Raw genomic sequence first — 144,179 nt, 5'->3', positions numbered from 1 at the left:
GATATCTTTGTTAAGGGAAGCCTATTGCCATGGGAGGTATTAAAATCAAAAGTGGGGTTTCGGCTCTCTAGGTTCAAATACCTTCAAATGCAAAGTTGGGCGCATGCATGGCCCTCTGTTAAAGGCAGATTTCAACTGGGAGGGGATAGCACACTGGTGTCTCTCCTAACAGATAGGCTCCCATTCAAGAAGGAAGTTTCATGCTGGTACAATCTTTAACTGGATGAAGTAGAGGGCGAGTTCCTATCACCAGAACAGCTGTGGTCTACACATATAACTGATATCAGCGTGGAGAATATGTGGTATGAATCTTTTAAAATCATGTGGAACATTGTAAAACCATCTTGGTTACGCCGAAACCACTTGTTTACATTACATAGGGCCTACTATTCACCTCAACGTTTATCAAAGTTTACGGATAATTCGCCGGTTTTATGCCCTAAATGTGGTTTGGCAGAGGCCTCGGATTTACATATTGTCTTAGATTGCCCACTTATAACATCATTTTGGGACTCTGTTTCTATTTCAATATCCAACTCTCTGGGATCCCAGCTAATCTTATGTCCTGCTCTTGTTATTTTTGGTATTTCTCCGGAGTTTCATGGCCCAGCAAAAAATTTACTTTTTTTTTGTATTCTGTTGGCAAGGAGGGAAATATGTAAGAAATGGAAAGACCCTTCACCTCCAACCTTGCTGGACTGGCGAATGTCAGTACTACAAACATCAAAGATGGACCTTTTAAGATCAGGAAACCAAAGCAAGAGAAACTTTTGGAGACTACTAAATTGGTAACTGGTTTTGCTTTGGTCTTGGGGTTTTTTTTTCCCCCAAGGTCCAATGATTACGCTGCTTGGCACCCTCTTTCCTTTTACTTGACTATACCCAATATATTGTAAGCAATGTACGATTGGGTATATGAACGCAGCATGTGTCCCAAATGGTTGCTCCAAAGTGGCTTAGCTGGATTATGATATTACTTGCTGTGGGGCAATTAGGGCGGCTTTTCTTGGAGCTCCTCCCAGTTTATCTGAGACAGTAAGCTCATTTCCACATGCTACTAGTTGATCACCAAGGGCGAAAAATGGGGACAAAAAAAAATAAAAAATAAAAAAATGATGGGCGGAATGCTAGACAATGTAAACATTCACCCTCAGTCACTATGTATGACATTATTCTACATGTTGTCCATCAATTGTTCTTTTTGCATTAAACAAGCATTGGCAATGCCAATACGTCTGGTTTTGAAAGGAATGTTGTATGGTAATGGGAAGCATCACAAATGGAGAACATGCGAATTGGTATGTGTAGGAAGTGGCCTTTTTGGCTAAAGTTCCCTAAACTTTTTGCCAATTTAGATGCTTTGGGTCCTTTGCCACTGCTGATCAGTGGCAAAGTACAAGTGTTCCCTGTGTAAAGTGTAATGGTAATTGGTTGTCAATGATTGGCATGTTTGCCTTACTAATAAAGTCCCTAGTGATGTGCACTGTGTGTGGCAGGGCTAGTAATGCAAAGGTTCGCTGGGATGGGAACTCAGTTCTGCAGGGTAGGGCCTGGGCACAGTTTGCTAAGTTAGCATGTTGTCCTGACAAGTGCAACCACTTGTCAGGCCTTACTTTTCCTTTTGCATACACCTTGAGCACCCCTCTGGTAGGTCCCTGGTAGCCCCTGGGCAGGGTGCAGTGTAAGTAAAGGGCAGGACATATACTGAGGTGTGTGCTATGTCCTGACAGTGAAAAACAATCCATTTCGTTTTCATTGGTATTGTGTTTTGGTAGCCTAGTTTCCTGTAGATTTATAATGGAGGTGAACTTTTAGTATGTATGAACTCACAGTGTGGTAACACATCTTTCTGTGATAGTGGTTTTGTCACTGTGTGTTCAGAAACCACTCTTTGAGAAAGTGGCTGAGTTTTGTGCTTTAAGCATTTCTGTGTGTCTCTGCTGAATGTGGGTTGACTGTCTGGATCTGAGAAGTGAGAGGAGCTGGGAGAGGTCTTGACCCAGGGAGGGGTTGAGATGGCACCAGGCTGCCGTGCATCTGGAGAGTAGGGGGAGGAGAAGCCCAGGAGGTGAAATGGCCTGGGCTGGTGCTATAAGCGAATTGACTCATCTCCTGGTGAGTGATTAATGATCCAGACCCCCAGTATCAAAGGGAGAAAAAAGGTGACACTGGGAGGGAGACACCCAGAACTGATTTAGGGAGGGTCAGGGACCCCTGAGCACAACAAACTTCAAAGACATTAAGGGGTATTCCCATGAGAGCTGAAATCCCAGAACGATGGAATGAAACAGAAATGGATTGAGACTGAAAAGGCTTGGACCAATTCTGTGGTCAAGAGGAACCTCGGCTAAGGAAGGAGCAACTGAAGAGACTGCTGGGGAAAGACCAATCCTTGCTTCGTGATCTGGGGCTAGTCTGCAGTTTGCTGTTCTAACCAAGAAAGAGCTGTAGGGACTGTGTTTGGAGGCACTGGTTCCCCCTGCTTGACAAAGACTGTGCTTTGTGCTTTGTCTTGTAACCCCAAGGGCCCGAGTTGAGCTGGCTCCCTGTTTGGAAACACAGGAACATAAAAGTTTCTGGAGTAGTTTCAAGCAAAGCGGTGGGCGCGTGTTGTGGCAGCTTGAGACCCTCGAAAGGTGTGCCCTGTGATCTTGGACACACGGAGGAGAAGTGAGGCTCAGACGTGCTTGGTGTGTGTCGTGTTGCACAGGAGGCGTTAGTGAAGAGCACCTGGTCAACCTGTGCACCAGAGCTGAAGTGAACCTCGGACGCGTATGTTGCGTGTCGTGATGCACCACAGGCGTTAGTGAAGAGTGCCTGGTCAGCGTGTGCACTGAAGCTGGAGTGAGACTCGGATGCGCAGGCTGCATGTCGTGATGCACCGAAGGCACTGGTGAGGAGCGTCTTGTCGGCTTGTGCATCAGAGGAGGAGTGAATTTCGGACATGCAGGGTGTGTGTCGTGGGGCACAGGAGGCATTGGTTAGGACCTGACCAACGTGTGCATCAGAAGTGGAGTGAGCCTCGGACGCGCAGGGTGTGTGTCGGCCTGCATCGAAGGTGTTGGTGAAGAGCGCCTGGTGATCGAGTGCACTAGAGGAGAAGTGAGGCTCGGACACGGTGAGCTTGTCGAGGTGCGGCCGAAGGCATTGGTGAAGAGCGCCTGGAAATCAGGGCACCGGAGTTGGAGTACGTCTCAGTGAAGCTGCGTGCAAACTGAGTTTGTGGAGGTGATTGGCTGATCATTCTGTGCACCCGAAGAAAGTGAGTCTCTGCAGCGCGGTGTTTGTGTCTTGGAGCCACCTGAGACCGTAAGGAGGAGTGCCTGGTGTGCGTGTACTCGGAGTCGAAGTGAAGTCCCATCAGGATTGTGTGTGTGGCTTTGTGCCAGAGGAGACCCGGAGGGTGCGGTGGTGAACAAGCACCCAGAGTAAAAGTAATCTTGGGGTCGTGGGGTCGCGGCCCGGACCGGCAGCCCCGGAACAGCTGAGCTGCCAGACTGAGCCACTGAGGCACGTTGAGCGAGTGCTGCACGGAAGGCCCAGTTCAAGGAAGGAGACGAGGAGTGTGGGTTTGCGCCCCCAGGTAACATGGATTTCTACCTGACCAGGGTGCGGACTCCGAGGGACACTCTCCCCACTCTCAGTCCTTCTGACGACGTGAGCCTTTGTTTTGGCTCAGAGAGCGGGACCTGTATTGACGAAAGGAGTGGCAGTACAGGGGCCAGAGTAACAAGCTGAACTCTGTGTCATCGTTGAACCGTGTGGGGGGCAACTGTTATCGAAGAGGCTGATTGTCACAAAAAACATTGCCCATATTGATGCTAACGAACTGCCGGACTGTCTTATGACGCCTGACATGATTATTGCATAACAAAGTACACGACTGTAGCGGTACGCATTGCATTATTTTTCCCTTGCCAAGTACATTATTGCAGCTGCCCACATTGCGTTATTTCTTCATTGCAAAGTACAAGATTGTCGTTATGCATTGCATTACTCCTTAATTGCAAAGTACATGGTTGTAGCGGCCTGCAAAGAACCCAATTGGGGTGTGACACATTGCATTATTCCTTCATTGCGCAGTTCATAAATGTAACGGTGCACATTGCATTATTTCTCCAAATGCAGGTACTGCGGTGTATCGTCACGCATTTTATTATATCCCCTTTGCCCAGCACAGGATTATATCGTTACGCAGTGCACTAGTGTTTGTCCATTGCAACTTGTGTGATTCTTGCGACTAGTATAGCATTTTGAAAGCGGTGGTTGGGATTTGAACCTACCAGCCAGCCGGAACGAATATTACCCTTTGTTCTATGTTGGTTTATGTATCGTGTTATCTGATTGTATATCTTTTTGTATAAAGTTTATACTTGGTTTTATCAAACCCGTGTGGAGTCCATTTGTGGTGTCACCAGGGGGTTGCTCTGGGCGTGGTTGCACATACTGAACACATGTGCCTTGGAGATAGGCCTGGCTCCTTGTGCCAAGCTACTAAGGGGGTGAGCAGGGCTATCTCAAACGGTGTCCTTACTTGGCCTAACGTTGAGTAGGGAGCCCCGGGTCTCGCACTTGGTGACAGTAGTGCGGGACTGGGACTCCGGCTTCCAACAGTATGCATTTGTGTGGAAGCAAAGAACGGTTAAATAAAACTGGTGTAGGCTAAATAGGGGGAATTGGCACTGACCAGCCAGACCTAAAAAGCCATGTAGGTTAATGAAGCCCCTCCTCCCATCTGTGCTGCTATCTGAGAACAACACTATACATTATCAGTTGTCCGAGACACTTTCTTCACTTTCAAATGGCATGTGTATACCCCTGAAAATTCAAGCTCAGGCAGATGAATAAATAAACAAAATGTCACAGCTGCGTGGTGGGCAGGCAATTTTGTGTGGGAGCACACAACATCTACTCAATCTAAACATGTACTCCTGGTTCCCAACATATAAGTAGAGCCGAAGCCTGTCTCCAGGGATGCTCATAGTATTGTCTGGCGCCAACTGCACTGTCAAGCCAGGCCATAAAAACACAGCCTGCCTTTATCCTTATATTTATCGCTATACTGCTACACTCCTTCGGTGACCTAATTTCAAGTCGATGAAGTCTAATTTTCAAATAGGTGGCAGATAAACAAAGTGTTTTATGGTCACAAACCCTGGGAACTCCTTAATAACTTTTTAATATTTTTAATACTAATCTGAATAGCAAAAATGGTTTTAAAAGTATAACCAATTTGCAATTTGGAAATTTGGAAGCAGGATTTTTTGTTGGGTTTTTTTTTTTACAGAGTTTTATATAGCGCAAACTTGACCAGAAGGTATCGGGTATCGGAGCGCCTTACACGAGCACCAGTTGTGTTACATAAGGACATGTTCATTTTTGTCAGGAACGGGGAGATTAAGGGGCAGATTTATGATGCCCTTGCGCCTCCTTGCGCCGCAATTGCGTCACTAAATGTGACGCAACGGCGGCGCAAACAATGCGCCCTATTTACAACGTGACGCATCTAAGGGATGCGTCACGTTGGAAAGCCCTGCGCCATAAGGAGGTGTTCCTGCGCAGGGGGGGGGCGTTCCTGCGCAGGAACGCCTCCTAAAAGTGGCTGAGTGATATCTATGAGATTTCACTCAGTCACTTTCTACGTCAATTCCTTACGCCTGCTTGAAGCAGGCGTAAGGGTGACGCAACATGCATTGAATAGGAGGCTCCCGTGCATTGCAGGAGTCATGTCGCACTTGCGACATGACTCCTGCAATGCGCCGCCCGTACGCCGAGAGATGCGTCACGCATCCTCACTGCCTTGCACCATGGTGCGCCGCATCATAAATGCGGCGCACCATGGGTGGAGGAGCAGTGTCCCACTGTGGCGCATGTTAACTGGCGCATCCCTGGGGATGCGCCAGTTAACATAAATCTGCCCCTAAGTGATTTGCCCAGAATAACGGGACGTTGCGCATCCTTGCCGAGACTCGGGCCGGTTTCCCAGATTTGAGGATGACTGCCCTTGCCGTTAGGCCAACTCTTCTCCCCAACTCCTCTCCCCATTTGCGCATTCCATCGAAACCCCGAATCGGTATCATACGTACCAATAGTAATTCTAATCACAAACCATTGATCAACTCCTGACTTCTAGTTTGTAGTGGTCACCGATTCACAAAGGAGAAGGAGTCTACGAAGGACACCTTCCTCCTTGGGAGTGAGATTTTCCTAAAAGAACTCATTTTTTAATATTTTTAATGCTTTACATTTTTCTTTAAGAAAATAGGACAAATTTAAAGTAAGTTTCCATTTTGAAATGCATCACATGAATAGTGGTCTGTTGTCCCCTGCAGGCCATGATCACGATCACTGCAGCCAATCACAAGGTGCCACAAAATCCAACCCGCCTAAGGAATATAAATCAGGCAGGTCGTTCTACGGGGCACAACGCATATTTACCTTATTAAACGATCTTTTGGTTCATAGGTTGGTCCACAAAATAAAATATGGTCTACAAAAAGTTGGTCCACAATCTATGACCACTTTTGTGAGCAGTTTGTAAGTACATCTGGCCCAAAGTATACAGTATAGCTGCACTTTTACCAGCAAGTGAAGTCGCTTACAAATACAATTTTGCCAGCGAAAAATAGTTTTCAAACCTTAAAAAGTGTCGTTGATCCTTGTCCTCGAAGTGCAACAGTGCCTCGATAACAGGACAAACCAACACGGAATAGCAATACCACTCTTATGCACCTGCAGCTTATGCATTTGTTTTCTGAGCATATATTAGAAGTTCAAGAAGTTAATAACAATGTTCCTGGCTTAATTGCGCTTCGGCTGTTGCCACTGCTGTGTCCGGCTTGGCACATGAGTGAAGGCAGTCGACCCGAGCGGATCTGTGAGCGGCAGGGCAGGCAGGATGGCTTTGGGGTACTCGGTTGTCATGGAGATGATTCCACACCTCATCAATCAATGCCACAAATAAGGAAACGTATCCCTGCGTAATTATGGTGCTGACAAATAGGAAAACGTGATGAAGTAAAGCGGTGCAGGTCAAAGAAAAGAGAGCATGTATCTATTGTCTGTTCTTGATATAACCATTAAACAAGCACTGGCAATGCCAATACGTCTGGTGTAAAGGAATGTTGTCTGGTAATGTGAAGCAATTTAAATAGAGAGCATGGATATGTATTTGTGTGGAAGCAGAGAACTGTAGAATAATGCTGGTGTAGGTTAAATGGCCAGGTGGCATTGCACTGAGCAGCAAGACCTAAAAATCCGTGTAGAGTGATGATTGCCTGCCTCCCATCTGTGCCGCTGCCAGAGAACAACACTATACATTATCTAATTATCTGAGGCTCTTTAATGCTCCTATGGAGGCTTTCCATTTTGAATATTTTTACAGGAATAGTGGTCTGGTTTGGGTTACTGCAGACAGTCACTTGGGGCAAGAAAATGCGACCTGCCAAATGAATATAAAATACGTTCTACGTCCCCCCCAAAAAACCTTACCTCATGTAACATTCTTTTGGTCCATAGGTTGGTTAGTAAATTAACATACTGGCCACAAAGTTGGTGAGCAATTTGTGACCACTTTCTTTTTGTGAGATTGTAAGTACCTCGAGCCCAAAATGTAGTACGTCTGCTAGTTGTTGGAGGGTTTAGGGGCAAGATGAGGACCAATAAACACATGGAGAAGGAGAGGTACTTATGACATCTGGGGGTTCCAAACAATGATAAATCAGGTTCTAATTCATTTATAATATCTAAAATATTTAAAGATACTGCAAGTTGGATGCAGTAGAAAATAATAATCCTACATATAAAATCCTCGCTCACAATTCATAATGTGCCGGGGGAACTAAAAGGGTGGGGTGGGGGCTTAGGTAGCATAAGTGCTACAGTCGAACTCTTAATTAATGAGGTTGATTCATGTGCAGAGGCAGACCCTCTATGTGGGAACTATTTTGGCGAAATCAATAAATCATTCACCTCGTCGCCATCTCGTTTTGTGTTAGCATGCATTTTAAAATCAATTTAGGACATAATTAGCAGGATAACTCCACCAAGCTATCTAAGGTTAGATACAGTGGGCAGACTTGCACCATTGAATATTTTAGCAACAAACAACAGAGTGATCAATGGAATACTTGAATTAATCTCAGCCGGTTGTGATCAATAAAGATACTTGTATAGTGCGCAGCTACCCCAAATGGGGTGTCCCGGCGCTAATGCGGATAACATTAGAGATAGTGGTCAATATACCTTAGTCATTACGACTAAAGAGCCAGGTTTTCAGGGCCTTTCTAAAATCTTGTTTGGACTGCAATGCGCGCAATTGAGGAGGAAGGTTATTCCAGCATTTAACGGTCCCCACCTAGAATGTCCCTCCCCCATTCTGACTTTCACGAATCAGGGGGTGGTAAGGTATCGTTTGTGATTAGACCTAAGAGATCTATTCTGCTGGTAGGGACGAAGTCTCTTCCTCAGGTAGTTAGGCCCCCTTCCTTCAAATGCCCGAAAAGCAAGCGTAATGGCTTTAAATTCGATGCGCTTGGCCACAATTAGCCAATGCAACTGTCTCAAGTAAGGGGCAATACGTTTGCGAAGAGGGGCCTTGCAGACCAGTCTAGCACTGAATTCTGCACTATCTGAAGCCTACGGATCAGTCCACCGGCAGACACATGTAGAGACCGTTAGCATAATCAAGATGGGACGTGATTAGGGCATGCACGACGGTTTTGCGTACGGACTCAGGCAAGAAATCAATGCATTTTCTAATGAGTTTTAGCTTGCAAAAGCAGGCCGCAGATACCTGTTGGACATGGGTGGCAAGGGATGGGTCTTTGTCCCACCTAACTCCGAGATTCTTAACTGAGTCCTTAGGTGTGGGGGGATCCTAAATCAGTTGGCCACTCTAATGCTGAGGATGGAGTTACAGCTTGATTAAAAAACAAAACCTCCGTCTTGTCAGCTTTAAGTTTAAGGAAATTAGTTCTCATCCTGGCAGAGATGTTTTTAGGCACAGTTTCAAAGAGTCAAAGGAAGATGCCGACACTCCACTGAACGGAAACATCAGTTGAGTGTCGTTGGCATAAGATGTCACCTTGATCCCAGTGTTGGGGATAATCTCCGTAAGTGGACTCAAATAGATGTTGAAAAGTAGTGGGCTCAAGGCCGATCCCTGTGGTACCCCCTCACTTTAATGGTTTTGCGGGAAGGTGTAAGGATGGGTCGAGACCTGTTGTTCTCGGCCACGTAGGAAAGACGCGATCCAGTCAAGCGCTGTTTCCAGGATGACAATTTGCTTAAGGCGATCCAGTAGGATGGAATGGGACTCTGTTGCAAGCGCTGCTGACAGATCGAGAAGTACCAACATGACCGCAGAGCCCCCATCCACCGTAGGCATCTGCCATCTCAATCAGAGCTGTTTCTGTACTGAAACCAGGGCAAAGGCCAGACTGGGAATCATGCAGTATGCCATTAGACTCATTGACAGGAGCCAGGTGCTGGTGAGCTAGCTTTTCAAGTATTTTAGCAGGGGCAAGCAACAGGGAAATGGGTCTATAATTGCTGGTGACTGCAGGGTCAGCATTGATTTACTTTAATATGGGAAGGAGAAACACATGCTTCCAGGCTGATGGAAAGACCCCCGTCCAAGCGAAGAATTCCAAATGGCATTAGGGAGGTGGGGGTGAGCAGCTCAACTAAGGCACGGTATTGTTTCGCAGGCCAAGGACCGTCAGGTGACCCAGATTTGCATTTATGGAGTTCCCCCAAAGAAGCTTCTAGCGAGATAGTTGCAAATTCCGAGAACACTGCCAGAGTATCGCAGGGGCTAGTAAAATTGCCCTCTCTAGAATGTGGATGTGCTGCTGGGAAAGTTGCATAGATCTGGGATATTTTCTAATCAAAGAAATCCGAGAGCTTATTACAAAACTCCTGTGAGGGGGTGATAGAGTGTGTGAGTGCTGTTGGGTTAGTGAAGGACTTCAGAAACTTAGAAACCTCTCTTCTTAGAACTGGCAATGCACTCTGTACACTTTAAGTTCTTTATGTTTTTTTAAATGTGTTGTTGTTTTGGCTAGATGTCCCACGAATACCATATTTATTCTCTCTGAGGAAGGCCCTATCTGAGGCAAGCAACAGCAGGTGAGAAAAGAATTACTCACATAGGCCAGTTCATGTTTGTCGGTCAGATTGTGTATTGTATAGGGGAGAGGGTGTGGTCCGTCGGCTAGACTGCCGACTTTGGTGTTGGAAACCAGGGTTCGAGCCTCGGGGTAGCGTCCACATCCTGTGATGCTGGGCAAATCACTTAATCTCCCCATGCCTGAATGTGTAATGTAAACACGGTGCTCATGTAAAGCACTCCAATACCTTCGGGTCGAGTTTGCGCTATATAAATATGCAAAAAAAAAAATTGTGGGAGCTCATCTACAGGTCACATCTTGGCTGTGGCCACTGTGATAGCCCTGGAAAAATAAAATATCACAGTCCTTCCTAAAGAAAGCTACTCTTTTGCAAGTCTGTAATGTTCACTGCTCTTAACCGTAATGTTTGGGACATTCATTAAAAATCAAGCAAAAGGGATGGTCATTGACCCGGTAACTAAAAAGAGAAGTGGTTGGGGCTCTTGAGGTTTAGTAGTGCATTTAATGAGTCTAGGGAAACAAGCCTGTCACCTGGATTCCAGGTGAATGAATCAATAAGTTTTTGCCTAAGAAGAACTGTGACAATCAGTTAGTGCTTCCATCCCCTGAATTTTATGCCTCCTTCTTCTGCCTTAATGTTTTAATGTTTTTTACAAGGGAATGTTTGGATCAGCTTCAGCTGGCTCTCCCCCTGCATAATAATTTCATGTGAGCATACCAGTCCTTCTTTTAGTACAACTGCAGTCCTTCGTCATCTGTAGGGACCCCTCTCAATAGTATAGCACAACTTCAGATTTCCCTCTCCATTGTATTCTTCTGTGAGGATATCTTTTGGCTATATAATGCAACTTCGCTTTCAATCGATTGTATTCCACAATGGACACCTCAACCATTTAGAAACATAGCCAACTTGTATCTAATCAGAACAAGACCACAACACAAATCCAACATTCACAAGCAAAGATATGAATTTCTTAAGAATAAAGCAAAAATACAGTTCCTTGAAGTCGATAGCGCCAACCAGGGCAATAGCAGCATTGTGACCAACAAATCACACAGTTCAGTCCAACCTCGAAGGAGTCGAGGGAACACTATGGTGTCAAGGAAGACCCACAAACTGTACCTGGGGGCTGAAGAGGCCTTGAGGACCTTGCGGTGAACTTTAGTGGTGAGCACTTGAAGTCACACGTGTTGCAGATCGAAGTCAGGAGCACTGATGTCAGCATTGTCGAGGCTGTGGTGTAGCCTCTGACGGTGCGTCATGTACTTCACGATGTGGTGTCCATAGCTTCAGTACAGACAGCGGCATGGCAGAGTGTTGGCATCGGAGCCAATGACACTGTAGTTAGGAGCCAGAGATTGCGATGTCATCGAGGGCGATGCGGCAAGGTGGTAACCAGGGCTGTGCGGCAAGGTGGTGAACACAGCGGCGGTGCAAGCAGTGGAGTCAGTGACGGCCCTTAGGTGGCGGCATTGGTGAGACCGACATTGTGGTGCTGTGGAAGTGACAAGGCAATGCCCTCAGCCAACGGTGTAGGCAGCAGTGTCAGTGAAAAGCATTGTTGTCAGTGAGACCAGGGCTCTGATGTCATTGAGGTCGGTACTGCATTCACCCAGCGAGCAGTGACCACAGCATTGGTGCAAGCAGTGGTGGTGATGGTTTCGGGACTCCTTTTCTTGAAGTTACAGCTCACCAAACACCTCCAATGGCCCAGAACTGGACTTTGGGAGTGCACCACTTGGCAGGTTCAGGACTCCCAGCCATGGAGTCGAGGTGCTGTAGGTGAAGTCTGATGACCCAGAGACTTCCTACAGGAGGCGAGCACACACAAGCCCTTGAAGAAACTTCTAAAGCAGGATTTCAGAAAGCCAAGAACAGTTCCTTTCATTGCTCACAGACAGAAGCAGGAACTGTAGGCCAACCCAACCAAGGAACACATAGCAAAGGGGCAGTACTCCTACTGAATGCTCTTCTTCTTGGCAGAGTTCTCAATCCAGAAGAGATGTAAAAGTCAGGTAATTTAAGTACAATACCCTTTTGGCCTTTCAAGTAGGCATTCCTCAAAGGATTGTCCTTGTAGTGCACAGGTCCTTGCCCTGCCTGGTCTTAGCTCCAGACACACTTCAGGGAGGTGAAGAAAGCATTGTGAGTGGCAAGGCACAGCCCTATTCCAGGGTAAGTGACAACTCCTACCACCACTCTAACTCAGGAAGGCCCATCAGCATGGTGATGGGCCATAAGGATATGCAGGGCACACCTCAACTCCCTTTGTGTGACTGTCTAGAGTAAAAGCACAAACAGGCCACTGCTGGTCTAAACCAGACGTTGATTCCACAGGCAGGCAGAGGCACATGATGGTTAAAAACAGAAATTACCACTTTCTAAAAGTGGCATTTTCAAACATACAATTTCAAAAACACCTTCACTAAATGGTGTGTTTGTAAATTCTGAAATCAGAGAGCCCAAACTCCAAATCTATAGCTGTTCCCAATTGAAAGTTACACTTGTAAAATGTCACAAGGCTGTTTCAAAGATAACCTATGCGAGACCCAGTAGTTACAATAGTGAAAATGACATTTTCAGTATTTCACTATCAAGACATGTGAAACACACCAGTGCATGGCCTACCTTTCACATACACTGCACCCTGCCCATGGGGGTACTTGGGCCTACCTTAAGGATGCCTTATGTGTAGTAAAAGGAAGGGTTTGGGCCTGGCGAGTGGGTTCACTTGCCAGGTCGACATGGCATTTTATATTTGCACTCACAGACACTGCAATGGCTACTCAAGTGGTTGGCACAACCAGTTTGATTTACAGGCCTTGGCACACCAAGTGCACTTTACAGTAACTCAAATATGCCAATCATGCAGAACCAATCAGAATCACAATTTACACAGGGAGTACTTGCACTTTAGCACTGATCAGCAGTGTTAGAGTGGCAGGAATACCTAAACCAGCAAATTCAAAATCCAGCATAACATCAAAAATACAGGGGGTAGGTAGACTAAGAAAAAAAAGACTGGGGAAACTAAACCAAGGATGTCAGTTCTAACAATTTTATTACATTTATAAGTAATGGGAGAGGTGTGGCGCCGCGGCCAGGGCGACTGACGCTGGAATCTGGGGATCACGGTTCGATCCCCGGCTCCGGCGGCAAATTAGCCCAGCACCATGTGACTCTGGGCAATAGCTCGCTTAATCTTCCCGACGGCCCCCAGCGCCTAGAGACCCTTACGGGTGATTGTGCGCTTTACAAATGTGGACTTTACTTTATAATGCATTCAATATTGCCATATAAAAGACAGTCAAGACTAGACCTATTGGCTTTGCCATTACTTATTCTGAAATGTTAGTTATGATAGACTACACCAGATTTAATTATGTGCCCAATTTCCAAGTCCCCACTCTTTCTTAGTCTTCAAGAATGTTCAGTACCTTATTTTCTGTTAATTACCTGGAAATCCACTCAAACATCCTGTGCAATCCCCCCCCACCCCCCTTCTCCACGTTCTTACCTTAATGACTGTTGGATAGTCATGTATTTCCTTTTGAAGAGGATGCATTCAAACTAGTGAACTGCATACTCCAATAATAATCTACCACCACCACTCTTTTCATTCTTTTTAATTAACAGAAGTCATCTCATATCCACCTGGCTGTTTTAAATAGACACCTCTGTGCCCCAAGTCTCCCAGGTTGGTTCACTGTCCATCTCAATGCATCTCTGGCCTGAACTGTTCCCCTTCCTTAACCTGCCTCAGGAAGTAGCCTTTATCCACCTCACCTTTCAATCATCTTTCCTCATTAATAGACCTGCTTCTAAAGAGCACTTTTGTATCCACCTCATCACCACCCTCATCCTCCCACCTGTCTTCTCCAGCAACATTATATTCTATTCCTTCGTCCTTTTAGGTCGAAGCCTACCTGACAGCACAGCTGTCTGGTTTACTAAAGACATCTTGGGACTTTCAGAAAGCTGACCTAGGAATGTATTCCTCCAGTTGCTTACCATTGGCTTTATGGATTGTAACTCACTTTTTCTGGCTTTCTATTTGCTGGCTTATTTGCTGTACGCTGTCCAGCTTGGGGTCAACCCTCCCGTTGCCCAAACCTTGTTTACTTTATTCTTCCACAAACTCACTTTCTGAAACAGGCCTTTAAATTGTGTTCTCATCTTGTCACATTTGCTGTGCAATTCAAAGACAGAGGTCAAATGTTAAGCCCTCTCTTCTGATGGAGCTTGGTGTTTATTTTTCTTACTCCCGACTTTAAAGTGAGAGAATGTATGTGACAATCCTACTGAGTATCCATGTGAAAGGAGGGGGCGCAAAATGTTTTTTTAGCACACAACAGAAAAAAATTAACTGTACTGATGTTTCGAAATATATAATAATTAGTACAAAAGAAGCACTTTTTTTTGTAATTCCGAAGTGTGGTGGAAACCAATATTTGAACACCATCAAAACATCAATACACTAGGTCATGACATTTGCACACATTGTTTGTGTGCAGTAAAACAGTTTTCGGTGCAAATGTAATGGTAATATACAATTAAAATGTGTTGTCTGTAATGGCAGAGCGCTACCGCACCATGCATACTCCACACCACTCTACTCTATGCCCTTCTACTTTATGCAACGTCACGCCAATCTACCACACTACACGCCACTCCAATCTACGCCATTCATTCCACAACACTCCACATCCCTCCACTCCGCTTACCCCTCTCCAATCTATCCCACTCCACTGTACCCCAATCTACCCCACCCTACCCTACTGCACTCCAATCCATTCCAATCTACTACACACTAATCTACTCCACTCTACCCCTCTCCACTCCAATTTACCCACCCCTCCTTCTACCATGCCCCACTCCAATCTACCCTACTCCATTGCAATCTACCTACTCCCATCTACCCCAATACAATACAATCTACCCCACTGCGCTACAGTCCATTCCACTCCACTGCAATCTACCCTAATCCACCACATACTAATACAATCAACCCGACCCCAATCTACCCACTCCACCACAATCTAATGCGCTCCACTCCAATCTATCCCAGTTTACCCTACTCCACTCCAATCTACCCAACTCCCATCGACCCCTATCCAACCCGCTCCAATCTACCTCACTTCACTGTACTCCTCTCCAATCCAATCTACCCCAGTCCAATTTACCCCACTCTATTACCCCACTCTATTCTAAACTCCATTGTAATCTATCCAACTACCCTACACTCAAATCTACCACAATCTACCCCACTCCACTCTTACCACATTCCAAACTACCCAGTCCACATGACTTCACTCCAATCTACTTCACTATACCACACTACACTCAAATCTACCCCAATCCACCTCACCCAATCTAGCACACTTCAATCTAACCCTCCCCAGTTTAACCCACTCCAATATACCCCACTTCAATCTACACCCTACTCCAATCTACCTACTGTAATCGACCTCACTCTATTCCACCCTAAACTAACCCACTCCACTCTACCCCTCGCCACTCTTTCCCATTCTATCTCACCCCACTTCAGTCTAACCAATTCCACTCTACCCCACTCCAATCTACCACGCTCTAATCTACCCAATCCACTCAATCTACCCCCTCCACTCTAGCACACTTCATTCCACTCTACCCCACTCTACCACATGCCACCCACATCTACTCCACTCCAATGTAACCCACTCCAATCTACCCTACCCCACTCCACCCCAAACTACCATACTCAAATCTACCCCATCCAATCCTACCCACTCCAATCTACCTCACCCTACCAAATATACCTCTCTCCAATCTACCCTACTCCATCCCAATGTACCATTCCATAATCCACTCAATCTATCACACTACAATTCACCCCGCCCTAATCTATCCCATTCTACCCCTCGCCTCTCCACTTTATCCCTCTCCACTCTACCACCATTCCAAAGCACAACACTCTTTCCCCCTCTATCCCACTCCACTCACATCTACTCCAATAAATCCCACTTCACTCTATACTGATCTACCCCACTATCCGTCAGTCTAAACAATTCACCCTAATCTTCTATGCTTCACCATAATCTGCCCCATTCAATTTACCACACTCCAATCTACCTCACTCCAAATTACCTCAATCTACTCCACTCTACCCCACACTAATCCAATCTAGCCCAGTCCAAACTATCCTGAACTACCTCACCCCATTACATTCTACCCAACTATAATCTACACAATCCACCCAACTATAATCCACCTCACTCCAATCTATCCCAATATATCCTTCTCCACTCTGCCCGATCTACCCTACTCCAATCTACCCCAGTCTAATTTACCCCAATCTACTCCACCACTATCTACCCCACTCCAATCTACCACAATAATCTACCCAACTCCTACACTCAAATCAACCCCACTCCATTTTACCGCCCTTCCCCCCACTCCACTCTTCTCTCTCCCAATCTATCCTACCCAACCACGCTTCACACCTTGCCACTAACTTTTAACCATGCTGAACAGCAGCCACACTGGTGTAAATAATGACTAAAACACATTGCCAAAGGCAATAGCTCTCATATAGGCGAGACCTGTGGCTTTGTCAATGCTGGTTTCATTTACCATCCTTGTTTGGAATCCCGTCCTCTTCCTCTGTAACCCTTTCCTGTGACTGTGTTTTGCAATGCTGCTCTATTATTAATCGTTGGGCGCTTTCAGGGCCCTGCTTCCACATTTGCAATGCAGGTGAAATCTGCTTCCAAAAGCTCAGCATTTCCTGTGGCTTGGACGTTTTCACTTAGCTGCGAGTGCTTTTTTTGTCTGGTCCGGCAGATGGCGTCAGCCGTTTCACTAGTCTCATATAACAAAAATATACAACTCAGTATTTGCAAACTTGCATTTTTTATTTCTTTTTTTTGCAGGATATACAATAAACATTAGAAGTGGAAAATTAAAAATGTCACAATCTGAAAGTGGCCTGCATAGTTTTGCAAACAAAGAAAATGAAAAATGAAAGCAGAGGCGGTCCTACTATCCGTGGCAGTGAAGTAGTCTTCTCAACTCATATTCAGATTTTGCTTCTGCATGCAACGGCATATAGCATGGGAAAATGGACAAGCCTACTTCAGCCACAGCCTCTTTTGCATGGTAACAGCACATTCAATGATCATATGTACAAATGTTACTGCCCTGTCCCCAGTTTTGTTTTTATACGTTTACCCCACTTTTTTGCTGCCTGCCACACTGAGTTGGTGGCCATCTGCAAATGGTATTCAAGCTAGCCACCATCATGCGCACAGGCATACAAAAAGCAGACACCTATGAATGGATTTGTTTTATTTTGTTTTAAAATGCCTTTCAAAGACGGCCAGTGCAAATGTGCTAACACATCCGTGGTGGCCATGTTTGAATAGCATTTGTTATAAATTTTCAAATGTATTTAAACATGGCCGCCGTGGATGTGCATGCATCCATAGCAGCCATCTTATAAAGCATTTAGTACATTTTAAAGCTTATTCTTAAATTACATTTGCGTTTGCTGCCACATACCAATAAATGTATTGCCAAAGCCAATAGGTTTTACTACTGAGGCCTACTGCCTTTTTCAATGTTTTATTTAAGTTTGTGGCATATGCTTCCAATACACAAAATGAAAACAATGTAACCATTGTACCAACTTGCGAAGGCATGACCTACTGACTTCCCTGATGCATGCCTTGTTGGTTTTTTCTGCATGTTCCACAGGTGGTTCACTGAGTGGCCCAACTCACTTCTACTGTGGACTCCAACTACGATACGTGTCATGAGGACGGCTGACACGCAGGCTCTGAGCAGCTTTTGTATAAGGCTGGGATTGTGTGTTGTTTAAGGTGTCACCCACCCTTTGAATTTAGGACTAAAAGCCATGGATAAACAAATAAATTGAAGACGATTTAATACATCTGCCCGCAATTAAAAGCCCATTGAAAATACATTCGAGGCCGCAAAATCGTAGGATTCCATCCTTTATAAGGAAGTGACTATCTACTTGTTCAAGCACTCGATAGCGTATATAGTGCGCTCTATGTGAACTGACTGTATCCTGTACCCATGCCCGCCCCACAGCAGTTCCAAAAGACAATAATCAATATAAAGCATATTCCTCTCCCTATAGCATGTCCCCTGGAAATAGAGAGGTTAAATCTGGAAAGGTCCTGAGGAAGGTGGCATTTTTCCACAGAAACGCGCGTCGACCTAGTGCGGAATCTCATGCCTGGCATTTGAGATTCATCCTTTGGCAGGGATTTCTTTATCATCAAAATCTCGTCCTTGTACAGATTTTTCTTGTTTGAGTGAATTCAGTGAGAGTGAGGTAGTGATAGTAGGTTTGTTGTGTGAGTGCACTGTATCCAGGGGGTCATACTCTTTATGATTTGTTAGTTTTTCTTTGAATTGTGTTTTTTATGTATAAATTGTACGGCGAATCATTCTTGATGTATCCACATGTGTAAACCATGAAATTATGCTAAAAAGTAATGAAAAGCATTATAAACTGTTTTTGATATATATACAATACTGAATGAACTGTTTTTTAAAAAAGGAAAACAATGATAAAAAAATTATAATAAAAAAGGAAATATTTTGTTGAAATAATAAAAAGTAAAATTAACTCTTTGTGGTTGTCACCAATGTACTTCTGCAATAGATCATAAAGTAATAGAAGTATATCAGTGTTGAATTACTTTGGTCAATGAGGGAAATCTTTCTGCTCTGTGTCCAACTCACTTAAAGCCCTGGGATTGGTCATTCACAGCATTCTAGATCGTGGACAGGCAGGTGTGGCATTGCTGAGTAATTATGCCTAGGGCCTCATTTACGGCATTTTGGTGTACGGCAGCAAAGCAAGACCCCCTGCTGGGCTACCATAAGTCAAATTGAAAAGGTAGAAATGCACCGTATTTAAGCAATATGGTGCACTTTGGCAGCCTAACACCAATTAAGGGACCCTTTTTGTGCAGGAAAGGGCAACCTTCCTGCACAAATACAACCCTACAAGGCGTTTTCCTCTTTTTATGTGTAGAGCACATAGAAAGAGGAAAACACAAGAAGTAGTAAACATGTTTCTCCACGTTGCGCGTCACTTTGGGAGGTGTACGGATTGGACGCTTTCCTAGATTTACATGAATTTGTAAATCTGAGGGAGTGTCAAATTCATGGGTGTTACATGGATAAACCCATCGCAATGCCGATGGAACACCTCCCAGGCGCAGAGTAAGGCGATGTAGCGATTTGAACTGTGCCGCATTACTCATAATTTATGAGGCCACTCAAAGTCACGCAGGGTGGCTTTGCGTGGCTTCTTAAATCTTTGAGAGCCCTGCATCACGCATGTACCACTTTACGTGGTGCAAGAATTACGCAGGGGTCTAATAAATTAGGCTTCCGGTGATTACTGCAGAAGTTTAAACTTTAATATGTGATTTTACTAAATTCCAATGAAGTGTGTCCGGTAAATGAAGTACTTCACCTATCAGATTAGAATCTGCTCTCGTTAGAGTGATTTCTCAGTGCATCAGAATGTCACTGGAGTCATGGCATGCTGACAGATGCTTTCTCCGATTGCCCTTCAGGTATCTTTCATCTCGATGAGCCTCCAACTAAACTAATAATTAGATGCTAGTAGAGTAAGGGCTCTCCAACTGCGACTCTGGGGGTCCATGACCTTTAAAGGAATATCACTAATGAGAAAGAGGTGTTTGCATGAGCATCATCCCACGCACTACAGCGTTTGCCTTTTTTCCAGGAAACAGACAATTGCAGAGAAACCTGCAGCTATTGTCAATCAGTATTTGTTTCTAGAAAATCAAGTACTGAGAAAACCAACAGGCCTATGTTTTAATGCACTTATGCATTCAGCGCAGGGATGTTGAAGGCAACACATGGGCACAGAGTATTACTCCCTTGTGCAAATCAATGACATAATTCGAGTGTAAGTAGAAGGATGCAGCATGCTCCACATCGAAGGCCAAAGACGTGTCCTGCAGTCTCAGGCCAATGGACAACAACCTTTAATCGAAAAAGCACCAGGGTCGAAAATGGCACACCCAAAGCTCTCTCTATGATGTATATAAGCATTAGGTCTGTTTGAAAGCAGCATTATCAAAACCCAGGCCTTTAAAGAAAAGCCTACAATTTCCTTCCCTTAGACAGTAAGTGGTCTCTCGAGGACCACACAAAGTTGTGTGGGCACCATTGTGAAAAGAACTCCTAGGCCCCTCTCCTTCTGAGCATAATGTCTATTGATAAGACTACCCACAACTGGGTCACAGATACTGTACATTTTCTCTTCCCTTATTCTAACCTTAAACTCTATGTTATCGTGTAATGTTTCCTCATTTGTTATCCATATCTTGGCAATGCCTTCCACCACTTCCCAAAACCTTTCTGTTTCCAAGTACAAATTCTTGTCTGAACAGTGCCTGGAGCTGAAATTTGGCACCCTCATTGTTCAGATTCTTGTTTCCTAAATTTATCGCTGCTGGATTCCTGACACCCCACAATGCTCTTTTTTGTAGCAAAAGCAGTGTTCACAAAATTGCTTGTGCTATGCCACCTGCCTTAAATGCTTATAGTTTTTTTCTTTAACAACTCAATCAGCTCTACACCTGTGATAGGTACTAGGTCAGTGTCACCCATGTGAATAATTCTGAAATATGGCCCAGATCTTTTCCCTCCTCAGCTTCATAAGAGATGGCAACAGTTAGGACCACTGCATGTCCCTGTGGCCCAACCACTGCACCACTACCTCCTAAAAATAAAAATTCCATTTTGTAACCATAGTTCTTTCCTATGATCACCTGTGCCCACTTGACAAAAAAAACAGAGCCACATATCATAGACACATTATCAAAGCCATTCCCTCTTTCCATTTCAGCTCCCTTCCATACGTTTATCTGTAGTAGTTCCTGCTCAAGAGTTGCCTTTCATTTTTGCCACTGGGCACTTGTTCCTAGTAATGATGTTGGAAATGGCTGTGCATCTTGTACCAAACCAGGGAATCTTGAGCAACTTCAACAAGACAGTGAATTAGCAAGGCAGTTTCAAGCTCCTGTGGGTGTATTACTTCAAACAATATGCTACAACTCAGTCCTGAAGGAACTAATACCACAAACGTCTTCACAGCCACAATCAAAAATCAACCAAAAAGCTACCCGAGATGATAAAACAAACCACTGTGCTAAGACATATATCCATCACTCAGCCAAAGATAAATGCAAGTTCTCCACTTTGCAAATAAGATTGGACTCCCAACTCGACTTTGTAACTTGTAAAATAGTAATAGTCTCAAATCCCTAGAGGAAAAGTCAAAGCTTACCTTGTCTTAAAGAAATTACTGAAAGCAACCTGGAGATGATCATCACCAAAACCAGACCCTCATCATTTTTTGAGCCCTTGCTATCGTTTCTGCTAACAAAATCAGTTAATCTATCATTTCTTCCTTGGTAAATGTCATCAACCTTCTTTATCCCAAGGCTCGGACCTTAACTGCCTAAAACAGGACTGGTCTCATTTCTAAAACAAGGGTCTGATCCTGAAGACCTGAACAACTCTTGCTCCGTGTTTAGCTTACTATACTTGGGCAAAATATTAATAAGCTGGATGGAACACCAACTTCAACTTTTGCTTGAGGAAAATGACTAATAAGATAAAATTCAGTCATGATTTAAGGCAAAGGGCAGCATGGAAACTTCAAATCTAAAAGTTGTTGAAGATGACCTTCACAGCCACATCTTCGACAACAGCGAATCATGCCTTTGTCTTAGACCGGTCAGTTGCTTTCGACATGGTAAATCACCATCCCTCAAGAAAAGAATGAGACTTAATAATAAAGTTCTCATATAGTTTTTTTCTTTCTTAGAAAGCGGGAGACATTGCATGAAAGTAGACATCTCAATATCCAGCACAGCAATGTTACACCAAGGTTTAATTCAATGTTCAATTTTTTCTCCCACGCTATTCAAAATTTACATGGAGCTACTTGCAGCCATGATACAGCAATATAACAATTACTGTTTCTATGGAGAGACAGCTTTGCCTGAAAATCGAGGTCTTGGAAAGTCTATTCAAGTTCTCAGCAAAATGCAATTTTGAATGTCATATCACCACATGTTGTCAACCCCACCAAAACAGAATTTCTGCTCATGGCACCTAACTGCAACATACCAATCCTAAACAGACTCCGGAAGAGGCCAGTTCTTGACACCAATCAAAACAATGTAGATTCCGTGAAATCCCTAGGCCTCATACTAGACAAGATCCTCGATCTAGATCACTGCATGAAAAATACATCAGTGGAGCAGAATTTCAGCTAATATTTGATTGCTATGAGGGATCAAACGTCTCCTTCCATCTCTTAACACCATACAAGTCATCAAGGTCCTTGTTCTTGCAAGATCAGATTTTGCAACACTCTCCAAGTAGGAATTCACAAAATACATTTGGCTTCCCTCAAAGTAGCGTGCATGCCAGCGCTAGACTGGTCATTGGATCCAGACATTGGAACCTATTTCAACCATTCTTGGGTGCCTGAATTGGTACCTTATAGAAAAAGGAAATACAATCATATTTGGTTGCATAACCCATATAGTGATACACAAGGGCTAGATATCGCATTCAGAAAAATCAGCTATCTGAGGGCCAAAACTACCAGAGGAGCTTGGACGCTGTCCTTGAAAGACCAGTCATGCAAAAATCGAAAACACTTAGACCTGCTCCAGAAGTGTGGCAAGAGTATGAATGCCATTTCCTGGACATCAGAACAATAACCTTCTATGCAACCTACAAAAGAGAACTGGAAATGTTAATTCTCGAGTGTCATGAACGTTACTAAGGCTTCCCATCATACACGTGCAAATGCCCCGTCATTGTATGGTGATCCCATCATTGCACAACTGACCTCTTTCCAGCAAAGTTATATGAAAAGATGACACACTGAACTTTGAAACTCTGTAAATAGTTAGTAACTGCTGGGGATTGTAGTAACCAAGCTCAACTAATATATTCACTATTTTATGTGGAGTGCTCGCTCACCGAAGGGCCTATTCTGCGCTATAGAAAATCAACCAAATAAGCTATATTTTGCGATCTGTCCGTTAATTACACGTAAAATTGCCTAATTGTTAGTAAAGAGTTTTATATTTCGGTTTGTCCCACAGTGACACTGCTGGTGCAACAGGGAATAAATCAAGTAAATCTATGCTGGTCACCACTTACCTCCTAAAAACAGCCCAAGCCCACCTGCCTCCACTTCTTTAGAGAAGATTTTCACTCCCATGTGAAGTGTTCCTAGATCATTCACAGGAGCACACCATTGTACACAACCACCAATGTAAGCCATGTGGTTGATCAGTATGGAGTATGGCCCTGTAAGCATACAGGAGAGGAGCTAACAAACTATAAGACATGGTTAGGTCATACTGGATCCTTGGTCACTCTTTTCCAGTGAAAGGCTTGAGCACACCTCAGATTTGCCATTGCCACATACCTGCAAAACACTTCGTATTGCCCTAAACTGCATGCAACGTTAAGATGTCATACCAATGTTTCGACTTTTCTCAAGCCTTATCTAACATGGTCTTTCACGTTAAGCACTAGTCTTCTCAGCACTTACTAGCAGTAGGGATTCCATTGCCACAGCATTTAATTTAAGACCTGGGAATGTCAGCATTGTTGTTGCTGGCTCTTCAGCCTTCACTTGTGCCAAAGGGCACCTCAATATCTCTCGCATCTTTTTCAAACCCCTTCAGACTCATATTCTCTCAAGCCCGTGTGGCACCAACCAGGGACAGGAAGACATCGGACCCTAACTTTCAGTTCACCAACCATTCCAGAAATGTGTTCAAGATTTCTAATGTGGTGGGTGTCAGTGGTTTCTCTGTGCCAAGAACAGTGCTGTTCCTGACCTGTATTCCTACCACTAATAGACTTCAGAATTTACTGGCAGCAATGTTGCCATTCTTGCCCCTGTTCCAATTCTTCGATCATCTCAAATGCCTTGCCCATATTAGAGTATGTCACTAAGCATTTGGTCTGCCGCATAAAGTTGATCAGAGATCATCTTTCTAGCGAGGAAAGGTGGTGAGACAACTCCAAATCGTTTGCCTTTCTCAGTGCTGTATCTGGCACCTCCACATTCAGATCTGCAACGTGCCACTCTTGTTTCTTTAAAGGTGCATGCCATTCTACCCTCGGGCTTTCTTTTCCGTAGCTAATATATATATTTTTTTCTTTCCCCTCTACAAATTTCAGCCTTTCTGCAGTTGTATATTATCTCCATTCACTTTAACCTATCTAAACATATGTTAAATCCTTCCTCAATCTTCCTTGTAACACTCCCCGTATGCTAGATTCTCCCACATTGCTTCTTACCTAATAAGTGTACGGCAATTTCTCTCCATCCCTCAGCACAATAGAATATGCCAGGGGGTGATTAACACAGTCCTTGGTGCTCCCCTCTTCCATCTTTACCTAGGCCAGGCAGTTAATTTTTCCTCAAATTTTCTCAGAGCACACATGAAAGCTTATATGCCCATTTAGTCATATGCATAAGGAAGTGATGATGTGAGGAACGGCTTGGAGCATGGCTCCCATCATAGCAGGATTTGGGGTTAACCACAATGAAAAATCATATCCAGTGAAAAGATAGTTTCCGCAAGAATTTTTCCCATATTCCTCTGAGCTCTGCACAGCCGAGATCCTTTCCCCTCTCCCATTTCTATGGCTTGACATCCCAAGTTCTTTAAGTGGGCTGAAATAGGCAAGGGACTTTAACGTGAACGTGGCTCACAAGGCATAAGTAGGAGCCATGTATGAGAGTTAAGTCTATAGGCAAGGACAGGATTTAAGCAGTGGCATAACGAAACCTGTGGAGCCCCCCGCTCCCCTGCAAAGTGCAGGGAGGCGGGCCCCCATGCTCCAGACCCAGTCAGAAGCTCTCAGGCCTGCCTGTGCACAGTGCCGCAATGCCCCCTCCGGAGCTCACCACCACACTGCGGGGGCTATTGTTACGCCACTGGATCTAAGAAAGTGGTCTACAATCACACTTGCTTCCTCCTAGTCATCATTCGCCTACTCCACATCTTTCTTTTGCTCCTCTTGTTCCTTCTCTCCCTCCTCCTGTTCATTCTCTTCCTGCTTCTCCTCATAATGTTGCTCCTCCTCAGCGTTCGTCCTGTTTTTGATCCTCTCCCTGTTTTTTTTTGTGTTCCTCTTCCTATTTTCTACTATTTGTGCCTGCAAGACAGCAGAGGATTTTGTTGCTCTGGGAAGGCTATTTTACTATTTAAACTCCAGCTCTAGCATAGCTATGAAGTGCAACTTTGTCCAAAATACTCCGGTCCTGGAATATTTTCGGTTAAGTTAAAAATCCCTCTAATATATATTTCTATTAAGTTTAAAAGTGCTACTATCAACTATCAAATATCAACTTTGCAAATATCTGCTAATGGGATATTACCAGGATAGCCGTGGTTGCTTCTTTCTTAGGTGTATATTTTGCTCGACGAGGTATGGGGAGTACAAGTGTAGCCTTTGCTTAGCACGTTTAGATGCATTTACCAATACAGCTATCATTATCTGCTTTAGAAATAGACTGAACATTTTAAGATTTGGCAAAGGCCAAATACGGTGGATTGGTCTTTCAAAAAGCTTTTTATTTAGTCCTATCAATATAATACATTGGAGCTAATTTTACATTTAAGGTGCGTAACATTCTTTCTGTAACTAATCAGGCTGTGGAAAGGACACAGACAGCTAAATTGCTTCTCGAGTGACATCAAACAGTGATACCATCCTAGGTAAGAACGTAGGGCTTGTTCGGAGGACCATTCTATCTACAGAAGTTAAGTGAAGTCCAGTAGATGTGAATGCCAGCCCTGCGCCTTGTGAAAATGAAGCCTGTATCAAATCCTGCCCGACATTAACAAGTAAAAATATACATTTACCATTTTAAATTTATGTACACAAAATACAACCAGAGAGCAAAAAACAGTTACCTCAGAAGTATGTGCTTGCTCATCTCCAAAATGTCACCAAATTGAACAAGACAGAATATATATGTGCAAATGCAACAAAAAAGTGCAGGATACACAAGAAAGCGCTATAAAAAGATTATAATTATTTTATTGAAGTTAGGCAGGTTTCATTAACTTGATTCAAGTGGAAGGTAGGTAAAATTGTCCCGTAGTGCATGGGTAAGCAGGCTGTAATGGCTGACCCGGCGATATTTCACATACCAGTAACAGATCAGTATAAAGTGAACATTGTATTTTCGGTTTAAGGGTTTGTATTTTATTCTTCTGCTGTGTCCTTTTTGCTAGTTTCCTGTCCCTCAAACACTGGATACTTTGTTTCCACATCTGCCCACGTAAGGCAACCATTTGCAAGATCCCGAATAATCACTGGAAGCTCAGAGATCTAAACAATAGAAGAGAAAATGTTTTATGTTAACAGACAACTAATGAGGAACTTCAATAGGACGAAAAACATTGGGTAGTCGGAAATATAAAACAATCTTTTCAGTGACAGTTTCACTTACACAAGTCTAGTGTTGCGTTATGCTTTTCTTATTAGGTCTGTGGGGCAAAGATGATGTGTTCAGTTCCTTGCATAGTTGGGCTGCTGTGCAATATTAAACTTCCATGATTACTAGTCCAAGGAACTAACATATCCACTGCTGGAAAATGGCTCGCATATACTTCCAACAACTAACGCTAAACCTAGATTCTCTAAGGCAGCACTGTAAAAAACCCAAATAACTTCCCTCGTGTGGATTAAATGTCTAGATCAATGGTTTTTCAACCTTTTAGCTTCTGTGAACCCCCACTTCATCACTACTGAAAGCCAGGGAGTCTGGCCTAATCAATTTCTAAGATTGGAACCTAAAGAAAATACGCCTCTACAGAAATGCACACATCATACAAATATGCATAATATTAAATATCTTATTGAATGCACAAAAGATGTACAAAGATCTAAATATTAATTTTAATGTGAAGGTTTGAGCTTTTCAAAATGGTCTTATTTCTAAAAGACAGGGTGATAAGGCCGCTAACATAGAAGTGTCGTTTTCGCTCCTAATGTATGGTCTCTTTGTCAGAGATTCAATTGAGACTATCAGTCATTCATACTGCTGTTTGCTGTACTCGTGCAGCTCCTATGAATCAAGCTAATCAAACCAATTTAATTTTTAGCCTTCAATGTCAAATTCCATGACATTTACGGAGTTATTTTTTTTTATTTTACATTTTGCTTTTGTATGTATATAGTTTATATAACTACTAATATTATTTAATTTTCTAAACACTAAACTGTCACTGAATGACTCCCTCAAAGTAGAAGCAGCACCCCTGCCTCTCAGGATCTGCAAACTACAAGCTTAGAACTGTGGGTCTAGTGCACTAATGCACTTCAAAAAGGTTTAATATTCTAACATACCTAAACATGAACTCGGTGTAGGTTATATGCTAAAATACAATGGTTAATGTATGCCCATAACCTGATAGTTCACACAGTTTTTAGTTCACAAGTGCTTAACGTGTTCCAACTTGGTGTTGGGTTAAAATGCAGCGCCACACATAAGCACCATCCCTGCATGTGGACTTCAGTTTCTTGCTTGACCTTTCCACAACACCCTCTGAAGCAGAGCACAAAGCATTTGTCAGTACCAGAGTACAAATATATAATTTGGGATGATATTAAATGGTAACAAGTGACCACTCCACAGAAATGGGAGTTCGGTGAGGAATCTGTGATTTGATACAATATCCAGCAGAAAGAACATTATAGAAGGTTAGCAACTTTCTCGTCTGATGTATGCTCCCACCCGCAGATTCCTCACCTTTAGAATAGATACCAAAGCACTAACACCCAATGGTGATGGGTATATGGGTTGGGCTCAGACCAAAACTACCTGTAGGACTAAATAGACAAAATACCCATACTTTCAGATCTGGATGTCAAGGCAATAGTGCTTTGTGAACATATGCACACATGCCCATGATCGAACCTTAGAGATGCCAAGGACAAGCACTTTGTATGCCAATTCAGTGGTGGCAGCCTTAACCCTGTTGGAATGGGCTCTCAGACCTTTCAGATGCTGCTTTCTGGCTACCTAGAAAGAGTCCTTTTCTGCACGGACTTTCTTTTGTTTGCCACAGGGAACCCCACATAAAGAGGATTCTGCACCCATTGTCCTTGGTACAATTAATGTAAGAACTTAAGTTCTTTTGCGGTCCAAATGATCGAGCCTCACACTCCTTTAAAGAGGAGAGGTGGGGCAAATAACACTGGGAGAGTGATCCATTCCTCAACATAGAGAGGGGTCACGACTTTCAGAAAGAAGGCCGCCAGAGTCGTCAGCAGCAGTCAAAGCATCAAGACTAAGTTGAGGTCCCACATTGGCATCACAAACGGTTTGGGAGGAAACAAATCTTTAACCCCTTCGACGCTGATGACGAGCTGGGCTCGTCATGAGGTAGCCTCCTCGCACGCTCATGACGAGCCCAGCTCGTCACGTAAAGTGCGCTTTTAAAAAAGTCAGCGTACGAGCGGAATTCCGCCCGCACGCATGCGGTTAATAAACTGCATTGCAACAGGTAATGTAAACTAGAACAGTTGAAACCCAAACACAAATGTCTGTAAGAGCTGAAAAATAACCTTTGTTAGTGCCTATTGCAAAACTTTGCTATCAAACAATAAAACATCCAACAGTTTGGCTTCTAAGGGGTCTGTATAGTGGACTCCCCAACAGGAATTACATTAGTCGAACACCCTGCATAGATGGACTTTGTAGATGGATGCCTGGCAGGAAGGATGACAACCACAACCTCAGGTGGTAGATCAAACACAGCCAACTGACACCACTCAATCTCCATGCATGCAGGTGTTGATTGTGCAGGTTTGTGTGCAGAACCGTGCCTTGCTGCTGTGACCCAAGATCCTCCTGAAGGGTAGTCTGATCAGGAAACAGCTGTTCATGAACTTACGTTCTGGGTGCACACTTTCTTGGCACAATCCAGAACCACTATGACTTGGGCCCGGTCATTCCTCACCTTTTTCAGAACTCCGGAGAGGCAGAAGCAGAAATGTGTACAAGAGTTCCGTTTCCCACTCTAGCCAGGACTAATCCCCTAGTGAGAGGCTTGGTGGGCACTCCAAAGTACAAAGTTTTGATACTGCATGTTTGACAGTAGTAAAAAGATCTAGCCACTGTTCCCTTCACTATTGGAATATGCCCCGTGCCACCTAGGGATACAGATGCCATTTGTTATCTGCCATGCGCTGCCGTAGAGCTTGTCTGCCCTGGTGGTGTTCAAAGATCATGCAAGGTAGTGGACGATCAGCAAGATGCAGTGACGCTCCAGCCAACAGCAGAGATGGATAGCCTATTGTCACAGGACCCAGTATCCCGCTCTGCCCTTCTTGCTGAAGTACCACATGACAGTGGTAGTGCCTGTGAGAACCTAAACTTACCTCACTTTGAGGGATGGTAGCAAGGGCTTCAGCATCACACAAATGGCCTGCACATCCCACAGACTGATCAAGAGCCAGGACTTTGCAAGAGACCAGGGTCCTCTGATTTCCTCCTCACCCAGAGGACCTCCCCAACCCACCAGTAACGCATCAATCACCACTGTCCGCTCTGGGTGGGGAAGGGAGAGAGCGCAGCCAGTGGCTGGTCCAAATGCAATTGAGCAGCCACTACAGATTTGTTAAGTCTTCTCTAAAACTTGGAGTGAGACAGGTTTCCATGGTGCTGAGCAATTCAGGTTTCCTTGGTGCTAGGCAATTGAGGCTTCAGATTCCACTGCAGAGGCAACATATATCACTTGGCGCGGTCAACAAGAAGGATGAAGGAGGCTAACAGGTCAATAAGCCCCAGAGCTGCTCTCACTGAAATCTAGGACGAAGGTTGAGACATCCACATCATGGTCAATGTCCTAGACTCACTGAGATGGAAAGAAGTCCCTCAACTGCTCAGTAATTAAGATGGTTTGATAAAAGATATCATCTGCAAAGGAGTCAACTGTGGCATTGGCTTGTTGAACAAGAACGCCAAGGATGTCCGGATTGCCGTAGCCTGCAGATGGGCCCTGGCTGGCTGTGTCAAGCCCAACTTCAACAGACAGCCATTAAAGTAGAGGAAAACACTTTTCAGGAACCTCTGAGGATGGAAGGCAACCACAAGGAGTACAAAAAGGAGCACAGTAAACTGAAAATGCTCTTGGTCACCTTAAACTGCAGGTAATGTCTGAGAGACTGCAGGACAGATTATAGATCCTGCAGGTCTCAGGCCCATCTAGTCACCGTGATCCAGGACAGACAGAACTTTGGAGCATTATGAATCTGTCTCTCTGCAGGAAGGCACTGATAGGGCAAAGGTCTAAGATGGGATGAAGGCCTCCATTCTTCATCAGCATATGGAAATAGCAAGAATAAAAGTCTGTTCCTAATTCAAAGTCTGGAACCCCCTCAATGGCAACTTCATCTATTAATGTTTTAAAGACTGGGCTGCTACAACCTGCTGTACCTACATTTGCCTGAGAATCTATGAATTGCCTGCAGCAAAGGTAAAATACAACAGCTAAGACAATATGTAAATTCAAACCAATGGTCCTTGCAGTACGGCTCTAAAACGTGATTTTCACATAGAATCAGTAAGGTAAACAACAAATAAGACCATGCAGGTTTCTGCTTTTCAAAGTTATTCTTTAAAAGTTCCTAATTTGTGCAATGCACAGAATTACACTGTTGAACTGTGGCAAACCATATTTATATGAAAAAGGTGTCAAAATACAACTTGTTCAGGAAAGGTGGCGACTTTCCTCCTATCTAATTAAATTATCGAATATGAGCCTAAAGTAGCCATATATGGTGGTACCAACCAGACTGCCCAATGTACAGAGAGAGATGGTTCCTTGCTATGTTTTTCATTTAACCAAATAATACATTTATATAAAATTAAACCAATGTAATTTAAGGCATCAAATCAGACAAGTAAACCAAAATACACAGCCGAAGATCTGTACAGGATTTAAAGAGCAAAGTCAAACAATACCTCAGCTCGGATTTGTCGCATCGAGTCACGGTCCCGCAGAGTAGCAGTGTGAGGTGTCTTGTTAACTGTGTCAAAGTCAATTGTGATTCCAAATGCAACGCCAATCTCATCAGTTCTAGCATAGCGTCTGCCAATGGACCCAGAGGAATCATCAACTTTGTGGGAGATTCCATGCTTGGTTAAAGCTTCAGCTGTCAAATCAAAAATACCAAAAATGAGCCTTAAGCAACAGAAGACTAGTCTAAAAGCAGAGTGATGGAACACTGCACATACACAGAAAAGGAAACGCTTGTTTAAGGAGCAATAGACACACACTAGCTAGAAGTCTCTACTCTGTACAGGTTGTGGGTAAGAGGTCTAGAAAACAACTATAATCAGGCTACATTATGTTAATGATCCCTATATAGTGCCAACACAATTACTAAACAGAATCTTCATGCAGTGGGCTAAAACATGGTGCTTACATTTGGTTCAATATGCTGATTTTTAGGAATCAAAAAAGATCTAAGACTAAATATTTCACCTTCCATTTGGTCCTGTGTAATATGAGCAATGGCAAGAGCATCAGAGCTTTGGCTAATGTCCTATGAACAAAACATATTTTTGCACTGGACTGCTCTGTCTACTTCCAGCCAGGGCAGCAGTGTTGTGTGATTTTTGCTGGTGGATTTTTATCTGGCAGCCACTAGTACAATTCTAGTTACCCCATTATCATACCTCTACATTTGTATCTTGGGAAACACTGGAAGAAGTAACTTAAATGTCTTGATAGGTAGGCATTGGGTTCCGTATGCTTTTGTGCACGGTATGGCCCATGATGTTTCCCATGATTCGAAGAGGCGGATTCTTTTAAAATTACATAAGAAAGGACTCGAACTTAAATAATTTTAGGAGTAGAGCGTTATCGATCGCCTTTCACAGCACCCAAAAAGAGATGCCTTTCAAAACACGGTTGACATTCACATGCCCTTTTCTTAGGATATGTCTTGCATCTATCAATATTCCCACAGAAAATATGCAGAAGCTATTCATAGGTTCAATACAGAGGGCACAGTTTATGAGAACAGAAGCCTCAAAAAAAGTGAGCCTGACCTGTAGTGCATCAGAACGTACCCATTAAGTTCTGTGGGGCCGAGCACTATGCGAGGTTAGCACTAACTGTTGGCTACATGCAAAGTAGATGTGTACAAAAAAGTTGTTCACATTTAAATACAAAAGAGCCTTCACTACTATAGCTACCCTACATTCACAGAGCATGCACAGACTAATGACTGATTCATGCTCATGTAAAGACATATCAGATATTTCAGGACTCACCACAAAAAAAATATAAATATATATATATATATATATATATATATATATATATATATATATATATATATATATATATATATATATATATATATATATATATATATATATTTTTTTATAAATAAAAAGAAAGCTATGAAAATCGGAATATCATAGCAAGATGCATTTATTACTTTTTCTTCCAAAGTAAGCCTGCAAGTATCCCCAACAGGCTTCAAAAAGTGTTGCTTTTACCAGTTCTTTTGGGTAAATGAAAATACTTTTTTTAACCAGTAGTTTCAAACCCAAAAGCGGGTGCTGCTGTGTGATTTCTGGAAAAGGAGAAGGAAAGTGCATGCTAAGATAGAACAGATCAAAACAATGTATTTTTAAAGAAAAACTGGAGAGAAGAGTAATCACAGTCAACAGAAAATTGCACACATAAAGCATAAAGGAGACAGTGGCAGTGTCCCTGACCCGCTTTGCGACCTGACCTGAGTGTAAGCCATCGCGCTGATGTAAAAAAACGTTTTCTTTTTAAATTGTTCTGAATTTAAATTGTTCTGAATTGTATTGTACTCTTGGACTAGTGCTTTTTTAAAATTCACTTACCCCTGCACCACACGCCACTCTACTGATTGTAGGATCCCTGCATCGGTTCGTTGGGACACTTCCGGTCGGACAGCAGGCAGAGCGGTTAGCGCTCTAGTGTACAACTTCCTGTGGCTATTTAGCCCTCACAACATCTTGAGCGCGCAGCGGTCGCGCGCAGCCCCGCCGAAGACCCGCCAAAGAGCTGCCCGTCTGCGCTCGTCCGCGCTACGGTAGCGCCAGGTGCCAGGCACTCTGCTCCTCACCCTGGCATTAAGGCGGTAAGATGTGTTACTCCAAATCCGAGCTGCTGAGTTTTCAGCATTCCTCCTGCTCCTGCGTCAGACGCAACCCTGCTCATATACGCCATCCTCTTGTTACTCCCTCCCAATTGTGCTCTACTTCCAAATGTAAATCTAAAACCCTCCCTGCCCATACCTTCAGGCTAGGACACCTTAACGTAAGATCCATGTCTAAACATCATTCAGAAATTCATGATCTTCTAATTGACCATTCTCTAGATGCCCTGTTCATGACTGAGACATGGCTCCTTGACGAGATGGACTCGGTCTGCAACCTGGCAACACCTACAGGCTATTCTATCTATACTGTGAACAGGGGCACGAGAGGGGGCGGGCTAGCGCTCATAATCAAATCCCACTTTAAGTGCCAACTTGACAAAGCAGACATCAGAGGTAGCGAAAGCGCTCGCTTCTCGATTAAAGTTAACCCCCAGTTCTGTGTTACAGGCCTTCTGGTCTACAGACCTCCTGGTGCTGACGTTCCCTTCACTAACTCCCTTCTACAATACCTGAACACCAATGTTGTTAACTCTGCCAACTTCACGGTTATTGGCGACCTTAATTTGCATCTTGACAAGAATACCGAGTCTAAAGCGGCAACTTTTTTAGCGGATCTTGCAGCCTTTGAACTCAATCAACTTGTCTGTGGCCCTACCCATAGAGCAGGACACCTCCTTGACCCCATTTTTTCCAACATCATCGGCGGGTCCTCTGGCACACCTATTCCCATGACCTGGACTGACCACTACTTAGTGTTGTTAACCATCCCCTGCAACTCAAGTCCTGTAGTAGCATCCACTCCCTCAGTTCAGAAACGGCCATGGAGAAAACTCCGCCTTGAAGACCTACATGAGATCCTGGCATTAAATCCCCCTCTTCCGAGTAAAGACCTGGATGCAGAATACGATCAGTTCTGCCTCTGGATTACCCAGGCTCTCGACACTCTTATCCCTGCCAGATGGACCAAGGCTCGCATCCATACGGCGAGTCCATGGTACAACTTAGAACTTGCTACCTTGAAAAAGGAATGTAAGAAGGCAGAGAGACGCTGGAGAAAAACTTATGAGGCCAGCCTTAAACAAGAGTATGTCCTGCTCCAAAAAACTTACCACCGTAAGGTCTGCAGAATAAGAGCGGCTCATTATGCCAGTGAAATCAACAGCAGCTCTAACACCTCAAAATCGGTTTTTAAAATTCTGAAAGACCTCACGGCAAAAAAATCTGTCAACGCCATCATTACCTCGCCCGACCTCTGCAATAACATGGCTAATTTTTTCACAGAGAAAATCAAGAAGATATACGACACCTTCCCCAAAGGCCCACAGTCACCGGTCACCTTTGATCCTACCAGGCCTTCCCTCACTTCCCTTCCTACACTTGACCGTGAGACTTTCTCTAAAATCTGTAGAAAGATTAAATCCGGATCTCCGGCAGATCCCTTAAAGCCTGACCTTTTCTGTGACGCTCATGTACTCATCACAGATCACGTCCGTGACATCATCAATCGGTCACTCTCCACCGCCAGTGTTCCTACTAAATGGAAGCAGGCATGGGTGTCCCCTATTTTAAAAAAACCCACTTTGGATCCCTCACTTCCGGAGAACTTTAGGCCGATCTCCCTGCTCCCTTGGCCCGCTAAAGTGGCCGAGGCACACGTCAATAACATCTTGTCCAACTTCCTCCTCACCAATAACATCCTGGATGACTCCCAACACGGGTTTAGAGCTGGTCACAGCACCGAGACAGCCTTGCTCAGTGTTTCCGAAGACCTCCGTTCCATTCTTGACGCCGGCGGTACTGCAGCACTGGTCCTATTGGACCTCAGTGCTGCCTTTGATACGGTGTCACATGAGGTCCTCCTGATGAGATTGGAGGAAATTGGAGTCACAGGGGCAGCCTTGGGGTGGTTCAGAGACTTCCTGTCTAACAGGTCTTTCAAAGTCTCCACCCCCCCTTACATCTCGAATGAGCATAGCATTGGACAGGGAGTGCCGCAGGGCTCATCCCTTAGCCCTACCCTGTTCAATGTCTATGTCCGTCCGTTAGCGGAGGTGGCCAGAAGGAATGGAATGGCTCTGGTATCATATGCAGATGATACCCAGTTGGTGGTGGCTTTGAATAACAACAGTGGTCTGGAAGCCCATCACTTCAAACAGACACTCATTGACATCACCAACTGGATGACGGCGAATTTTCTCCAATTAAACGCCGGTAAAACCGAGATTCTCCTCTTGGGAAAAAACACCGCATCCTGGGGAGATAATTGGTGGCCTGACATTCTGGGCCCACCCCCCAAGCCAAAAGACTGTGTTAAAAATCTAGGTGTCTGGGTCGACTCGGCTCTAAAATATACCATCCACACCAAGAAAGTGGCTGCCACGTGCTTCGGCATTTTACGCAACATCAGGCCTATCCTGAAGTTCTTCGACTGCCGCACCCGCCAGCTCATCGTCCAGGCGACGATCCTTTCTAGACTGGACTATGCCAGTTCTCTCCTTTTGGGAGCGAACGTGGCCGAAACCACCAGACTGCAGAGAGTCCAGAATCCTGCGGCTGCCAGGGCTTTGGTCGGCCTCCCTCGCCATTCTTCAGTCTCAGGAACCTTGAGAAAACTGCATTGGCTCCCGGTGGGAAAAAGGATCCAATTCAAGGCTTTATGTTTAGCCTTCAAGATCCTCAAAACCGCCTCTCCCCCACTGCTGAGTCCCCTCTTGTCTGAGTACACACCTAGCAGATCTCTCCGCTCAGAGGGACAACATCTAGTGATCATTCCCCGCACTAGACTTGCCAGAGTTGGTGGCCGATCTTTCAGCCTCCTTGCTGCCAAGCTATGGAACAGCTTGCCTGTAACCATACGGGGGATGTATGATCTTTTAGCCTTTAGAAAGGCCATCAAAACCCATCTTTTCCAATAATCTGTTTTCTTTGTGCACCTTCATTCTGCATTCTGGTCAGTTCGTAGCGCCGGGACGCCCCTTGGCTGGGGCAGCCGTGCGCTATACAAATTCAAAAAAAAAAAAAAAAAAAAAACGAAATATTCAGCTTTGCATATATGTACTAAAAAAACTTAGGGGTTAAGGAGAACCACAACATCTCTGAAAATATTTCCTTTTTTAAAACAAATTTTTACATGTCGCTAAGCTTCTCTATTTCACTTTATAATGATCCAAATTGTGCTTAGGAGAGGGAAAATAGCTGGGCTCCCAAAGCACCACCAGGTCCACTTCCAAGGGTCCAGGACTTTGGTGGCACCACTTGGGGGACAAGAATCACAGCAGAATGAGTCCAAGTGCTGGGTTCAAGATGGTTGGAGCCTGTACTGTCCCAGAGGCTTCTGATCAGGAGGCCACCGACTGGCAATTGGAGTCACTCTTGTGGTCTTGGATTCAAGATGCAGGTCCAGTCGTTCTCACTTAAGCAGCAGGGCAACAGGATAGCAAAGTCACAGTCGTCCTTTCAAAGCAGCAAGCAGTCCTATGGAGGCTCAGATGTGCACGGAAGAATCGGGTTGGAGGGTCCAATATTTATACCTGGAGCCCACTTTGAAGTAGGAGAAGTTTCTAGAGAATTCCCTTTTAAGTTTCCTGCCTTCCCTGCACTGGTTACAAACAAAACAATGCAGTGTGAAATGTCCTTTGTGTGAAGGCAGGGCCTAGTCTATTCAGTTGCATGTGGGGCTGTGTCCAGCTCCGGCCCCCTATCCTGCCAGTTGATGGCCCATCCAGGAACACCTAAACCCTCTATTGTGTGGCGAACATTCTACCTGTTCCAAAACAAACATTAGCACTTAATAAATGTAATAAAGCAACCCAATGTTATCCTATTGGACAGGTAGACCTCACAGTAAAGAAAACACGAATTTAGGAGTTTTTCACTACCAGGGCATATAAAACTTGAAAGTAAATGTCCAACTTTTTAATTACAAGGGGAAGGTCTCCCCTATGGACTTTCGAGGGTCTACCTTAGGGGTGACATACGCAATAAAAAGGGAGTTTAGGGCTTGGCAAGGGAGTTAAATTGCCAAGTCAAATTGGTAGTTTAAAACTGCACCCAGGCTGCAATAGCAAGCATAGGACATGTTTAAAGGGGCTACTAAAGGTGGTGGCACAATAAGTGATGCAAGCCTACAAATGGCATTTAATTTACAAGACCTGGGTATATGGTATACCACTCTACAAGAGACTTACATGTAAACGAAATATGCCAATTAGGTGCAAGCCAAGTTTACCATGTTTAGGGGAGAGAGTACAAGCACTTTAGCACTGGCAAAGTGAGCAGAGAGCTAAAAGTCAATAACAACTGGTCCAGAAAACAGGCGGGTGAAGCAAAACTGTTGGGGATGATCCTGCAGAAAGGGCAAAGTCCAACAACCTCCATATACCCTACTTCAGCCCTCCCACCCTCCATAGGAAAGTGCATACGTGCCAACGTCTCTGATCTTCAACCTTCCTGCATTCTTGCTGGTCTGTCCTCTATTATCCCAGAAACCTTACCCAGCATCTGCCTGTGATTATGGGAATATTCAGGCTTCTGCAGTAAAGGGAGGCACAGCACGCATAGGCGGGGAAAATAAGAGTCACTTTAGCTGCCACTTGCAGCCGGTATGTTCAGATTATGGCTAACTGCAAATGCACAATTTGTTTTTCACTTGCTCCTAGTGTTAAACTGAAGTTTGTGAAGATGTACGTTACTAATTATGCTAATTGTGGTGTTAGTATTTACGGGTTGTTTAAGACATGTGTAAGTGTTGACGATAAGGATGATGGAAAATAATTTATTTTCTTTTGCATTTCTTTTTAATGTTGAAACTTTTAATACAAAGTTTAATTAAAAACAGTAAACCACGGAGTTAACTAAAAACAGTAAGTCATTAATAAACAGCAGCAACTCTACTAAGCACGAAGTTGATTTCCTGGTCTAGGAGTTAACAGGCATTAATAAAGTCACTTCCATTACAGTGTCCTAACAAGTGGCTTCATTAAGAGAGCACGCTAAATGCAGGCAAGAAGGGTAACTACATCATTTCACAAAATATTTGAACGAGTAGAGACTGCCACCTGGTGGCTGCTCTGAAAAATCACACCACATAATTGTATGCTTGCCTAAATAAACTTACAGAGTTCTTTGACAAAAGGCACGAATTCCTGATTCTGGCTTAGAGGTAGGACGGAACACTTGTACGGAGCCACAATCGCAGGGAAGCTGAAGTACTGGAAAAGAAGAAGAGCATTTGTAAGAGAAGGGAGGGCACGATTTCATTCGCTACCGAGTGTCTTGTTCTACTGTATTGTTAAATAATCGTGTTCAGTTGTTTTTTGTTTAAATTGTGATTTGTTGTCGGAGATTGGGAGAATACCCGTGTAAGAGGTGGCATCCGAAAAGACCTATCCACTCCATCCATGAGAGGGCCACTGTCCAACTTCTAATGTATTCTTTACGAGCTCATGAAGGCCATCACAGAGACAATAGAAATATAAACAAAAAAACATGGAAACTCATATGCAACACAATAAACTACAAACAACGTTTCTCACTATTTCAGGATGAAATCACTTCAACTTCGGTAAGAATTTGTGGTTCAACCCCTTCGCACTGGAAAGCAAGATAAGCTAATGGAAATAATGTAAAACTCTGGAGTCTAGCAATATTTTTTGAAATGCCATGTTCAAAATTAGTAGCTGCTGTGAAGGCATACCTAACTTCAGCAAAGAGGGAAATCCAGGTGACTAATGCCTTAGCAAACGCACTGCTACATTACCAAGCCATCCCATAATGTGTTTCTATATGCTGCAGCAAATACGTGTAAGCACAAGGATATTTTACTATATAAAAATCAACTGCATTCCATGGATTAAAGATGGACGAATAGCCTAAATACTTACCGTCCTCTGCTCATCACCCTCTCGAACATGGAATGTATGCTCAAACACAGTGTACATAATTCTACCGAGACCGAAGGAAGGCTCAATCACATTTGGTACGATTTCTTCAACTAAAATAGAAATAAAAAAATTGTGAAGGACCAGCAATGGCAAAATCCATTCTTCTGTTTCAGAAATTAACATAAATGCAAACACATATCAAGTCATAGCGGTGTGCATGCAGGATTTGATGCAACAAACTGAAGAAAAACACCATAAATCCCAAAATCCAGAGAACTAAATGTTCATTACGAGGTTGCCCTATTTCCAATGGTTATTTTTTTGTGGATTTTAGTGGCGTTTTCCAAACATTTTTAAATCAGTGCTCAGTGTGTATTTAGCGGTCTAACCTCCAAAACAAACAAAAACTTTTTTCTATGTTTACTAAACCTGTTTTGTGCAGTGATTGTTAGAAAGCACATCTTCAATTTAACGGAGGAGTTATGCAGGGTATGTAGTGTCCTCCCATTGTCGGCGTGGCAAATGGACTTATGATAGACTGTTTTAGAATAAAAAGCCTGTGCATCACACCCGTACTCATCTCACAACCCTCTCCCATCTCATTACTTCTCACATTCACTCTGCCAGGACTCTGCCTGGTTTACAGGACTATTAATGAATTTATAAAGTAAGAGTGCCATATTCACGTGCTTTAGTAAACTAATTCTTAGGCTCAGTTGGGGGTCACTAACCTACTAATTTTACAATTTTTTAACATTTTGAATTCCCCCAGATTAGGTTCTAAGAAACGTGAAACTGACATTTTGCTGTCAACATTGTAATTATGGGCTCAAAAACCTCAGCAGTAAAGTGCAGTTGAGTAAAAAGCCAGGATTAGCTGAAGGTATCACACAACAATAGGATACTCTCTGCAGCTTCATTTTTTGGTATGTGGAAAGTCAGGTCATGTTTTCGGCACTTACCCGTGTGCATGGCTTTCACAGGTACCTGTCACTACACCTTGCATTGAATGTTTAAAGCTTGGGGTGTTTGCCAGTTGGCCTGCTATCCTGATTTGTTAGGAAAGAGGGTCGATGCATCACAGGGTTTCACCCATCCTGTAAATGTGATAGTACACATTGCCCAAGATTCTTATGAGCCAGCCATTCCACTAATCAGAGTAAGCACTAAACACTGCCACAAGATCAAATATGATTTTGATATTCCTAGATTCTCTATGGTGCACCAAAAATTTAGATTCGACCTAAAACATTCTTTTAAACCCTGCACCTTTAATCCAAGCACACAGAACAGGAGGAAACCAAAGGCGAATCATCTTAAACTAGATGTTCATGCTGCTACCTTGTAAAATAAAGTTGGCTTATGAAGGCCCCTTCAAGAAGAAATGAAACGGATTCATTATATCTCATTTTCAGTTTTTTGTCAAACATCTCTTTATTTGTTTTAAAGATGACAACATATTGAATATGCTACTTACCAGTATGCATCTGTTCTTGGCATGTAGGGCTGCTAACATTCATATCTTAGCATTAGATCGCCGCCTAGTGTTGGGTCCGGATGATCGCACATTGTTGTCCTGGAAGAGTCTTCGAAGTATCCTGAGATAGGTGGCTCCTCCCCTGGACTACAGTGCGCATGGGCATCGGCTCCATCCCCAGATTGTTTTTCGCCATTGTGGCAGAAGATGGAGTGAAAAGTGTAAAGGATGTCCATGCTAATGACTGAATACAATAGTATATCTGCAGCTGCAACAGGCACCGGGGAGGAGGGTGGGCGATATGAATGTTAGCAGCCCTACATGCCAAGAACAGATGCATACTGGTAAGTAGCATATTCAGTTCGAGGCATGTGGGCTGCTAAATTCATATCTTAGCATAGAATACATAGCAGTCCCTCCATCAGCGGCGGTTGCCCGTGCCAGCTGCAGAAACCTGAAAGAGTGTCTTGAGAACAGCCTGTCCTACAGCAGCTTGCTGCTTGGAATGCACATCAACACAGTAGTGTTTTGTAAAGGTATGTGGTGTAACCCACGTGGCTGCTCTGCAAATGTCCTCTAAAGGAATGTTCCCTAGGAAAGCCATGGATGCCCCCAATTTGCGTGTGGAGTGCGCTCTTGGGGGTATCGTTAGAGTGCGCTTGGCCTTTTGATAACATATTTTGATGCACTTAACAATCCACCTGGCTATTCCTGCTTTGGAAATAGGGTTGCCTTTGTGTTGTGGTGCGAAGGCAACAAAAAGTTGTTTTGTCTTTCTAAAGGGTTGTGTCCTGTCTATGTAGTACATCAACGCCCTCCGTACATCTAAGGTATGGAGCATTCTTTCCGCTACCGTTTGTGGGTTTTGAAAGAATGCCGGCAAGTCAATAGTTTGGTTGAGATGAAACCGTGACACCACCTTCGGAAGGAATTTGGGGTTAGTGCGTAGCACTACCCTATTTGGATGAATCTGAATGAAAGGCTCTTGGATTGTGAGCGCTTGTAGCTCACTAACCCGCCTCAGTGACGTAATAGCTATTAGGAAAGCTACTTTCCACGTTAGGAACTGGAGTTCACACGAGTGCAGTGGCTCAAAAGGTGGTCCCATCAGTCTGGTGAGGACCACATTGAGGTTCCACACCGGAGCTGGTGGTGTTCTTGGGGGAATGACTCGTTTCAGACCTTCAAGGAAAGCTTTAATGGCAGGCACTCTGAAGACAGAGAGATGCTGCCTGTTCTGAAGATAAGCCGCTATGGCGGATAGATGTATCCGAATGGAAGTGTACGCTAGATTGCACTTGTAAAGATGCAACAGATAGCAAATGATGTCAGGGATAGATGCATCTAGCGGGTTGATGTCATTGGCTGTACAGTAAATGACAAAACGCTTCCATTTCGCAGCATAGCATGCTCTGGTAGTTGGCTTCCTTGCCTCCTTGATGATGTCCATGCATTCCGGAGGTAGGTTAAGGTATCCAAACTCTAGGACTTCAGGAGCCAGATCGCCAGGTTGAGCTGTTGGGGATCTGGATGCTGAATTTCTCCATGGTTCTGCGTCAAAAGTCTGGGCGTGAGGCGCAGTCTCTGATGCGGCACCACTGAGAGTTCGAGGAACGTGGTGTACCATGCTTGGCGCGCCCACGTTGGAGCAACTAGGATGAGAGTCATCGCGTGCTGCCTTAGCTTTCTTGCCACCAGCGGTATCAGAGGGGCTGGCGGAAAAGCGTACGCAAATTTGCCTGACCAGTTCATACATATCGCATTCCCCTGCGACTGTGGGTGAGGGAACCTGGCGGCAAAGTGTTGGCATTTTGCGTTTTCTTTTGTGGCAAACAGGTCTATCTCCGGATGACCCCACTGCTGGAAGTACGGGTGGAGGACAGATGGGTGTATCTCCCACTCGTGCATTTGATGGCTGTACCTGCTGAGCAGATCCGCCATCTGATTGTCCTTTCCCGGGAGGTGTTCTGCCATGAGGAAAATGTTCCTCTGAATGGCCCACTTCCACATGCTCTGAGCCAGGTGAGACAGCTGTGGCGAGTGGGTGCCTCCCTGCTTTTGAATGTAGTACATCGCGGTCATGTTGTCCGTCCGGACTAACACTACCTTGTTGCACAGATGTACAATGAAGGACTTGATCGCCATGAAGATTGCCATCAGTTCCAGATAATTGATGTGCATCCTCTGTTGTTGCGTCGTCCATAGTCCCTGCACTGTGTAAGTGAGCAGATGAGCGCCCCATCCCTGGAGAGATGCGTCCGTTGTCAGGATAATCTGTGGCACTGGCTCTTGGAACAGTCGGCCCTTGCAAAGGTTGTGTGGAGTCCACCAATGCAGAGAGTCGTATGCCCGACTGGTAACCAACACTAGGTCTGTCAATTGTCCCTGAGCCTGTGTCCACTGATTTGCTAAGCACTCCTGGAGCGGGCGCATATGTAACCGTGCGTGAGGGACTATGAAGATGCAGGAGGCCATCATGCCTATCAACTGCATGAACACTCTCGCTGGAAGCGAGTGTTGTGGTCTGAACTTCTGGATTAGAGACTGCATGCTGTCTATCCTGACTTGGTTTGGTTGAGCCATGGCCGTCAGGGTATTGATCGTCGCACCTAGAAACTGCCGGACATGTGCCGGCTGAAGATGCGACTTTGGGTAGTTCAACGAGAAACCTAGATTGTGAAGGAGGTGAATGGTGGTCGACATGTCCGCGGCGCACTGTCGTTCCGACTTGGCTTGAACGAGCCAGTCGTCCAGGTAGGGGTAGACATGGATGTTCTGCCTCCTGAGGTGCGCTGCTACTGTCGCCAGACACTTGGTAAACACCCTTGGGGCTGTGGTGACTCCGAAGGGTAGGACCTTGAACTGGTAATGCTTGCCTTGAATAGTGAACCTGAGGTATTTCCTGTGGGACGGGTGTAGTGGAATGTGGAAATAAGCATCCTTGAGATCTAAGGTTGCTAAGAAGTCCCCTTGGTTTAACAAGGGAAGAATCTGCTGCAGTGTAAGCATATGGAAATGTTCTGATAGTATGTACAGGTTGAGGGGACGTAGATCTAGAATGGGTCTGAGAGATCCGTCCTTCTTTGGAATAAGGAAGTACAGGGAATATACCCCTGTGCCTTCCTCTCCCACCGGCACGAGCTCGATTGCGCCTTTGTGCAGCATCGCCACTACTTCCTGCTGCAATAAGTGCAAGTGCTCTGCGGACATAGGCCTTTGCCTTGGCGGAATGTTGGGTGGAGTGGATTTCAACTCTAGGCAATAACCATACTGGACTAGTTGTCGCACCCACCTGTCTGTGGTGATGTTCCTCCAGACGGGCAGGAACTGCTGCAGTCTCCCCCCGACAGGTGTTAAGTGGTCGGGGGGCAGTGACAGAGAGTCACTGTTTGCTTGGGGTAGAGGAGCGGGAGTTGTTGTTTCCTCTGCCGCGACCTCTGTTGCTGTTATTTCTGTAACCTCCCTTGTTCTGTTTTGTGAACGAGGATTGTGCTCCACCTCTTGAGAATTGCGATTGTTGACCCATTTGTCCTCTGGTGACTCCACGTGCACCTGAGCGACGAAAATTATTGCCACGAAACTGTTGCGATTGTAGGGCCCCCATGGACTTAGCAGTTTCTGTGTCCTTTTTTATCTTTTCGAGGGTGGTGTCAACATCTGGACCAAACAGTCTATCAGGATTGACTGGCTGATTAAGTATGGTTGTCTGAATATCAGGTTTAAACCCTGATATGCGGAGCCAAGCTTGTCGTCTCAGCATGACGCTAGTGTTGATCGCCCTAGCTGCTGTGTCTGCGGCGTCAAGTGCACACTTGATGGCTGCGTTGGAGATCAGTTTCCCTTCCTCTATAAGCAGTTTGGTGCCCTCTTGAAACTTTGGAGGCAGGGGTTGTACAATCTGCTCTAGGGTGTCGTAATGCGCCCTATCGTAACGTGCTAAGAGTGCTTGTGTATTTGCAATACGCCAAAAGTTGGCAGCTTGTGCCGCCACTCTTTTGCCCCCTGCCTCTAGCACCTTGGACTCCTTGTCTGGGGGAGGAGCTTCACCCGTCGTCTGGGAGTTGGCCCGTTTTCTGGCATTTGCGACCACAAGAGAGTCTAGTGGCAACTGACCCCGAATGTATGCAGGGTCTGCAGGTGCTGGTCTGTACTTTTTCTCGATACGTGGATTGACCACTCTCGCTCTGGTAGGTTCTTTAAAGATGTCAGCTGCATGCTTGAGGACTCCCTTGAGCATAGGCAGCGTTTTCACAGTTCTTTCAGAGACTGAAAAAGTGTCAAAGAGAAAGTCCTCTTCCACTGGGTCAGCATGCATGTCCACATCATGATTAGCAGCTGCCCTCTCAATAAGTGCATGAAAACCTGCAGAATCCTCTGTTGGGGATGCACGTGCACTGAAAGCCTGTGGGTCTTGCCCCACACTTTGGGTGCCTTGGTCACCAATGTCATCATATGCATCTGGATGTGCATCTGGTTCATTGATGGGGAAGGTGTATTGGTCATCTTCATCATATCCCTCACCCTCAGAGTGTTCTGGTGAGGGAGTAGGGCTTCTTCTTGGAGGAGGCTGGATAGGTTCTATGAGGCTAGAAGCGTCCTGAGGAACCCTTTTCTTCTTTAGTGGGATGACATAGGAGTCCAGAGGCTCCGAAGTGATCCTCCTTTTGTATAGGGTTAATTTGCCTGTGTTGGCGTCGATGAAGTGCTCAGAATCGTCCTCTGATTCGAGTTCTCGACCTGAAGGTACCCCTGCCGTAGAAGAATCCGACTTCTTTGGCGTCGATTTCGTAGAAAAGGCCTTCGGAGCCTCTTTCGGCGGCAGAAGGAAGAGAAGCTTACTCTTAGGCTTTGCCGGAGTGTCCTTCGGCATCTGAGGCGACGGCAACGGAGCCGACGTAGCAGCGGCCTTGTCCCTGATTCTCTGTAGCGAAGCGGCGATGGGGGACACTTCACTTACAGTGGCTTTTGGCGCTGACGAGGATGTCTTGACCTTCCCCTCGGATCCGACGTCATGGTGGCCTTTCTGAGTCTTGGACGCCGATGCAGTAGCCGCCGACCCAGAGTCCTTGGATCGATGCGCAGATGTGCCAGCCGTCGATCCGTGTGCTTGTGTCGCCTCCGACTCCACTACGCGACCGACGAACGGAGTCCCAGTCGGAACCGGAGCCGTGCCGCTGGCCTTGGCGTGCTTAGACGGTGTCACAGCGGTTGATCCGTGCCGACCACCCTTCTTAGAGGATCCCTCCTCTGGCGCCGATTTTGACCCTGTGGAATCGACCGATTTCTTCGACTTCTGTGGACCGGAGGTCGACGGAGCCGATGCGGCGGCGGGTGCAGTAGTTTTCTGTGGGCCGGCCGCCATTTTAGGGACGCTCGAGTCCATAAGTTTCGGTTTCGGGTCGGCCATTTTAGGTGTAGTCGATACCGTAGGTTTCGGTTTCGATCCGGCCTGCCCAGCAAGTATGTCCGTGGCCGGGCCTGAAGGCGGGGCCGTGGCTTGCGGTACGGGGTCTTGGGTAAGGCCAACTGGCGATCCCGTGACCCGATCGTGATCTTCGAAACCTTCGGGGCATAGCTCGTCCCCTGAGCTATCTGCCGCGGCCCCATAAATCTCTTCGACGTCCCCTACCTCGTCGACGTATTCAAGGCCTTGATCCACGACTCCGTCGTCGTCTACCAGATCCGCCTCGACCTCCGTTTCGGGTGGGGATATTTGGAGATGATGACCCTGTTCATCTTCTTCTTGGTCGCCGAAGATGTTTTCTGGATCCGGGGCCGCTTGTCTGGCCTCCAGGCGCACCGCGCGCCGAAGCTTGAGAGTCTTTTTAGACCTGAATTGTGCGCAAGCCTTGCACTTGCCGTCGTCATGGTCCGGTGAAAGGCATTTGTTACAGACCGGGTGCAGGTCTATATGTGGGTACTTGGACCCACAGAGCGGACAGTACTTAAACGGACTCCGCTCCATGCTGGAAAGTCGTGGTCGTGTCGCGATGAGAAGGCCTCGATGTCCGAAGAGTGAAAAAACTCCGCTGAATCCGACTCCAAGAGTCGGAAGAACTCGAGACCGTGCGCAAACAATACCGACGCTATAAATACAAGGCCTTTTGGCCTTAAAAAGTTAGTTTTACTCGGTTCCGACAGAGAGAAGTCGAGACCGCATCCGAACCCAATGGCGGAAAAAAACAATCTGGGGATGGAGCCGATGCCCATGCGCACTGTAGTCCAGGGGAGGAGCCACCTATCTCAGGATACTTGGAAGACTCTTCCAGGACAACAATGTGCGATCATCCGGACCCAACACTAGGCGGCGATCTAATGCTAAGATATGAATTTAGCAGCCCACATGCCTCGAACACAGGTATACAAGAGCAACTTGTAGGGGGTGAGGACCCCATTGCAGATAAACAGTCACGTCATACAAAAAGCTAATGAAACCATGACAGTGTGTGGACTAGTAAGTGGCAATCTGAATGAGGTAACTGTCTATTTCCTGTGTCCTCCCCCCTACCTCCCCAACCATCGAACAGTAGGAGAACAAAGACAAAATGGGGAAAACCCAAAAAATAGTACGGTGTCACGGTCTAGCAAAAAAAAAAAATGGTATAACGAGTGCGCTATCAGGGGAGTTGTATCTGAGGACTGTAAAAGGCCTATTGAGGAGTGGACACCGGAGACAATGTACATAAGTTTAAGGGGGATAGTGGGAGCTCTAAATGTGAAAAAGGTGAAGGGCACGCAGCCTTGGACCACGGGCAAACAGAGGTAGTCCCTCGGAGAGATACTCGACCAGTGGCCCCCAAATATAGTCACACCCTTTGCAGGAGTCCTCCACTATGTCTGCCATTCGTTTCATCGCCAGGGCACGCCATACTCTGGCGTGCCACTGTGTGAGGGAGGGGGCATCTGTCTTTTTCCAGGCTGCAGCCACTGCCATCTTGGCCGCACCGAGGCAAAGGCACATCACGGAGCGATCCCCATGTGTTTGGTGCTTTAACTTGGTATCCCTGAGACCCAATTAAGTGTGTTCTATCGTGTTGGAGATCGGGTAACCCAGAATCTGTTTGATTTGGGAGAGGACCTCCTTCCGGGGTGGTTTGATGATGCGGGCAGTCCCAACAAATATACCTAAGGTTTCCCAATTGCCCGCAGCCCCTCCAGCACCTGTCTGAGGTATTAGGGAAGATAGTGTGGAGTCAATGTGGGTGTAGATACCAGTCGTATACAATTTTATATTGTGCCTCCCTCAGGGGCATAGATCGATTAAATTTGGGGATATCCCTGTAAAGTGAGGTCCATTGTTTTTTCATTGGTGGAGTGTCCAGTATGGTGTCCCAAAGGAGTTGATGCCGGGGGGTGTTTGTGGATGTTTGAGAGCGGAGGAGTGAGTAAAGGAAGGAGATAGTGCCCTTTGAGGAGGATCCCGACTGAGCAAAAACTTCTATGGGGAACAGCTCCCAGGTAGCGGCGTGCCGCACCTGTGGCTACAGAGCCCAGTTGCAAGTATCGTAATTCTTCGGATGGTGGTAGTCCAAAATCCCTCGCACACTCCACGAAGGAGAGCATTCCCCGCCCTCTCGAAGAGATGGGAAGAGTATAAGGCATCCCCCCTCTCGCCACGCATCGAATGGGCCGTCCTGTAAGGCTGGGGGAAACTCGGGGTTGTAGTGTATGGGCATGTATGGAGAAGGAAAGGAGGTAAGTGGGGCGTCTCTATTTACTTCGGCCCAAACGCTCAGTGTGGTCGCGGTGGGCGTACTTATGTAGGCATTTCGTGGCCGATGTTTGCTTTTCCAGAGGAGGTTCCATATCGTTCTTCCCGTGATTTGCCGATCTATGTGTAGCCAGTGCTTGTCGGACTCCCGCAAAGACCATTCAGTTATGACCCTCAATTGAGCTGCTCTGTAGTGGCCCCGAAGTCTGGAAGAGCCAGTCCCCCCTCATCCCTTGACCTAGTCATCATGCGATTGGAGAGCCGGGCCCGCTGTCCCTGCCAGATGAATTTGGTAACCATTGATTTAAGTGAAGAGAAGAGTGTCTTCTCCACCGAGATTGGGAGGCGCTGGAAAAGATAAAGTAGTCACGGAAGGACATTCATTTTAACTGCATTTATGCGCCCTATCCATGAGAGGTAGGCAGCCCTCCATCTGGCAAAGTCCGCCAGAATTTAACGCAGCAGTGGGGGGAAATTTGCCCTGTAGAGGTGTTCCAATTTCGGAGTGAGCTTTATGCCTAAATAGGTGATCTCTTTCTGCCCTCCTCGGAATGGGGACGCCACTTCAATGGCCTGCATCGCCGCTTTGGGTACAGTGAGGTTCAAAAGATAGGATTTCGATAGGTTTACCTTGAAACCCGAGGCCCTTTTGTATAGGGCTAGCTCCGTCTGGATCTCCCGGTGGGACGTCTGGCCTTGCGATGGGTAAGAGCACATCGTCGGCGAAGAGCGCGATCTTAGGCTCATCTGAGCCAAATGGGACTCCACGGACATCAGGATTGGTGCGTATGCGCTCTGCGAACAGTTCAATGCTCAACGCAAATAGAAGGGGCAATAGGGGGCATCGCTGGCGTGTGCCCTGAGTGAGAGCAAATGGAGCCGAGGCCACTCCATTTACTAGGACTGTGGAACGCGGCACGTGATAGTTTGCTTTGTTCATACCGATAAAGGGTTCCTCGAAGCCAAAGCGCTGGAGAGTGCGGGACAGGAAGGCCCAATCCACCCGATCAAAGGCCTTCTCCCAGCGCGAGGAGGACCATGGGTATTGCCTTCCGTTGTGCCTTTTCAATCAGGTGGACTATTTGTCTCAAGTTGTCATGGGTTTGCCTCCCTTTGATGAAACCTGCTGGGTCAACTTGTACCAGGAACGGCATAATATGTTCCAGACAGGTAGCCAAAATCTTGGAGTACAGCTTAGCGGACAGCTTGAGAAGGGTAATCGGTCTATAGCGCATTGGCGGGATCTTTCCCCGGTTTGGGGAGAACGGCAATCAGGGCATCACCCATTGAGAATGTTACTTGGCGCATAGAGGCGACATGATAAAAAGAGTTACTAGATGGGGAACAAGGTCCGGAGCGAAGGAGCGATAGAAGTGGGCGTTCAGTCCATAAGGGCCCGGTGCTTTGGAGACATTAAGCAAGTGATTCGCCTTTTGGATCTCTTCAGCGGATATGGGGTTGTTTAGCGCATCGTTGGTGGAGGCTGGTACTTGCGGAAGGGAGAGACCCTCCAGGTATTGGTCCTGTGCTTGCAGATCAGGTTGATCCGCCGTATAGAAGTTGAGTTAGAAGTCTCCAAAGGCTTTTGCCTTGTCTGCCTCACTCTGGTGTGGGGATCTCCCACCCCCCTCCACTCTTTGAATGTAGTTCTTTTCTTGCCTGATCCGGAATTGGCGTGCCAGTAAGGCCCCTACCTTGTTTCCGCCCTCATAGTTGCGCACTTGTAGGCGCAAGAGTCTTTTCGACCCCATTTGTGTATTTTGCTTGGAGTTTTCCCCTCACTTGTGTGACCTTGCGTAGTGTTTGAACTGAGGGGGAGGTTTTGTGGTCCTCTTCAGCTGAGCAAAGTTTGCTCTCCAGAAGAAGGCGTTCTCCCATGCGTTGCTTTTTGATCGCTGCATCTAGCTTCATGCTCTTCCCCCTGATGACTGCCTTGAAGGCATCCCAATTGTTAGCGAGCGAGGTCTGGGTCGGGTCATTGAAGTAAAAAAAGTCTGTGATGGCGTGCCTGAGCTCGTCTCGAAGGAGCCTATCCTGAGTCAGTTAATTAGGGAAATACCATCTAGCGAATTTGGAGCGGGGAGCGGGCCAGTCAAGGGTCAGCTCCAAGGGCGCATGATCTAAGAGGTAAATCGGGTGGAACCGAGTTCCCACCACATTCGGTAGAAGGGACTGGCTCAAGAAGGCATGGTCTATGCGGGAGGACGTCCTGGGTGAGTGGGGGAAAAAAAGTGGGGAAAAAAAAAAAAAGAATAATCCAGAGTCGTGGGATGTGCAGATCTCCATGCGTCCACTAGTCCCTGTATCATTGCTTGGAGCGGTTGACTGAAGACCCCCCACCCTGCTGCCCTGTGACTGAGGCGTGTCCATTGTTAGGTCCCAAATTAAGTTCAAGTCCCCCAACAGGATGACAGCCCCACTGGCAAAGCCTGCCAAAGGTGAATGAGGTGGTATTGAGAAAATCGTGTTGGCCTGTGTTAGGGGCGTAAAGTGTGACAACGATGTAAGTTCCTCCTCGCAGCTCCCCCTTGACCATCACATATCTCCCTTCCTTGTCCGTGTGGGTAGCCTGGTGTAGGAATGGGGTCGAACAGTGAAAGAGAAGCGCCACTCCCATGTGTTTGGTATGTGCCGTGGAACGGTAAATCTGAGGGTATGCCTTATGTTTCAAGGAGTGTTCCTCTTTGCTGGGAAGATGTGTCGCTTGGAGGACAGAGATTGTGATCCGATGATCCCGAAGGAACTTCCAGATCCGTTGCCGCTGGTTAGGTGAATTCAGCCCCTTAACATTCCATGATAAGCAGTTTAACCCTGCAATGGGACATCCTTACCTGGTTAATTAGGCTAAGCCCCCTCCCTCTACTCCCCTGGCTGACCAGCTCCCCTCCCCTCCACCCAGTCATGGAGGCTCCAAAGTTTAGATAGTGGCTGATAAAAACAGGGACCGTGACACCTTAAAGCAAAAAAAAAAAAAGGGAAAAAACGGACAAGGTCCAATATAAAAGTGTAGACCCAGTCCAACTTGGTGCAACATCATGCCCACAGGGATCCCCAATCACAGAGGAGGATCCCATTACGAGCAAAAAAACTGGGGTGAACCAAAATTCCACCGCCACGGCCCGATGGTTATCTCGTAGATTAAGACATCAGTGGAATTCAGTGGCTTGGCCAGTTATGGTGTTAAATGTTCGGCGGGATGTGCGTGCGCCCGGGCGCCGCTGCAACAGGGATGACCCAGGAGGCCTGTAGAGACGTGACCCTAATTCAGGATTGTCAACTTTCCGGGGGTTTGCCTGCTCTCCTCTGTTGAAGCCAGGGGCCTCCTCCTTTCTGCTTTGGACCCCCCTCTCTCCTCCGCGCGTCTGTCGGATGTCACACTCTCTACTGTAGGCACCTCGAAGCCCAGGATAGCCGCCGCTATGTCCTGGGTTGTACAGTGGTGATTTTTGTTGTCCCAGGTGAAGGCTAGGCCGAAAGGGTAAGTCCAGCGGTACCGCACCTGTCTATCCCTCAAGGTGGACGTGATCGGGCGAAATTGGTGGCGTCTGGCTAGTGTGGCTTGAGCTACATCTTGGAAGAGCAAGCATTCTGTATTTTGAAAGGAGATTCTGTCCATTGAGAAAGCTTTCAAGAGGATTTGTTCTTGGACCTTGAAAGAGCTAAATTTGGCTAGCACATCACAAGATTTTCTAGTGTCTCCTGGAGCCCGAGCTCCCACTCAGTGGACCCTTTCAAGGCATACCCCCGGTTCAGAGTCCCCCAGAATCGTTGAAAAGAGCCCCACCATAAAGGCCTCCAGGTCGGGACCCTTGCATCCTTCCTCCAGGCCTCTCACCCGGATATTCTCCCACCAGGAGCGATTTTCCAAATCTTCACACTGAAGTTGTGTGGCCTGTAGCTGTGCATGAAGGTCACCAGACTGCATTTCCAGGGGCCACATACGTTCCTCCAGGTCCTGTTGTTTGGCTTCGCGATCGAGGGTGCGGGCTCCGACTGAATCTTCGTCAGACTGAAGCGCAACTATACGGCCACCCATCTCTGACTTGAATGCATCGAAGGAGGCCCCAATGTAAGCCTTGATATCGTCCGGTAGTACTTGCATGAACTCCCTGAGAGTGGCCAGCAGTTCCTCCCTGGAGATCGCCATGGCTCCCTCGGAGACTTTAGGATCATCACTCGTTGGCCCCTTGGATGCTGGGGAGAAGACGGTGGAGACTCTAGAAGGGTGGTTGTTTTGGGAGGCATAGGGCTCCTCCCGCACTGCTGTTGGGGGCGTCTTGAACCCATTTTAGGGTTAGGCATCATAAGGTGCTAGTGCGCTTCAAATCACAGAGAAAGGGGAGACCCACCGCTCCTTACCGGTGGTCCATTACTGCTATTTCCCCCTGCTGCTCCCCCTCCAGCAACACAGCGGTGGCAGAGGCTCGCCGAGAGTTGCACGCGTCTTCGCTATCCTCCGGTGGCCGCCATTTTAGAGTCAGGCAGAAAAGGCGCGCACCGGCAGCCAGGGGACGCCCCGGCGAACCTCCGCACTCAAATTCCTCAGCCAGGGGGGGCTCACTTACACCGCAAGTCTTCTGGGACAGGCTCCAATAATCAGGTGGGTGAGCGGGCGGGCTTGCTCACGCGTCATGAGTGGTCTTGACGCTGTCTATTCCACCGCACCGTCGATTTTGGGGACAGCTTCTGGCCCTCCCCTGCGGAGTCCTCGGTTCTCAGCGGCGCACTGCCCCTCACCGACCGCCAGCGTGATAACTCTGGGCGCTTCGGGTCTCAGTCAAGGATCGGGATGGCGGCCGCCATGTTGCGTCCCCTGGGCCCGGGAGGTTGGGCTCCCGCCAGCGCTGTGGGGCTTCCCGGCAATTTTTCCACATGCTGGAAACCTTCACTCAAGGCACCGGAGCGGCGTGATAGCTCCCCCGGTGCGCACGGGCCATTTAATGCTCTATTAACCACTGATTTGGATGGGCTTGAGGGGAGCTGATCAGATTCACGTCCGGTCAGCCAAGATAGTTGGCCACGCCCCCCATTTTCTGTTTTTTGAATTACATTTTACTAAAGACTGATGCACTTCCAAGAAGCCATTCAACAGAAACAGTGCACAATTACATTGGTATGCTACAAAGTAAAGGAGGTGACTAGTTAGGAAAAGGTCTTTAAAAGTAATGTTAGTCTCGACCTCAACGAACATTATGCCTGAAGATCAATGAAGTTGTCTCTTTTTAATGCTCTAAGCTTCTCAAGGTAATGTTCTGGTTCTTTCCACAACTGAAGATCTGGTAATTGAAAAAAAAGCATTGAGGGTGCCTCTGATCTGATAAAGTAAACAGTAAGCAGAACATTAACATTGTATACCGGTACCAGATGAGCCAAACCGCAATGTATTCTATGGGTGAGGCCTGCTCTGCTTTGCTTTCTGCTTCTATAAACTGCTCCAGATACTGGGTCTCTGAAACTATATGCACTTTTTCAATTGGAGACATTCCTTTGCATCCAGACTGGAGAAGTCCCTTGAGACGTCGATCTATGGATTTTTTTCACTGTTGTCCAATAGTGAATCCTCTTGCCCATCTCTTCGACCCGGGATGTCATCCTGCCAAAAATTACTGACCCTCAGCACAGGGATGTTTCACGGGGCAAAAGAGGGCGGGACTAGATTCAACTTGCTCTGTGATAGGGTGAGGTGTACTGGAGCCAGAGCCCCAAAGTCAATGGAATCCTGGCCATTTTTCCATGCTACAACAGTGGAACTGCTCATGTGCAATACAAGTTGTCAATAAATAAGCGCTTTACACATATGCACAAATCAAATCAACTTGTTACTCACTTAATCAAAGGGCATGCCAGTTTCCCATTACTCAAATTGAGTATATTCATAGGGGTTGGCTATGTGTGCAATCAGTGGGTTTGACTACAGCGCCCCTTACTGAACAGGCAAGCACTCCTGCTTGAGGACCTAGGCTTCAATGCTTTGACAGATGCCCTCAATCTCCAGGGGGTGAGCTTCGGTCTCAGAGAGGTCCTGAAGTGCTCCTGCCAGGAATGAAAGTCCTGGGGGCAATTTACAATTTATTTTTACCAGCATCATCAATGTATGGATTTTTATTCACCTTACTTAGCTTTGTGCATGCTGACAGATTAGTGGATGGTTTGGATTGGGTAGGTGCAAGTTGCCAAAGAGATTGGAACCGGATTGGGTGCATCTATGGGTATAGGTACTGGCACCACTGGTGTCATGATGGAGCACTGTTAACGATTGACTGTATCGGTGTAGATACAAGCGCTAGTACTGGGGTGAGCGTAAAAGGAACCACAGCCTTTCCATGCAGTGTGGGCATGAATCCCTGGTCTTCATCTTGGGGCTAAATTCGAAATGGAATACCAACTCATGCTCATTTTTGGTTTGAGTCATACCGGTGTGCTCTGGGTAGCGTGGCGCAAATTGTCTTGTTGTACCACCCTTACCAGACAGGGTATGCTGAAATGAGATCCCACTCCCAAAGAGCTCAATGTAAGTAGAAGCGGGCACTGATGAGATATTGCAGAGCTACTGCCTGTCAGAGAGGAAGACTGTAAGAGCACTAGTCTCACTCTCAAGGGCCTGGAGAGAGAGAGGAATGCTGTGGTCACATACTAAATAAGTGACAGCTGTTACCAGCATTTCGGCGTCTAGTGTCTCATCCTTTAGCACCTGTGTGCCAGTGACATATAATGAGGTATCAGACTGATGAATGCTGCCCTCCTGAGCATCTTAATAAAAGAAGGATCTTGCATACTCTCCACTACTATTTACACTGAGGACATGATCACAGAAGAGTCAGAAAAAAGGCGGGTCCTGTCAGGCTTTGACAGATCTGAAGAGAACCAAATGAGGACATCAGCTGGAGTCTATGGTGCAATACTCTAAAAAGCAGAGCAAGGCTTGGTCAACCAAACGACTCAATGGAGCAAAGAGTGCCGGACCTCTCCATGAGCATGCTTGCGCCATCAAGTTCAGAAGAAGAGACCGGCTCAATCCCATGGTAAAAAGCCAGCTACAATCCCTTAACTTTGAAAGGAAATTGGCCTTGACAGCAAACGTTCAAAGTAGCTTTGGGAATTCGTAAGGATTTGCCATCTTAAGGCCAACCATCCGATTGGTTCCCTGAAAACTAGATCTGGCCAGAACACAGCTTTGCACCAGGCAAAGATGGCTGTACCACCAGTATTTCCATTCACAAACAGATTAATAAAAAAATGATTTGGGTTTCGCCAGTTAGGGAAACCTCCATGTGGGAAATTAAGGTCCCTTGGTAAGTGTGCTTTGCTTGTCTACTTAAAGGCTTAAAGATTGTGTGGTTAGTACCACAGCCTAACCCCTATTTCTACTTCTATTCTTTCACTTGACCACAGAACAATTAGTTTGAACAACTTGCGCGGTTTGGGGTCTTCATAGCTCTGCATGTACGAAAGAGTTCTTTAAAAAGGTTTCTCAGGGGGCGTGGCTTGCAGCCAAACAAGATGGCCGCAGCTTAGAGGAGCTTCGAGGGAGGCGTAGAGTCCCCTATTAATCCGCCACAAAATCCGGCCACTGATTGTATCCCGAAGACACATACCAGGAACGGAAAGTGTGGAGCGTCGTTCGATCCAACTCCCGGACTGATCTGACAATCGGCGCGCCGGGGAGAGCGCGAAGAAAGGGACGGCCTACTGGTGCGGCAATGGCAGGGGACTATATTGCGGAGAAAACCTGTCCGTCAAAGGCGGAGCGGGTGAGGCGAGCTGCAGGCGGCGGCGTGGGCGGCTCTGGTAAGTGCAGGGTCAAGAGCGGAGAAGTCAGCGGTTGCCTGCCTCGCTTCAGGACCAGCGCTGCCCCGGGGGCACACCAAAGATTAAGGCCCGCGAAGATCGATTGCAGGTAACGTTGGGAGGGAACCAGCGCGCGGTGTGCCCAAGCAACAAGGAGTGCGGGAGCGACAGCGTGGTGGGAGCCGGCACCTAATGAGCAGCGGGGCCCGCCTGAGTGTGTGCGCGGCCCTGCTCATGCACAACATTACCGCTTTCTGTGCCCAAAAGATCAAACAGCGGGGCGCGGCCTCCTGGCCACACTGAAACCGGGACCTCGATTGCGGCACGGGCCTGCCCAAGCGATCGAAACAGGGGCTGACAGCACCCAACGCTGAAACCTCACCTCAGCGAAGACTCAGCTGACACCTAGGACTGCCCCCAGAAGGTGGGTGTATATGCAGTAAATCAAGGGGACCACGGCCCAGGGACTCCAAAAGACTTGTTTGTTGGCACCAATACCAGAAGGGCCCGCAGGCATATATCACCACTGCAGGCCACAAGCAGAGGCGCACCCGGACCCGCAAACTGGCAAACCCCCCCGAGAGAGTGAGGAAAGGGGAACACGGGGAGAACAGCATCAAAGCAATCTAGAAGCAGTATCCCTGACCTGGCACTAACAGTCACAGACCCTACAAACTTTGGTGGCGCAGGGGGAAAATCACAAGCAGAGGCACACCTGGACCCGCTAACTGGCGACTCCCCCGAGAGAGTGAGGCCGCGCGGGACCAGAGGTCTTGCGGCAGGCCGTGGCGTGTACCGACATGCGCTGCACTAGCAGCGCATGTCGGAGGCAGAGGCCCACGCACGACCTTGCAGGTCAAATTATGTAAGTACGCCTATGCGAAAGACTTCCCCGCGCTACCCGAACATAATGGTCTCTCAAAAAATACCCCGGAAGAAGAGGGGGTGGCCAAGGTAACAGAGGATATAATGTCTGCTCTTAACAAGGTACAATCAACGGTGGGGTCGATATCCACTGACGTCTCTTTCCTGCGGGCAGACTTCTAAAAGATGACCGCCAGGGTCACAGAAGTTGAATAAGTGACGAAATCTCTTACTAAGGAAATCACCGCCCTGATCAAAAAGGTCTCAGTTAGAGGCAGACAAACTCATGGCGGCGAAACTGGATGATCAGGAGTGGCTCTCTCGGCGCAACAACGTTAGAATTACGGGCGTCCCTGAGAACAAAGGGGGCCCGGACATGGACCTGTAAGTGGAAGAACTCATAAAAACCAGACTTCAACCCAGAGGACTCTCAACCTTTTTCTCTGTTGAAAGAGCGCACAGGGTACCTGGCGGTAAGCCCAAACCTGGGGACCTCCTAGACCCATCTTGGCCCGCATTTTCAATTTCCGAGACAGGGATGCCATATTGCAAACAGCGAGAGTAGCCCCACCGCTACGCATTCAAAACTCGGTGGTGTCCTTCTTTCCAGACTACACGGCGGCGCTCACTAAGCGTCGCACGAGCTTCCTGGAGGTTAAAAAAGAATTTCAAAACTGGGAGCTGCAATATTCAATGCTATTCCCAGCGAAACGGTGTGTGGTAGCGGATGGAAGGACATAATTCTTTGAGACACCTGGGGAGGCCCACGACTGGCTCGAGGGATGTCGACGAGTGGACGGCCCCAGGCGATCGGACCTGCATCAACGACACCACAGGGTGGAGGAAGACCCCAGGGATCGTGGACAAGAGCAAGCAGACGAACACCAGCAACAGAATGAATCCAAGGAATGAGACAATATGTGGCGATCACGATCCACGAAATACCGGTCGAATATTTACACTCACGCTGACGCACTAACACTGAGAACTTGTTCTAAGGTTCTACCGCCCGTAAGGAGAGGGCTCTCCTGGCTTGTTTCTGTTCGGGTGGTAAGGGGTTGGACCGGTGATTACGGCGGCAGAGTTCTCTAGACGACACTATACAATTCTATGGAAAATAACGTCTTCAGGGTGGGGAAAGACTACGAACTTCAGCGGACTTCTCACCCCCTACACGCAAGTACTGTTCAGGGGATTGGGGACCAAGCACTCTGCAAAGTTGGGGTGGCGGGCAGTTCTGACTCCGTCTGGCAGTGAGGCAGGGTGGGGGGTGGAGGGAAAGGGATTGTTCTTATGGTTCTGTTTGTTTTTTGTTTTAGTTTCTAATCAGGTATGATGGTTTTTTAAACATTGTTCTGCAGACACACTACGCATATTACTCAGTATCATTGATCATGCATTACGATAACTATGGCAGCACACGATCCAACAGACCCTGATCCAGGCACATGCCCCATGACCCAGGTGACGCCCTTGTCCTTACTCACGTGGAACGTACATGGCCTAGGTGAAAAAATAAAGAGGAGACTAGTTTTGCAGTGCTTGAAGCGATGCTCCCCGACGGTGGCATTACTGCAGAAGACACATCTCACTGGTACCGCATGTGGGGCAATGGATAGATGGGGATTCAAAATGGTAGTGCACTTGGAGTTCTCCTCTGGTTCCAGGGGTGTGGGTATTTTAGTCAGAAAACAATCACCCTTAATAATACATAACACAAAGAAGGACGACCATGGACGATTTGCAGCCATTATAGGTCAGTGGGAGGGGCGACCTGTCAATATAGTATCTGTCTATATTCCTCCCGCCCTGCATGCGGTAACACTTCCAGCTTTAAGTGAAGTTATACTTGACCTTCCGGAAGGGGTGCTACTGATTGGGGGGGGGGGGGGGGGGGGAGGGCAGGGGGGACTTAAATGCAACTATATATCGGGCATTGGACCGATACCCTGTGAGAACTCACATGGCGGGCGTATCCCGCCTTGGGAGTTTTATGGAGGCACTTGAGCTCACTGACGTGTGGAGATGGTATCACCCCACGGCACGACAATTCACTTTCCACTCCGGAGTACACAATAGCCTGTCCAGTATAGATTACTTTCTTGCTTCCGCAGATAGTCTGAGGAATATTGACCGTATAGAGATTAGGCCTAGAGGCACCATTCTCCGGTGCTTCTGACATACACATATCACCATAAGAAGCGGCAGCGTATCTATCCCATCTACCCCAGGTATCTGAAAGTCCCAAAGATCAAGAAGGCTGTCACTATGGTGGCAAAACACTACTTCCAAGAAAATGCCCTGTCGGTTGACTCCCCGACTATCTTGTGGGAAGCCTATAAAACTGTCCTTAGAGGGCAAGCCATTTCCTCTATTACTGGGCACAAACGTGAGAAGCAGCAGGAGCTGCAAGATATAGAATTAGAACTACATGACACTGATGCCCAACACTCAAATGACCTAACACTGGCTACATCCCAGAATTTACGGCTTAAACAACAACAGCATAGAGAATATCTAAGGGAAGCGACCAGGTTGAGACGGACGGCCACACAGCATAGAATACACGAAACCGGTGATAAATCCGGGAAGCTTCTGGCATGGTGGGATAAAAGAGAACACAGTACCAAATGGATAGCACGGATACAGACGGGGGATGGTCTAATAACAATGGACCCGCAGACAATAGTACATACCCTAGCACAACACTTCTGACGGTGTATACATCGTCCCCCGCGATGACACTGGAAGAGGCGCTGACTTATATAAAAGATATAGATATGCCTAAACTCACTCCGGAAGCGGCTCTCCTGCTTAAGGCGGACCTCACGGTGGAGGAGTTAAAAGAGGCAATCGGATCACTACAATCCGGCAAAGTGGTAGGGCCAAATGGCATACCTGTTGAACTTTACAAAAGGACAGTAGAAACTATAGCCCCACACCTCCTAAACATGTATTCTGATAGCTTACAAATAGGTGAACTCCCGTTAGATCAGCCATTAGCCACTCTGGTGGCGATCCCTAAACCAGGAAAGCCTGTTGAAGAGTGTACCTTGTATCGTCCGATATCCTTGATTATTGCAGAGGCTAAGATCCTTGCGAAAATCCTGGCGATTAGACTGACACCACACCTTACGACTTTGATACATCCGGATCAGTCCGGTTTCATGCCAGGCAGAAATACGGCCCTTAACCTGAGACCATCATGGAGTGATGGCCCGTATCCCCTATCTTCTGGAACCGGCTGTCGTACTTTCTCTGCAACAGTATGAGCTGGCACCCTCTGAAATATTTAGGTACACGCAAAGAACACACGCACTGAAAGCAGTCTTACCACCTGACACAGATTCAGGAGGCCACACCCCTGGAAGACAGACTACTGACAGATTACATGCATAAACGGGCCACATCACTCACCTATCGGAAATTGGTTAATAACCTGCCGGACCCCATGGGAACACTCTGGGAAAAATTGTCTTGCGATGTGGGGGAACTGGACGACACTGACTGGCAGTGGAAACTAGCCTCCCTTCGGGAGGTGGGAATACCCTCAAGACTCAGACTGGTGCAGCTCAAAATACTACACCGCACCTACTACACGAGGTCTACCTTATATAGGAGCGGTAAAACAGCGCACCCACATTGCTTACGATGATGTGGGGAGGAGGGTACTTTCTAACATACCCTGTGGCAATGCCCAAAGATTATGGATTATTGGATAAAGGTGATGAGGACAATATCACAAACGGAGGAAGTGTCACTGGTGCCGGAGCCCAAGAGGCGTTTGCTAAATGTATGGGAACCGAATGACCTGAATCATCCGGCACAAGACTGGGCCACGTTGGGGATCATGGTCGCGAAACGCAATATCGCACAAAAATGGGGCTCAGTGGAATTGCCGTCACTCGCCGCATGGTGCAAAGACATGGACACAGCAATGGTGGCTGAGAGAACGGTGTTCATCAGTCGTGGCTGTCCACAGAAGTGGAGCAAAATTTGGGGGGCATGGAATAAATTTAGGGGAGACATTTGTGAACCACCAAGGGCACGGGCAGATGAGGGTACAAGCTACATATAATAAAAAAGTTTAAAAAAAAATGTTTCTCAAAGGCCACAAAGGGCATGCATACACTACATGGTTATTTCAAAGAGAAGAAAAATGGGTTGATTACAGAAACTGCGTACGATTCTTCAAAGATGGCCTAATCCTGAGCCTTAAAGCATGGATTGTAGAAACCGATCAAGGCGACCATTAAAGAAAACCTGAAGGGATACAACAGAAAATGTAATACTGTGCTGCTGAATCTCTGAGCACAACAGAGCTCCTGGCCCACTGTACGAGGGTTTTTTGGAGTTGCAAGTCCTCAAACATGATAATATATAGGATTTGGGTACACAACAACCTTGTGGTTGCAATTTGGTAATTGTTTGTTAGGGGCATTCCTTCCAAATTGTGATTTAGTAACCTATATATCAATGGTTTACCATCTTAATTTCGGTTGCAAACCACTGATCAGTTAGACTGCCAAGTTGGGCCCGCTTTGTACCAGTTCCGCTTTAGGGAACTGGGTGGCAGCTTCAAGGGAGTCGCTAGCGGTCCAGGGGACCACTGCCTGCTCTCTCTGAAATGGAAACTTTCTTTTAGCAATCCTTTTTAGAATGCAATAATGCAATCACAGGGATGGTGGTCTGCTGTCTCTTGAAGGCCACCATCTCTGTGGTCGTAGCCAATCACAGGGGTTGACCATTAGGACCTGCCTAATTAGGCAGGCCTGTGCTACTCTTTAGTTGAGCTATTAGTATGAAGGTCAGTTTGCAAAATAAAATACCTGTTGGCAAAAAGTTGGTGCGTGATTTGCAACAAGTATGTTAGAACCTCGGACCAAAGATCAAGATCACACAGATCCATTCAAAAAAAGGAACATGGTGAGGGTGTCACCCGGTGGAAGGAGGAGGCAAACAAAAGCACAAAATATATGCAGCATGTAAAAGCGGTTTGTGGTCCTAGGTTTAGCTAGTTAGCTGGGTAGCTTAAGGTTGGGAGCGGGAGAAAACTGGAACGCATGTCCAGTGGCCATCACTCTGATACACTCCTCAACTGTTTCTTAAAATCTCAAACTGCAGTAGTTGGCAGTGCGTACACTAGTTTCATGAAAAAAATATTTTTTATTTGTGTTTTGAGAACAAAGCACCATTTCATGTCTAACACAAAACGATATGGTCACTGTAGAAGGCACAACTGGTCGACATTTAACCTGATTATCTCTTCCCTAATGTGAAATGTTAACTGTAAGGCAGTTCTTTTATCAGCTTTCAAAGACACACATAGGAACGATCTATGATACAGTGCAATTTTCTCTTAAAAAGAGAACCTAAGGCACTTGCTTGCGGTTTTACTGCTTTGGAAAAGTAATGCTTACCATGCAATGTTTTCTGGAACCTCTTCACGCTGACCATATCTTTTGTCAGATTAAACGTTTTCCCTTCAGTTTCAATAGTGAATTCCCTGTTAAAATAAATGTATCCATCAATAAAACTGACAAACAGAAGTAAAATAGAATTTTTTCTAGGGGTTTGAAGCACAAATTGTGCTCTGGACAATCGTGTATGTTATTCCCGCTAGAATGGAATCAACTAATGCTTTGCTGTGCTAAGGTCACTTTGTCCAGAGCTTTCAGGAACATGCAGAGCTGAATCAGAAAACCTAATCTGTTTACAACAGTTTTGGCATTTTTCAAAGGGTTAGCCCATTTTTCCTAGTTCTAGTTTGTAGTGGAAACTAGTGTGAAGCCCATGTGCATCCAGTCAGATCCCTCAAGGTTTTCCCAAAGAAAATACCTGTTGAAATAAGAAATATTGAAAATGAGTGGGTGGGGCGATGGGGGGGATTGGAGCTAATTGTGACAATGTTTTCATCTGTAACTTTTTGTAAGGATGGTCGATTTACAAAAGCAATGTACCCTTATGTTTGCTAGCTAAACCCTTTTGGTTGTGAGGATATGCAGGGTTTTGTATGTTCTCAAAGAACCTGAGGTACCCAAAGCCAACAACAGAGCTGCACTGTACAATGGTTTTCATTGTGTACAGAGTATAGACCAATCCATATGGTGAAACACATCGGGTGAAAAGCAGGTATCAAGGTAACTATACATTTCTGAAATAGGCACAAGATATGGAGCTTAGGAGGTGTGGTTATTTGTCCATCTCTAAACTTGTGGGTACCCGTATGAGCATATAATTTTTTCAAAATTACTCCTTTCTTACACACTGGCTTATATTTGAAAGGCACAAATGTAGCGAAATCCAATTGGTAATAACAAATATTCGACAATACACACTGGCTTATATTTGAAAGGCACAAATGTAGCGAAATCCAATTGGTAATGACAAATATTCGACAATTCTATGCTCTCACGTCTTCTGATAAAAATAGTACCTCACTTGTGTGGGGAGGATTAGGACCTTCGACCATAAATGGCCCAAACCACAACATGGATACATCAAATTTTTCCACTCAATACAGACCAGTTTTTTGTAAAGTGGATAGCTGTGGATTTTAGCATCTAGCTCAGCTGGCACCTAGTTAAACATAGCAAACCTGTAAGTTTTTAAAAAAAAAATATTTTTAACTAGACACATCTGGGAATCCAGGATGGGGTGACTTGCCTGGCTCTCAACAGTTTGTTTTACCTAGAATCCCTTGCAAACCTCAAACTTTGACTGAAAAAAACACATTTCTGTGATGGGAAGTTCTGAAATCTGCAGGGAGCCAGAAACCTCCTTCCACCCATTATTCCCCCAAGTCTTCCAATAAAATTGGCACCTTACTTGTGTGGGTAAGCCTAGTGCCCGCAATAGGAGACGGCCCAAACCGCAACATGGACTTATCACATTTTTCTACTGTTTGGGTGTAGGTAGCTGTGGATTTCCGGCCCTAACTCCGACGGCACCTAGGGAAACCTAGAAACCCGCACATTTTCGAAAATTAGACAACTAGGGTAGTCCAGGTTGGTGTGCCTTGTGTGGATTCCAGGAGATTTTTTTTTTTACCCAAAACGCCATGCAACCCCTAAGCTTTGCCTACAATCACGCATTTCCCTTACATTTCTAAGATGGAAAAGTCCGGAATCTGCTGGAATCCACATAATTCCTGCCACCCAAGCATTGCCCCACTTGTGATGATAAAAAAAAAAAACTTGTGTGGTTCGACCTAGTACCTGTGACAGAAACATATCAAACCAAGAGCAATGGTAGCCCCTGATTGGGGACGTTCTTTGACCAAGGATCCACTGGGCTGAGATACCATTGGAAAGGGGAAATTCTTCCTTTTCCAACAATACCTCAACGTGAGAATCCGTGCTCGTGAAGCTGAGCTACGCCCTTTGAACACTGATTCAGTGAAAGTAAAATAAGCGCATGGGCTTGTTTTGCTTTCACTTTTACTGCAATTACATCAGCGTGCCGATCATCACTGCAGTTAAATAAAAAATAAAAAAAGACTACTCGAGAAGCACTTCCCAAGCAGCCGGATGTTGAAACTAAAACTAGAGGACTCCAGTTTCAATTCATCTTAATTTGGTTATTAAAAAAGATAACTATAAAAACAAGAATCAACACACATTATATACACAACTGAATTACAAAGCATAAAAACAGGATCGTAAATACTTTGGTCATTTAAAAATTCACTGAATTATGCCAAAATATTGCATTTTTAAGAAAGATTCCCACTGCAAGGCAGACTGTAGCGTCTGCTGCCATATGGCAAAAATAAAAAGCTGGTCTACACTGTGAAAAACCCTGAGAAATCTTCGCTGAAATGGTTGATAAAATGTTCAAAATAAAGTAAAGTGCAATAGAGTCTGGAGGGCATGCAGAGATACTATTCGGATCGAACTGGCCAAACGGGAAACTGAGATTACAACTAATGGTGCCCAACCGAAATCTAGTTTCAAGCGACCTTTCCCACACTTTATTGATCTGAGAAAAATAGGTTTCTATACCTGGGCATGGCTTACCCATAACAAAACCTCGCACAAATGGTTTCTCCAATTCCTTTGCTTCCCTGTTAGCCATGGCCAGTTTTTTAAATTCACTCTTGGCCCAACCCCTCTCCCTTTTGTTCAGTAGTAGCGGGGGAAGTGAACAGCTCTGGTCGACCCATGCTTTTAGTGATATTTCTATTATAATTCAACCATGGCATTTTCAAGCAAACAGTTAACAAAATTATTAAAAACATTATTGATGTGTTACTGAATCAATGGTAATAGTCCCACAAGGAATAAGGTTACTGATTGACAGCTGTGGACTACAACATGATTTACCGTTAAATCCATCTCAGTTTCGAGCATTGAAATCATCTTCCTACAAAGCCATTTGTCTTACCCTTTTTCATTGAGCAGTTTCTCCATTTCTGTGATGTAACATTCTTCGCAGATGGCAAGGTATTCCATGACCAGCTTGGCATCCTTCTTGTAGGCCTTACCGATGGCTCCCTTGTTTGCGTCAAACTGCACTACGTTCACAGTTTTGTGCACAGAAGTTAAAGAATTTACTTAATCATGGCATCAGGGCACTTCTATTTTACTCCTTTTCAGGCTTCAACAACAATTACTCTAAAGATTTGTAGGTCGGGGCAACTAGACAGCACAGCAGTCTGTGGCATAAAAACATATTGTGGGCTCAAAAAGAACACACAAGCGAGTACAATCCACACATTGCTTACCATCGGTTGAATTTACTATCATTTTCATTTGTCTCCTTGTTTTGTCCTCCTTGCAAAAGCCCTTTCCCTGGAGTACTGTCACTTTACTTGTCGTTCCAGTGCTCACTTTGAGGGAACTACTTTTTTCTTGTCTTAAGCAAGAGTGCATGTGTTTTTAAGCGGTCTCCCTAGTATACATCTTTTCCCCTCTCCATGCTCTTTGCTTCTCTTTCTCACCAGTGTGCTTCTCCTTTCTCCCTCTGTGATTTACTCTACCTTGTGTGCTTCTAACCCCCATGTTGATTTCTCACCCTGTGCCTTTCCTCCCCAGCTAAAAATTGCTCTCTTGATCATGTTTGCTTTTCTAAAATCTTCACTCACATCCTTTTAGGTACCCCCCACCCATGCCCTCAGTATTGCTGCCCCCTCACCCACGCACCGGGTGTTGCTTCCCTCCACCCGCACACTAAGTGGCTTCTCCTCAGTCGTGCCCATGTTGCTTCCAGAAGCCTTGGGTCCCCACCTTTTTTTTTTGTTGCTATTCTGCCCTAGCAATGATGCACAACATTGTTGATTCCATACAGCAACACTCAAACTAAGCCAATTCTTTTCCATCTAAAGAAGTAGTACTTTGTTTCAGAAAGACCACATTTGATGAATGCCACAGACATGCGGCCTTAGTGCCTAATTTGTTTACCCATTGGGGGGTTTAAATTCGCTGAACGTTTTTCAGATCTGAATGAATAAATTATTATTAATTCAAACACCAAACAAACTATTACCTCTGCATGCCACATCCACATTTATGTAATCAATGTGGGTAAAGATTTTCTATATTTCCATACCACTTATAAAATGGTGCCGGGAGAGGGCAATCAGGGAGCAGGTAGGGTGCACAAACAGCCTGTGGTTTCCCTTGTATTGGATGTCCTGAGGTATTGTACTGGCAATTGTCAGTTCTCTTCTAGCAAAATACATTTTCTGTAGCCATCCACTACTGAAAGAGATTGTCCAGCACTTCCGGGCTTAGTTACCTTTTCCTCACGGCTAGAACATTTCACACATGGAATATTTTTAAGACTACTTGCTAGCACATCCTATATTTACCAATAAAGGTCTGATTCGATTGTGCATACTTGAATTACTTGTTCCACCAGTTTAATGATGCAGTATATTGCGGTGGTGTGGTCTGCCTTGATATTTAGCATTTATCGCTTTATCATTGTGAAAATCCATTCTTTCTAATGATATGGAGCACAGTGTTAGAGAGTCATGAAAAAAGAATTTCAGTAAGATTGGCTTACCTTGCCAAGTCATTAGTGTTGTTGTTCCCGTTAACAAATACTCACAAAAATGTCTACATGTGATCCAATTACTGTGCAGGTTCTACTTTGCAGGCTCTTTACATTCAACTCTTTTAGATGTCTTTATCTATGTTGTTGGAAATCTTAGAATTTCCCAGGAAGTACTTAATATCAATGTATGCATAAAGTGGAAGCTACATCAATTGTCTGGTTTACCTTTGAATAGAAGGTCATCTCAATAGAGGGATTTCTTCATATTTACAGTGAAGCACCAATTAGTTGACAAAAACTAATGTCTTGTGTGTTACCTCTGACCTTAGACAACAATAGTTTCATTCACTACCGTTTTTTTAAATAAAGGACAGACGTTACCTGTGTCTTGACTAATAATTTCTAAAAAGGAATAATAGGAGGATTCTTCTTAGTTCAGAATTTATTCCAAATGGTATTGCATTGAAATGCAAATCCTATTCACGGTGACGATGAATGGGTACACCAAGGCATGAATTCTCCAAATCTACGGTGATCACGAAATTACTTTCTGCTAACCACTGAATTAGGTCTTGTAATGTCAATCTTTTGCTTTTGTGTACTAGCCCATTTGTTGAACAATCTTGGAATTAATATTAATCGTGGCGGTACCGTCATCTTTTGGATGCCATTTAACCTTTACACAGATTTTCCTCTCGCCTGAAGATGGCTGCAATTCAATACACTTTTGTTCACTGGATTTATTTGCTGTCTCTGTGTTGTCCTGCTCCTGTGGAGTGGGAAAATCAAGTACGATGGACTTAAAAAAAAAGTGAGGAGTCTCCAGGGAGATGTAATTCAGTGGGCAGATATCCTACCTCACTTTACGTCTAACCATCCCTAGGCCCTAAAATCACATTTACCTCCCTTTACTTCTACCTATCCCTAAATTCACCCTAGCCTCCCTTTATCCACTACACACCCCTACATCCTTATATCACCATTAAGTCCAACCATACCTAAATCCTAAAATCTTACTCCTACCCACCACTAAACCTTAAAAATCACCCTTACTTCTCTTTACCTCTACCAGCACTCAAACCACTTTTTTTTTTTAAAATAACGTAAAATGTATGTTTCTTTAAAAAAAAAAAACACATATACCTGCGTGGTAGGGTACTGTGTGGAAAAGGTACAAATACTAATGTGCATGATACCTGTGCGGCAAAGGCTATATGGTAAAGGTCCTGTGTGGTAAGGAATATGTTACTAACCTTGTAAACATCTATTTATAGTGTGTAGTGCTGGAGATTCATACTTCTGCCACCTAGTGTTGGGCTTGGACATGTGTGACTTACTTTTCTTCGAAGAAGTCTTTCCAGTCACGAGGTATAGCGACTCCTCCTATAGTCTGTATTGCGCATGATCATCAGCTCCTTTGTTAGATTGTTTTTGGCTCATCGGGTAAACCTAGGATATGGGCAGGAAATGACAGTAAAGGTGAACATGCAAGGTATAGTTGAGAAAGATGAATGTTGGGTATAATAGTGTGTACGTCAGCTAATAGCTTTTGGAGAGGAGGGGGGTGCATATGAGTCTATGGCACTACACGCTATGAATAGATGCTTACAGGGTAAGTAAAATATTCCATCTGTAGCATATGTTGGCTATAGATTCATATGCCTATCATCGAATGTAAAGCAGTGATCCCCAGATGCGGTAGCTAGCGAATGGCGGGCGTAGTCGCTTGAAAAGGTGTTCGTAATACTCCTTGACCCACTTTAGCCTTTTGGTACACTGAGACATTAACACAATGTTTTAGGAATGTGTGGGGGTTATTAAATATGGCTGCTTTACAGATATCTAGTAATGGAATGTTTCCAAGAAAGCTATTGAGGCTCCTTTTTTGCGGGGAATGAGCTTTTGGAGCTGCAGGCAGGACACGTTTGGCTTTGTGGTAGCAAGTCTGTATACATTTTACTATCCACCTTGAAATTCCTGCTTTAGAGATTGGAGAGCCCTTTTGAAGATTGAAAAAGGCTGTGAAAAGCTGTTGAGTTTTTACAAAAGGTTTAGTTCTATCAATGTAATACATCACCACTCATTTAATATAGAGAGTGTGTAGTGCTCTTTCCACTACCGAGTCTGGTTCAGGAAAGAAAACTGGGACCACAATGGTTTGGATTGGATTAAATCGAAAGAAGAGACTACTTTAGGGGGTAATTTGGGGTTTGTTCTTAGTACCAATGTATCACGATGGAGTCAGAAGTATGGTTCTTCTAAAATGAAAGCTTGAAACCGAGTATGAGACATTATAGCTATTAAGAAGGCTACCTTCCATGTAAGGAACTGTAGTCCACATGAATGTATTGGTTCGGGATTTGGTAGACTGGGGTGAGAAAGGGTTGACTACCATAGGGGATCTTTATGAAGATGGTAAAATGCTGCCTTTTCACGACTTACAGGAGCGTTTTACTTTACAGGGGGGGGGGGGGCTTTTTGCCCCATGCGGCGCTTACTGCGGCTATCCGTGGACACTGGAGAGAGGGCCTAACTGAACCAAAAACCTCATTGGGATGTCAATATATAGTAACAGCTGCGGGAAAGTTTAAGGCGGTCACATGCCTGTACAGGTGTATGATGCAGGAGAAGCTGTTACCCCTGAATGTCCTTAAGCGCAAGTGGGAGGAAGATGTGGGGTTAGAGATACCAGACAAGGCCTGGGCTGAGGTAGTGGAAAGAGCATGGAAGGTCACCAGGAATGCCCGGTTTCAGTTGGTGCACTTTTACATATTGCACAGAGCCTATCTCACTCCAGTAAAAATTAAAATCTACCTTGACACTGATTCAGATAACTGCCCGCGTTGCCAGAGGGAAGGAGCAGACTTCCATCACATGTTCTGGGGGTGCCCACAACTAGACACTTATTGGACTGAGGTAGTGGCCTTGTGAAACACCGTAACGGACGGGGAGTTGGAACCGGCGATAGGGCCATGTATGCTGCATTGGTTTCCCCTAACGGCTAAAAACAAGATTACTAGCAAATTCCTAGATATGGGTCTTTTGCTGGCCAAAAGGGAAATCACGATGCATTGGAAAGCACAGGGGGGCCCCAACATAGCTAGGTGGAAGAAGGAATTCATCAAATAGGCGGAATGTGAGGAGATAGCGAGGTTGCAATTGGCAAAGAGAATGAGTAGCGAAAAGGCATTGGAAGCGGCAAAAGCATGGGAAATGTTAGTGGGATTATTAAAGGACCCAGACACTGATAGCGATTAAGACAGTGAGATTGCTGTACCAGCGATAGGAAACTAAAATGCTAGTGCCCAAGTACAGCAGTACTGACACCCCAAGCACCAACATGATACATGAGCACACAGTAGAGGCGCACAACCAACTTCACTGTTAGCCCTGGTATGTTGGTGAAACTCATGTATAACAGATGGATACTGGGTGTATTATGCAGAGTTGGAATTGACATGCCTGGGTGGGGAGGGGATGGGTGGGGGGAGGTTAGGGAGTTTAGTTAGAGTAATGAGTTGAAGTTATATTGCAACTATCACCCTGGGATGATACTAGCTAGCGAGGACCGTTATTATTATTTCTTCAGTTTGTTTTGGGAACTGAGAGGACGGGTTACCGATATGCATTGTAGACTTCACTTTGTAGGACCCTCCAATATATGCTTGTAATATCTACCCAGATGGGAAGTATTATGTAAAAAAATTTGACACAATGTGAGTTTATGCTGACAAGGAAAACTCAATAAAGTTTGTTTACAAAAAAATTGAATGTATTGGTTCTAATGAAAAACCCATAAGTCTGGTTAAGAACTATAGTAAAATTCCAGACAGGTGCTGGCAGAATGGACAAAGGAATAACTTTCATGCCCTTAAAGTGTTGCCTGTTTTGCATGCTGCACGCAGCAAGTGCTTCTATATGAAACCTAATGGAGGTATATGCAAGACCTATATTTTTGCAGATTTAGTAGGTAGCAAATAAGGTCTGGTACTGTCACTGAGAGAGGCTGGATGGGTTTGTCTAGGCAACAGTGCACAAACCTTTTCCATTGTTCTGCATAACAAGAAAGTGTAGTAGGCCTACGTGCGTGTTTGGAATGGCCATACATTCACGTGGGAGATTTAGGTAATTAAATTCTAGGACCTCAGGAGCCAGATCACTAGACTGAGTTGTTTGGGATTAGGGTGTAGAACCATGCCTTGCTTCCAGAGTTAGAAGATGTGGCCATAATGGTAGTTTTCCATGTGGCGCAACTGACCGATGTAGACGGTTGTGAAAACCATGCTTGTCAAGCCCATGTCGGGGATATGAGAATCAGTGTCAGATGTTTGTGTGAGCTTCTGAGTCAGGTAAGGAATGAGTGGGAAAGGAGGAAAAGCAAATATCCCTGACCAGATGATCCATAGGGTATTGCCTTTGGATTGAGGCTGAGGAAATCTGGAGGTGAAGCTTTTGCATTCCGCGTACTGCTGTGTGACAAAAAGTTCTATCTCATGGGCTCCTCACCATTGGAAGTATGAGTGCTGTATCAATTTCCCACTTGTGTACCTGTTGTTGCGTTATGCTTAGCATATCTGCAAAGACGTTGTCCACCAATGGTAAATATTCTGCTAGAAGGTGGATGTTGTGATGTATGACCCAATGGAGGGCGTGCACCCTTGTTTTTTAATGTAGTACATGGCTGTCATGTGGTCTGTGCAGACTAGGGCAACATCTTGTGGAGAAGATGTTTAAAAGCTTTGGAAGTTAATTGTATCGGAAGAAGCTCTAGGTGATTGATGTCAATCAATCAATCATTTCTAAAGCGCACTACATACCCGCGAGGGTCTCAAGGCGCAGGGGGGCGCTACTGATTGAACAGCCAGGTATTGAGTATCTTCCTGAAGGTCAGCAGGTTTTGGGTCTGTCGTAGGCTCAGTGGGAGGGTGTTCCATGTCTTGGTGGCAAGTTGGGAGAAGGATCTCCCACCGGTGGTAGTTCTTCGGATGTGCGGGACGGTGGCGAGTGAGAGGTCGGCAGAGCGTAGCTGCCAGTTGGGGAAGTAGAAGGAGAGCCGTTTGTTGAGGTAGGCTGGGCCGGTCTTGTTGAGTGCTTTGTGTGCGTGGGTGAGGAGCTTGAAGAATATCCTCTTGTTGACTGGGAGCCAGTGCAGGTTTCTCAGGTGGGGTGTGATGTGGCAGTGGCGTGGTACGTCGAGGATCAGTCGTGCCGAGGCGTTTTGGATGCGTTGTAGTCATTTGATAAGCTTGGTCGGGGCTCCCACGTAGAGGGCGTTTCCGTAGTCGAGTCTGCTGCTGACGAGGACCTGGGTGACTGTCTTTCTTGTATCTGTCAGGATCCATCTGTAGATCTTGCGGAGCATGCGGAGGGTGTTGAAGCAGGAGGAGGAGATGCGTTGACGTGCTTGGTCATTGAGAGCGTTGAGTAGAGGATGATTCCCAGGTTGCGTGCGTGGTCGGTGGGTGTCGGGGCTGCCCCCAGTGCCGTCGGCCACCAGGAGTGGTCCCAGGCTGAAGGGTTGGAGCAGAGGAGGAGGAGGACCTCCGTTTTGTCCGAGTTCCGCTTCAGACGGCTGGTCTTCATCCAGTCGGCGACAGCCTTCATTCCTTCGTGGAGGTTGGTTTTGGCGGTGATGTTGTCCTTGGTGAGGGAGAGGATCAGCTGAGTGGCATAGGAGATTATGTTGAGGTCGTGCTGTTGGGCTACGTGTGCGAGCGGGGCCATGTAAATGTTGAACAGCGTCAGGCTGAGGGAGGATCCCTGGGGTACGCCGCAGATGATCTCGAAGGCTTTGGAAAAGAAGTGGTGGAAGGTGGACGCTCTGGGCCTGCCGGAGAGGAAGGAGGTGGTCCAATCCAGAGCCTTGAGACCTTTCTGGACTGGAGACCACTGTCCACGGACTGTAAGGTCTAGCATATGTGCCTCCCCAACCATGTAAGGATGCATCCGTTGTAATGGTCACTTGAGAAACAGGGGCATTGAAGGGACAACCCTGCATCAGATTGTTGCGGTTCCACCACTGCAAAGGGCAATGGGTTGCCGGCCCCATCAACACTAGATCTTGTAAATCCCCTTCCACTTGGGACCATTGCGATTGAAGGAATTGTTACAGGGGGCAAATGTGAAGATGTGCATGTGGTACTATGAAAATACAGGAGGCCATCATACCTAGAAGACTCATCACTGTTTTGACTGTGATGTGATGATGTGGTTGTAAAAGAGGCAGTTTTTAAGTTGCATCTGTTGCACTCTTGAAGGACTGGGATAAGCTTTGGGGCAAATGGAGCTCAGGGTAGCGCCTAGGAATGTCTGCACTTGTAAGGGTTGCAGGTTGTATTTCGTTACATTTGGGGTGAAACCTAGTTTGTTTGAGAAATGTTGATTCCTTTTTGAGTGTCCTGCAGACACTGATTGCTTGCCTTCTTGTTCAGCCAATTGTTTAGGCAGGGGAAACAAGTGTGTGCCAGGCCTTCTGAAATGAGCAACTACTACTGCCAGGCATTTTGTAAATACTCTTGGTGCAGTAGTTACTCGAATGGCAACACTTTGAATTGATAATGTCAGCCACTTATGTGAAAATGGAGGTAGCGCTGATGGGTTGGGTGTACTGTTATGTGAAAATAAGTGTCCGTGAGATCTAGGGCTGTCGTGAAGTCTTCTTGCTGCAGTAGTGGAATAACCTATTGTGGATTAACCATGTGCAAGTGTTCCGATAGGATGTTTTTTTTTTTAGTGGTCTTAGGCCTAATATAGGCCTTAAGGTGCCATCTTTCTTTGGAATGAGGATATACAATGAGTATACCCTTTGTTGGTTTGTGACAGGCTTGATGGCCCCCTCTTGCAGCAGAGGTTGAATCTACTCTTGTAGGAGCGTTAAGTGCTGATGCGACATGGCTTGAGGTCGAATATTGGGTGGAGTGGAGGTCAGTTCTAGACAATATCCATGTCGTATTGTTGAGAGGACCCACTGATCTCAGGTAATTTGTACCTAATGTGTGTGACAGTCCTGTAACCGTCTCCCCACTGGTATTAAATATGGGAGGTGGGGAGACTGAGTCACTGTTTGGTGAAAGTGTCAACCTTCAAAATGGAACCATATCCTCGACACCTGCTGGCATTGACTCTGTAGTGTGTTATAGTATGTGCAACATGTATACTGTGATTGGTAGGAGTTTGGTGGCTTGTGAGTGGTACCAGTGTCCGTAGAGGTGTTAAGTTTGGACACCACTTTGCATTGGCACCTCTGAAAGGACCCCCTTTGTTGATATGTTTGAAGGGCACCCGAGGCTTAAGCAGTGTTGGTGTCTTTTTAATGGTTTTCCAGCATTTCGTCTACCTGTTGTGCAAAAAGGTATTTCCCATCAAACGATAAACTGAGGAGGTATTGCTGGATAATGAGTTTAAACCCGGACACACTGATCCAAGCATATCTTCTGATAATAATACTAGTGTTGACCTCTCTTCCACTCGTGTCCGTGGAGTCAAACACATATTGTGTGCTTGCATTCGATAGGATTGTTGGAAATGGCCCTTTTTGCAGGGTTATCAGCAAACTTCTTTCTTCTTCCTCCTATTTTTTTCCTGACTCATTTGTTTTGGTGTTATGACTCTGGGCACTTTACCACTGCTAATCAGTGCCAAAGTGCATATGCTCTCTGTGTAAATGGTGTTATGGATTGGTGTTTCCATGACTGGATATTTGATTTACTTGTTAGTCCCTAGTAAAGTGCACTGTGTGTGCCAGGGCCTGTGAATCAAATGCTACTAGTAGGTCTGCAGCACTGATTGTGCCACCCACGTGAGTAGCCTTAAAATTATAACTCAGACCTCCCATTGCAGAGTCTGCGTGCAGTTGGTAACTGCCATGTCGACTTGACCAGTGCACACACTTGCCAGTCCCTAACGTTCCCTTTTCTTACATGTCAGGTACCCCTAAGGTACCCCTGTGGGCAGGGTGCAATGTATGTGAAAGGTAGGACATGCCTTGGTGTGTGTGGCATGTCCCGATAGTGAATTACAGCCCATTTCGCTTTTCACTATTGCAAGGGTACCGGTTCTCATAGGCCAGAATGACGAGTTTGATTATAACCTTTTATAATCCTAAACTGACCCAGGGAACAAGTTGAAATTCGAGTTTAGTATGCCCGAACGGTAAAATAAATCTTTTAGTGAAGGTGATTTTTACATTCTGTGTTTGAAAACACCACTTTTAGAAAGTAGGTATTTTGTTGCTCAGTCATCCCATGTGCCTCTGCTGGAATGTGGACTGCCTTTCTGGGTTTTGGATGACAGAAGGCTGGGGGGCAGGAGGGGCTCCAGATAGTCTAGGTGGGTCAGGAAAGGGCTGAATAGACTTGGGCTACGATGAGGGAAAAGGGAGGAGATTTCCTTGCACCTCAAAGGGCCTGGTCTGCCTCTGACAATGCTGTCTCCACCCCCTGCCAGGAAATCACACCAGAGAAATACGAACTGGTTCTGGCTGGGTACAGACACCCTCTGCCTACAGGATCAAAGGATTTTTGGATACAAATACTGGGGCCCAGACCCCTGAACTTTAGAACTCATCTGGATCAAGAAGACTGCCAAGAAGAAGAGCCGGAGAAGCTGTAAGGAGGAACAACCGCTTTGCTGCGTGCTTTGCTGGGCTGACCTGCAGTGGCTGCTTCTGTCTTGGGCAGTGAAAGGCCTGGACTGGACTTTCTGCAACCTAATTTGTGAGTCTCTCCAAGGGCTTGAGGTAGAGCTTGCCCCCAGTTCACGAAGTCTCAGGAACAACAAAGACTTCAAGCTCTTCTGCCCGCAGCACTGGGGACTGTGTGTTTTGTGCTGCAAACAGAGGAAAAGCAACTTGATGACATCTACGATGACGCTGCCGACTCCGTGTCCTGAAGGCACCACAGAGGGCACTGCCGAACCCTGCACCACAACCTGGGTCTCACCGACGACGCCTGTTAACGCCGCCACCGAGCCGCTGCTTGGACCGCGACCTGTGGGCACCGCACTACGCACCGCCTCACGCTCAAGTTTTGGCATTGCATGGAGCAACGCCGCAACGCCACACCGCAAACTTGGTCTCACCGACGACGCCTGTTGACGCCACCACCGAGCCGCTGCTTGGACCGCGACCTGTGGGCACCACACTCTGCACCGCCTTGCTTTTCACGAGGACGCCTTGGCCTCCCTGACATCGCCACTCCACGCCGACATCGATGCCGCTGCTTGTACCGTGGTTCGAGGGCACAGCTCGTAAGTCACACGAAGCACCGCCCTAATACCACACCGCAGCCTTCACTTGCCGTGCCATCGAATCCAGTTCTTCAACCGACGACAGAGCTTCAGCAACGACGCCGCTGCTTGCACCGTGACCTGCTAACCCCATGGCGAGCACCGCCTTCATCTCGCACCGCGACACTAGTCTCACCGACAACGCCATCTGACGCTGTCACCGAACCGCTGCTCGCACTGCGACCTGGGGGGACCCCACCGATGCACTTTGCACCCGACGCCTGCCGGCGCCAGCGCTCCTGATCCCATCAGAAAGGAGCTCGGCCTGCAATGCGAGTGACTTAAAGGACCTCAACGCCCTGCATTCCTCACAGGTACTGTTCGCGGGTCTTCCCGACAATGTAGCTGTCCCGCGACCAACCAGAACTGTTGGATTTGTTGTTCACGACGCCGTGATAGCCCTGGATAGAGCTATCGACATCAAGGAACTCTGTTTGAAACTTATTTTGATAACTGCAGATTTATAAGTATAGAATTGTGGATTTTCATGTAATTGGTCTGGTCTTAAAGTATATAAAACTATTGGCTATTTTTCTAAACTGGTGTGGTGTCCTTTCGTAATGCGTACACCGTATTACTGTTGGTTATGTGCAAATGCTTTACACACTGCCTTTAAGATAAGCCTGGCTGCTGATGCCAAGCTACCAAGGGGGTGAGCAGGGGTTATTGTAGAAGTGTTACTCCCTTATCCTGACTAGAGTGGTGGTTTTTGCCTGGCTTTGGCCCACGCCCTAGCCTAACAAAAATCCAATTTTTAACAATGATCCTACCCTCCTTAACTAATTCTGCCTCCCTTTGTATTGCTCAGGAAGGTGTTGGAGCAAATCCTGCATCTCATCCCACAGTACTCTGTTGTATCTTGAGCTAGGTAGAGTCAATAAGAAATGCAAGGAAGGGAACAGACTGTATGATCATTCCCATGTTGAGATAAAGTTATAAAATGCTAATTTGACAAAAGCATTGTAAGAGGTTTGACTTAAAAGTCCACATGGAAAGTTTACATTAATAAACCTTAGGGACTGAAGCTCAACAAGATATGTTCTAGGTATAAAATTACTACCCAATAGAGAGAACTGGTTGCTCGATTGTATAGAAGAAGTGCAGTGTATAAAGGGACACATAGGCTTGAGGTTTCAGATATTTTAAATTAGAGTTCATTTAGGTAGAGAAAAATAGAAGCATTTGTGACTATTAGGGAAGCTTTATATGAACAATAATTGCAGAATATAACTCCCTTCCAGGCACTGGGAGCCCCTAAATAACGCCCCCACTGTGCACATAACATAGCTGTAAAGCTTTTTTTAAGAATCAGTGATACATTTTGGATTACTATACTTCTCTAAGGAGGGAGAACCTACCTGATATGAAGGTAGGATTTTTGTTGTTACCTTATAGGGAACTTATTACGTTACTAGTAATCCTTGATCTAAGGATTTACAGAGGAAGAAGGGTTTAATTTATGTTTATATTTGCCCCAGGGGTGATTCAAAGACCTGTGGGAAATTATCTTTGACTTCGACCAGATAAACAAATTCACCGGATTTTGAGAATAGTCAAACCAACACTATACGAAAGACTCCTGCTTTCATTTGGCGAGTCTGAATACATGGATATAGACCACTGAATGTGTGAGTGCAATTAAGTGTGAAGCATACAGACACACCGATATATGAAGATTTGGAGTGGCATGTGAGCTATTGAGGAAAGATGTATGCGAGATCCCCATGTCCTGGGTGCAGGAATGTGCTATGAGTGAGCTATGATTAATAACATGGTTTACTCCATAACAGTTTTTTAAAATATATTAGTATTGTGGTTGCAATATTGTATTGAATCATAACTATAATAAATTTAGAGAAACATATTGATGTTAGTATGTGTATAAGAGGTGTGTGTTTTTATAAAGGATTTTTAACAATAGTTTCCAATATACGAGAGATTTGTTGTCTAGAAGGTGTTTCACATCTGTATTAAACCAACGAAACGTGTTGACGCCTATTTTGTGCTAAATTTGGAAGACACATGGGCACAGTAGATGAATTGTCTTGTGCCCGGATTGTTGTTGAGCAAATTAGCAATAGCGAAAGACAGATGTGTTCCGTTTAATGTGATGTGTATATATTTTTTTTAACTGAATGTAATGTAACTGAATGCTATGGATTCTGTACGATCATTTTTAGTCCATGCTTTTTTAAATGTGGACGTATACCAATTTGTATAAATTGAATGACCCTGGTGTTTTAATTGTTTTACTTGTCTATATTAATAGTGGGATGTGTTCTATTAAGAATTTTAACAAATTATTTTATGTTGTTTCCTCTTTACTGTACTTAGGTGTCTAAAATAAAGTATATACCTACATTGAATGTAATGTGTGATGAAGATTTTATATAAAAAATTGGAAATTGTATGTAAACTATTGTGGCACTCAACTTACTACGGCTTGGGGTAATGAATAGTAAATGTATGGGATTTTGTACATGCATGTATGATTGAACACTAATAAGCAGAGAAGTATGTTGAACGGGGGTTATAACGGTACAAATGTGTGACTTTACAGGATCTTGAAAGTAGGCCACCAGAATTGGCAATTCGAAGGTGGGTTGCCGACTGGACTGCAACCTGTTTCCCTTCAGCATCCTTATCTGTAGGAGCATCACTGGCTGCTTTGTAAATAAGCAGGCTTTCTGGCAGTCTGTACAACAATAGAATAAAGGGGAACATGCCATTTAATATAGGTTGGGTTGATTAGTGAGGGTGTGTACTTCTTGGCAACTCTAGGGGTTAAGGCACTTGATTTGACAGGCTGCTTTAAAATATCAGTGGTAGGTTTAAACATCCCTTTTAACACTAATAAAAATTGGAGTTTGTGTTATATTTTAGATAGTGTTTCCACAGGGAAGTCGTTCTCGTCCTCCACTGTGTGCATGTCAATTTTATGATATTCTGCAGTTCTGCAAAGTACTTCTTAATATGGAATGGCATTGTCTGCTGGATACAGTTTGACGGGGTATAGTTTCTGATCTGTAGCTCCTTGTGGATCTATATTTATAGTCATACCGTGGTTGCTCGAGATTAACTGAATCACCCTGTGGGTCTGCAAAGTATGGAGTGTGGGGGAGTCAATATGTTTCCCAGTGCTATGCTCCCCTAGAGAAGATGTGGTTGGCGACCTGTGGATGAACATGAGGGGAGCCCTGTGGTGAGGTTTTCTGGTATTGGCAGCAGATCAAGAGCAGGAGGAGAAGGTGTAGAAGGAGGCGGAGGAGTAGCTGGAAGAGGTAGTAAAGTTTCAGGAGAAAATCTAATAGGACTAGTTGTTTGAGGCTCCATGGTTTATTCCTCCAACGTCTTTTTACATTTTTGTAGTACATATGTAGGTGGGAGGGGTAGTTTGTTTATAAACCCAGATGCAGGAAGAGTGGTAACCAGAGTCTTCTGACTGGCATCAAGCAATTCATGTAATTTTGTTAAATAGGGCTTAACAGGCAGTTCTTGTGGGTCAGGTGCTGTGTTTTGGAAGTACTCGAGGCCAAAGATATTTTGGATGTAGTTTTCGGCACCAATGTTGGCTTTAAATGCTATGATGTTTTCAGCATTGAGGGTGTTTTTTGCACTGAGGGTGTTTTCAGCTTCTATCATGGGCTGGAGTCTGCAAACGTTCCGGGTCTTTCTGCGAGAGATTTCAGCTCAAAAGGCTTTTCTGACATCAACAGGTGTTTTTCGACACCAGATCCAAAACGGGCTCAGACTTGGAGCAGTCCATACCATAGGTTTTTGGGTGGCCTTTACAGATTGCTTATGCAGAGGTACGACAGTCTGCACCTTTGCCTTAAGCTGGACACCTACATGGCCCAAAGGCAGTGGGGTTCTGTGAGCCTTTCGCCACCGTACTCATGTGTCCTATCAAAGCGATCGGTGGAGCTTCTAGCCTGTGGTCGGAGTCTGACCCTTTCCCACTGCTGGCGAGAAGAATGGGGACGTCCATTGGTGCGCCTTGTGCTTCTGCCTCCTCTTCGAGGTCTCTTACAGCACCGTACTCATGTGTCCTATCAAAGCGATCGGTGGAGCTTCTAGCCCGTGGTCGGAGTCTGACCCTTTCCCACTGCTGGCGAGAAGAATGGGGACGTCCATTGGTGCGCCTTGTGCTTCTGCCTCCTCTTCGAGGTCTCTTACAGCATGGAGGCTGTGTTCTGCCTCTAGTTGCGTCCACGAAGATATCAGATGCGTCTTCTGTTTGGTGTGGCACAGCATTGTGCTATGGGCGCAGCGGCGCTCTGTTCAATCACAAGGCCAGGCACGCGTCACATGATGTTTCTTCATGTTCTGGAGACAGGCAGAAGCTGCAGACTGGGTGGTGATCTTGCTTGAAGTACTTTACATGGCATTTGGGTCAGAAGCTGAAAGGAGTCTTTTCCATCACTCGGGATGCGCCGACTGAAAGAAGATGCTGCTGAAACGAAGTCGAAATGGAGCCAGGCCCGGGCGGGTGGAAAATTTAGCAGAAAACCAGTAAGTCCCGACTTTTTTGCTCATCTCTGTGTAAGGGTGATGGATCGGTCACCAAAAAGACCGGCCAAACTGCACCAAAACTTTGATCCCAGAGCTCCGAGGGAGACGACGTAATCTGATGACGGAGAAAAGCAATATAACAAAGAAGCAGATTATCATGCGCAATACAGACTATAAGAGGAGTAACTACATTTTGCGAGCCAAAAGACTTTAAAGAAAAAACAAGTTGGAAAAGATCGAGCCCAACACTAGATGGCAGGAGTATGCTAAGCCTATGTATTTAAGCCAACACATGCTACAAATAGGCTGTTTACCCCACTATACTCTATCAATTTTATCCCGACACAATGGAAGACGTAAATAGAATGGGGTGCAGAGGCCTGGGTGCTCTGGCAACTTCCTCTGTGTGAAACAATCAGGCACATTTTTCGATTTTAAAATAAACTACTTACAATTCTGGACCAACCTATACATGGTTAGGAAAAAAACGATTTAACAGATTCATGTAATAAAATGTTTGATCAAGTCTGCCATAGCATGCACATAAACCATCTGAGTGTCATTCCAGCTAAACAAAAAGTCATATCTGCCATCATTTTGCTACCAGGCCATGTTAAAAGATGCCCATGACTGGTTGACTCCCATTCAAAATCCAAAGCTGTGATATAAGCTTGCCTTACTAAACTAATACTCTCCATGTTAACTAGTTTATTTTCAATATAAAGGAAAGCTACTTCCTAAGCTCACAAGTTACAGCTATTCTTACACAGTAATGATTATGCAGTGGCATTGTCTTTCAGAAAGACGAAGCCAACACAAAGGATATCGGCTCTTTCAGGGGCTTTTCAGCTACAAGAGGAACTTTGGTGGCTCGGGCATGACAAAGGAGGTCGAAACACGAACGATCAGCACAACCAACAATTTCAATCCAGCCCTGAAAGAAAACAGATATGCAAGTGTTCACATATGGCTAAATCGCACTTGTTGTTGTTGTATGACTTTATTCGATAGAATGTATCATAAAAGTGTACAAGTTCATACATCATTTTTAAAAACAGAAATACATCCCCTTTTTCCATAAATAGAACAAATAATGGCGCGTTGTCATACATACAATAGAAAAATAGAATTTAAAAGACAATGTGTTTTTAAAAACAGATAAAAACCCATACATTTTTTTTTATTTTAGACAATTATCAGGCAAGGATAACCATAACAAAACAGAGGGCATTGCAGGGGCTCTATAATCTGCAACTAATGCTCCTAGGGGAGCTTGGATCTAAGTAGCCAAGCGCTTCCCAGATATTTAGCTGTCCCACATACTACGCTGGGCACAGAGGTGTCTGATGTAAGAATGCGCAATGCTTCCCTATGATGTTTTGCCCCTAAATTAGAGCACACGGGTTTCAACCATCTCCGTCTCGCCTGGCCATATGCTGGACAGGTGAAGAGGAAGTGGGGGATGGATTCTGTGAGGGAAGCACAACCAGGGCAACCTCCTTCCCTCTCACCCTAGGGTGTCCACCCCGCAGTGAAAGCATTCACAGGTAGTGTGCCTAACCTGAACTTCAAATACAAAGACCTGTCTCTAGGGGATTCAATGAGGTCCAGGAAGGGTTCCAGTTTGGGGAAGGGCTTGGAATCTAGGAACTTCTCCATCAGGGAACCGTGCTTCAGATTTCATATTGCTTCGTTGGACACCCACTCCCAATACTACCTGCTTGGGTGGTGGAGACTGGCTTTCCCAGGCATCTGCTAGCCCAATTTCCGCCTTCAAATACTTAAGATTTGAAACCCAGGGTATCTTGCGGCCTGTGTCCATGCGAAGCAATTCGGTCAAACCGGAAGCATAGTTACATAGTTCGGGGGTCCTTCTGAGGCGTACCCAAAATAAGACAGGGCGCAGCCTTGCAATGTCTCTGATTGAGTGTCTACCAAAATCGTGTCGGAGAGGGACCAAAGGAATCGATGGGGGGAGTGAGACCAGGACCCTGTAGAACTTGTTTTCTGATTTCGTTAGCTCCGCAATGTTCTCGAACCCCCACAATTCTGCCCCATACAGGGATGAGGACAGGGCTTTCCCCTCATATACCTTGATGGCAGGGGCAACAAGCCGGCTGTGGAAAAGACGCTGATGCCTTGCTATTGCCCCCGACACACACTTATGATTGAGTAGCATCTTTGACAAGTGAGAATTCCATTTCATCAAGTTGTTGACCGGTACACCCAAATAGTCAAAAGCCTCCACTAATTCTAAAGGGGAGTCATCCAGCTTGATGGAATTTCTAAAGCGTTTAGATGGGGCCAAAGCCATAGGCCTCTGGTCTTGCAAAATTGACTGAACCGATCCAGCAGTTTTTGTAGGCCCATCGGGTTTTTGGAGATCAGGAGGGTGTCATCTGCAAAAAGCAGCGTAGGTGTTTTTTCCCCTGCCACAGTGGGTGCGTCAGCAGGATCCTCCCTCAGGTAGTCCACAACCTCGTTGACAAAAAGTGGAAACAGGGTTGGGGCCAGGACGCACCCCTGGCGTATCCCTCTCTCTACCCTAACTCTCTCCCTCAAATGGCCCTGACTGCCCCACCTCACTCTAGCGTAATTATCCTCGTAAAGACGCACAAGCAAATCCAGGATCAGGGGGGGATGCCCAATTCGGACAGGACCCGCCAGAGGGCGGCACGAGGGACCAGGTCAAAGGCTGTTCTGAGGTCGATAAACGCCAAATAAAGGCTGCCTTTTTCGATCGTTACCGATTTCCAGTATATCATAAAAAATCTAAAGACTTGGTCCATCGTGCCCACTCCCTGTCTAAATCCTGCCTGGAGGTGGGACAAAATCTCGTCTTCGTCCTAAACCGCACTTAACTTTACTTCCTTAATCATCAAGAGATGATGGGTATAAACAAACTAAATGTCTGCTCAGACCCATCGGTGGAAGTTAGTATATACAACTCATACATGTAGAAAAGCACCCTTTGTGTATGGTATTCTCCCAATTTTTGCTCCATGAAGATGGTTAGGACTCTAATCGTGCACTGGAGTCTGCTTTTCAGACCCCTGTGTCAGTACTCTCTCCCTAAAACTGTTGTGTGTAAATTGGCGGCCCCAATTGACAAGGACTTTACACCCCCTCCCCCCCCATATAAGTCCCTAGTATATGGTACAAGTGATTCCCATGCATGGTAAAGGGGTCCCCAGAGCTTGCAGCACTGTTTGTGCCAACCTGGAAGACCCAAGTAAACTACAGACAGCAGGCCTGCCAAGTGATGCATTTCGACTTTGCCATTACCATGTGTGGCAAAGTCAATGCACTGCTTTTAGTATGTCAGTCACTCCTAAGGAAGACCTCCTGAGCCCAAGAGACAGGGTGCATTATGCTAAAGTTGTGGGCATGTAAGGGCAAGCTTATATGTCACGATAATGGCCTTTCCACACCGGATGTGAATCTAGGGTGATGTGGCATGCACACAGGTAGCTACTTTGGAGGTTGCCCATCTGGTTGCCCGAGCTTTTCTATGCTCTGACTGGGAAGCCCACGCTTGCTGTTGCCAAGACAGGACTCGGAGGTTGCACATCTGGTTGCCCCAGCTTTTCTATGCTCTGACTGGCAAGCCCACGCTTGCTGTTGCCAAGACAGGAATCAGACCACCTACCAGGCAGTCTGATCACTCCCAGGAGTCAGGAGCAAAGGTCTGGGCAGGAAGTAGGTCACACTGCTTTCCTCCCAGGCAGGCTAGTCAAGTGGCACATCAAGGTAGTGAGCTTCAAAGGCTACACCACCTCCGATATGCAGCGGAGCTGACTCCCAGCAGGTGAAACAGCCCTCCCCCAGGCACATTTGTCCTCGAGCAGGCATGAAATTAGGTATGCAATGAGGTGTATGCCCCCAGAGAGTTAGCCACACCTCCAGGGTTCGCAGCCTGGTCTCTACACTGAAAGAAGGATTCTGCCATTTTTAGAAGTGGCAGAATAGAAGAGTCTGGGTAGAAAAGGTGACCCACACCCTCAGATGTGGTCATTTCAGGTGCGTACTAGATGCAAGGATTAGCAGCCCATTGGTTACTGGTTACCACACCTCTACCTCCCTTAAATCCTGGACTTAGGGGACACCCTTGACACTAGAACCTCAGTCCTGAACCAATCTGCCTCAAAAAGGACAACATGACTTTGGGACTCCCCTAGACTAGTGGCATTAGTTCTCTGCAAACTGCCAATTGAATAACGCTCCAGAACCAAAGAATCCCTGGCCATCGGGCCCTCCGAGCAATCACCCAAATACAGATGGTCTAGTGCATTGTGAGAACTGTAGTCCTGCCTTCAATGGCCAGTATTACATGCAAGTGAAGGGCACCGCCATGGGATGTCCTTACGCCCCGGAAATGGCGGTGCTCTTCATGGCGCAGTACGAGGAGAAGTTCGTTGATACAAATAACCCTTTCAAGCAACAAATTATACAGTGGTACCGGTACATTGACGACGTCTGGCTCCTGTGGCAGGGGAGCCAGACCGAGTTAACGCTTTTCACGGATGGCTTAACACAAGGCACAGAGACAAAGATTTCAATAGAAAATAGTGCCAGTCGCATGACATTTTTGGATATTGAGTTAAGATGTGAGGACGGACGGTTGATAACATCATTACATAAGAAAGACACTGATAGGAATACTATCTTGCACCATAGGAGCTCACATCCGCGTAGCTTAAAAGCTAATCTGCCCTATGGACAGTTACTCAGAATCAGGCACAATTGCTCAGATATGCAGGAGTATGAGCGACATGCACAAGCTTTTTGTTCAGATATGCAAGAAAGAGGCTACCCTAGGAAGCTCCTTAAGCATTCGCTCAAACGTGCCAAGCACACGCCTAGGGAATGTCTTTTGCAACCCAAACAACGCACACCGTTGAACAAACTCGTGTGCGTTACAACTTTCTGTCCGGACACACACAAACTACGACAAGCGGTTTTAAAGAACTGGCATTTATTGGAGGGGTTGAATTGCCAGTTTCCCAAACCCATTTTTGCCTACAGAAAAAAAAAAAATCGCAGTATTGGTGAAGAACTCATTAGGGCAGACATTGCTATTCCAAGGCCTAAAAGCGATCTACTTGCGCAATGGAACCTTAAGCCGATTGAAGGCCACCATAAGTGTGGAAATTGCGTCGCCTGTTCCAGTACAATTGAAGGTGACGAGTTTGTTCACCGAGGCATAAAGTGGAGACACAAGGATTTCTCCAATTGCAGAACTAAGAATGTTGTCTACATGGTATTATGTCCGTGCCAGTCCCTTTATATAGGTAAAACCAGCCAACAAGTGAATCAAAGAATCAGCCAGCACCGATTCCGGATTAAGAAGCAGGTAATGTCTGCTCCAATGGTAGAACATTTCTGCGAAAAGGGCCACAACGAACAACAACTCCAATGGTCTGTACTGTACACCATGAATCCCAAGTCTAAATGCCATGACGTCGAGCAAGTTCTATTACAGAAAGAAGCATATCTTATTCTAAAGTTCAACAGCGCACAGACTGGCCTCAATAGCCTGTCTGAGATAGCGCATATATAATACTTGTCTGGTAAAATTCATCAGAGCTGGCCTACATCGGTTTGACATCCCTGGTTTGACCTGTGGTCCTTTCGATCTATTTCGATAATTTTTAAAAATTGTGGTCCATGGCCATGAGATGTGTTGAGAACAACATCGTATGATGCTCAAGTTGCAATATACTTCAAATCTTGAGAAGTACCTTTAGCATGGGGTACAGTACCAATGCGCTTCATAATTTATCAGCGCATACACCAAAAATTTCATTAGTTTGATCGCATTAGCACGATAAAATGGATAGGCAAACATGTCGCGTATATATGTGTCTCCATGGCGCCTAGAATATGCGATTTGATTAAATGCGACTACAAGTCCCATAATGCAATTTTGCACCAGGAAGTACAAAACAAGTCCCATAATGCAATTTTGCACCAGGAAGTATAAAACAAACAGAAAAGTGCGGCGGCCATCTTTATTGAAAGAAAGCAGACTCGAGCGCGGGCGTGCTGTGGCAGAGGAGCAGGTATTTACAAACACCGCCTTATCGTGGTCTGAGCATTCATTCAATATTTTTGAGAGATCTTTTTTTGAAATCGGCGTTTCGTTCTATTACAGGACGGTGACTGCGGTTTCTCCCTTTAAATCTTTAAGAACAAGACACTTCAGTAAGGTAGGCTAATTCTTCTGTGAGTTATATCTACTCACTTACAATGTTTTGAAAAAAACACATAATTGAAACCTATGCCATTACTGTTGTAGAATTACACCTTGATGGTGACGTCGTACAAGCAAAATTCGCCGTGCTACGGCAGTTCACAAAAAATAAGGTACGCTTCTCCCCTTTTTTTACATCTTTGACTGGAGCTTGATAATTAAAAGACCTGAGTGGGTTAAATTGAAAACCAATTTCACATCTATGTCTGGCCACCACAATAACTTGCGAGTTGGACCACAAGAAGATTAACCATCACGCCCCTCTTTAAAACAATTTTGGTATGTAGCTATCCTTTATTATCACTCCTTGCCCACGATTGGAGAAAGGCAATCACTATGAATTTGCCTGTTAAAGTAAAACAATGTCTTTGCATCTTTTCAGATACAAAGAATAAACAGCCCTGATGATAAACCAGTGACTTTGTGTCTGGTTCTTGAAACGCGTCGGCAGTCTTTCTTGGGTGGAATAAATTGTCAACTTCACGACACTAGGACCGGCTGGTCCAGTATTTAAGCGTTTACAAGCTATTAAGTTGCTTATACCCCCTTGGAAATCATTTTTCTTCATGTTTTTTATTGTAATATTTGTTGGTTGTGATGTCATTATAATTTTTTGTGATAGTTTGATGCAGAAACGTTTTTTAGTGTGTAAATAATGTTTGTCTTTTGATGTATGTACAAAGTGTATTTAGTCTTGTAAATATTCCAATACGTAGTCCTTTATTCTGTTATGATTTTTTGAAAATTTGGAAAAAAAAGCATAAAATGATAGACACTGAGTAATGCTGTCTAAGGGTGGTTACAATAAACTGGTTTCTTACCCTTCTTGAATATTGAATGAGTAATTGTGGTGTGGGCACTGTGTGTTTTTGCAATTCCACGAAGTTTCAGGCAGCTACTGTGTTCCCTGGGTCCAATGGACGTCAAAATCGCTTTTCGCTGTGCTTACCGCTGCCAAGGCTTGTTTGTTGCCAGTCCGGCAAGCGATCTCTGAACTCGACGCTACACCTAGAGGGAACGCCATCGACCTACATCAGCAACCACTCTGTTATATTTTTGCATCTTGTTCCCCACAGCACTGTGTAAGCAGTAAAAGCAGCTTCTGCGGGTTCCACTCAGCACCAGAGATAGCCAGGATAACTCTGTACCCGGGCTCTACAGACCAGGTAAAATTGAACTTCTTGTCGCAGCCTGGCCCTGGGATCTGCATGACTTTTACCCTGCAAGGGTTCCACATAACTCAACCTGCGAGTGGCCGATGTGTCACTAGTGGTTTTTCCCCCATCGACAGCAAAGATAAACGTTCCACTGAATATTTTGCACTGATTTTATATTGCTTCTAAAATCTTTAACTCCTGATATATATATATATATATATATATATATGCTGCTATGCACATTTTGGTGTCTAAATTAAGATAACAATACACTTAGTTTTTATAAATTAGTGCCGGATTTCAAATGAGTTTTGTCAATTATCCATCATCCATGTTGGTACTCTGAAATGCTCAACACATGTTCCTCTAGTAGAGCCTGACTGTTGTTTGCCACTCTACCCGGACTGAACTAAGGGTTTATTATTGTGAATCCAAAGGCCATCTTTCAGATATCTGGATACTAATACATGGTGGCTGTTTAATCCCCACATCACATAATGCTACACCTTACTACATACATACTTTGAAACCAGTCACACATGAGGTTATACTAGTACAGTGACCCACTCCAAAGTAAATGGCTTCTAAAAACTAAAGTGACATTTAAGGACTCTCAAGTAAGAAATGCGATCTCAGGTATTCCTCATTAATGAGCACCCTGCTCTCCATTTCACTAAATGGTAACAAGGTTCACACAGACTGTTCATACAAAAAGAATGCAACAAATAACCTAGACAAACAAAATTCCTACATAATGTTAACAATACTAATATTTTATCAGGAATGGATACTATGAAGCATGAGATAATTACAGATCTAGGGGTGCAAACATGGCACCTTGTACTATGTGGAAATGGGGGAGGTGGGGGAGGAAGGAGACCTAGCACTTAAAGCTCATTTTATTTAATGAAAAAAGACACAGAAAAACAAATTGGTACCTATAAGAAAGTTGCTTACATAGGAGGTTTTGGTCTCTGCATCCCAGCAGTCACAGGCATAGTGAGCCATCTCGTTCTCCATGTGCTGTCGGAAACGGAGTTTATCTGGAGACACACCTACTTTGATGAGGTAGAGGTAGATTCTTCCAATGAAGTACCCTAAGACAGAGTTGTTGATGACACCCTAAAGTAAAATAAACAGTAAAGACAAATAAACAGCAAGGGTTACTCTAGTTAGGGAGAAGCTTAGGGCTTCTTTAAAAAACATATTCCCAGATTTAAAAAGTCAGAAAATAGTTAATGATTAGAAAACTACAGGCAGCAGTTAGAACGTCTTTCCTCACACATAGTTAAAAAAAAAATCAAATCAAATAATGTGACAGACACCTTGTAATTACCATGAACATCTTTACAGTTGGTTGTAAGATCCTAAAAGTACATTCAGAAATTCCAGACAATTCACAACAAATGTAAAAATAATTTTCACCCGACCTTTTTGAAACCTTCCTTGGGTCTCAAACATATGTAACGTCTCCAAGGGGATATTTGCCTCACATATTCAATAGGCTTGCCTTCCAAGCCGATTGATTTTCCTTAATGCCATACAAATAGCTAGTAACAATATGTAGAAGACTCACCAAAGAAACTACACAATCAATATTTAACAGAATAAATATCCTTACTTTGCTGATAGGTGGTGTTATAAGGAGAACGAAAAGCATGAAGGAAAGATGCAGCGGATGACCTGTGCCTGGTTGTTGGACTTGGTCATCTCTCCATGGTCACCACCAAGCTTTTTGCCTTCTCCCCTCCTGTTTTGCCAAATCAGTTTCTGTTGGCCCTAGGACTCTGTGCACTTTGTCACTCCTAACCAGTGCTAACTCCCCTAAACACGGTTACATTGGCTTATTCCCAAATGGCAAAATGAACGCACTTATAAGATCCTAGTGAAATGGTACTACATGTACCCAGGGCTTGTAAATTAAAAGCAACAAGTGGTCTTGCAGCCCACTAAAATAGCCTTTTTATTTATATGTCTCAGGTCTTCCATTGCAGTCGGTAACTGCCAATTTGAATTGGCAAAATAATACCCTTCCAAGACTTAAAACCTCCTTTCGATGACGAATAAGTCAACACTAAGGTAGGCCCTAAACTGCCCATAGGGCGGGGTGCATTTTATTTAAAAGGTTGGGCATGTCCTTTTAAACTTTCACATGTCATGGTAGTGAAAAACTCCTAAATCCATTTTTCACTATTGTGAGCCTTACCTCTCTCATAGGATAACACTGGGTTACCAGGTTACATTTAATAAGCAATACCTTTTGTTTGCAAGCAGGTAGAAGTTTCTGGTTTGGTGTCTAGGGAATTGCAATTTAAAATACTTTTTAATGGTAAAGTTGGATTGTAAGTCAATTTTGAAAATGCCACTTTTAAAAAGTTGTGAAAACAAGAATTGAAATACAGACCAGGTCGCCAAAAGAAACATTAGTCATCAATATCTCCTCACAAAAATTGTCTAAAAACCAGATGTCTGTTCTAGAAAAAGGTAGTTCCTTTGTCCCCACATTTTACTCTAGAGCACTACATGCTGAAGTAGCATTATACAAATTCACAAGGAAACCAAGATTAAGACACTTTTTCTCTACTTTGCAAACCGAACTCACTAAGATTTTACAACCTGAATACAGGGAGTTTAAACCCAAAAGTACGTTCATTCCTCCAGTTTCACACAAAATTATAGACACGTTTGAGACTCTAGTCAGGCAAGACTTGTCTAAACTACCTGCACGCTCAAAACTCAGAATTTGTCCCCTCGTGAAACATTGTCTGTTGGAACTCCGAAAAAATCAGACACTCCACTTCACCAGAGCCGACAAAGGTGGTGCTCTGGTGATTATGGACAAAACGTTCTATGAAGACAAAATTGATACGATTCTTCAGGATGATACTACATACATCCCATTACCCACTGACCCTACAGACTCTTTCTTAACCTTTCCTTCATCCATACGGACTCACGCTAAAGAAATTAATTGGATCTCAGATAAAACTAAAGATTTTCTTACAATCAAATTCCCACATAGGCCACTGCTATATATGTTACCTAAGGTACATAAAAATCTAATGAACCCACCCCTTAGACCGATTGTGTAGGGGTGTGGGTCTATACACGAACCTCTCGGCCAGTATCTCGATACCTTTCAGCAACTGATAGTTAAAGCTAGCAGTTCCTACTTGCAAGACACCACACACCTGTTACAAATTCTTAATGGAAGTTCAGATTCCTGAGTCAGATGACATATGGGTATGTACAATTGACGTGGTTGCACTATACACTTTAATCCTTCGTATAGATGCTCTAGAGTGGGCATTATTGCGCCATGAGGAACCTGGCATTAATAAGATTTTTGTTGGAACTTTTGCACTTTTGTTTATTTCACAGTTTTTTTAAGTGGAAAGAGTGTTTCTATAATGAATCCAATGGCACCACTATTGGCTTTTCGGGAGCCCCAGCTATGCTTATATCTTTATGTCCAAATTCGAAACAGAATTTATACTATCTAATACTGAATGGCAGAGCCACCTAATTCTATAACGCCGTTACATAGACAACATCCGTATCATATGGCATAGCAACCGTCTAGATTTGGAAGCAAGGATCTGAATACCAAAAATCGTATAATTCAATTCACTTCTTCCATAGACTCTCAAAAAATCCCAAATTTAGATGTGCACATACAATTGGCTGGACCTCAAATCACTACTACTGTGTTTAAGAAGAGCACAGATCGGAACAATGCATTACTATATCAGAGTTTTCATCCCTGGTCCCTGAAACGTCATCTACCTTATTCACAATTCATTAGAATAGGACGAATCCCTTCTAACCCAGATTTAAGTCACCAAACCTTAGAGAAATATAAGGAATTCTTTATGGCCAGGGGATACCCTCAGGATATCATAACCCAAGCTGAGACTAAGGCCTTACAAAAAACGAGAAGCGATCGTCCTAAAAAGACAGCACATCAACATACAGAACCTAGGGAGGTTTTGGTCTCAATCTTTTCATCACAATCAAACCAAATCAAAAAGATAGTGTTAAAACGCTGGGAACTACTTCAGACTGAACCCGGTTTTCAGGGGTTATTTAAGAACCCACCTTTATTTGCCTACACACGATCACGCAATCTAAAAGAAATATTAACATCCTCACTATCCTGTACATCGGACTCGCACAGAGGTATGATGAAATCTCAAAATTGCTCGCACTGTAACAATGTGTTAACTGGTCAATCAATAACCCACCCTAGATCGAGCATAATCATCAAACTGCACTTTACGGCCAAGTGCAATAGCACCCAAGTAATGTATGTAATAAAATGCCCATGTGGCCTATAATGTGGGCAAAACAGAGAGGATTTTAAGAACTTGCATAACTGAACACAAAAGTAGAATACACACTAAAACTATGAGCTCCTCGCTGGCAAAACATTGGGTCGATTATAATCATACAATAGCTCAACTGTAACTCAGTGTAATTGAGGTAATCAATACTCTGCAAGGAAGAGACCTTAACAAATTGCTTATACAGCGTGAAACACATTGGATCTGGTTTCTAGAGACCCTTCACCAAAAAGGTTTAAATGATGAATATGAATTGTCCTGTTATTTGTAATACAAGTCATTGGACTGTGTTATCTTAGTGTAGCCTTACAGTTTTGTATAGATAGTCTTGTAAATAGTTCTGTATAGGCAGACGCTTTACTAAATCTTGTATTCATTCAAAGTGATCTGTTTTTCGGAAATATTGTCAACAATACGACTTTCACTACATTACAGTTCTGTAGTATCGTACAGGCAGTCTTGTAACTAGTTTTGTATAGGCAGGCACTTCATCAATAATCATGAATTTATATGATCTAGCTCCCGGCTTAGAATATTCTATTGACGATCTCTTCATTTTTGATTTAAAAGAATTAATATGTATAATTATTCATGCGATTTACTTATCCAGATGGAGTAATATTGTAAATAACCAATTCTGCTACTAAAGACCACAGCATATACCGACACTGCTGGTATTTAAGAGTCTGGAATGAGTCTCATGCTTCTTTCATGGTCTGATTTCAGATTATCACTTAGCTACTTATGTGTACTATGAGCATTTTCCCCCCTTTTTTAATACAACTTCGTGTTCGTTGTGTTACTTTATTAACTCCACCACCAGCGTACATTGGGCACCTCTTTCACTGGTCCTCTTTCTATCTTCACTAATAAGACGTCAAGCATGCAAGCCGAACACCATACGGATCGCTAACACTCCACGAGGGCGTCCTTGTTACACTTCACGGTCGGCTGACTGAGAATTTACTACCGGTAAGCCTCACTTTCACAAATACCTTTCGTTAACGTTCAGAACAGCTTCTACAATGGTTATGTAGAATTCACCCGCGACTCTTTTGCCCTTTCAGCAACTTTTCTCGATTGCCTTCACCCCGCTGTCAGCTGACGGAGAACGAATTATCGGGATGCGATATATCCACCAGCACTTTTGAAACGGTCTCAACCAGTCTTGCTAAGAGGCTTGAAGCATTCATTTGCGATTCTCTTCTCTTCACAGTCACCACTTTTTATTCATATTGCCCTGCGGCAATCTTTGATTTTGAGGTAACTATCACACTTTATAAATTAGAGACTTGCACTATCATACGGGGTATTCCGAGTGATTGCATTAGCTTTTTATTATTACTTTTTAGCCGCCCATAACTTCCGGCCAATTGAACTCTAGACTATAAGTCGGCAAGGTACTTATTAAGTTTCATCTTGACTCTCTAATTTTATCAACTTTTACCTATTTTCACCTTAATGGACCATAACAGAACGCATTTTTTAATATGCTGCACCTCATTAACCCACTGAATTCACTCACTGAGTGCTTTCGATTTTTGGCACGCCATCACTTTTTTCCTACGTTAATTGTACTCACCCAGGTGGGAGATGAGTTGCAATTTTTCGAGTTGACTCTATTTCATCTATGTCTCTGGTCACTTCGTTCTTGTTCCGTGCAAACTTATCGAGCACTACTAAAAGCCCTAATCACTTGTCTGTATGAGCATGATATCAAGCAGAATGCAGATTATAATTTAATAGAGTATAGAGTATTTGTAAATATGCTTACTTCTATTATTTGCTGTCATAAATTCCCCTGAAGAAGGGCAAGTTTTTGCCTAAAATGCATTGGGAATATCATTGTCAACTGTTCTTATAACGCTGAGAAAAGCATCACAACTTGATTGAAGAAATTCTGCTATGGAATGAATAAAAGAAGAAGATGCAGAATATCATTCATGGTCACAATGATTCATTGATGTATTGAATCTTGTGTTTATGAAACTGATTCTTGGATCACTGGTTCTAAGAAAGTTATAATTCACTAAAGCAATTTAGACTACCTGTTAGAACACTTTTAATAAAGTGAAAATCTAGTAGTGCACCCTGAGTTTCCCGGACACGTCTCTGGGCTGATTTCATTTACTTTTAGAAAGTTGGCATTTTTCTTTCCTAACAATTTGATGCCTGGAGGCAGTTTCCTGGGTCACATGTCTAGGTGTAGTTGGCAGATGGTCTTTGTGTATACCTCCTAGATAGCCACACACTACAGGGATCGGAAGGCCCATCCAAACAGGATGGGGCAGAGGAAGAGCTGTGCACAGCCACACTTGCACTTCAAGGAACTGTTTCAGTACACACAAAGAAGTGCACACTAGTCTATTATACCCCCAGACATCCTGGGACCAGGGAAGCAGAAAATTCCAGACACCATTGTGTGTGTGGTGGGGGGGGGGGGGAGGGTATGGGGGGGGCGACTCAAGAAGTTTCTTCAACTTCAAAGTTGGTACCAGGTATAAAACTAGGAACCTTAGACCCAAGCTTAAGTACACTCCTGGACCTGTGAATACTACAGAAGGAGGACTGCACCTGCTCCCTTCATCCCAGGCTACATAACTGACTACAAGGGATAGTTAGCTGGCCTCCTGTTCTTGAGCTACACGAACACGACAAACTCCAGAGTCCTCTCAGCAGCTGCCCAGCTGACCTGCTGTACTCGGCCTGCTGGTCTCTGCAAAGCACGTTCCTGAGCCCCAAGAGGATCCTGCCATGTCCTGGACCCTTGAAGTGGAACAGTTGAGCTCCACCAGTTGAGCTCCCCCTTAAAGAAAAGGAGAAATACTGAAGTTGTGGGTTCTGCGCAACCGTGCAAGGCCTTTTCGTGCCAAGATATTGCCACATGCGCCGACCACAACGTAAAGCTCCTGTGAACCTAACTCCTCATGCTTGTGACCGTCAATGACGATTGACAAGCACACTTGGAGCTATAGTATCAATAGCCCACGATGACTGCCTACGCGAAGCTCCAGCAGTGACGGTCTACAACAACTGATAGGATCTTCGCGCTGCAGCAACTATCATCCGCAACGCCCAGCCTGCTCTTTGTGCTTACAGTGACTATCATCTGAGACACTCTCCCTGCTCCTTGAGTGCTCCGCCACCGCGAACTGGACTCTTAGCGTTGGACTTTGAGAAGGTAACTTTTTTTGCTGGAATAACCCGGTCCCTGTATCCAGCCCACGATCCATCACGGTTGACCTGAACTTGTGACTTTCTCCTGGTCTCGCACAACCAGATAATTGTAAGTGACACTTTGTACTTTTAGACGCTATACATACCTTAAACCTTTGAAATTGCATATCTGATCTTCCACTGGTTGGATTTCTGTTTTGATGTCAAATAATTTATTTAAAATGACTATATTGTTCTAAATTACTGTGGGATTCTTTTTGTGCTGTGATTTCACTTTATAACGCTTTGAGTGCTGCATACATAATTTACACACTGCCTCTACATTAAGCTGGACTACCTTTGTGCCAAGCTACCAGAGGGTTAAGCACAGGTTAATTTAGTGACTTTTTGTGGTTCAACATGACCGGCATTGTGGCAGTTCCTTGAAAAGCGCTCACAACCCTACCAACCAACAACCCAATTACTCACACCTTTCGAGCAGGGAGAGCAGATTGTTCTGCATTCCAAAAAAAACCCAAAAAACAGAATTCCTTCTTTTCCTGCGTGCTGCTACAAAGTAGCTTACAGATGGCTCAGTTATTAGCATCTCTGAACAGGCTGTCCAGCATGCCAGAACTTTTTGACTTAATGTGAACTCAAGATAACAATCTAAACGCATTCTGAAAATATGTGCCAGTGAGCTAAGTTCCAACATTTTCTTTTTCGTTTCTGAAATGACTCCTCCTACCTTTGAGTTTAGGACAATGAAGCAGGCTCTTACCTCGCTCAGCTGGGTAAAAAGGTGCCATCCCAAATTTCAATGATGCCTTTTAAGGCTGCACTTCAGCTGGCTGAGGGTGGGCATTTACAAGTTAGAACATCAAACTATAGTCCTATGATCACTGTTGTAGTTATCCCTCGATGCCTGGCATTCTGTAGGAAACGACTGCCTAGAAAGCAATGTATTTACGTAAACCACCTACTTGCTGAAAAGTTGGTAATTTCTGCCAAGCCAACACTTCTAGAAGCCGCTCTGATCCTTGACAAAGTTATGAAGTTTTCTAAATAAATCAGATTTTTGCTCGAGTTGTTGCATCATTTCAGCTATTTCTCTTAATGTTTGTCTGATCACAAGTACATTGGACTTTATTAAAAAATAAAAAAGTAAACTTATCTTTTTATGCTGTGTTTAGGAAATGCTCGGCTTTTCTTGAGTATATCTGCTTTTCTTGAGTATATGTGGCTATGTATCAAAACATTTTAATTGGACCTTTTGTGATCTTATGGATAGTATCTTAATTATGTACATATTTTAACATATATTCAACGCTCTATTGGGTTATTCGCCATTGTGCTCCAAAAGCTACCAACTGTGGTTCTCTCAATAAAAATGCTATTAAAACAAATTGTATACAAGTTCCCTTCCTGAGAATTCCACTACAAGTGTAGAACAAGCACTGGATCATATCTGATAGAGTCCCAACATATTTTTGAAATGGTGGCAATCATTCACTTCACAATTATGAAACTAAAAAGAAACTTGCATCCTGCACATTAAAAGACAAGGGTACTGGCAGGATGTGTGTAGGTTCCTCTCTGGACTTTGCAAAAACTACACGATTACACTTGATGTTCTCATCCCACTGTTCAAAGAAATCCCTCTCAACCAGTCTTTAAACATACTACCATATGGAGGAGATTAATACTGATCTGATAATGTATAGCAAAAAAATCCTATGGTGCCTGCTACAAGTTGTCATAACTTTGGATCCTCTTGTGATGAAGGTCAATAGCACAGAAAATGGAAGAGTGAAACACAAGGGAGCTAGTCCATGCAGCAGATAATGCTAACCCTTCCTTTTGCTCCCTTCTGCTACGGTCCCCCTATGGAATTAACTACACCTCAGAACTTAAAAAAAAGTGAAAAAGCAATACTTCAAAATACAGTTTAAATTAGATCAGATCACACAAATAGTCAGTGGTCTGCACTCGCTCCTACTAAACTTTCTATGGGACCACTTATTCAACTCAACAGGTCCCATGGATTTTATTCAACCCTCAACAAGTCTCCTGGAATTAAAGGAGTCCAACAATTCGCAGCATACAGGTGTGATGTCTAATCAGTGCGAAAGACAATGCTAACTAGTATGATGAATATCGAAACTTGCCTACATACAAAGCGCAGACAACCGATCTTGTTATACAGGTTGTCTTCCAATAAACTGCAATGTGCTGCAGTACATTCAACATTGAAATATATTCAACCCAAATTCACTGAAGCAATAGCCAGCATTAGTTTAGCATGCTACGGCTGAGGTGGAAATTAGTCTATATCCCGCAGGCATTACATTGAAACAAAAACATGCAAAAGAAACTATCAGATGCAAAAACGCTGTCTCTATGAGCACACAAATCACCTTATCAAGGTAAATATTACCTGCTCAACTGCATCGCCAAGTCGCATAATCGAGGCAGATTCCCCACTGATCTGGGCTTTGGAAGAATAAAGAAGGATGTTCAGGTCTGCCACAAGCTCAAATTTGGGATGCACCTTTTCCTTTGGGTCCACAAAATGTTCAATCTCTGCCATTGTGAATTCTCTAAACATTACATGAAAATAAAACAAATCAAAAACGAGAATCCCTCCACAGTTTTGACACCACCCAATGTCATGACATGTCTTGAGAACCACCTTTGTAACCTGGAATTCACGATCAGTGACTGCAAGCGTTTCTCACTATGTGACATTTCTAGCTAGTTCAACTATTCTGCAAATGTTAGAAAGTTTGAAGTTTCATTGCTCCTCCTTAGGTGGCTACAGATTCTTTAGCATTCAAGATAAAAAATATTAAAGTCAACCTAATTCTCCTAATATCTACGTGTAATATATAGTACAGGGATAGTGGATTAACCGAGTACATTTAACTTATACCAAGTCATTTCATAACAGGATACCCTTATCGCAAACCATTTTTCTCATTTACTAAGTTTAAAATAAAGGGAACTTTATATTCATCACCCCGAAAAGTATGAGATGGATTGCTGCATTTTAAACAGTACGTCATGTGTTGGAGTGTAATTATCCACCAGCTCAGAGAGCAATTTAACATCATTTCAATAAAATGTGGACCATGTTATGGTGCACAGTTTTGCAGTCTATTCAGTAAACACAATAATACCCCAACCGCATTCTAAAATCCTATCAAGGATATGAATACTGGCAGTACCTGACTCTGATGAGACCAGAGCGAGGCGAAATCTCATTCCTGAAAGAGTTCCCAATCTGAGCAGCAGCAAAAGGTAGTTTGCCCTGGTTGAATTCAAGAAGACGCTTGAAGTTGAGGAAAATACCCTGGGCGGTTTCTGGCCTCAGATACCTATGTGGAGAAAAAGGAATATTAAGAATACAAAGATCCAGAGCATATTTCAAATGTGTGTTTACCTTTCATCGCATATTTCTTCATTTAATCTATTTCCTAAACTTAGCTTTTATGCATTATACAACCATGGAAAACTTAACGGTACAATAAACTGAACAAATCAACTAAAAGACACAGGGAATCTAAAATAAGCAAACACATATAAAAAGAAAATATATACTTCTTTCTGGAAAAAGTCAGAAGTACTGCAGTTTGTGTGATTTTGCCAGGTAAGGTGTTCCAAATTGATGCGCGACAGCAAATGTTTGATGTGTTGAAGCCGCAAAATAGGCAGCCTCACATCTTCAACTTTTAAGAATATAGACCTGCCAAATTTCTGAGCAGCATAGAGTGAATGGCCTGACTGGAAAAAGGTATTGTCAAGTCAAAATCTCTAGGCTAGAGGATAACATGCATAATGTTCTAAATAAATACTTTTTCGGAACACTTCTATTGCATTGTTGTTTGTAATGCTTGTTAGTTCTGTGGTGCAGTGCTTGAACTCAGTACAGATATCCCTGGGAACTTTTCCCTGCTGCTTGCACCACAGCTCCAGGGGTTGAGCAAACATCTCAGAAGTGATTTTTTACATAACCAGAGTGGTCTTATTAATTTGGAAGGGGTAACCCCCCTCCCAAATTACTAACCCCATTTTTGACAGTATGCAATAATGTGGGACCATGGGGTATTTTGCATGTGCGTGCAAAGCAGGGATGAAACAGCAAAGTATGAATGCAATATTGCAAGACTGAAATGGAGAAGATCATGAATAAAATGGTGGTAATGGTTAAGAATGGATGAATGAAAAATGGCTTATAAAGCCCAACGGCTACATTGAGGCGCTCTGGTGCTGCATGGTATTTGCTTTCTAAAGGAAGCATAAGACCGCAAGGAACATAAAGGCAGAGGAGGACGTTGCATAGTTTTACAGACAAATATGAAAAACACCTTCCTCCAATTAAACTGTGATTAACTCTTGGAATAGACACCAAAAATGTAGATCTGGACTGCAGCTTGAGAGTACATTGACAGAGAGAGAATTTAATGAACCAGGTATATTGGTCCAGTAGCTCAGAGCTCCATATGTTATACATAGGTTTGTAAACATAACTTTTGTTTCTCTTTACAGCAAGGGTCAGAGATGGAGAGTCAGTTAATGATGTTTAGGCATGTCCAGAATAAGCCCAGCTACTGCATTCCGAACCACCTAAAGTCATCTGAAAAGTGGTTTTGTGGTCCCTAAATATAGAGAAATCCCATAATCAATAATAGGGCCAGTGTCACCTTTTTTCGATCATCCAGTGGCAGTAAAGGAATGATTTAATATAACAATTTAGGCACTACAAAGCATGTAGCTGCTATTGTTGTCACCTGTTTATTACATGCGAGTTTTGTATCAAATAGGAAGACCAGGTTTCTAGCAGCTTCCACTGGCTTCAGAGAGTGTCCCAGTTCATTTGACCACCAATCTGGTCACCGCACTGATGGCCCTCCAAAAATTTAAATCTGGATTTTATTGCATCGGCTGGATACCCTCGCAGGTGATAAGCAGCACTCTACAGATCCACCTTACATTACATCGCTGTTATGCTTCGGGCAGCTAAGAGAGGAAACCGATGTTTATGTGCCATATGGGCTTAATAACGTGGTGTGGGGCTGTCAGATGTCAAAAGGGCTATAGTGTGGGCACTATCACGGGAGTGACACCTTTCAAGGAACTTATAGCAACCTGTTTGTTGAATAAAGTAGATCTAAAAGGAGGCGCGGGTAAGGTGGCCAAATCAGCTGAAAAGATAGTAATGGCGATTGAAAATAAAAAAGCACTAGTTGCAAAAAAAAAATATGTGCTGGCGTCACAAGGGTCAAAGAGTCGGTACTGGTCACATAAGACTGCCTGGAAAGGTTAGAAAAGTGGAATTAAAGAATGGAGGCAAGGTGATGGTTTAGAAGTAAAGGGAATGGTGTGCAACTGACTAATGGCAATATTAGTGAACGTTTATGAGACAGAGGAGACTGTGGAGCAGATCAGGTGACATAGAAACAGGCCGCTACTATGGATGTCCAGGTACAGGTGGAATTCAGAAGTTTGGTGCAGTAGATTGTGTTGAACCTCGTAGTGCAAGTATGCCTAAGAAGTTAAAAAATGTTGCATTGATTATTGTTTGGTTAACTAATTCAAGTATCCTCATTTCCTTTTATTAGGGAATTGTTCCTATGTAGATTATTATTGTTCTCATATGTGTTTGTCATACAGCTTTCTGTCTTGGTTTTCGTGTCTGTGTTTTTGTATGAGATGCTGTGGCCTGTGTTTGTGGGGGAGCCGGGTGGCATACAAACTGTTTTACTTGAGTAATGTTGCAAAGTGAACATAGTGCAATGGCAATTGAAACGTCAGTCAATTACAGGGGAGTTGTGGCATACTGTGCAGAAGTGAGACATAAATAATAAAAGTTTGCTCCTTCACTCTTGCAGTGTCTTAATTGTAATAAGTGCACACCAAAAACTTGCAATCTTTAAAGGGTGCCCTTTGCCACAATCACCTTCATCACAAGCACCATTCATTTTATGGTGAGCATCCACGCTTACAGAAACGCTAGGGAGGACAGCCCAATGTCTTTATCTCAATTGCAAAGTAAACTTAGCAACTTCCAACAATCACCTCTGCTAAGGCGTGATCTGCTGAGCATTACAATAGATCTGAGACAGTCATGCTGCAAACATGTTCAAATATTACCCGTACGGGGGGGGGGGGGCTTTTAGAGTTCAATAGCAACCAATTTACATCAGGTTTTCAAACACTGACATAATTGGTGCTGGGTGTGCCAATGCTGTAACACTGAAACACTGCAATGACAGTGTGGAGTGAAGAAGCTAGCTGTTAAGTTGGGCAACTGTGAAAGAAATATCGACAGGCAAGGACCATAGTTAACTAGTACCACAGCGGACACCACGCAAAGAGGCACCTACTAAAGTATTGCACTGGTGAAGCACCACTGAATAGCAAATGCTGGTTAGTATGATTTTAACCAGCTGCACTGGTGTGACCAGTGTTGTTGATTCGATTCCAGGATCGTTTCACTGCAGCCCCTGTACCCCCAATTTCATTTCAAAAGTCCATGTATAGGAAGGGCAATGGCAGAAAGAATTGATAGCATCCACTTCTGATCAAATGTAACAAATGGTCCTTGCAGGACAACACATGAAGGTAAATCACTGGCACAATGCTCCCAGCCCACCAAATCAATATTCATTAACCGATGCAAGACTTGTGAATATGGAGGGGATTTTGTACAGTTCGCAGGTAGCATTCAGCAATCGCCAATATTGATGCACCTGCAAACGCACATCAACCTTTGCGTGCCTTCATCTAAAATGTAGTATAGACAAGGGCCATATATTGAACCAGACTAGAAAATGAATGTTTGACTGATGATACATGATTTACTTTCTTGGTTTCATACAAAGAACAAGCATTGAAAATGCAATAGGTCTCGCAATAGAAAAGTTTGAGCTTTTGATGTGGTAAATGTAAATATTTTTTAATTTTTGTTTTTCAAATTATGAAAGTATTAATTTTGTTATTTGAAATGCCAATAATGTGGTGTTGGTGAGCGTTCCTGGTGTGTTAACGATATAAAAGATTTAACAAAATGATTTTCTTAACATCTATATTCTACCCACAGTACTTTTCACATCACAATATTTTGGCACAATATTTGTGACTCCTCATTTTTGAAGCAGTGTTTTGGTGGAATACTCCTGGCAGAGGATTCATGGGCTCACTGTTCAGTTGCCCATCCTCACAGCCAGTTTAATGCTTCCAGAGTACTCCCTTGCTGATTTGTTCCTGGACTTCCTTTCTGAAGTCACAAAAGTGTAAGGCATTCAATTTGTGCCTGGCGTAACTCTCGGGTTAGTCCTCCAGCAGTTAACAAATCCAGCATCTCTGTCAATGATCCGGGCTTCAACACCTGGTCGGTTTTGTGGCATCATTCTTGATTCCATCTGGGGTAGGGGCAATGGGCCCCACTGCCTGTGCTTTTTCAGTCTTCACAAGGTCGCTAGGGTGATTGCACTCCCCTCCTGAAAGTGATGTGCAGTCTGTGCCCTGATAAGCTGAGCTAATGTTCTCTACACCATTTATCATTCTGGCCATGGGACTACCTGGGACATAATCAAAAGGCATTAACAACCCTGTTTTTATCACCCCCCCCCCCTCCACAATTAACTTGATTGTCCTGAGGTTGATCTCGACCTCAGCCTGTGCAAAACTGTCATCTCTTCTGTCCAGTATGCCTGTGCACCAGAGAGAATCTCATGAGGTTTGCACTACTTTCTCCCATTAGTCCAGTAAGCGCCAGTCAAACTTCTCTCCCTCCCAAAACACAGCCCTTTCAACTTTTCTAAGTACAAGGTGTCAAAGTCACGCTCACTAACCTCGTGTCCATCCCTTCTCTGTGCAGGTAATAGTATAACAGAAGTCAACGTATTTCTCTATTTGGAACGTGAATCTACAGCTCTTGCACCACTTGTTGCCAATTCTCAAAACCTTCTTGGGAGCCATGGGGCAAGCAGGGATTACAGGGCTGTGAATTGAGCAGTCCTATGATTCTCAGGAAGGAAGATGGGGAGCAGAGACTCAGAGTTATGCAATTACCAAATAGCACAAATTAATGATTGTCCAGGTCCGTACTTATCTTGTATAAAAGAATAGAGCTTCACAAATAGCAAAACGAAATACCAAGGAAAAAGAATATGCTCATGGGCACTGGTGTCTATAACAGGTACTACAGCAAAAATAGTAAACAAGTAGGGTAAAACAGAAAAAGGACAGAAAAATAAGCAGAGGGCAAAAGATATAAGAGAAGATAGGACTAGTAGGGAGTTTCAAAGACAGGAAAAAACAGAGGGCAAGACAAAAGAATGCACACAAGACAGGAGTACTGACAGGAAAAGAAGCAAAAAGAAACCAGATAGTAAACTGACTGTGATCTTACCTTCATCTAAGACGTTACTCCAACGCGGCCCGAACCGACTCCCGACTCGACCCTGCTCCTGGCTGAAGAGAGTAAACTGTAGGCCAGGGAGCGCGTGCGGCGGGCGTGCTGCGTCACTACTGAGTGGGGGCTGGCCAAAATGATGTCCAGGGCAGTCATTGGTAGCGCTACCAGATTGACGGCCTGGGATCCACATCTTTAAACGCCTGCCGCGCGCACGGCGGGGGTGCGTGCACTGTGACGGTGCACTATCCCACTAACTTGCAGCACTTTCTGGATTTCATGTCGGCCGGGCCCACTGATCTGCGGTCTACTCTGCGGGGCCTGCGGCGGGGCACCTGAGAAGCTGTCCATTCCGCCATGCCTAGGACCGGCCCTGGGTCTGCCGCCGGCGAAGAAGGTAGAGCAAGATATCGAGGCAGGAGAGGAAGATGTGGGTCATTCCATGCACAGACGGCGGCAGGTAAGGAGGGGGGGGGGGGGGCGGTGTGTGGGTGGGGCGGTGTGTGGGTGGGGGGGGTGTGTGGGTGGGGGGCGGGGTGTGTGGGTGGGGGGCAGCGGTGTGTGTGCATGCGTGTCTGTGTCTGCGTGTGCACGCGTCTGTTTGCGCGTCTGTCTCTGTGTGTTCATGCCTGCCTGCGTAAGCGCGTTCACAGACCCTGAGCGGCGCGTGCACGCAGCCAAATCCAGCCAAATCTGCAAAAGAAGCTCGTAACACCCTCTTGTCCCGAATTCCCCCGAGACGGGCGGCTATAGGTCTCCTAGCTGGACGCATCCTTCGGATTCTAACCCCAGCGAGACCTAAAAAAGCAATTCTGAACTCTGAATACAAGTACAGCAAGTTTCTGTACATAATACAAAGCGGATTGTGAATATTTTGATCAACACTAAAACATAAACAACTAATGTAGAAGTGAGCTTTTGGTAAAAATGAGTGATACAAGTGGATTGAATGATAGGTGTTTTACTTTGTACTACTTAGTACAATTCTTTTGACTACACACTTTTAGTAACAAGCAGTATTTCCTAATGTAACACTTAGGATTTAGGTATTTCTATATGGTGTGCTTCAAAAGAGTGGTTTAATTAACAAGATTGACAGCTTCACTGGCTTTCTAGAGTGCACGATCGAAATACCAGTGAGCTACTGAATTCTTTAGAACCACCTGTAAATTCTGGCCAAAAACGTTCTGCAAATGTTATAGTCCATTGGGCTGAGATAAAGGGAGAAAATTCATATTTTGTGTAGGCTATCAGTAAATACTATCATTTTCAAGCAAGATTAGAAAAAGGCTTCATTTACATGATTTTTCAATATCCGTAGTGGTGGAAGATAGCAACACAAACATAAGGGAAGGCTAAAAGTCAACGTTTTGAAGTAGAGACATATCTGTTTAAAGAGAGAGCAAAACTCTGGGACTTCCTTTCCATCTGAGGTATGGTAGACATCTGAGGTGTGATGGCCTCGGGAAAGGTCTTTTCCAATAAGGCGAATGTGCCTACTAAGGTATCACTGTTTTTAAGCCTTCAGACATATTGTGCTGTGTGCTGCTACTGTAAGGTTACTGTGAGACTTCTCCCCTCATTGACGGAGGTTCAGGAGTTTTCCAATGAGTGAGAGTTCTACTAAAGTGGTCCCGTCAGGTGCATTTGGTCAAGGATTTCCGCATGAGGAAACGTACACATGTATATATGCTCATGTAAAACCGGTATTCACAAAAGAATACCAGGAGCATTCCTGAGAAACCACCAGGAGAAACAGCTGCTCACAAGTATTCCGGCAACCATTTGTGAATTCCAAAATAAAATGAAGTACATTTTACAGCTGACTGTTATAATGTGGACCCTGAAAGTGGAGGGGGTTATATATCAGAGAAAAGTACCCAATGTCCAAACAGCATAGTTCATAGAAAGCCTAATAGTATGCAAAACATGAAAATTCATTTAGTTAATATTTACCATGCTTGTAAAGCAGACATACAAAACTGAACAGCCTATAGACACCAATAGTAACCAACAAAATTGTACTTGTTTAAATCAACTCTAGATGGACGAGATGCAGAGTGTATGTAGGGATATTGGAACCTTTGATATATATAGGTTCCATCGAGATCTCTGCAATGGATGCATTACTTCAGATATCTCTTTATCAGTTTCACTGCTTATCTTCTACTGATGATTCTTTCACTTAGTTGATAAACATATTTTACATGTAAATCTAAAGGGGAGTATCCTTAACGTTTTAAGAAAGGGAGAGCTGTAAAACAGATCTCAGGACCACAGTGTTGCAGCAAAAGTGTAAGCTCCTGGATAGCTGTAATATTTGATTAAATATGGAGGACATCCTCACAAATTCTCATGTCAGGCTGACCAACTGGGAGAACGAATAATGTTAGCAATCTGGAAAGGAGTACAAAGCATATCTGAAGTGTTTCCATGTGTATCTCTGGACCAATTATTTCTGAGCCTGAAATTTAACTAGACTCATCCTATTTTGCATGGAATATATAGCGAGTTTACGAAATTAAAAAGGGGAGAACCCTGGAAAAACCCTCTTTTGTTTTCCTTACTTCCTTTTTCCATCATCCTCAATCGTATTTAATTACTATACCCCTAAACATATTTATTTTATGTTAACTTACCATTATTTTAAGTACTGTTTTTGCTATTTTAATTTAATTGCACTGAGATTTCAGCGTCTTAAGGAAATTAAACCTAAATTAGCACATCAAGGTTTGATGCATTCATTGCCAATCCTTTTTTGCAAAAAATCTATGTCCTGTCTATTAATCACTATGGATGTTTTGTTCATTGATATCATGAGGAGTTTTAAAACAATATGCGGTGCAAGAGCCAATGTGCTGAAGTAGAACTTAAAACAATTGTGTGTCAATCTAGGCAACATACCCTGGCATATTCCCACCAGGCCCAATGGACGTCTGAAACATCAGGTTGAAAGACACCGGCGGAGATAGATCATTCCCAGTGAGGGGGGCTTTGACATTATACATCACAAAGAGATTTGCCAGGTCTTGCTGACTGTAATTGTCCATCTAGCAACAAGATAAAAACAAGGTTATTACTACATTTTTTTAAAGCTTCCTGGCACATACATACGATCCAAAATACTGGCATTTCCAACAATGTTTAAATGCTAGGCAGTGCAGCACGTCTTTTCAATTTCCTACTACATACATTTAAAAATGTATATTTTTTAAACTGAACCATCATACACTGTTATCCAGCGGCATAACCTATTTTTCAGGCATCCAAGAGTCCCCCCCATCCCCGGTGGGAACGGATTGCAGTTTTACAGAGTTTTCAGAGCCACAATACAATCTATTCAGCCTCCAGGTTAGTAAGTGCAAAGTTGTGACACCTAAAGTTCAGTCTATCACACTGCAGCTGCACATGCACAATTGGAAGATGAATGGTATCTCGCACAGGAGGAGCTGTTAAGATTGAACAAGTGGCTACATGGGAGTAACAGAATAATTTTTTTCCAGTCAGGTTTTGCCATTCCTGCCACGCTCACTATTCAGCTAAACAAGCAGCTGTCTGACCTATGCTTTTTCGCACTCAAAGGGTTCAAAGCAAAAACAGAGCATGCTGACCTGTGTGAGAACACTTTCCATCTCAACTTTTTTTTCCGGAGGGCATTTTTTATCCGACATCAACTTCTGTAAGTGAGCTGCAAGCAAAGAATAAGAAGTAGCAGACATGTTAATACTTCACTGTCATGCACAAATGCAAAACTAAATACTAATAAAAAGACAAGAATTCTGAAAAGTCAGTAACCTCAAAATCGACTAATACCCCTTCTGCAAGTCCACAGATTTATGGTTTCAGAGCGAGAAGATCATGGATTACGTGAACTACTTCTTTCAGATTCATTTTATGCAGCTGCATCTTGCCTGGCTTTTGGAAAACTGAACTCAAACCATGGCAATATCCCAAGTGGTTTCAGCATTTCCTCGTGGAGCTAGGGGGTGTGCAAGTCATCTGAAACATTTGGTACATCAATGACCACACAAAGTCAGTGGGGTATGACTGGACTATATTGGTCAGGATGAGACTCACTAGGTAGGCCTAACAAGTCCAGAAGAATACAAACTTAGTAGTGAGTGAATCAGGGCTACCCACCATTGGGCGAAACACCAGAACGCAATTTTATTTACAGACATCATGCCAATAGATGGATTTCAGTATTTTCAACACTGAATCTAAGCAGCCAAGTATGCAGTCTCAATAACCCACTGTTTCCGATCACTAGTGTGATTGGCCCAGCCTAAATTATTTGGAGATAAGCACACAGTACACCGCTACATTGACTTAGCTGTGCTACTGGTTTTTACAGTTAATAAATGTCATACTTTTAATGCAAATATAACACCGCCTGGACATTTACATTATTGTGCACCATTTGTTTTATCTGTATTTGAGTCACTAAATGCACAGAACCCTGCAGGAGTAAGCTTTGCCTGCTGGTTCTCGCTTCATTCTTGAAGGCAAAAGTCACCAATTTCTCTGCACACCGTCAAACTGCAGACTAAGAGGTCTACATAAGTAAAAGACAACATAGCAGCCCTTCTCCATCTGTGCACCCAGTCTCTGGAAACACCAGCCATGTAGAGAAGAGTGGAGTGGAGAAGTGTGGCTCACTGGTTAGAGCAGGCAGACCCTGAAGCAGAGGTCAGACCCGGGACCAGGGTTCAATTCCCGACGCGGCAGGGTATTGAGCTCAAATGTCCATGGACTCGATAATTCTCGCTTCGGTGCCTGACCTAATCATGGGTTCACACTCTGCAACTCTGGGCATTAAGCTTGCTTAATCTCCACAACGGCCCCCCTGCGGCGGGATGCCTGGCTTTGACCTTGGGGATGCCCTGTAGGGGCTATCTCACAGGGAAAAGCCAGGACGGGTTCCCAAGGCAAGCGCGGAGATACCCCTTCGGGGGTCGATTCAGGCGCTATATAAGAAACATAATAATAATAATAATGTATCCATTGAATACCACCCAATACTGCTCCAATTTAGTAAAGACTTGAAAATGCACCTCTTTAAAGAACACTACAGGGCAATGCATTGACAATCCACAAATCAGCTTCCTCTCCTATCACTTGTTGACTTTATGCTGGTCTGTGACCATGTACTGTGCACTTAAGCCTTTGGCATAGGTTCACACTACAGAAATAAATGCATACATGCATCATTGATCTCACATTACTACCCGGTGCTAGGGTTCTAGGACAGCTGGCAATACTTTGTGCAGGTACTGCCTAGTTGCCTGTGAATTCAGTAGACCCCAAAGAATGGACTCGTACACAACCTTGCAAGCTTTTTAAACTTTACAGCTAAGTTAAAGAACTGATTATACCAGCAAATTCACATGACATATTCTGCATCTATATGGAAATGTGTTAATACATAAGGGCGATAGAGCTTTAGGTCAGCTATATTATCTTTGATTATTATGTCCTTTCATTTGTTGAATTAATTTTTACAAGCTCCAGTAGGCACCTCAGAGCAATCTTAGAAACGACATAACTCGCACCCATAAAACTCACTCGGGCAGAAAACTCACCAATTTACACTTTTCTATTCTGAGAGCTTTAGCACCTTGAGTTGCACGATCTTGGGAAATTACACATAATTAAAAACAATCTAACTAGGAGAATGTAATATTGTAATAAAGCACTTTCAAGTAAATAATACCTTTTAAGAGGTGATCAGCTCGAAAACATTCTCCATTCTTTACATCTTTCACCATGTAATCAGCAAATTTGTCTACATGTCCAGATGTTCTACAAAAAGAAAATTGAAAACAAAATGTTGAACATCAATTCCTGCATCAGACTGGTCGCTATCAACGTCCATAGAAAATAAGATAATATACAAATGGACCTGCAGTGAAGGAAAGAGAGAAGGGAAGCTAGTAATACCGCTAGCAATACCCAGCTCTGATTTTGGCCTCTATTCAATATATGCACATTAAGCAAAGACACCTACTTAGGTTTTACAAATAAGTATTTATGACCTGCTTGACCCACTACCAGCTGCAGATTATGTTGCAGTTCTTAAAAGTATTCTACACAATTTCAATTTGTATTAGCCACACAAAAAACGTGAGCCATGTGGGAAATTAGGCTTTGCTCACTGTGCCATCAACTACGAAACTATAGGACTGGTGCCATTTAACGCATCTTATTTCTACCAAAAACCAATAGCATGGTGCAAACATCAGGGCTTAGCTTTGTTTTTTTGGCCTCTCATACGTCTTGTTTCGAGTACTCCCAGCCAACACTAGCTTACATCCACATTAGAGGAAGGTGTGGTTGAAATAGATAAACAACCATTTCCCAGATGCTAAAATTCTTGTACGGGGTACTTTGCAACTTCAAAATGTCCCAATTCGATGGTACTCAGCTTTCTCGAGTCATGATAGGCTCTAAGGACACCTTGAAGAGCAGCAGATTACACAGATATCAGAAGAAAGAGGTGAACACAGTGAGACACCTGGACTGTGAATCCGTTCATGTCTCACCAAACACCTTTTTCCACCAACTACAATTTGATTATTTATAAATCAAGCCCAACCTCTGCATTACTCACATACGGGAAGTGAATATTCTGCCTTTAGTGAAATGGGTCTAAAAAGAAATGCAAGTTTGAAGTGGGGCGTATTTTTTTTTTTTAACTGTTCAGTACCTCAATTTTAGTCTGGAGGAGACTTTAAGGTAAGGCAACACAGACTTCATGTCCAGTAATCAGCCAACCCCACAAAAGAATGCTAAGTGCAAGCCAGATTTAATCTCGAATTTGGCGACTGTGAAACACTAAACTATTGGGCCACACCACATAGTTCTGTACTGGTGCCAGGTAATAACGCACCGACAGTTCAACAAAATGACTAGAGAAAAGAAATTACATTTGTACATTTGGAACAGTGCTGATTATTAGCATTGCTGCAAAAGTCCATCATAGGTGAAACGGTCTGTAAACAGACTTCTGCCTCGCCAACAAGTTGAAGCTCACATGAGCACCACCCCATAAAAGGTCTTTTATTATGAACAAGCATTGGGAAAAGCAATAGGTCTAGCACTCACAAACCTGCAATTTGTTTTTCAATTTTTTTGCAAACATATGCAGAAACGCATTTTAAAAATGCAAATGTAATAAAAAGTGCAAATCCTGCCGTCTAAAGGAGGCATGGATATTTTTGCAAAAAATAAGTAAAATCTGAGCCACTGCAAAAATAGATCAAACTGAAGTTGGCGACCCTTTGATTGCGTTCCTGTGCACATCTGACTAAAACATAGTCCCTCACAGTAAAGAGAACCTGTGACTGAAATGCATGGGTTGGGGGTTGTTTGAGGTGTTACAGCCCCCCCCCCCACCCAATACATGCATTTTATGACACTTTGGCAGAGGTGCTTTCAGCAGTAATTTTTTACATACACACAGATCGATCTCTCAAGTACTCAAAAATATTGGTTACGTTACAAAAGATTGTGCTTTCGCTCTTAGTACTCCTACTAATTTGCATTACCCACTCTTCCACTGCCCTTTAGGCCCCTCTCATGTACTCTGCTTGTCGTATAATGTATTTGAGCATTATATGTCAGCCTGATTTTCATAAAATCTGAAGCTCACACCCCCCAAACTTATTGACCAAGCTACGCCCCTGCTGAAATGGGCTGATCCACTGCGCCATGCTGTAGTCGGAAGAAGCAAACTTTGAACCGAAGGAGAGGGTTGAACAAAGATATTCTGCATGTGCACAAATATTTATGCATTTTTATTATGAAATAGTTAGGAAACATGAGGCAGGCTAAACAGCTAAGGCTGGCCAAACTGCTAAAGTCATCTAAATGTCAGATCTAAAAAGGCCAAAAGTGGGTCACTCAAACTAAAAGAAAAAGGTGGATTCTGTAGATCCCAAAATGGGAAGGACCTTTGCAGATGTGCTACTTCACATATATAGACCTTTACGCATTTGAAGATTAAGATACACCATCATAGAACAAAAAATCCAAGTCATGAATCAATGTTTGAAGCCAGTCGGTATGTTGTTTCTCTGCGAGCCCCCCTCCATGTTTTTGAAAAAAGAGAAGAGCACATATCTTACTTTAAAACCGACTCAGGTGTGAGCATGGTACAGTCTATCTCCAGGATCTGTTCCTCTTGTATAAAGTGCTGTCTCCAGGTGTGAATGATGTTGTTTTTCAAGGCACATCCAACCGGGCCAAAATCGTACAAGCCACTGACACCTGACAAGAAAAAAACAAGTTCTCAATATTATGATTGATGACATAGCTTTTTAGTATTGCATCCATTATAGAAATATCTTCAGGAAAACATAGTTTTCTCCTTGTTAAGACTGTCAATTCTTCAAATATGGATGTCCATCTTTTGTGTTCATTGCTTTTCCTTTGTAGGGAGAGCAGTTACTGAAATGATAAAATGTTGGTGAGACGTGTGGGTGGTAAGTCACTTTAATTGTTCAATATTCTCAGGCCTCAACGTTAGCATGTTAGTTTTTTAAAATATCTTTCATGAAAACATTGAGAGGGAAAGACTGATCTTTCGATACTTGCTGCAGATAAGTGCCCCCTTTTTGACATGGTCACCCCCACTTTTTGCCTGGTATTCTGGGTTCCCAGTGCCAGATCTCTTTCCCTAAAACTGTACAATTGTCCTCTAAATTGGCAATACCTTTAGCACCCATAAAAGTCCCTAGTAAATGGTACCCCAGGTATCTTGGGCAAGGGTACTAGAGGGTCCCCAAGGGCTGCAGCATGTATGGTGCCATACTAAGGAAACCCTCACGTAACTCATGCAGAGTGCCTTTGCAGGGTGTGTATCTCAGTGCAGATAAAAGCGAGAACACAACATGACAAATATCCCAGTGAAATGCAACAAGAACACAGTCTTGGTTGCGGTGTGCACTGCTCACATCAATTCATACTGAATTCATTTAAATTTAAACCACATATTGCATTTTTTTTGCATTGTTCAAACTTTATCTTTTGTTCATCAAATAATCAATTCATTTTCTATAGTACTATACTGCTAGTACTCAATGCATATATTTAAAAAAATGATCTATGAGAATAATGTGCTAACATAGCACTTTGGCAACCAAAATATTCTTTTCTGTTCATTCTTCATGCCCGATGCATTTCAGGACTGCAAGGTCTCTTCTTCAGGGGCATATCTTGTATCAATTTCTACAACCAGAAATCCATTATATTGAAAAGATTAATCACTCGGAGCCGATCTTCCAATCATAACGGTTCCTCAAACGTGTTGACCTGCCTTTAGCAGATCCCTCGAGATAGGCATGGGAAGCGCCAACAGCACACGTACCGGAGTTTACTACTGTGCTAAAGGCAGGTCAACTCGTTTGTGGAACCGTTCTGATTTGAAGATCGTCTCGGAGTGATTAATCTTTTCAATATAATGTCCCAGAACATCATACATCGTAAGACCTGCGCCTGGTTGTTGGTTCAGTCTGACTGGTTCCCCAGTCCCAGCTTGCAGCCTTTTTTCAACTGGACTGACCCCCATTGACTTACATAGGTCACCCAACGCTGTATTGCACCTCTGCACCTGGCCGCCCAGTGCTGCCCAAGGTGGCCCGTTGGTGCTGCCTTGGACGTGCCCTATACTCACTTTAAATCCAGGAGATTAGTCTTGTAAGTCGCTTTTAAGTACTTGTATGCAGGATTTGTTTTCCCTCCATAGGATAACATTACCACTTCTGAAAATTGCGGTCTCTACTTTGAAAAACTATAAACATTTCAAGCTCGAAACGTACTTGCCAGATTTTGAGGCTCTTGATACCAAAACTTGTATAAAGATGCATGTTATTTTTATAAATTGGTGTGAATCTCCTTAAGCCATGTGAATCAGTTATTGATGGTGCGTATACTGCAGATGTCTAACACTCCTCTCTAATAAGCCTAAGGCGGCTCGACCACTCTACCCCCTAAGCGAGCACCTTGGGATTGCTAGCACAAGCCCCTGTTCACTTAAAAGGGATACCTGGACTCTTTGCACAAGGTACCTCTTTTTGGTGTACTAATATAAGGAGGCATCCTACATTTGGCTCCTGTAAAACTTGATAACAGGAAACTGAGCTCAGTAACTTAATGTTCATTACATCAGGATTTCTTAATCAAAAATAATGTGGTACACGATCCCTTTAGAAGTCTACAGAATGCTGTATGTAATCAACGAACTTGTTGAGTCAAGTCTGTTAAACTGTAAGTCCTAATCATGAATGATGCTGCAACTGGAGTCACACAGTCAAACCCCTGGGGTCCCACTGAGATGTGGTCAAGTCTGTGATTCATTTTAGAAACCCTAATCTACACTATCAAATGCTTCCACAACGTTTTAAAAAGAGCAATTGGCTAGATGATTAAGGAGAATTATAATAAATGTAAATTCCTCTACGACAAGGTATCCAAGTATTTTGAGACCGAGACAATGGAAAATGATACTAGATTACACAGAGGAGTCTGGGAAATGGCCATACAACATAATTACAGCAACTCATGGGTAGTATTCTTTCTCTCAATTACTCCTGCTCTCCTCCAGCCCTTTTACCGTTGTCACATTGCTCTACCTCGCTTCTGCTTTACTGAAATGCATCCAACCCTCTTTCTATGTAAACCTCCATCAGCTAGTCCGGAGCCTGCACTGAAACATTGTATTGAACCCCAATTGTTTACAAATACACATCGGAGTATGCTCACCTCATGCACTGTAGATGCATTAAGGATGGTTAGGATTGCCTGAACCTCCTCTTTCTTCTTAACTCCATTATATGTGTAGTGCGTGTTCCCTTTAGAAAAATTGAAGTAAAAGATATTGTACCAACAACTCCTCTGCATTGCATCAAACTGGTTTACAATGTCGAAGGCTTTAGGATCAAACCAAAACTTCAGCTGAGAAATCAGTGCTAATTGAAAAGTCTCACCTTCTACTGATTTACCCTCAAGCTAACGAATGCTAATATTCTTGCTCAGTGGACAGCTTACTTTAGACCATACCCTGCTCGTACAGCCACAGGACATGCAACAGCTTTTACTCTCCAGACTTGTACATAATCAAGGCACTTTGGTATTAGACTGTTCAGTACAAATCACTTAAACCAACAACTGAAATTAGTTATGGGGCTTACATGAACAATGCAATAGCAAAACAACCTATCTATGTAGAGCTGTGTGGACAGTACCATGTACAATACGATGCAGAACCTTTAGCTATCATTTTATTTTCCATCTGAAACTATACTTCAGATTGTTATGTCTACACTGTTATCTTTACCCTCAGACAGTACTTTTACATACAGCAGCAGAGATTAAGAGTACTGGTCCTCAACAGTGAGTTACCTCCATAAATGGCAAAGGCCTGGTCATAGAAAAACCTCCGCTTCAAGGTGTCTTCCATTTTTGTTCTGTCAACTATATCATCCTTGGGTTGTAGAGATAATTCCTGCAAGAAATAAATAAAGAAGGGTATCAAACTGATGTATCTATTAACAGTTTAGCAAATAAAAGTTGGCAACTATCCTCTGTGCCTTGAAAACCCCTATTCAGCCTTAGTAGTGTCACACTACAGCTATGTAAAGAAACAGGCTTTTTCCAAGTCTCCCCCCCCCACCTTTTGCCCCCATTTGGACTACTAGCTTCAGTTTTTTCTACTTTGTGAGGACACTGAGGCCTGATGTCCAGACCTCACTGCCAGTATGCTGAATAATTGCAAAGGATATGTCGAATTGGATGTCCCCAATTGGCAAGTACTGACTTACTTGTACATTCCTAGTACATGGTAATCAGGGCACAAAGGGCATGAAAGGCAGAGTGTTGAGCCAGGGCTGCAGCACTGTTTATGCCACCCTGTGTATGACAAAGTACAAAATGGCCACCAGCCTGCCACTGCAGACTTGAAGGACAGTGTTTACACTGCAAATTCGACTTTGTCATTACCATTAATGGCCTAGCGAAATATTCCCTGAACAGTAAAGCAAGTTTCACCTAAGGAAGTCTTATGAAGCACTATGGCAGGGAGCTGCATATTGTTAAGACAGACATATAGGTTTATATATGTCTTAGCAACAAAGCCCTTAAAGAGTTCATTTTGCTGACAAAAGCTAGAAGTCCCTTTGGCTAACACAGTGTTACAGGCTGGCATCCCAGCCTGGCTAACTTCTGAATGGGACTATCTAACTGGGTACTGTAAGGTACAAATTAATTGTGGCCTTAAATCCGACTTGATGCCCAAGTCAAGGTTTATGTCACTATTAAAGATAAGCAGATTTTGGAAAAGTGGTTAGTCTGTGCCCCAGTTACTCCAGAGGCCTCACAAAGCCCTGGTACACAAAAAGCATTCTGCCTGCCTGGGGAGACGTGATAATGATGCTCAGGAACTAAGGCAGTTGCCACAAAGCGAAGTGTGACCTCCTTTCCCAGGAAGGATTCTCTGGGTGCTAGCCTTTTGAAGAACGAGATGCACAAAAAGAGTCTGAACAGTCGGAAGGACTGCACCTACTGCACCTTGGGCTAGTGAGTTAGGACTGTACCTGTGGCTCCTGGCTTGATGAAAAGTTGGTTCACAGCCCAAGTTCGAAGCAGTGACTCCAAGGGTCAGTTGGTTGGCCCCCTGGAGCAGCATAAGTGACATCAAAGCTGAGGAAGCCCCAACTTTCAAAAGCAGTAGCCACTCCTGAGGGATCACCTCTAGCTGCCATCAGGCACGCCAAGAGACAAATCCAAGATAGCTAAAAGTGGCACCCGAGTCGGTCGGATCCGGGAGTGCTATCAGAGACCGCATTTGGCACCCAAGAGGAACAATAACAACCCCCCAGGATATTTACTGTGACCGTATTGCGAGATTGGAAGCACGGGTGCAGCTGGCCTTCTACTTTGTTTACAGAGAGAAGGACGTGGGACTCCAAATGGTGTGGTCAAAGACTCTTAAACCCACCCATGGACCGAGGGTTCAACCGCACTTCTCCCCAGACTACTGCACAGCTCCAGGACCATCCTTTGAGCATCTTTTGCCTATATCCTCTGAATCAGGACCACTCCATTGATGTCTATGGCGGTTGTCCTGTAAAGTTTGGAACTGGTCTTAAAAACACTCTGGTGGCCAGATAGCTGTCCAAAGTATGCTCTCTGGCCCCCTAGTCCTCCGCTCTGTCAGATTTGGTAGCCCAAGTCAGGCCGGAGTCGCCAAACTAACTATTCAGAAGTTAGCAAAGTTATTGTTGACCAATGCTTGTTTGCTGCTGCATTTAAAAGTATTTATTTCTTTTAAAATCTGTATCTCGGTAACCCTAAGGTGGATTTTGATGATCAAGGACTCTAAAAATTCATTAAAATATGTTCTATTATTATAAATTGCTGTTGTGCCTCTTTCTTGTTGCAGACTATTTTATTTCGTTGCTTTGTTGTGCAGCTAAAAGCTTTACACTAAGTTCCTTTGCCAAGCCTCACAGCTGCCCAGGGCTGAGCTAAGGTTAAGTAAACAACAATAACTGGACTCAAGGTGGCATTTGTGAGTGTACTACACGATAAGACCCCACAGCCATATCATAGTACACCCAAATACTAACAAGCAGCATAGGATTATGAGGTGTGCCGGGAGTCATTCATGTTGCTATGGTTTATGGTGGGGGTGAGTTAAAAGCATGTCTGCAGTACTGGCAACCAGGTGGCAAGTAGCATTTAAGAATTCTAGTCTGTCTACACTCAAGGATTTGGAAAGCATTTGCGCTTCCTTTGTGAGATCTTAACTAAAATAAACGTTGCAGAAAGACCTACTGATAAATATACACAAGGGATCCGTACACGGTTACTGTGATCTATTGGCTCCATAGCAAACCATTTTGGGGGGAAATACCACCCATTTCAGAATAGTATGCCTTTTCTAACTTGTGGACCAATGACTTTTCAGTGAAGAATGTGTGCATTTATTTGGAAGCCAGTCTGCTGTTGCCAAGAAAAAAATAAAACACTATCAAATTTCTAAAAGTTTGCTTTGAGCCACTAACTGCAGACATTTGTTTGGTTGTCTATGTTTAGCAGGGCTGCTTGTGAATGTTTCTACTCTCTGCCCATTTGAGATAGGGCACTCCGAGGACTAGTCCTTAAAACATTAACATATGTTTTGGCTGTGTCAATAAATACACCGTTTTTTTATTTACGGATTTCAAGGTGCCATGATTAGGCCGTTACAATTACAGAACACGGGAAGCAGGAAATGATAGTCGTTCATCAACACTGGTTCCTTTAGTATATAGTCTGTCTTTATTACCACCCACAGAGAACAGCCTCCATCTCATAACAGAACTGGAGACAGCAGCATAAAGCTGTTCACAAAACTTTCAGAACTAAATGCAGCTTCCAGTTCACTCCTGTCAATTCCACAAGAAACTTGGTACTTCACTAGTCTTATAGCCCAGGCTAGTAGGTGTGGTTGAAGACAAAGGTGAACGTAAAGTACACGGTTAGTATTGGTCACAGGGAATAACATCAGATTAAAGATAGAGTTGCTATGCCAGTAACTATTACTTAATGTAATAGCCAGCTCACTCCTCTCCCAAACAAAGGATGACAAACTAACTTAGCAAATTATTTGGGCATTGCATAACAGAAAACGCCCAAGTTAGTTTTCAAGTAAATAGGCTTCATAGTAACGTTTATCAAAATTGAGCCTCCGCCCTTGATGAAGCATTCAAAGAAGCACTTGCCACATACAATGGGAGTAGCCCTTTTTGTAGCCCTACAAGCCTCTATTTTTAGAACTATAATTAATGAAAGCCACAACCCTGTAGAACACTGAAAGAAAGAGAATGGACAAACACACGAGAGATGTCAACATTTTTAATATGAAATCAAGTATTCACATACAGATAAAACAAGGCTTGGTTGGATCACTGAATTCTAAGTAATCAAAATTTTAACTTAGAAATTTTGCTCAGTGCACACTACAGGGGCTTGCATGGTCCACAAGTAACTGCATTAGGGCTTTGTAGATACAATCTCTCACCTGTACTAAAAATACTGATTAGATGCTATGCATGTGTATCCATATTCCGATTAATTCAACCTCTTTGGACAATTTCCCAAGGAGTCGAATGCCAATCAACAGAAGATGTGGTCATTGGATGAATATCGAACAACTTTTCAGCTAGACTATTTATTCATCATCAAAGAAAACTATTAATTCATAATTCTTGATTAAGCATGCAATAGTTTCACAGATTTTGATGGGCCAATCACAATTATCAACCTACAGCACTAAAATATAAACAGATGCGTTCTGGAACATTCTGTTAAGTTTTTGGCGGTTTACAAATTTTAAAAAGACTGATTAGAAAGCAAAGGATCATTCAACACATCAGCCTACATCACGATTTGGGTCAGCGACAACCACAAGGAGTTTATGGTCACTTAATAATCGCTGAAGGTCATACCAAATACTTTGGAAATAAGGAAGAAACAGACTTAAGCATTCTGTTCAATGGCATTTTTGTAAAAAGTTTCAAATTTCTCAATTGCCCAGATAAAAGAAAGGCACTTTGTTATGTGCGTACCTTGGCTTCTAGTATCCTCTTGCGTGCCTTGAGTTCCGCCACCGCTTTGTCCACGTCCACCTGGGGGGCTTTGTCATCCTTAAGCTGCCGCACTACATCCCCCTAGGAAAAGATCAAATGAAGAATTCACTATGAGGCACAAAGGAAGAACCTAAGTAACTTCACACTCTTCAGATGTTCTCACCCCTTCAGATATTATAAAAAGACTTGAGAGCAGCTTCTAGATAACTTTCCAAATACCGGAAACATTTATCATAAAAAAAAAGCTTAAAGGTCAGTTGGTGTGTATACAACTCATTCCCTCACTAGGCACCGACTCTTTGGAGGGTATTTGGAAATGTGTTCAACATTTGGAGGTACACCCTAGCACCGAAAGTTACTTTTTTGCCTGGGCATTTCAGCATCCTCTCGAATATTCTAATTTTGCGATCAACTTAGGTTCAGCAATTTCAAAATAGCCACGGGTAAACTAAAGTATTTCACCATACTATCTGCCATATCCTATTTTGTGAAGGTGCAACTGAAGTAAAATAAATTAAAAAAATACATCTTAGAAAGATCTGTTGTATTTCATAGCCTGAGCTGCTTCGCATGACAAAAGAAGCACACACTTTTGGTGTGAATGCATAGCAACTCTAGTTCTTATAGGTGAAAACAAATTTAACTGCCTGGTGCTTCAAAGATTTGAAAATCGCAGTGCCACGTGCACAGAGGTGTTACATTGGAACTAAGTCTTTTAGGTAGAGCTGGACAGGCAGAACTAATGGTAAGGCTGTGGCAGATTCAGTCTAACATTCAGGCAAACCGTTTCCTAGCATTGCTCATCCCCATCTGATTTTCAGGGTACCAGCCTGAAGGAAAATCTCACTTTCCAAAATTTGCTAGCAAGCGCCTCTTTGGGGCAAGACAGTTCGATGATATTCCAATCCTGGCACCCACACCAGAAGGCACCCGTGCTATTGTGGGCGAGTCGGTTCCAAATAAGTGCACCGCAGTAGCCTTTACTTTCATAACAGGTAGCTCAAATAAAATGGCCAACAGTCAACTTGGTATGTATGTTGAATAACCAAGCATCAATTAACCATACTAAAGTAAAGTAAAGTCCACATTTGTATAGCGCACAATCACCCGTAAGGGTCTCTAGGCGCTGGGGGCCGTCGGGAAGATTAAGCGAGCTATTGCCCAGAGTCACATGGTCCTGGGCTAACCTGCCGCCGGAGCCGGGGATCGAACCGTGGTCCCCAGATTCCAGCGTCAGTCGCCCTGGCCGCGGCGCCACACCTCTCCCTACAGCTTATTCATGTCAAAGCATTCTCTGTGTGCTCTGCAGAGAGGAACCGGATATGTATGAATACAACTCATTTTAGGTCTCTCCTAGGCAGCGCTTGCACGGTCTCTTTGAGACATGCTGTATTCAGGATAGGTTTTTAGAGCAAAGGGGGTTTGGCCCAAAACTGGTCAGGAAGGACCTATCTACCTTTATAAACACTCAAGATCCTGACCTTTCACTTGGTACTGCTGTTTAATGATTAAACAGTCTGAGACCATTGTCTAATTCGATTGGTCTTTAGTAGTTTAATTACTTTCTTTAAGTAAAGGTAATTAAACTACTACAGACCAATCGAATTAGACAATAGTCTCAGTCTGTTAAATCATTAAACAGCAGTACTAAGTTAACGGTCAGGATCTTGTGTGTTTAAAAAGTATTCAGGATATGGGCATAAAGCTCTGCACACTTTCCGTCAATCTTTTTAATTGGCTCCCGCCGATTGTAAATGGTGGCTTTTCATTGGTCAATAGGCTTAGTAGTCCCTCCTTAGTACCGCCTTGTCTCTTCTTGTAACCTTCCATGAGGACACCCCATGTTACATGTGTTATTACTCCCTAGGTTTTAATTATAGCCTCAGGGCACAATTTTCTTAAAAGGGCTTCAGGCAGAAAACATGTTTGGTCCTAAGTAAGGCTGGCAGTGGTTACTTTACTCACTAGTACATCTCACATTTATGAGACCTTTTATAAATTTCCCTTCATCAGCTCCACACAGTACAACCTAATCAGGAATTAATATAATAATTTTCTCACATTTCAAAGCTACTAATTGTATATATGGACATAGCTATTTGAATCTACTCGTGGTACTGGTCTTACATGCAATGCATTATGGGTAGGGTGCATTATGGGCAGAGTGCAGACAAGAAGTGACCAAAAGAGGTCCCAAGGGACCTCTTTTTGTCACATATGGTACTGCACCCTTCAACATGACTAGGTAAAAAAAATTGGTATTTATAATGACAATAACTCCAACAAATGTGAGACTGGTTGCATTTTCAATGTAAAAGGTCTCGCATTTGTTAAGGTTATTGCAGTTGGCCTTGAAAATGACATTTGGCATTTTTTTTTATACCACTGCAATAGTGTTATGCAACTATAAAAAGTCCCACTGCAAATAAAAAACAAGTCAAAATATTGTTATTTTCAACACCAACAGCTATAACTTTAACAAATGCAAGACCTACCTATTCTATTGCAAATACTTTTTAGGTCTCGCCTGTCAATGCGCTTGCGCATTGAGCTTTTGAGAATATAGGGGCTTAACGAGAGCTTAACGATTTGATGCTGTGCCCGTGAAAAGCAAGCTCAATGCGCAAGCGCATTGACCTAAAATGCGCGAGCACATGAAAGCCAGCCGTCTGCCGCCATTAGCTTCACTTGAAGGGATCCGCTCCGCCCCCTGCTGCATCAAAGGCTTTTGGCCGTGTCTCTCCTTTCTCCTTTCTCCTTCCCCCTTCCCCACTCGCTCATCAAAGGCTGCTCACTCTCCTTCTCCCCCGCCCCCCACCCCATCCGACTTGTTTTCATTTCGCGCCGATTTTTTTTTGCGGGCCGTGTCTCTCGTTTCTCCTCCCCCCTTCCCCCCTCCCCACTCGCTCATCAAAGGCTGCTCACTCTCCTTCTCCCCCGCCCCACCCCATCCGACTTGTCTTCATTTCGTGCCGATTTATTTTTGCGATTTTTTTTGGCGGCCGCCAATGCTTTTTATTTAGGGGGATTTGTCTTTGTTTCCGTTAGTCAGTTACCTTCATACCATGCACCCACCCATAACCACTTCCTCTATTTTACTTCCCTGGGCGCCCCCGTGAGCGCATGGGAACGGCGTTTCCTTGATTACACTAAAGTGTGCTGTTTGGAGGTGGACGCAGGCTAGCGCTTCATTCCATTTCAAGGCCCCAAATTGAGGAGAGCAGTGCCTTAAATACAGAGTGTTTCATTAAGGTAAGAACGTCATAAATACAGCTTCGTGTACAATGATTCCAAAGACTATAGCACATCTAATAACGTTGCAAAGGCATCGCCACAGCAGCAGGACAAGCGCATACACTTAAAACTCTCTTCCAGGACCCATACATGACAGCTCTCACATCATCCACACACCGCATACAGCTTATCTCCCTCATAGGCCCATAAATCTCAGGCTGCTCGTTTCCTTCGCTCTCACATCCTAGCCCAAACATTGCAGACCAATCTGAAAAAATTACTTGTAAAATGTGTCACGATTTTCTCTCCCCAGCAGTCAGCAGCCAGTCTGTGCCACCCCCTCCCTCCCAACACCACCTGCCTGTCACTGCTTGTTTACCATCTTATTGTCAGTTGTCCATTTTGCTTGTCTCGCCTGTTGTCTGTGCGTTACCAATGCTTGCTTTATCTGTAATAGTGCTGTAAGCTGTTAGTGGGAGAGAGGCTCATGGTTACTTTTTCTGAGTTCTTTTAATTTTAAAATTGTTAGAAATCACATCCCAAACTCACCTTACTTCATCATATTACTAGAAGAAATTTACGGTTTTGTAATATCTTAGCTGGTGTTGTTGCTCTAATTTTTGTGTGCTGAAACCGGGAGTTGAGCGGAATAGTTTGCTTCTCGTTATCTGATCTCAGTACGGCAAGGAAAGTGTGTTTTTTTAACAAGCCTGTTGTGTGCCTTGCTTCTTGTAGGGGACGGATGTAAATTTAGAGATCTGCCTTAGGAATGGCCAAACCCACCCTCCAACTAAAACAGCTGTTCCCTATGTGCTGCAGGGCTCGAAAAATTCACTCGACCACTCGCATTTGCGAGTGAGATTGATTAAGGACAAGCTATTTTTAGGTCCTACTCGCCCTTTCTGGTGAGTAGGAATACAAACTTGACCTCTGCCTCTGAAAGCAGAGGAAATGTGACAAGATAGCAAGATTTAAAAGGCATCTTTATTGCTCACAAAGTAAATGAGCAATATAAATGCTTTTAAATCTTGTTAACTTGTCACATTTGTTCAGTTTTCAACGTTTGAGGTCAAGTTCATTTAAGTTAGGTCGGGGAGATTTTGTAGTTTACTAGACCTGCAGGTCTAGAGCATTTTTTATGATTTGTCGGGCCGTGTGCTGCAGTATCAAGCTACTTATTAAACACCCAGGGTAAACAACATCAAGAGGTTAAAGCCTCCAGTGCATATTTGCTGCTCTTTAGTACTGCTCATAGCACCACCCGAAAGGCTGCTGCCACATCCAGGACCTGGCATAATTTTGAGGGATTATTCAGTAGCTGGGTTAAATTTGCATTGCCTTTTTGTACCAGTGTCTGTAATATGCGAGGCAAAGGAAGGGCACACAAACACAAAGATAATAATTCATTCCATATGGTTTGGCACCTTTACTTTCCGCACCCCACACCTTGTTGCTTTTTACAAAGCTGCATTTACTTGAATTCTGCCTTTTCTGACTTCCCAGTCCGCATTATAAATTACAACAACTATTAGGTAAGTATTATTTACTTTTAACATTTATAAGCCATTGTGATTATAAAATACAAAAAAAAATAAACTACTTTCAAAACGTCAACAAAAGTAAAAAAATAATTACGTCTACAAAAAAATTAGCTCCAACTTTTCTAATGCGAGACCTATTGCATTTCCAATGCCTGTTTAGCTGGCAACCCAGCCTAAAAACAGTGAACACACACACCAGTTATTGGTCCCTTTCACCACATTCTTTCAATCAATTTAAATAACTCCGAAATTGCTGTTAAATCTGCCCACTGAGCTTTCATCTACACCCTGCACGTGCGCACACATACACACGAGGCAGAGCCAGACCAATCTTGCATCTGATTTCATCAGCTGGATGTCGTCCTTCTATGAAAACGTCAACAACGTGGAAGACACACAGTGAAATAATTTAACAAGCTAAAGCAACAAATGAGATTAATTTTGCTAATTTTTTGGCACTCCTATCCTATGAGTATCTGGTGGGCACGACGATCCTGAAATCAGAAATTGGCCCGAGTCACCAAATCTACATCTCTTTACTGCATAAATTATGCGCCGAATAAATCCGTATACCAGAAAAATCTTCGCCATGACCCACTATGGAATGGACTACAGTAACGCTCGCATCCTCCAACATGGCTCACACAGCCTTTAACTAGTGAAGCTCATCAGCCAACAGGGTCAATTTCTACACCAAGTCTGCACCTTGAGACTCTGCGGACCTTTCAACTTCACCGAAAACTGCATGATGTGTGTGACCCTTTGGCAGTGGAGGTCTTTCCTGGTGTCTTCACTTCTATTGTCTGAGGTAGAGCAGGACTGTCCATGTGAGTGCCACCGGGCATCTAGGAACCAACCTTGGGTTACTGTGGGAGGAGCGGATACTTCTCCTGGGGCCATATATTTTGGCTTGCTAATATTGGGAACCACAGCAACAAACAGGAAATAGCATAGTCTCCTGTTCCCGAGCCAAGCCTCTCCAGGGCTTTTTTGTCTTTTTGTCTTGTGCTCTCCAAAAGCAGCAGTTTAGCCAGCTAAGTCCTGTGTTATCCCTCATGGCCCTCAATCTACTGAGTGTGTCCCAACCATCGCTCGCCCCCATCTTAATTGTGCACCACATGCATGGCCATCCCCAACACGGTCCAGTTACTCTTCTACATCTTTTATGCAACCAACTCCAATACCTTGATCTCCTGGCCAATGTGTAAACTTCCTTAGCATTACAACGTACGTTAATTTAGCAATATAACATGCACTCTAAGAAAATGTGATGATATTTGACAGAAACAGATATTTGTTTCACTGAAAGTTGGTCTGTTGCAGCCACCATACTTGTGATACTGCACTAACTTGCAACATGCCACGCATATACTCCCACAAACAATATCTCCTTTGGTGTGATCTCACCATTCGCTACCAATCCTCCAAAAACTCACTAGACTGAACCTCATTTTCAATCAAGTAAATCTCAATATCATGTCAACAATCCCTGTGCTTCACAGTAAAACAGCACTCACTCTCCTACCAATAAAATTGCAGCAACATATCCCTTTCACCCTTAACACCACCATGTTCATATTTTGTGACCTAATAACATTTATACGTATTTCAAACACCACACTTTTCTGAAAATATTTTCCAAATATGAGCAATCTGGACTTATCAATGTTTACACTTTCTAGAGGCTTCATTGCCACCACCAACCTCCCCCAACTTCCATTCCCCTTCTCCAGCTCCCACTTGGACACCCAAAGCAACATATTGTCTAATAAACCCATGAAAGGTTCACTACTCACCACTTAAGCAAGTGCTCAGACTCACCTTTCGAACCTTGCTCAAACGAAATCAAAGTTCCCTTCTACCCTGGAGTGGAAATTTTTACACTGAAATCCATTATAATCTGTCCAACAATGACAACTCCTTTGAAAAGTATGTCCAGTACAAACAATTTCATTGCAAAATCCTTATTCAGGCAATTTATTGGAGAAAATGTGACACATAAAAACCAAGGAAGACTGCAACACAGGATTTCTGCTCAACAGAGGGACACAACCCACTTCAGCGTTCCTACTTCAGAACCAGTGTTTTCCTTCCTAAAATGCATGAGAGCAGACAGTTAACTTCTCCCTCATTTTAGCCCTTCGAGGAAAAAGAACGGAGCCCGTGGTAGGTTTTTATTTTTGAAAAGCAAATTGTGCTAAGGTTTTGTCTTCTGGGTCGGATCTTGCATGATGAGTCACTTTAGTCTGTCATTAGGATTTCTAATGTAAAATAACTGTACTTTAAAATAATATTTAGCTGAAGCAAGATTGAGCGATATGGCTCAGACTGGGGTAATTTTCCAGCAATCACAATCTGCTAGCCTAGGTCACATCATAATCTTTTTCTATGCATGTGGCAACCTGAGATAAGGAAAACTGCATCAGTCATACTTTTACCTCCCAAAAATGCTTGCTAATCTTTCCTTTTCCTCTAAGATAACAATAAGAAACAACTACTTGTTGGTAATAAAGCACTTCATGCCACCCTTCTACAGTTTACAGTATTAAAAATAGCAGATGTTACCACTGCCCAGTTCAGTAATTCATTTACTAATTTCAACAAAGAAATACGCAGTTAGCATTTGCAGATTATGAACATGTGAACTGCAGACAGACTAGATGTGCTAAATTCACTAAGTCATCTTAAGCAAACTTCAGTAAAATAAAAAAAGGTTGTTTTAATCACAACTGTCCTGGTGTTCTTTACTCTAAGCAAAATATTTTTTAAAAACCAAAAAATCGACTTTGGATTGAAGAGTTTGTGGTTTTCCTCAGATAGATGCAGAAAGTACCCAACGGATCTTGGTTGCAGAATGCAATTGTGCAGATTTAGAATAACCCAGTGATGCTGCAGTTCAAACTGGTCACTTTCTTAATTGCTGTTAATTGCCATCTGAATGTAATCTCTTTTCAATATTTTTATAGCCTCTAGCAGCATGTATCTGCAACCAGGAAGATAGTCTTAATATACACAGACTATCAAAGTTAAGTTGAAATGCCATCAATGTAGCACCGTTTCGAGATCCCTACCCAGACAATCCAGAGGGAGTATGTACACTGCTAGAAGAATTATCAGAAACATCAAAGTACTGTATTGATAAAAGAAAGACAAACTTTTCTCTTTAATGCTATATTGGTCTACTGTTTAAACTAAGAAACGAGATCAACAAATGCCTGTCTAATATCCGTGGATCTGGCTGGCTTCAAATTAAAAGATTTAAACACGCAATTATGCTAGGCTTCTAGACAGCATCCAACAGAATTTCCAACACTGGGAGCACTTCTTTCCATCTCTAGTATGGCATATAAATATAGTTAAAATGATAAGGGTCCTCTAATGCTTGTTTCTACTTCGATTAATTCCCTGTTCTTTAAATATGCTTTTTGTCTGAATTGAATATGTTAGCGATATACGTTTGACTGACAAACCCCCCTCGGATAGGAAGCATCAAGTTCTGTGCCAAGCTGGATGATAGCAGGTGGGCCTTTCCTTATTTTGAACCAGACTATCTGGCTTTGGGTACAATAACGCCGCATCACTTGGTCATCACTAGCTCATAAGATCAATTCTCAAAAGTGATTCTGGCCGACTGTTGGAGCACACAGATCATTTGATTTAGCAACCGGATTTCATAACCTGAATGTTAACCAACAGGTTTAATTTACCTCTTTAATAATTGTGGGTAGAAACTACGATTGATGGCGCCGGAATCTCCACTCTCTCGAGCTTATGACTGCATCTCATTATGAAAAAATGCTGAATTTCCTTGCACGTTTACTCAGAACTTTCTAGTATTAATTTAGAGTAAATGAACAAGAGAAACAGGTGAATATGGATTATTTATGAGGAACTTTTACAGATATTTGCAGTAGTGATGTTTCCTGATGAAGATGTACATGGAAACACCTTTGCTAATGTACATCAAGTTTTGTCAGCCTCTGAGCAAGAGTCTTGCAGCTAGAGTGCATGAGCAACTACATGCAGCAGTAAGGATGGACCGAGGGAAAAAAGGGGCAAAATTGACTGAGGACATCAGGAGGGAGTTTTCAGACACGGTCTGGTAACAAATAATGCATTACAAAAGCCTCCAGTAAATGTTAATATGAGAATAATCTGGTGTTACTCAGTTTATCAACTTCATTACACACCGCCGGTCTTTCCAAGTAAATTTTTCAGCAACTATTCCAAAAAAGGTTCTCAATGCACTGTGGAAAAGGGATACTATTTGTATATAATGAGGTCCTGGCGTGAACTGAAACACCTTTTCCTCCAGAAGCTATCAAATTTGCAGCACAAAACTGGCACTTATCAGAATAACCGTAATCAGATATTGAGTTAGCCAAAATGAAATTTGTAAGGTGGAAGGTGGAGATGTGCTACAGGGGTAGGGGACTACATGAGATGTTTTCAACCACTTCGGGCATTTTAATGTAATATCCTTGCAAAATGTTCATCCTGACCCAACAAGGAGTTTTGAATATTTAAGATGAGGGACAATGAATATTGCAAGAGGCAGGATGAAAGGAAAGGATAATGCTGTGATTATATGAATACAGGTTTGATACTCAACCACTGGAAGGAGATTTTGGTTAAGAATGATTGGGCCTCGCTTGCCTTTGATTCTATCGAATGGTCGTACCTCTTCGAGGTACTACCCCGCTATGGCTTTGGTCCCAAATTCATTCAGTGGATTCGACTACTATACACTGATCTTTGGGGTCAAGTTTATGTCAATGGACATACATCCAGGCGATTTCCCTTACACAGAGGCACAAGACAGGGGTGCCCTCTGTCCCCTTTGTTGTTTGCACTTACCCTTGAACCTCTGGCTCATTGGATCAGAACTGACAATTCCATCCGCGGCCTCCGTTGGAGTGCCGAGACGATAGACAAGGTCTCGCTGTACGCGGACGACATCCTCCTCTACGTCTCCTCCCTTCAGTCCTCCCTTAACAGCCTGTTACATGTTATCACTAACTTTGTCAAGTACTCTGGCTTCTCCATTAATTGGTCCAAATCTATATTGTATGTTTTACACGGCCCACCTCCTCCCCTGCCGCGAGGCTATTCAATCGAAATCGCCCGAGACGGATTTAAATATCTGGGAATTTTTATCACTCCTGACCCCAAACTGTTCCATGACCGCAACCTAAAAGGCCCACTCCAAAGACTTCATAACGACATCTCTCATTGGAGAACACTCCCTCTCTCTCCCAGGTAGAGCGGCCCTATTTAAAATGCTTGCACTCCCTCGATTTCTGTATGCCCTACAAAATTGTCCATTTCCCATTGCCGACTCCTATTTCAATTCGCACGAAGGAGACCTTCGCCTACTCTTATGGGACGGCGGTTCTCCCCGCATTGCTCTCATTTCACTTACACAGGGGTGGTACGATGGAGGTATTGCCCTTCCCCAATGTTCGACTTTACTACTGGGCTACTCAATTGGTTGCTACTAACTCGTGGATCTATGGTTCACCCACGAACCCTGCTTATCACCTAGAGAGGTGCCAGACTGGCCGCGGGGGTTACCTCGAGGCCCTATATGGCAAACACTCCCGTGCCCGGTATATAGGCCCGATGTCCCACACAAAAACGATCTGGCACCGTGCGAACAAGCGACTCGGATGGACTGACACCCTCACACTGTCCACCCCACTCTGGACTTCACATAAGCTCGGCACCCTATGTCACTATCGAGGCTTCGATAAATGGGACACAATTGGCATTTCCACCTTGGGTGACATGCTTCACAAGGGCAAATTGCTGACATTTGAAGAGCTCCAAAAGACACATGACTTGGCCCAATCTGAGGCTTTCCGTTACCTCCAAATTAAACATGCCATACTTGCCAGCGTCCCGGACCTCCCTTCTCTCCCACACTCCTCGCCCCTCAAAGACAGACTCCTGTCAGAACCCCTTCAGGCCAAAGCAATATCCCACACCTACCGTAAATTGTGTAATAACATGCCGAACTCTTTCCACCTTATACGAGATAAATGGCAGAACGACATCGGAATCTTGGATGAGGCCGAGTGGCAGGCGGCATTGATGTCCCCGCACGAATCGGCTATCAGCCACAGATTCAGACTTATACAACTTAAGGTATTGCACAGAACATACATATCTGCTCCTCTTCTGGCCAGAATTGGTAGACGCTCTTCTGACCTCTGTCTCCGCAACTGTGGTCAAACTGGTACCTTCTACCACATTCTGTGGGAATGCCCGGTGATTCAAGACCTCTGGAAACGCGCCACCCAAAAAATGACTGATGCAATAGGAAAACCTGTCCCTCTGACCCCCAAATGTGAACTCCTCAATGTATGGGACCCCTCTTACTGAAACGTGAAATAGCTATGCAGTGGGGCTCACCATCTACACCGCTCCCGATTAGGTGGGTGGCCGCTATGGATGTGTGCATGTTGTCCGAGAAAACGGTCTACAAGATATGGGGCTGTCCTGGTGTTTGGGATAAGAAATGGGGACCATGGAATATTTATAGAGGGGAACTGTGTACTTGCCCCTCAGCAGACATGGGATTGACCAGACCCAATCTCCCCTTGTACTCGTGATTGTGGTGTACTGCTGTAATATAGGTGTTCTATGGCAAGATTGTAACTCATGACTGTTTGCTAAACATTATCTCTGCTTTTGTTCAATAAAATATTTTAAACAAAAAAAAAAAAAAAAAAAAGAATGATTGGGTCTTATGCCTTTCTACCATTTTCTCAATTTTTGGGGTAGGATGTCTGCTTAAGGCTTCAAAATAACCCCCCCCCCAAAAAAAAACGTGCTTAGTTTTTGAAAAGTGCGGAGTAAAAAGGAAAAAAAGAAAAGGCTCAAGAATGACGGAGCACAAGTGTGCATTCTTCATCACGGTACTGTGAATTAAGTTGCACAGAGGCACTCTTCTGGATGGCTCCGAGCATAACCTATGGGCGTTCGACATTCCTCACCTTACAAAATGTGTTGTTTTCTGGCGCAACTGCCACTGGAAATGCTGTAAAGGTGTACAATTTGTTCATTAGCTAAAATGTTGCTTAAGCATTAAAAAATGGCAGGGATTTGTTTCTTCACCAGAGTTGCACTGTTCCACATCTCAGTGACATTCTACTGCAACGTGAGGCAGCCTTGGGTGATTTGTTCTTGTTTGACTGAAGGTCTTGTCCAAAGAGTGCTGCTGACCCCATTATGTCACGTTTGCCATTTGGAAAGGAACAAACAATCCAACAGCAACAGAAATACTAATCTGCAGTTTAGCTGTGAATGAGCTCAATATGCCCAAGTAATGATGTGAAAAGGTCTTGAGTGTTCCACAGTGCAGCAGAACTCCTTATAAAAAAAAACATTGGTAAGACAACTCTTACATGCTCATTGGAAGCTATGCCTGCTGCTCTTTTTAGGTCTCGCCTAGGCAGCGCACCCGCGCTCTCTTCGAAACGAAACATACTACGTAAACATTATGGGCTTCAAGCACCGCTCATCTTTTTCATTGGTTCTTCTAACTATCCTTTGTAAATGCCAGATTTTGTTTGGTGAATACGCCTTGTAGTCCCTCTTTTTGGACTTTTGTAGGTGGGGGGCATGGCTGCTTAGTTTACAATCCTCCTCCGCCACTGCGAGGAGCAGTTTCAGGGAACACCACCGCCTCTGCCTTACGTAGGAGAGTGGTGCCTCACATACCTGTTGTATCAGCATGGCGCGCGTTTTATGGCCATTGCGCTTCATGTTTCAAGAAGTGCAGCGGCTGTGTAGCAGGAGGCATATTGATAATAGAAAGGTGCTAGGCTGCTGCACTTCTTTCAGCAAGGCTTCTGCACGCCATCACCGTGCCCATCTGCAGCCGCTCTCACCAGGATTTAACGCAATTCACTTTCCATCACTCTTTAGAAAGTGTCCCATGCAGTGTCTCCTGCTGTGTGCGCACTGTCGGCACTGCAATAACCCTACCTCCGCCTGTGATGTGCGCACGGGATGGCCCAGGCAAGGCCTTGACACCAGCCACGGACCTCAATCATTCAAGATGGGTGCCTGAAAACCCGTAGTAATTGCTTTTTTATATGGGAAAAATCCCAAAAGCTCAAGACGCCTCTGCATCTACCCCGCAGGCAATCTGTCTTGTCAAGGAGCACCATCCCTCTACAGATCCATAAAAAAGCTTGCATTCCTGCCTCGCTATTGGCTTTCTGTGGAATATTCATTTTTCCACTATTTGAGCTGCAACGCTCCACTGTTACCATCGTTGCTGCTAAATAGGTTTATAAAGATACCTACATCATCAGTTGCAAAGTTATCAACCCACGCAAGATCACACTTGCTACCAAGCAACTGAGGTTTCTGCTTACAAATGGCATTATACGGTTTCAGTGAGAATGCAGACCATGTACAAAGGCCCTCTTACAAGTTATTTACGATACTTTTTGAGCACTCTTATTTGGTTGACCTGTCTTTCTTTCCCTTGATGTCTTTTTTTCTAAGAGCTTGTTCCCACTGCCAACCTCTTCCTCCTCAAAAACATCTATCTGGGGTGCTGATGGTAGTTGGCACCACGAGGCCACAGTCGTCAGACCTCTACTACTCACTCAGCATGAATGGATAGAGCAGCTGGAATCCAAGCATGTTGTGATTTTTACATCATTGATAATATCAAGACTGAGCATCTATATGTTATTATCAACAAGAGATTACATGCCTGCAGCCTAATGGCACAACAGTTGCTGTGCAAAACAATATTACCTCTTGCTGCAAAGAAGGCAATATTAGGGTATTAAGCATACTTTCTTTCTAGTAAATTTAGTGTAATGCATGGTTTTTAGAGTACAGATTTTAAAGTAAAACCCTGATCAGCATAAACATTATCTGGAGCCACAGTATCAATCAATTTCGATGGATAGAACAGTTTTTGTGAGCAGGAATAAAGGTGTGCTATGAAGTCTACACTCACAAAAACAAAACCTGTTGAACATGTTCATCCATTTGCTTTGTGAGCTAATAACATCTTTAGCATATCACTTAAATGTACTATACATATTTAACGTTTAACCAGGACAGCATACGCAAGACTATATTTACCTGCTGCATTATGGAAGGAATTCAAAATGTAAAAGACCGTTTATCGATGCAAAGTTACTTGCAGGTACCTGGTTATAGAACAGGATAGGTAACTCTGAAATACGTATGATTCATAAAAATATACAATGATGTGCAACAAATCAAATAGTATCTTGGCTACTAACATAAAAAAGGGTGTGTAACTGTAGACACCTACACTGGTTAACCACAAAAAATAGCATGCAGAAAGTGGCTTTGTCTTTATTTGCTAAAAAAAAGCTTTTTTCTCTCAATGTGCATGCATTTTTTACTTTCATTTAAAATTCGAACACAATACTAGAGGTTAAGAAATATATTACACCTCATCAATACATGGAAAGGTTTAACCTCATCTCTTGTAAGAAAAAAAATCTGTATATAATATATCACAAAAATGGATAAACTAGACGATTTCGAAAATACTTTTAAAAGTGACAAACGCTGGATTGTTATTCTCCATAAAGTCACTTCACTTCCTCTAAAATCTGTTCCCACTGCAGCACGAGGAAAACGTGGCAGAGGGAGGGGCGTGAGAAAAAAAACACAGAAAAAAAGCAGGAGGAATTACTTCTATCCAGACTTATTGCTGGATCTCGCTACAACGAGCGACAACACTGCCACATCAAGAGAGAAACTCCTATGCAATAGAAGAGTAGTTCCTTGTGTACACCACAGAAACATTTTTCGGAAGAACAAGCCACTGGCTTCAGAAACGACAGGAATCTATAACACAAGCCTAGAAAGACGTTATTATACTCGATAGGGTTTAGTCTTGTGTTGGTACGAGTAACAATCTTTAAGCCTTAGATTTAAACATATTTTAATTGGAGCAGAAAAATGCAAAAATATTATGCTTTTAAGACTAATTCGCATTCGTTGCAAGGATAATCTAAAACACTTCGTAGCTGCATGCAGTCCCTATGTTCGAGTAAAAAGCCTGATCTACAATGCTCGATTAAAAACGGTTTGCACATTTTCAGACTGAAAATTCTGACGAATCATATCCCATTCAAAACCTATTAATTAAGATGTTGGGAAAAAAGGCACCGAGGATACAAAAGAAGCTGGCAATGTGATGCACCATTCACCATGATGGAGAACAAGGTCTAATTCAATGACCGACACCTGGGGACTAGTAAAGTCAACTTGCATTCATTTCACAATTCTATGCCAACTAAAGAGGTAAACTGATAAATGTGGTTGTTTTACTCTTCAAGCAGCAGACAAACAGTATTTTGGTATCTTGCTCACAAATCCAAAAAACCTTGCCTCCCTCCTGCCCAGCTTCCACGCCAATTATCCAGTCTCAGATCAGACAGCACCTATCACCTTAGAGGTAAAGCTTGGTTGCAAATGTGCCCTTGTCAAGTGCGACACTTTCGACCAATCATGGCAGTTTAGCCAACAGCAAGATGCACTGGGGACATAAGTATGAGCTGGGGTCCCCAACCATGCAAAGTGCTGCAAAAAAACTTGACAAGCTACAAAGAACTGACAAAGGCAATAGGTTGGGCTTGCAACTGAGCTCCAACTAAAATAGCTGACGCTGTGGTGAACAAGACACACAACAATTACTTTCTATATCCAATGCATCTAAGAGAGAAATAATTTAATGTGTGATGACTTTAGTATAGTTTTCAGATACATCAAACAGCCAACAGTACGAGGTGAGAGAGTACTTCTTTCCTAGAGGGAGCCTACGACCAACCAATGTATTTAAAACAGTGGTAACAATAGGTATGCAGAAAGCAGTGCTGTCAAACAAAACCTTAAAAAACAAAATGTCACCCATAACAAGCCGGCACTTGGAAAATAAGCGCATAGATATGAAGTATCCCTTGTGTACAAACACAACTGAGAAGCTGCCTAGCATAACAAGCATTTACAATGCAATAGGTCTCGCAGCATTAAAGTTTGAGTTACTGGCATTGTAAATGACAATGCTTTGCATTCATTTTTTTTTATTTGCAATTGGTATTTAAACGTTGTTTGTGAATGGTTAGCTGTGCTTATGCTAAGCAAAGTTGGCAGTAATATAGAGTGCTAGTCTTGCTTGTTATAAGCATGCTGATTAAAAAAATTATTTACCGCAGGAGAACCTTACCGACTACACTAAAGGGTAATAAGCTACATGAAAATAAAAATATTGCTTAATATGCTAATGTGCTCAGAAGCCAAGGCACAGGAAAACCAGTAAAACAAAAGCAAGTCGAAAATTCTAGTAGGACAAATGCTGCTGTACAAAAAAAACAGGACTGGGTAGAGGTGTCAGACTGGACATAGGCACTTGTTCTGCAATTTATGCATGTGTGCACTTATATATGAGCTGTCCGTGTATGCCTGTCCAATGTAAACAGTCTACGGGTACCCACGAAAAAGACAAAACTACATCTACCCACAATAAATTGTGACCCGCAAAACAAATCTCTCAGAAGCTTTAGGAAAGAAAGCTGAACATCTCCTAATTTGTTTTCCCAAAAATTAAATATGAAAAAATTATCTGGCCTTGCTGCTGCTAAAAACACACGTGTACCTTACAGTTGGCTGGATGAGAAAAAGAGAAACACATGAAAGGAGAGCATGCAATTGAAACACCAAACATTGAAGTGGAAGCGAGGGTGGGGGTTACTATGTTAGAGATGAAAGACGAGAGAAGCCAGGTTAGGAGTTAGATATTGAGACAAGGACTAAACACGTTTTAAACTACAGAGAGTAAGTGACATGCAAGAGGCGTTATGTGCGTACCTCGTACTGATTTGTGTGTTTTAAATAACAATGGCATGGAGGGACAGGCTGTTGAAACTACGAGATGAAAGCAAACATTCTTTTTTTAATTCACCAGGCTCCTACATTAAACACCCGCTGCTCACCTTTATTATGTTTCTGCTTAGCCTACCTTTGTGCCTGAAGTGCGAAAGCATTATTGGGAGCAAATCAACCTTTAAAAAAAAGAAATGTCACCACACTCAGCTTCGTAGTGCAGCCACCTAAATTTAACACCAGCTGCTCACCTTTAATACGTTTCTGTGGAGCCTGCACCTGTGTCGGAGGGTGGTGGAAGGGCATCAGAAAAGACGGGAATAGAGCAACAATTTGTTTTTCTAAGTCAGCACACTCAGCTCTATAGTACACCCACCTCCCTGAAACACCCGCTGCTTGCCTGTAATAACTCTCTGCAGAGCTCAGCCAAGCTGATCAGTGTGTTTTCTAGAGATCACGGAACGCCGGCAGTGTACATTGTAATATGTGAACATCGCATGTTTGCGAAGTGAGTGCCACTGATTACATTAAGGCAGTACAGCCACACACAAACAAATACTATTAGAAATAAATACAATGCCTCTGTAAAAATAACAACAAAAATAAAACGGAGTATGCATACAAGGAAAAAGCTATTACTTAAAGAGACGGGATATGCATTATGCCTTTGAGTTCATCCGGCTCTGCCTTGATGTTTATAATCGCAGCATTTGTGTTGGAGGGCAGAAGCAGTGACAGGGATGCCCCATGTTTAAAGAAAAATCTGCTTTTGAATTGGAGAGTGGTGGGAGGACAGAAGCAAATACGGGAGCAAAGCCATTAAAATAAAGCAACTTAATTTTTAAAGTCACCAAACTGAGCTCCAAAGTTCAGCCATCTACATTAAACACCCGGTGCTCGCTCTCCTAAGTATGGCCTCTCCGAAGTTTGTACTGAGCCCGCATCTGTGTTGGAGGGTGGTGGGAGGGCGGAAGGAAAGACGGGAACAAAGCAACAATTAACGGGTGATTTTTTAAGTTTGAACTGTGCCACCTACAGTAAACACCTGCTGCTCATCTACAATATGTTTCTGCTTAGGCTGTCTTTGTGCCGGAGGGAGGTGGGTGGGCGGAAGCAACAACGGGAGCAAAGGAACAATTTTATTAGGAAAAAGTCACCACATTGAGCCCCGAAGTGCAGCCATCTACATTAAACATTCGCTGCTCGCTCTCCGAAATTTGTATGGAGCCTGCCTCACTGAAGTTGGAACGGAGCCTGAATCAGATCAGAGGGAGACTCACACAGAGACGGGTTGCCTAGTACACAGAGCTTCAGTTAACCCAGGATCACACGCAGGAAAACCTAAGCTTGGCACTCTGGAGTCCGGAGTGACCTCCTTGCCCGGGAATCCAATTGTTTTCTGAAATCACCCGGAGTGAGAGGTACCGTCGCGGTCATGAGGCGTGAGGCCGACCTGCGCAGTCGGTGGCTCTAATTGCTGGCCCGGGGCTGAGGGGAGGGGGGAGGAGAAATGCGACACGGCGGGAAGGGGCAGGCAGGATGACTCAGGGGAGGGGGCGGAGCGGGGCAGAGCGGCATGTGGGTGTGAAGGAGCCGGGCCTTTGAAGTGAAGCTAAGCTTCACTTCAAAGGTGTCGGAGGAATGCGGGCGGCTGTGCACGCGCTTTTAAGCTCAATGCACATGCGCATTGAGCTTAAAAGTCACGGGCACTGCAAGGAATCGCCACGATTCCTTGCAAGTTAGATAAAGAGTAGATGAGCCCCTATAGTCTCGCTTGCTCGATGCGCATGCGCATCGACAGGCGAGACCTAAAAAGGGAAGTGAACGTCGTACCTTCAATTTTAATGCACAAAATTTGCTTACTAGGGTGCGAGCAGTGGTTTCCCTGTCAATTTGCCCCAGATGGCAAAACGCTCAAACACCCGAACAAATAAAAAGTACTCACCCTCAACTGCCATCACCAATAAAGAGAAAGAGTTACACATTTGGCCCAAGCTATTGCTGAACCCCATCCTGCTCTACTAAATGTATGTCACACAGCTATTCTCTATGTTTCATGTGAAGGGGGTGAATTGTCATGTCACTCCTCGCTCCACCATTGCTACGTTTGAGCCCCCTTCCTTATCCAAAACCTGTAGTAAGATTCAAGCCAAGTGAACCACTCCGATTGCCACCATCCTATTTTTTTCACTTTAACATCTATAATCACTGAAGAAAACTAATGGGACTAAAAAGCATCAAACAATATTATCATACAGCAACCTCTCCCGTAGCCAACTTCAGAGAATTGCTATTGCAAATTAACTGGTTTACCACCTCTCTGAAAGGTACCAGTGTGTCCAAGTGTCGGACGTGCTGTGAAAACTCATTCCAAAGCATTGTGGCTTCCTGTGTGTAACGCTAGCGCCTGGCTTCCTGTGTGTAACGCTAGCGCCTTTAACTGCACATTGGACAACGTACAACTAGAAAACTTCCCTTAAAATTCAGACGGAATGCGGGCACCTACCACTGGAAATTTTCCCCCCTGAGGTTTTTACAGCCTTTCCCACATAGGTTTTCATGAACTAACGATAAAGTATTAACTATGCCCTCTTAAATAGCCTGCAATACGTCCAACAAAAGCATTTTGACGCCTTGTAAAATGTATGAAGCTCTCTGTAAATGCAAATCAATGCTTTAAATTAGGGATGCCCTTTTAGACCTGGTGTCATTCTCTGGAATCGCACTATGTACAAAAGGTAAATCAGCCTCAATCCTGCTCCCATAGTAACAGTCCAGACTGAACTGACAGGCAATGTTCTATCAGATGAGGGGCCACAAAGACCTGCAGACTGGTTTCAATCTTGTTGCGCCTCTTCACTGTGATGCAGCTTGGATCCTACAGAACAGGACATGCATTTGGACATACTAATTAGCTAACCATATTTCAGTGAAGATCTATGATGCCACAAAACCAACTCCTAAGACAGCACAGGCCCTACTGAAACAGTGCATAGTAATGCATGTTCTGTGGAGGAGGATACTGTGGGGCTTAATACCCTCGAATGGATTCTATGAGCCATCAATTCCACAATACCTTAGTCTGTACCTGGAATCACCTTGCCATGTTGAGGGGTGCAGCTTAACACTTCCTGCGCATCACAACGCAGTAACCTCGCGCCAAGTCCGAACAGTAGGGAACTACTGTTAAGAAGTTGTGTGACATCACCACCCACTTAGGGCTTTTGTAAAAAAAAATATATATTTTTTTTTAAATCTCATGTTCAATACAATACAGATAGAACAGACAAATACATTGCCTTTAATTTGGTTAGATCCTACAGTACTTTGTGTGGAGTACTCTCCATACATGCTATACTACACAGGGCCTATCCTAACCCAAATAGCAGCCATAATAGCTTTCTATATCACCTATTCCCTTGCCAACCAACTCACTGTATGTGGCTTTAACTGCCTACTTTGAAAGAAAATCAAGCTAACGCCCAGACTAGCCTCACCAACCTTCCTTTGCTGTACCTTCCCAAACATCTGTTTGGCGTATCTACCAGCTTGTGGTACTCCTGACTGTCTCCTACTTTGCAACTAAACACTGCCCCCAAACACATCCCACAGTCCCAAATGTACCAGTTACCCCTACAGACAGCCCCTCTGTTTTCTCCTGTTATAATTACAATTCCTCCCCATTATAGTTGAATCATTCCCCCCTATACAAGATCCTTCCTACCTTCTCAAGTAATGCTGCCACTTGGTCAAGATTGATGTAAAGAGTTAGTTGGGCAAGTTTGTTGGGGTCAGGGATGGATACCTTTCACCCACAGTGATCACTACTGCATGTGTATTTGGATAACACTTTCTTTAAGCCACATAAAAAATGTCACATTTATTTGCTCATCTAAAAATGTGTAAGTGCAGCCAGGACCATAAAGGTAGGAGGGCACTTTACATTAAACAGAGAGTCGAGGAAAAGCAAAAATAGTTACAATAATGATGGGAAGCTAAAATATAAATATTTTCTCGGCTCGGGCAGGGAAGAAAACAGAACCAAACGAGAACATTGATGAAAATGTGGTGACAGTGCAATCGAACATCACGCTCTACTGGTATTGGAAAGGAAACATGGTCCTGTATGAACAGCAATGAGTCATTAGCACAGGAACTGCTTAAAGAGGTAAATTTCACTTGATTTATAAAAGCTAGGAATTGAGGTAATGTCATCAGGCTGGAGTATAGTGAGTTCCAGGAGCAAACTGCACAGCTGAAACCCAGTGTGTTTTCCTGTCAGGAGAGCGTCTTATAAAGCCTTGTTTCGGTTTGGACTGAACCAGAGGTAAAACCATGTCCCCACATTCTAAGGTCTACCTGTCCCTCTAAATATGACCACCCTAACTACCTCCCATCCATACGAGGGAAACCCATTAACTCGAACCTCGTCCCACAACTGCGGCCCTATCCGATGTGTAATATAATTGTTTCACAAGCAGGTCTTTAAGTCTGCTGGGTCCCTCCTGGTCTCAGACCCTATAGTAATTAAAAACACAAAATGAAACGGGTCCCTTTATGGCCTCTATACTCATGTCCTTAACTTTACTAGCACAAACACTGCTCCAATTCTGTACAAGGAGTGTAAAAAACGTTAGGGTGAGCCAGGTTGCTCCTGTTTAGAATCCATATTCTTTCCTTAATGCTTGCATTTCCTAAGAGTGTTTGCATTTTCCAGGATGTTCTGGTATTTTCTTTCCAGCAGAAGATTACCCTTGTGTAGTGCATACTTTGAACGGAGTTGCCCACATGTGTTTTTAAAGGGAAGCAATTGAGTTGAGGTTGAAGCCAGTTTTTCACAGGGGGTCAAACGGTATTCAGAATACGTGATCATCCGATCCTTGGCCTCTATGCAAAGCATACAGAGCAATGGTTGTGTATGACACCTGTAATTGTGATTCTAAGCCAATGTGTGAGGAGGGTGGCACGGGAATTTTAATTTACATGTTTAAACCACGCCCCTTGTATTGACCCCGATACCCCCAAAACTGAAAGCCTTGCTCAAAAGTCAACAATTTTTACATTTCCCAATGCACCAGCGGTCTTCTCATTCAACCAGCGGTATCCATCATACTCCCTCGTCTCGGTACTTTCTTATACTTAGCCCATGTTCATGGCCTTTCTGCGACTGATGCCATCTACCTGAATCCCTCCCAGATGACCTGCTGTGAGGTCTCCCCACCCCCTGACTCTCCAATGTGGATGAATGTTGATGTTTCATAAAGTGTTCCAAGCAAAATGAATGTTGAATAAACCATTTTAGTAGGGTCATATAGGTTTGCAGAGTATTAAAGTGTAATAACTCGTTTTCCTTGTCAGGATAGTGAATATGATTGAAAAGCGGGGGGAAACACATTTTTCTATTTTCTCGTTTATTATTATTGTTAAGTGACACCCTTGAGACGAGGATGAATTGACAAGCTATGTATAGCTGCCACCTTATAATGGATAAGCATTCATGACACAGCTATGCCCCCACCCCAGAATAATTAAAATATAGATGCTCATAACCCCCATCTCTAGGCGACCCTCTTTCTTCCGGACTGTACCTGCTCCTTGACAGCCAGCCTCAGGGGCGCCAATACTTCTTCCATGGCTCTCCTAGGCAGTTCTGGCTCTAGCTTCTGCTGCTTCCTCGGCGGTGCTCTCTCCTGCAGACGGCGGGGTGCGGCGGCCAGACCCCGGGTGGACCGCTGGAGCAGGAGGCTGCGCTGGCCGGGGAGCAGAGTGCGGCAGAGCAGGGTTCTAAGCAGCAGCATGGACCGGGAAAGGCGGGGCTCCGGGCTGCATGATGAAATCTCTGCCTGGCCGGCTCCGGAGAGCGACCTGGTAATTCATCTAATGCAGAGCGTGATTCCTGCTAAAAAGGAGCGGCCATGTTTGAATGGTGCAGTTATCGTTTGATAACATTGCAGGTTCGCGTATTGCTATAAAAACTATACATTAGACATCTTTAATGGCCTATTATTTTTGTAGATACTGTTTCATAGAAGATGGACAGATAGTATGAGTAACATTTTTTCTAAAAAAAAGTTTTATATTGTTTAAGCATCACAGTCAATATTTGTGCTTGAAAGAACATGCCACATTTTTTTGTTGCACTGTGGTAAAAAATAATTTGTGTTGAACACATATCGAAGAAACTCTGCTCAATTACTCTTAAGGTATCGGTATCCCAAGATGGTTTGCTTACGACAGTAAGGGTTAGATGCTTGGTAAACTTTTTGTAGCGTTTTGTCTAGCGACTAGACTCATGCGCGAGTGGTACACTTTCCAGTTTTTCGAAGGACGTTTTGGTGGTAAGTTTCACAGTCACTTAAATTAAGATGAAAAGTTTATTGATAATGCACAAGTATTTATTTTTCTGACGATTGTAAAACATTGTAAAATCAATGTTATAATTTTAATTTCATGTCTTAAGTGCTAAAACATTGAGCAAGCATAAACATCTATTTTGCAAAAGTGTGTTTAAAAGTAATTGTACGCTTAACTTTGCTACTTTTACTCTACGATAATGCATAGAAAGTTATCTACTGCACACTGGCGATCTTTTTCATATTTTCAGTAATAGATGGTAATGTCCTCGGAAGGAAGAAGGACTATAAATTACAGAATTAATTAGTGAAGAATCACAAAGAACTAGTGGGACAACTCAAGTTAAGTAATGTGTCCGTATTGGGCGCCATGTTGCTAGAGAAACTTAATTTACAATCCTTCAGTTTCCCTTTAGCAGGCAATGGTTTGATGTACAAAAGCATTTTTGCGGTCGCAAATGTCCCAATTCACAGAGCCGTCCCATTTGCGATCGCAAAAATTCCATGCATATGTACAAACCTCAATTTATGATTTGGTAACAAGTTACAGAATAGCTATTTGAGTTTGCGACTGAATACCAATTCAGTATTCAGAAGGGGCTCGTTTAGGGAGTCCTTTCCAAATACTGAATCGTAGTGGTATGTATTAATGATGTGCGGGCCGAATTCCAGTCGCGAAACATTAATCTTTTACCACTTCTCAAAGGACAGGTGGCAATCCTAGTGTGATCCCATGGACCACTGCCTACTCTTAAAAGAAACAAGCATTGGCAGAGAAAATAGGTTTTGCCTACAGGCGACTTATTGGCTTTGGCAATCAGGTTTGGGGGGGTATAACCCGGTAGCAAGTGGGGGTGGATAATGGGACAATTTTTTAAAAAGTGCTAAAAGAGGCCAGCGCCGACCGCTTTATAGCGCTTTTTTTTCATTGAGCTGGTGGGAGGTGGAGAAGAAGCAGAGACAGCAATGCATGTAGGAAGGTAGAAGAAACACAGGAGTTCGGGTTTGAGAAGAAACACGGGAGGTTGGAGGGAGAATAAACACGGACTGGAGGGCGTGTGGTAGGTGTGAAGAAACATGGGAGTGCAGGGCGGAGGGGAGAAGAAACAGGGAGGGGGTGGGGATAAGTTAAAAAAACAAGCATTTGCAATGCAATAGGTCTCGCATTAGGAAAGTTTGAGCTATTGGTATTGTAAATGACACATTTTTTATTTATGTGTTGGTTTTGAAAATAGCTAAATTAATAGCTTTGTCATTTACAATGCCAATAGTTTAAATT

General features: G+C 44.1%; 1 protein-coding gene across 1 annotated transcript; it reads right to left on the bottom strand.

Annotated features, from left to right (window-relative positions):
* Positions 1–26,266: 26,266 nt before the first annotated feature.
* Positions 26,267–142,387, bottom strand: GARS1 (glycyl-tRNA synthetase 1). The gene is made up of 17 exons (XM_078665280.1): positions 142,136–142,387; positions 119,860–119,961; positions 115,652–115,754; positions 112,378–112,519; positions 109,965–110,053; positions 107,863–107,939; positions 107,156–107,301; positions 99,060–99,209; positions 98,270–98,432; positions 89,291–89,455; positions 81,750–81,857; positions 65,513–65,658; positions 62,548–62,633; positions 39,288–39,397; positions 38,522–38,615; positions 31,220–31,410; positions 26,267–26,577 (listed from the first exon to the last, which is right to left on the bottom strand). The coding sequence occupies exons 1-17, from the start codon at positions 142,343–142,345 to the stop codon at positions 26,452–26,454; spliced, it is 2,208 nt and encodes a 735-aa protein (XP_078521406.1). The 5' UTR covers positions 142,346–142,387; the 3' UTR covers positions 26,267–26,451.
* Between the last annotated feature and the right edge of the window lie 1,792 nt (positions 142,388–144,179).

Source organism: Lissotriton helveticus, chromosome 10 (genome assembly GCF_964261635.1).
Source record: "Lissotriton helveticus chromosome 10, aLisHel1.1, whole genome shotgun sequence".
Classification (NCBI taxonomy): domain Eukaryota; kingdom Metazoa; phylum Chordata; class Amphibia; order Caudata; family Salamandridae; genus Lissotriton; species Lissotriton helveticus.
This window is presented reverse-complemented; position numbering and strand designations above follow the sequence as displayed.

What these genes read in the sequence shown, in the direction of transcription:
- GARS1 (XM_078665280.1), bottom strand. Translation starts at nt 142,345, where the DNA reads ATGCTGCTGCTTAGAACCCTGCTCTGCCGCACTCTGCTCCCCGGCCAG. An exon ending in GGCCTTTGCCATTTATGGAG is followed by an intron (nt 112,520 to 115,651) that starts GTAACTCACTGT and finishes TTTTCTTGTCAG; the next exon opens with GTGTCAGTGGCTTGTACGAT. An exon ending in AGGGTGATGAGCAGAGGACG is followed by an intron (nt 38,616 to 39,287) that starts GTAAGTATTTAG and finishes CTTCTTTTCCAG; the next exon opens with TACTTCAGCTTCCCTGCGAT.